Raw genomic sequence first — 127,699 nt, 5'->3', positions numbered from 1 at the left:
CTCTGTTTTGAATCTGTACCCTCTAATTCTAAGATTGTGCCCTCTGGTCCTGGACTCACCCACCAAGGGAAACAGCTTGGCCACATCTACTCTGTCCATTCCTTTCAACATTTTAAATGTCGCTATGAGGTCCCCTCTCATTCTTCTGTACTCCAGTGAGTACAGTCCAAGAGCCGACAAACGCTCATCACACGAAAGCCCTTTCATTCCTGGAATCATCCTCGTAAATCTCCTCTGAACCCTCTCCAACATCAGCACATCCTTCCTAAGATATGGGGCCCAAAACTGCGCACAGTATTCCAAATGAGGCCTCACTAGTACCCTGTAGACCCTCATCAACACTTCCTTACTTTTATACACTATACCTCTCGAAATGAAGGCCAACATAGCATTCGCTTTCTTTACCACCGATCCGACCTAGTGGTTAACCTTTAAGGTATCCTGCACGAGTACCCCCAAGTCCCTTTGTGTCATCTGCAGGATGCACTGATAGAAGTTTAATTCAACAGCATCTCCTTCTGACTTGGTGCCCCAACAATATACCTCAACTCACTTAAACCTGTACTGTTATCTGAAAGCCGAGCCTTGATATTATTTTATGCTACTTTATATTTTCTCCATGCCTGACCACGTTTATTGAGACACAAAATGAAACAAAGAAATAGTGAGAATCAGGGTTTCCTGACAATCTTCAAGCTGAACTCCTAAGTTTAAAGAATAAGCAATTAAATAGATTTCTGTTCCCTTTAGTGGCAAATGAGAGGGAAGGAAAATTACATTGTACTCTGATGTTAATCAAAAGCAGAAGCACAATAACTGAATACAGAACGCAATGTGAATATAAGCATCGGTATCCTAATAAGAAGCTTATGAATGATTATTTTTAGAATGAAGACATGGTGACAGCTGCAGGGAAAGAGATATCGACTTGTGTAAATGATGCTCATGCTCACTGACCCAAATGATAATCTGGAAAGTTGATGTCAGTTGCGGGAGCATAAAATATAAGAGCAGGAAGGTCAGGTCCAACTTTATAAAACATTAGTTAGGCCACAAGCTGGACTACTGTGTTCAAGTCTGCCACCACACTATAGGAAGGAGGTTATTGCACTGGAGAGGGAGCAGGGGATATTCATCAGGACATTGCCTGGGATGGCGTGTTTCAGTTGTGAGTGGGATAGGGGGAGAATAAAATGCATTGGGATAGGATTAATGTAAAAATGGGTGCTTAGGTTGGACTTGACGGTCAAAGGGCCTGTTTCTGTGCCATGGCTCCACGACTCTTTGAGAGAATTTGAAGAAATTTTTCACCCAGAATTTGGAACACACTGCCTAAAGTGGTGGAGACTGGTACTCTCACAACATTTAAGAAGTATCTAGACAGGTACTTGAATTACCAAGGAGTGGAAGGCTGAGTACTAGCAAATGGGAATAGTATAGATGGGTACTTGATGGTCAGCATGGATATGTGGGCCAAAGGGCCTGTTTCTATGCAGTATGACTCTTGTGACCATCTGGGAGCTTTGACAACATGGTACATCACATGATTCCCATGACGGCAAGAAACTGCAGAGAGTTGTGGACACAGATCAGCACATCACGGAAACCAATCTCCCCTCTATGGACTCTGTCTACACTTCTTGCTGCCTCGGTAAAGCCAGCATAATCAAAGACCCCTCCCACCCCGGACATTCTCTCTTCTCCCCTCTCCCATCAGGCAGAAGATACAAAAGCATGTACCACTAGGTTCAAGGACAGCTTCTATCCCACTGTTATAAGACTACTGAACAGTTCCCTAGTACGATAAGATGGACTCTTGACCTCACAATCTACCTCATTACGGCCTTGCACCTTATCGTCTACCTGCATTAGACTTTCTCTGCAACTGTAACATTTTATTCTGCATTCTGTTATTGTTTTACCTTGTACTACTTCAATGCATTGCTGTAATGAATTGATCTGCATGAACGGTATGCAAGACAAGTTTTTCACTGTACCTCTGTACGTGTGACAATAATAAGCTAATTTACCAATTTACTGTGGAATTTATGGAATCATTAGGTGCAATGAAATTGACCATTTGTTGTCTTGTTATTCATTGGAAAAGGAGATGAAATTGTTGTCCTTGGTCACGAGTATATGAGTTATTTATCTGATCCAACTGATATCTGAATTGATTGGCATTGCAGATTAGCCTGCCTAGATAGAGGAAATTGAGGTGTAACATATAAAGGGAAAAAAATCTTATTTGTCATAGGCTTCCTTCTGTTACTGAAATACAGGCTATTTGCTTTATCCTTGTAGCAGATGACAGAACACTGCTGTTGAATCTTTAATCAATGGCCTTGACTTATTCAGGAGACCTTGGGGAAAATTCAGGGCATACCTGATGTCTCCCACTAACCAAGAAGCTCTTAGAACCTCCCCAGCTGGTCCTGCTGAACTTACGCAGGGCCCAGTCCACCTCACTTTCACAGGGAGGACAAGCCATTCCTGAACTCCCACTTTATTCTTTGATTCCATTCCTCATTTAGCAACACATCAAGACAGAAACTTGTGGAAAAGGGTCTGCAACTGTACTGGGGAACTGGATAAATTGGGCAATATCAGGGCTCTGTATTAATTGCTTCTCCCCCCCAGCTCGAGAATGAAGCAAAGCAGCTAGATCTCTCTGATGTTTGGTCTTAAAGGTCTTGGGTGTAGCTGCATACCTGAGAATCCTGCAGTAACATTTACCACCAGGGCATTTTGCTTGCTGCAGGCAGGACAAAGTAGCATCATCTGCTCTGTCACATGGCACAAGGGAGGCCACACCAAACAGTTTCTGGTTTACATTACAACCATGACTAATTCACTGGCTGTAAAACTCTGCAGGACAACCAGAGGTCAGGAAGGGCACCATACAAATGCAAGCTATATTTTCTTTCTTAATTTGGTCAGGAAACAGTACAACTTAAAAAAATTATTTTTACTTCAGTCAGCATTCCAGCTCTACAGTGGGGTTGCCACTAAAAACATTCCTGTGGCTATGACTTAGAGTTAATGCTAGGTGTCATCAATGCCAAAGCAAATATTCAGGGCTAATCTCCAACACTGGGGTATAACATTCATAAATAGTCTCAAAACTCTGGGAATACTCTGACTTTTGAACTCAGTAACCCTGCAACATATGCAGTATCAAAACAATGACAGCAATATTGTGTGATTAGTTACTCTGTATTAAATCTTATTTTAGAACACAATTGATGGGAATACCTCAACAGATTTGAATGATTTATTCAGCTCAGCAAAACTGGTTCATGTGAAGCTATTTTGCAGTTGCTTTTACCACTGTATGAGCATCTTACTGCCAAAAAAACAATTGGATAACAAATGGTAATTAAAAGCAGAATGATGGAGTTACTCTGAAGTCTTAACATAATACAAAAACTTTTGCATTTTACCTAGGTTATTTTGGGAACTATTCCTACAACTTCAAAATAAGATTAATACAATTAATTAAAATTGAGAATTTCCTTTCCAGTCTTTCCAACCTGACTAATTTCTTGAGGGTATCTTGGGATGTGATAGTGTCCGAAAATATAATGGATGGTAAATGGGATCAGGGCACAAGTCAGCCATGAGATAAATGAATGGACTCAAGGGTCTGTGTGGCCATCTCCTGCATCTATGTCACTGTTCCTAATTTCCCAGTACCCCTAAAACCCAGGCATTACAGTCCACCTGTGTACATAGAACAGTGCAACACAGGAACAGGCCCTTCAGCCCACGATGTCTGTGCTGACCATGATGCCAAATGAAACAAAACCCATCTGCCTGCATATGATCCATATCCCTCCATCCCCTGGCTGTTCATGTACCTGTCTAAATGCCTGTTTCCACCATCATTCCTGGCGGCACATTCCAGGCACCCACCACTCTCTGTGTAAGAGAAAACTTGCCCCGCACATCTCCTTTAAACATTCTCCCTCTCAACTTAAAGATACGTCCTCCAGTATTTGATATTTCTACCCTGGTGAATTTGCTTTAAAGAATTAATTGCATTGTGTTAGAGAAACAAAGGACTGCAGATGCCGGAATCTGGATGAAAAACACGATGATACACAACAGGTCCTGAGGAAGGGTCCTGACCCAAAACGTTGACCGCCTGCTTTTCTCCACGGATGCTGCCTGGCCTGCTGAGTTCCTCCAGCATCATGGTGTTTAATTGCATTGTGCTGTCTGTTTCAACTCCACTTGTGTGGAAAACAACCTTTTCTGAGTCAGATCTCAACACTCCATGGATTCAAGCAGTCACTTGTTGTTGTGAATCACACTTACACCAATGGAGTGTTTTTTCCATCCAGTGCACATGTACTGTCACCATTCCCATGCAACATCAGCTTACAGTGTTGCTCATTGAAATTAACCCATCTGTTCAGCCAGGTAGTAATAGCATTGCCTTGCTGTATGGGAACACAGTGCAAAGGGAGCCTCCTAGAGCAGGTCCCAGCTTAAGTCAACATCGCCTTGTTTACGTGTGCTTCATCACCCTTCATCAGAACTTAGTGGTGGGAAGAAGCACTAACTCTGTTTCTCTTTCCATAGATGCTGCCTGACCTGCTGAGTGTTTCCAGCATTTTCTGTTTTTACTTCAGATTTACAGCAGCTGCAGGATTTTTTCTGAGTTTTTACTATTTACTTGTATTCTACCTGCTTTTCATGTCCATTGAAGCCCTGACTGGTAAGTAACATGGACAGTCAGGATGTATACAAACACAGAAGTAGGTCACTCATCCCATCACCCTGCCCCGCCATTCAACTAAATCATTTCTGATCTGAGTGTAACCTTAGCTCTATAGTTCTGTCTCGGCATGGTAACCTTTCACCCCCTTGTTTATCTACTTCTGCTTTGAATATATTCACACTCTACTTCTGCCACCCTCTTTGGAAGGGAATTCCAAAGATCATGATTGTCTGAGAGAAAAAAAATTGCCACATCCCTATCTTAAGTAGGCATCCCGTTATTTTTATGAAGTTGCAACTGCCCAGGACCACAAGAAACTGCAGAGAGTTGTGGACACAACCCAGAGCAGCACGGACACCAGCCTCCCATCCTTGGACTCTGTCTTTACCTCTCGTTGTCTTGGTGAAGCAGCCAACATAATCAAAGACCCCCACCCACCCGGGTCATTCTCTCTTTTCTCCTCTTCCATCAGGATTAAGGACAGCTTCTACCCCACTGTGATAAGACTATTGAACGGTTCCCTTATACGATAAGATGGACTATGACCTCACGATCGACCTTGTTGTGACCTTGTACCTTATTGCACTGCACTTTCTCTGCAGCTGTGACACTTTACTCTGTACTGTTATTGTTTTTACCTGTACTACCTCAATGCACTCTGTACTGACTCAATGTAACTGCACTGTGTAATGAATTGACCTGTACGATCGGTATGCAAGACAAGTTTTTCACTGTACCTCAGTACAAGTGACAGTAATAAACCAATACCAACCAATACCAATAATCCCCAGTTCACTAAACTGGAGAGAGTGCAAAAAAAGATTTACAGGGATGTCACTGGAACTTGGAGTGCTTGGGTTACAAGGAGAAGCTGGATAGGCTGGGATTGTTTTTCCTGGGAGTGAGGAAGGGTGAAGGGTGTTCTTATAGAGGTTTATAAAATCCTGAGAGGCATAGATAAGGTCAATAGCCAAAGTATTTTCCCCAGGGTAACAGAGTCTAAAACTAGAGGGCATAGGTTTAAGGTGAAAGGGCAATTTTTTCACCCAGAGGGTGGAGAGTATATGGAACGAGCTGCCAGAGGAAGTGGTTGAGGGGTTTACAATTACAACATTTAAAAGGCATTTGGACAGTTTCATGGATAGGAAAGGTTTAGAGGGATATGGGCCAAATGCAGGCAAATGGGACTAGCTCAGCATGGCCAGCAACTTAGTTAGTATGGACAAGTTGGGCTGAAGGGCCTGTTTCCATGCTGTATAGCTTTATGATTCTATGACCTTATGAATTTTAGATTCTCGCACAAGAGGAAACATCCTCTCCATGTCCAATATCCCTCAGCATCTTAGCTCCATGGTTAAGAGTTAGGAATTTTCAGGAATCTGGGTCAACAATGTTCCCTCAGTTAACAGATTAACATGTTAACTGTTCAATGGTTCAGTTGCTGTTAGATTTTGTCCTACACCAAATTACTTTCAAATTTGCACTACAGCAATCACTTTAATTCAGCTCATCATCCAAGCCTCAATACTGAGAAAGTACTTTATAATTAGTTTTATTTAAAGCTACATCGCAGAGGTATTAACAACCTGAGGGCGACTATGTATTAATTTAGAAATCCTTCACAAAACTGATAGTCTGCAGAAATCAGTGCCAATCTGAGCAAAGATATCACAGTCATAAACAATCTACTGGAGGAACTCAGGGGGTTGAGCTGCCCCAGCAGGTTGTTTGTTGCTCCAGATTCCAACACCTGCAGTCTCTTCAGTCTCCAAAGATTTCACAGTTACTCAATTAGAATCTACTAGTCAATGACATCAAGAAAGCTCAAGTAATATCTGATGGAACACCTTCTGAATTAGTTACAGACCTTTTCAAGGATTCATGAGTTATTTGTCCCCTATCACAGAATTATGTAATACACACAACATTAATGCAATTCCATAGCCTGGTAATTAAAATGATCCTGTTGTACAAACAATTATACTGGCTTTTCAGGTAGAACTGTTCCCAAGGTTTTATCCATTGCTTTTCTCTGAACCTGATCTCTCTGTTGTTTAGCTGATAGTTCTATGCCCAGTGATAAATTGAAGCTGACAGAATTTAGTTACATCTACTTAACGTGCTTTAGGAAGTGCTTAGAGTAAATGTAGCAGCTATGCAGCTTTCTAGATGCAGGATGTTTCTAGTAGTGGGAAAGTCTAAGACCAGACAGCACAGCCTCAGTATAGAAGGACATTCCCTTAGACCAGAGATGAGGAGGAATTTCTTTAGCCAGAGGGTGATGAATCTGTGGAATTCATTGCCACAGACGGCCAAGTCATTGGGTATACTTAAAGCGGAGGTTGATAGGTTCTTGACTAGTAAGGGCATCAAAGGTTACAGGGATAATGGGGTTAAGAGGGAAAAATAAATCAGCCATGATTGAATGACAGAGTAGACTCGATGGGCTGAATGGCCTAATTCTGCTCCTATGTCTTATGGTCTTCTAATGACTGAAAGAAATGAGTAAATATATGTGTCAAACAGTAGATAGTACAGGGGCTCGCTAGGTTACTGATGACCTGACTTACAGAAATCTGACTTTACGAAAATTCTCCCATACATTTTTAAAGTATTTTTAAAGATAGCAATAAGAATAATAAAATGTTTTGAAGTATTCATTAATGATTGGAAACAGTATATATTCCATTAGTTTAATTATGGGTGGTGTCAGGGTGAATCTTCGATGAAATGAAAGAATGATAGCAAGTGTGAAATGAAATGGGTTACTATCAAAAACGGATGTTTCTGACTTATAGAGAAATCGGCTGACAGACAGCTCTGAGGAACGGAACCTTTACATAACCTGGGGACTGCCTATATTCCCAAAAAGTTAATCATTCAGTTGCTGAACTTTCATTATAAAGTATAGAGGCAAGGAATGTTGACAGAGGAGGAAATAGTGGAAAAATCTGGAATAGGGTAGAGAATAAGTGGCAGGAGGGAAAACAGCACCAGGTAAAAGAGACTGGTAGTGGAAACATTAAAGAAACGAGATGTACTGTATATAGCAGGATATCTGAAGTCCATTTTGCGTTTGAAAGACTGTGATGTTTCTTCTCCTCCTTCCCCCTCATCTCACCTCCACCCAGCCCCCATCTCTTGGGATCGAGGATGACTTGATTCCATTCCAGTTTTGTGAGGTCTGAGGTGCCTGATGAGGCCAATGTGGGACCCAGAGTCTCTTCCAAAATAGGGAAGGAGGTTTCTGGAAAGGTGGGTGGGGGCTAATTTGCGGGGCGGTGCTCTCCTATACCACTTATGCTTGGTTTCAATATGCTCACAATGTGAAGACTCAAAGTTGCCAGTGGCACGCTGAATGCTCCTTCTCCATTTTGGGTGGCCATGGGTCAGATTTTCACAATGGGGATGCTGCATTTCTTCAAAGAGATTGTGAACGCATCCTTGAACATTTTCCTCTGTCTCCCTGGTAATCTCTTCCCATTACAGTGCTGAGAGTGGAGTGTCTGTTTCATGAGTCTGGTGTCAGCATGCAATCAGTGTAAACTGCCCAATAAAGTTGACTGAGAGTAAGTAGGACCTCACTGTTGAGGTTGCTAAGCCCACAAGAGGAGACTGATGTTGATTCACCTACCTTACCATAAATTTGGAAAATTTTACAGGGAAAGTGTTGGTACTATTTTCCAGTGCCCACAAGGTACCTGTTATAGGTAGTCCAGGTCTCAGAAACATATAGGTCCATCAAGCACCCATTTGCACTAATCCCATTTTATTCTCCTCACATTGCTATCAACTCCACCCCAGATTCTACCACTCACCTACGCGTTAGGGACAACCTGTTACAGTGGCTTATTAAGCTACTGACCTGCACATCATTAGGACGTGGGAGGAAACAGAGACCTGGAGGAAACTCACACAAACATAGAGATTCTACACAGACAATACTGAGTCACCAGGGCAGTGAGGGAGCAGCTCCACCATATCATTGAAAAGTCAAGGGACGTACAGAAATCAGTCAGAGAGTCTATAGCTGGAGGACCCAATAAAAAGGGCAGAGGTTGAGCCGCAGCCTTGGTTATACTGTATCTGGGAGCACCAACTCAATCTTTAACTTTGCTGATGATACCATTATTACTGGCCAGATCAACAACACTGGTGAGACAGAGTATGGGAAAGAGATTGCAAACTTTGTGTTATGATATCAGAACAACAACCGAGCCGTTAATATTAGCAAGACAAAAGAATTGGTAGTTGACCTAAGGAAGTGGGGGAGGGGGGTTGGGAGGGAGAGGATGATTTGAACACAACATTGTCCTCATCAATGGAGCTGCTGTAGGAATGGTTGACAGGTTCAAGTTCTTAGGCATCCACATCACCAGCAACCTCTCCAGGTCCTTCCATACTGATGCCGTGATCAAGATAGCCACAAGCATATTCACTTTCTTAGGCACCTGAGAAGATTCGGCAGGTCAACAAGGATTCTCTTGAACTTTTACAGATGTGCTATAGAGAGTATTCTGACAGGTTGCATCTCAGCCTTGTATGGCAACTGCTCTGCTCTGGACCGATGGAACCTGCAGAGAGCGGTAAACACTGCCCAGTCTGTCACAAGCTCGTCACTTCCTTCCATCCAGTCCATCTTCACTGTGCGTTGCTTCAGGACAGCTAATAGTATCGGCACAGATGCCTGCCACCCTGGACCATTCCCTTTTCTCTCTTCTGCCTTCTGGGAGAAGATGCAGGAGCTTGAAAGTCCAGATATCCCAACTTATGAACAGTTTCTTCCCCACTCCTATCAGACTTTCACCGCTTTCACCTCCCCTTTCTGGTGGTGCTGCCATGTTCTCAGACTCTTTACCTCCCTCGGTTATTCCATTATTGTCACTGGTATTCTTTTTGCACTACAGTATTTGCACCGCTCTGCTTGTCACGCACTCATCGTTGTATTCATCGTTGTATTTATCATTACCATGTATACTGTTTACTCTGTGAGCTTCATGCAAACAAGGAATTTCATAGCATCCTGTGTATCTGACAATAAACTAATCTAATCTACTCCTTAAGAAGGTTGGAATGGTGTTGGAGGAAACATGCACAGAGTTACCAAAATGACAGCAGGACTACCATGGGGTAAATCATGATGAGATAGTGAAATATTCCCTGGAATTTAGAAGGCTAGGGCATAAATTACTGAAGTTTCCAAAATGTTAACTTGAACAAGTATGGTAGACAGAGAGAAGTTACTTCAAGTGGTCACTTAACCTAGGACCAGAGATCATAGTTTATACTTGGAGCCAAAAGGAAGTTAGGAAAAGTTTCTACTTGTGAAGAGTGGTAGAGTCATAGAGTTATACAGACAGAAACAGGCCATGCCGACCAAGATCCCCCATCCAAGCTAGTTCCATTTGCCAGCATTTGGCCCATAACCTTCTAAACCTTTCTAATCCATGTACCTGTCCAACTGTCTTTCAAAAGTTGATCAGTTCAGGACACTTTTCTGCCAACAATTGTTGATGCAAGGTCATGTGTTCAATTTAAATTTGAGTGATGGATTTTTGTGAACATACTATGTTAAAGGATGTGGAGCAAGTCAGGCAAATGAATCCGGGTCTCATATCACTTATAGCTGGTCTGGGGTTTCTGCATGGCACCAGACTGGTCCTCTGCACCTGGAGCAGGTCAGTTGCGAAGAGGCCACAGGTGGCAATTGAGAGTGACAGACCACATCCAGCGAGATCTGGGCCAGACTTTCCATAGAACAATGACGCCAAACCTGAATTTGGATATTAGTGCCTAATCTCAGCGATACCTTTAGCATATGCAAATGTCGAGTGAAAACAGGACGCACAGTTCAGAAGCTTTAACGTGTACTTTCTTTGCTTCAAGCCATTTTAGTTTAGTTTCATCAACTAACCAACAGTCAAGCTGAGCAACAGGATCACAACAACTCTTAAAGTCACATGAGGATAATGCATGGATTCCTCCCCAGTTTGTATGAAAACTTACATGTAGTCAAAAGATTATACTGCTACAACAAAACCAAATGACTGGCAATCACTTATTTACAAGTTAATCGTGTGGGCTCCTAACTTATTTTAGAGGAGGTCCATTTGCCTGTGTTTGGACCATTTCCCTCTGGGCCTTTTCTATCCATGTACCTGTCCAAATGTCTTTTAAACACTGTAATTGTACCCACCTCTACAGCTTCCTCTGGCAGCTTGTTCCATATACCAATCACACTCTGTGTGAAGAAGTTGCCCCTCCGGTCCCTTTTAAATCTTTCCCCTCTCATCTTAACTCTTTGCCCTCTAACTGTGGCCTCCCCTATCCTGGGAAAAAGACTGCGGCCATTCACCTTATCAATGCCCTCATGATTTTATATACCTCTATAAGGTCACCGCTCAATTGCCTACACTCCAGAAAAAAAAGTCCCAGCCTATCCAGCCTCTCCTTATAACTCAAGCCCTCCAGACTTCTGAATCTTTTCTGCACCCTTTCCAGCTTAATTGCATCTTTCCTATAGCTGGGCGACCAGAACTACGAGTGTGGTCTCACCAACAACTTGTACAATTGTACGATGACATCCCAACTCCTGTACTCACTTCACTCCTGCAACAACTTCACTAGGTCGTAAAGAACAACAACCTGGGAACTCCAACTGCTTTGGATCTCGGAACACAACTAATTGTTTCTTTTTCCTCATCCATTTTGTCTTGCACTTTGACAATTCATGTAGGCATTGTAATGCCTTTCTTAAAGATGTCAGGAAATGTCCACAGTAGTTAAGTTCTAAGTAAGACATTGACGCTGTCAAGTTAGTTGGACCAGATACATCCAACGCTGGTTTGACCTTGCCTTCAACTGGAGGGAATCCTTCAGCATCTGTCTTATAACCAAGACAGACAGCTTCTGGTGCAACAAAGACACACTTAGGTCTCTGCAACAGTTTTTCAGAATTATCGAAGTGCAGCTTTTGGATTCTCCTTGTTTACTTGCTCATTTTTCCAGACGTCAAAGTATTATCTAGATAGTCTACAACACTGATACACTTTGGATCAATGTGTCCATTAGCCTTTGTCAATATGGATTCAGATCCCGCCCTCATCGCTAATTATTATAATGGCACTTACATTTGGGCGTGTACATTAGGATTCAAGAATTCTTCTATAATTGAAGTGCAAATATACTGCACATGCAACATCTCAGAGGATCTGTCCTGGGCCCAATACATTGATGCAATCACAAAGAGAGCACGCCAGCTGCTCTACTTTGTTAGGAGTTTGAGGAGATTTGGTATATCACCAAAGACTCTTACAAATTTCTCTGGATGTAAGGTGGAGAGCATTCTGACTGGTTGCACCGCCGCCTGGTATGGAGGCTCCAATGCACAGGATCACATGGGGCTGCAGAGGGTTGTAGACTCAGCCAGCTCCATCACAGGCACAACCTTCCCCACCATTGAGGACATCTTCAAGAGGCAGTGCCTCAAGAAGGTGGCATCCATCATTAAGACCCCTCACTATCCAGGACATGCCCTCTTCTCATTACTATCATCAGCAGGAGGTACAGGACCCTGAAGACCCAAATTCAACAATTCAGGAACAGCTTCTTCCCTTCCGCCATCAGATTTCTAAACATTTGATGAACCCATAAACACTACCTCATTATTCCTTTTGTTTTGCACTACTTATTTATTTTTGTAATTTATAGATTTTTATGTCTTGCGCTGTACTGCTGCCACAAAACAACAAGTTTCACGTCAGATGTCAGTGATAATAAATCTGATTCTGAGAAAAAGAAAAAGCTGGAAATAATCAGCAGGTCAGGAAGCATCTGTAGGGAGAAACTATCAATACCTCAGATTGAGAACTTTTCATCAGAATTAGAAAATGTTAGAAATCAAATAGGTTTTAAGTTTGACTTTGTCATCAGCTGGAAGCTCCTCAGAGGAATCTAGATGCAGGTGTGGCTGGATAAGTTCCTGAGTGAGCCCTTCTACACTGAATGCTATATGGTCTCTGTGGTTCCCTGACAAGAGAGTCATGGTTCAATTTGCCACTAGGCTTGGATGTGGGTGCAATTCTGCTTTGCTCTGGTTAAATCTATGCATCACTGATTTTTATGTATTGTGAGAAGGAATATCTAGGCCCTGGGGTTTTAATCTTTGAGTTGTGAAATAAAAGAAAAAGCCTGAATGAAAAATATCATAGGAGGACAGAATTGTTCAGGCACTCAGTTATCATAACAAGGATGCCCCTGGAACTACAGGGCATTTTAATTAATTTGAGTGTTTTAATATTTAATCATTTAATTCCACCAGAAAATTTAAAGTGGGCTTTCAACACCATAATTTTAACAGTGTAATTAGTAAGCAAATGTTGAGCTACTTTAACAATCAAATAGTCTGTGAACTTTCACATTTACATAAATTACTAATTTAGGGAGGTAACTTGCAAATAAACTCGAAACTACTACTCACTTCTGTGGTCCTGATTGCATTCTTTGGAAAACTGTTATCTGATTGTGATGTTATCAAGTTCTGTTGCCCTAGCGTAATTTAATCCTTGTTCTTTTGTTGGTGTGTGTTTGTGCTGTTGTGCAAGCATGTGTTGCTATAATTAGATAACAATGGATCTCAAAGCAGAGAAGCAAGAGCTGAAATCCCAGTTGCAACCAACATTGGCCTTTACTGAATAGCATCTGCCAACTCCTGTTGAGTTTGTGGCAGCAGAGTAGTTTACCTGTGTTGCCTGTGAGAGAGGGGAAACTATACCTCACAGAAAAAGGAAGTGTTGGTTGCGTGGCTGTGGAAAAAGAAGCACAATAAGGGATGTAGCAGAGGGATCAAACTCCAGGAGAAAGGGAAAGGCAGGAAGCCCCCAAATGTGTTCATCCACACAAAACTGAATCCACCTAACATTGGCTAACATCGCTCACTAAGCCATCGTGCTAAGCAAGAGAATTTCAGAACAAAGGCAGGAAAATTCAGAGTACAGGAAGGAGATAGAGAGCTTAGTGACATGGTGCCATGACAACAACCTTTCCCCCAATGTCAGCAAGACAAAAGAGCTGGTCGTTGACTTCAGGAAAGGGGGATGCACCTGTCTACATCAATGGTGCTGAGGTCGAGAGGGTTGAGAGCTTCAAGTTCCTAGGAGTGAACATCACCAATAGCCTGTCCTGGTCCAACCATGTGAACGCCACGGTCAAGAAAGCTCACCAGCGCCTTCATTCTCTCTTGTCTCCTCTGCTATCAGGCAGAAGATACAGGAGCCTGAGGGCACATACCACCAGGCTCAAGGACAGCTTCTATCCCACAGTGATAAGACTATTGAACGGTTCCCTTATACAATGAGATGGACTCTTGACCTCACAATCTACCTTGTTGTGACCTTGCACCTTATTGTCTACCTGCAATGCACTTCCCTGTAGCTGTGACACTTTACTCTGTATTCTGTTTTTTTTTACCCTGTACTACCTCAATGCACTGTGTAATGAATTGACCTGTACGAACAGTATGCAAGACAAGTTTTTCACTGTACCTCGGTACAAGTGACAATAATAAACCGATACCAATACCAATACCAAAATTACAATTAGGACTGTTGATCTAATTTTGTAAATTTTGATTTGCGAACAAATCAGAATAAAGAATAAGATGGAGAAAGAAGCAGACCAGAAATTCTCCTGCTTGGCACAATGGTTTAATGAGCAACAATACTGAATGTTCGGTGGATTCAGTTGTGTGTGGCTGAATACACTTGGGTGCTTTCTGCACACACAACACACTTTTGCAAAATCCACCAGGTTCTTCCGCATAAGTGACACACACCAGAATCCACTGTAATCCACAGACACCATCACTATGGCATGCAGTCCATGTTTTGATGTCATGTGCCATGTACTTGTACCTATGTGAGGTTTCTCACAGCGAAATAAGTTGATGGATCACTCACACTGAAACAAGTTCACCTGGAGAGTCGAGGCCTACTTTCACGTTTGTTTGCAAGGGGCCTGACTTTGCCTGGTTTGCTGGTGTGGAGGCTCTAGAGTCCATCATCATGCAAGTAGGTTCCCATTTAAGTAGCTTTTATAGTTTGCACCCCCCCAAACTTCTCCCTGTCTCACCCTACCCCAGCCCCCTCGAATTACTTGATCAAGTGTCCAATAAACTCCCCCCAAACCAATCACGTGTCTGATCACCTGACCTCTGATCCAATCCATGTTCAACCCTCTTCCCTCTCCTCCATCTCTGGATCCTATTCTCTGATTGACCCAGTGTTCCTGCCCCCTGGGGTGACTGAACCTGTCTCCAGTCTCCCAATGATAAAGTCCAGAGCTATAACTGACCCCAGCCAGACCCCTGATATTATCAACCCCCTCTTGATACCTATTGCTATTGCTCTGCCAAGAAGGCCTTCAGTCCTTCTGACTCCAATACTACTGCCTTCTCACAGGACCTGATACAGCCAACACCCCAAAACTCCACCAAGTTTCCCCCAACACATGCCCACACTCACAACGCTACCAGTCTCTGGGATCATTGCTGCTATTGACCAGCCCCTCATTCTCTAAGTCTAACCCTTCATAACCCACCGTCCTCTTGCTACTTCCCTACTCCACCATGCACAACCTCCCTGGTTTTCCCAGCCAGCTCTGGAACGGCCTTTGGCCTTGTGAGTGCCATAGTGGGAGAATGGGGTTGAAAAATTAATCAGCCATGACTGAATGGCAGAGCAGACTCGATGGGCTGAATGGCCTGATTCTGCTCCTATTTCTTATGGTAACAGAATTTTGCTGCCGAGAGACCTTAGAGACAATTGGTGATTTTCCATCCACCCCCACAACCCTGAGCAAAGCCACTTTAATGCTGAAGAATTTCCAACCCAATATCCATGCAGAGGCAAGAGACTGCAGATGCTGGAATCTGGAGCAACACACAAAATGTTGGAGGAACTCAACGGGTCAGGCAGCATCTATGGAGGGAAATGGACAGTCGATGTTTTTGGTCAAGATCCTTCATCTGGACTGTTATCAGACTTGTGGAGTCCAGGTGAAGGGTCTCAACACGAAACGTCGAGTGTCCATTTTCCTCCATAGATGCTGTCTGACCCCCTCAGTTCCTCTGGCGTTTTGTGTATTGTTCCAATATCTGTGTAGTTTTGCAGGTGAGAAGCATTATCTGCTGCCCTCTAGTGAATTAAATAACTGCAGATCCTTGCTGTATGAACAACACTTCTGTCAACCATGACTCAGGGAAACTCCAACTGCAGCAGCATGGTTGCCAATGCTTCACCTCTTTGAGGTCAGCTTTTAGCTCCCTGTTGACATATTGTGATATCCATGGGAATCCAGTATTGGAGGCCTTCCTAAATGGTGAAGACATTGAAGACCCCATCAGCAATGTCTATCAGCAGTAGTAGGAACTGATGGAAGAGTGGCAGTCGAACCAAGTATTGAGTGGCCAACTGGCAGGAAGACACAGTCCTGTTGCAGGGTTTCAACCCCAAATTGTCAACTATTCCATTCCCCCCACAGATGCTGCTCGACCTGCTGAGTTCATCCAGCAGATTGTTTGTTGCTCCAGAGTCCAACAGTCTCTTGTGTTGACAGATTAAGTCATCTCCTCAAGTCTTTCTTTGGGGAGAGCAAACTGATCTTTGGATAAAGTTACCATGAACAGTTTAGTGGCATTGACTTCATCCATTATGCACTTAGATGCCTACAAAAGTTTACCTGACGTTATGCTAGTTTGACATGTGAAGGCGTGCAATCGCTACAGTCGGGTTAACACTAGGTTCCAGTCCTTCATTGGTCCTAAAGCACTTTGGCCTGTTCTGAAAATATCTCAGGGTGGTCTGCTGCATAATTCCAGCATCTGCAGCTTTTGTTCTGAAAAGAACATGGAAGATGTTATGCATGTGCAAAGCTTTCATTTCCTTTTTTATGTGGACCGGCATTGATTATAAAGGATCCTATAACCAGCAAACACAGTAATTGTTTCAAAGTTTCAGCCAAGTTCTGTGTAGCACATGTTGTTTCATCTTATAACTTTGAACTTGCTGGATGTATTTCAGATCTGAAAGGTTTTCATTGTTTCTTTTGCCCATGGCTTTCAGTCAATAGTAAAGTGACTGTGGAAACTATATTGCAGGATATTGTTCTTCAATTAGTGCAGTGCAAGCCCCTTCTGGGAATACTTGTGAATACATTGAAGCAAATGGATTTCTAGCATCCATCCTCAGCCTCCTGTGGTTTTCTGCAATCAATGGCTTACTATTACTGATTTTTCAGTTACTGTGTATGGAATGAAAGCCTTTTTTCCACTTTAAATTGTTTTGGTCAGTCTGCAGTTGTTGTCTTTAAATAGAACAACTTAAGAAAATAGGAGCAGGAGAAGGCTACTGGGCCCCTCAAGCCTGCCTCACCATTCAATATGATCATAATGTGGATCTGCCCCAAGTTTCATGTCCTTCTCTGCACCAGTTCCCTATTACTCTCAATTCCCCGATCTTTCAAAGATTTATCTACTTCCTCTTTAAATATTCCTGATGATCCAGTCTCCATAACCCTCTGGGGCAGAGAATTCCAGAGTTACACCACCTTCTGCGAGAAGTTCCTCCGTGTTAAATGACCGATGCTTGGACATTCCACAGGAATGATCAATATTTGCAGAGGGATCCTGCTCTCAAGTGAGGTGAACAACTCTGGAATCTGCCTGACCATTGTAATAGAGGGAAATTGCATTACCTGTAATAGAAGTCCGGGGACAGTCAAGAAACTCCATTATTTTGGCGCCAGACCAAAGGCGAATATTACAAGAATAATTTATTCAATTCACAGGAAGTGGGTATCAACAGACTTTATTGCCCATTCCTAACTGACATTGAACTGATTGGCTTATTAGACAACCTCACAGGGCATCTAAGAGCTGATCAGATTACCATGGACTGGAGTCATATTTAGGCTAAACCAGTTAAAGCTGGTCAATTCCTATCCTTAAAGGATTTTAGTGAACCACTCGGGGCTTTAACAAAAACCAAGTTGGTTTTCGATTATCATTACTGATTGTAGATTTTTATTTTATCTTATATAACTAAAACTATTTTAACTCCACAGCTTTTATGTTGGGACTTGAACATGTTTCTACGTTAACAGTCCAGACTCCCGGATTCTTAATCCAGTAATTTAATCTATATGGTACATTACCCCCAAAAAGGAAATAAAATAATGAAAGGAGCGTTATTTAGTTTTATTCACAAAGGAGTGAGTGTAGCGGTTAGCGTAACGCTGTTACAGCACCAGCCACCCAGGTTCAATTCCAGCCATTGTCTGTAAGGAGTTTGTACGTTCTCCCCGTGTCTGCGTGGGTTTCCTCCGGGTGCTCCAGTTTCCTCCCACATTCCAAAGATGTACGGGTTAGGAAGTTGTGGGCATGCTATGTTGGTGCCGGAAGCGTGGCGACACTTGAGGGCTGCCCCCAGAACACTCTACACAAAAGACGTGTTTCACTGTGTGTTTCAATGTACATGTGACTAATAAAGATATTTTATCTTATCTTAAATGGAAGGCAAGAACTCTTTCCCAGTGCTACCATCCTGCTCAGGATTTTATCCTGGAAATATTCTACCAAAGAAGCTTCTTGCGTATTGAAGCAGTTGTATCCTAATGTGACCATCAGAGGGCAGTCTTCGCAATATATTATTCAGAAACAGGATGGTAGCATTGTGGTTAAGTTACTGGGACTGGTTAAGGTACTGGGACTGGCTTCCAAAATTCTGGACCATCTGAGTCCCGCCAGAGTAACTGGGGAATTATATTGAAATTATTAAATAAACCTGGAATTTTTTTTTAAAAAAGCCAGCTGCAGTAATGACAATAATGAACGGTTGCTTAATGTAAAATTGTTATAAAAATGTATGTTGTTCATTGATGCCTTCAAGAGAAGAAAATCTGCTGTCCTTAGCCAATCTGGCCTATATGTGACTACAATGTGGCTGACTCTTAACTGTCTCCTTAGCTCAAAGGCAATTAGGAGCAGAAAACAAACTGACAGAGGAACTCAGCGGGTCAGGCAGCATCTGTGGAGACAGAGGGATGGTCGATGTTTCAGGTCTGAAATATCACTCAAGTATACAACTTGGTTTTGCAAAGTTGATTTTTCTTCTCTAGTTCCAACTTAAACAATCTATATATTGCCAAATGCAAATCTGCCATATACCAGTGTGAACTGGCAGCCTTTTAGAAAATGTTTGTTTTAAAGAATATTCCTCGATATATTTCAGAGTGGTAACTTGGTGGAGTTTAGATAATGCAGCAGTAACTTGGTTTATCACTAAAAGTACACAGCCTTTCTTTTACTTTTCTCTTTGAATCTTTACTTGTTTGCAAAACTATTTTCCTCTTGTTGTGTATTTTCTTGTCTGCTCTTTCCTTTTTTTTAACTCTTCAGTATCTGGATCATCGCTGACAAGGTCAGCTTTAATCATCCATGAGAAGGTGATGGTGAGTCACTTTCTTAAACCGTTGTAGTCCTTCTGGTGAAGGCGCTCTCATAGTGCCATTGGGTCAGAAGTTCCAGGATTTAGACCCAGCAACAATGAAGCACCAGTGATTTATTTCAAAATCTGATTGGTGTGTGACTTGGAGGGGAACCTGAAGGTGGTGGTGTTTCCCTGCTGCCCTTGATGGTGGAGGTCACAGGTTTGTGAGACGCTATCAGATAGTCTGGGAGAGCAACAGCAGCACATTTTGTAGATGGTACACAGCGCAGCCTCTGTTTTAGTGATGGAAGGAATGAATACTTAATTGGTAATTGGTTTATTATTATCACATGTATCGAGATATAGTGAAAAGCTTTTGTTTGCATGCCATCCAGACAGATCATTCCAAGCACAAGTACATCAAAGTAGTACAAAAGAAAAAAAACAACAGAATGTAATGTTACAGTTACAAGGAAAGTGCAGTGCAGGTAGCAAATAAAGTGCAAGGGCCTTGACGAGGTAGATTGAGAGATCAAGAGTTCACTTTTATTGTATAAGAGGTCCATTCAAGAATCTTATAACGGCAGGTTAGAAGCTGTCCTTGAGCCCAGTGGTATGTGTTTCTCAAGCTCTTGTATCTTCTAACTGGTGAGAAGAGAGATTGACTGGGTTGGAAGGGGTCTTTGATTAAGTTGGCTGTTCTCCTGAGGCAGCGGAAAGTGTAGACAGAATCAATGGAGGGGGAGACCGGTTTTCGTGATGGACTGGGCTGCGTTCACAACTCTCTGCAATTTCTTGTGGTCTTGGGCAGGTGCATGGGGTGCCAATCAAGCGAGCTTCTTTGTTCTGGGTGGTGTCAACCTTTTGATAGTTGTTGACACTCGTCAAAGCATGTGTACAGTATTCCAACACACTCATGAGTTGTGCCTTGTAGATGGTGGAAAGGCCTTGGGGTATCAGGAGATGAGTCACTCAACACAGGATACCTAGACTCTGACATGACCTTGCAGCCATAGTATTTATGTGGGTGGCCCATCCGAGATTCTGGTCATTGGTGACCCCTGGGATACTGATGGTGAGGAACTCAGCAATGTTGATGTTACTAAATGTCCAGAGTAGCTGGATGGACTCTCTTGTTGGAGATGATAACTTGCTGGCACTTCTGTAGCACAAAGAGTATTTTCACTAATCATTCCATGCCTAAATGTTGTCTAAGTCCTTGCTGCATGCTGGCATGAGCTGCTTCATTTGCTGAGGAGCTGTGAATGGAAGCGAAAATGTGCAGTGATCAGCGAACATCCCCACCTTACTCTGTGTGTTTGTTATTCTCTTTGCCTTCTTTCCATCTATGTTGTTATAACAGATGTCTTGTAACACTAAAAAAGCTAAAATGCTGTGTTGATACATTGCAATCTGACTCAAATTTTACTCCATTGAATGGAATGAACTTTGAACGCAGAGTAAATATAACATGTTTAGTGGTACTGACAATGCATGAACTTCCAGGTATGGGACTACTGGGAATATTTTGAGGGATTAGTTAAAGAAAATCAGCCTAAACTTTCTTCTAAAGCTCCTGTTCTACATTTCTTTTTACTCCCTGCTGACTTCTAACAGATGCAGAATCAATGTGACCTCATTTATGAAAAAAAAGTTATTTTTAGTCGTGGAATGAGGAAAAGAAATGGAAGAAACTCTGAGCTCCCTACAGCCTTAAATCCAATTTCTTTCAAGGTCTGTGGGTATACACAAACTTTTGCAAATTGCTGTAATTTAATGTAACTGTGGAATTGTGGAAGTATTGCTGAGGTTTGCTAGATTATACTGTAAAATTAACAGCTTAATTGTTATTAATTATCAGAAACTCAACCTTGATTTTGGGTGCTGTCCGTGTGGAGTTTTTAAGTTCTCTCCTCAACTGTGTTGGTTTCCCCAGGGTGCTCCAGTTTCCTCAAACATCCCAAAGCTATACTGGTAAGTTGATTGCTGTAAATTACACCTTAGTTAAGGTAAGTGGGAACAGAACCAAAGGGGAGTTAGAGTCACAGAGTTATGCAACATGGAAACAGGTTCTTTGGCCCATCTCATCCATGCTGACCAAGCTTTCTACCTGAGCTAGTCCTATATGCCTGCATTTGGCCCATATCCCGCTAAACCTTTTCTATCGATGTACCTGCCCAAATGTCTTTTAAGTGTTGTAATTGTACCTACCCCTACAGCTTCCTCTGGCAGCTCATTCCATATACTCACCAACCTCTGTGTGAAAAGGTTGACCCTCAGGTCCCTTTTAAATTTTTCTACTCTCATCTTAAACTTGTGCCCTCTAGTTTTAGACTCCCCTACCCTGGGAAAAGGACTATGACCATTCACCTTATCTATAGCCCTCATGATTTTATATACCTCTATAAGGTCACCCCTCAGCCTCCTACGCTCCAGGGAAAAAAGCCCCAGCCTATCCAGCCTCTCCATACAACTCAAGTCCTCCAGTCCCAGTAACCTCCTCAAGCTGATGGACATGTGAGAGGGTCTGTCATGGGGCTATGGGAATACAAGGAGGGGGGAATGGGACCGATGTAATTGCACAGTTGGGAGCTAATATGGACCCAATGAATTGAATGGCCTCCTGCTGCGTCACAGCAAGAAGGTAAATAATAAATTCAGCTGGACTAACCACATAAATATCATGAACTGGCTTAGTAATCCATTCAGTTCAAGTCCAGTTAAGGATAGGCAATAAAAGTTCATCTCACTGGCAATGCCTAGATCCTTAAAAGTGAATGAGCTATTGCAGTGGATGACATAGGCAGAAGTTTGTTGAAGTCTATCTTTACTTACAGTTGGAACACAAATTGCCCTCCAGAGCCAAGGCCATATCATTAACCATTAAAATAAAAAAAGCCACAAAAGAAATGTTGTGCTTAGGTTAAAAATCAGATCAGGGGCCCATGGCCTGTGGTGAACACACTACTCACTGTGCCATTAATTGGATGAGTTTTGATGCAGTTGCAATTTTTGGAGTATAACTGAGAAGGTTTGGATCAGAGCCAATGGGTCACCAGACACGTTCAGATATGTCAATAGAAGCAGAAGCACTGAGGTAAGGAAACTATGGAAGGAGCAAGAAAAGAGGAGATAATTAAAAACAGTTGGTTGAAGTGGAGTGAATAACTACATTTCAGAATTAAAATCACTCCAACTCCATCGGAATGCTGAAAACAGGAGCAGACGGCTTGATAGAGCTTCCTTGCATGGATCATTAAATGTCAAGGCTGCTGTAGGGCATGGGGTAGCAATTTGTCATCAGCCAGCTTGATTCATTCCATGTGATATTAAAAATTGGCTAACAACACTGGATACAGCAAAGGCTGTAGGAGCAGGCAACATCCTGACTGTAGTACTGAACACACTCCTGAACTAGCCTTGCATCCAGCCAGGGTGTTCGTGTACATTTACAATATTGACATCCACCCAACAGAATGGAAAGTTGTCCACAAAAAGCAGGGCAAATCTTTTCGGGCTTAATACTGCCCAATCAGTCAACATTTAAATATCAGCAAAGTGAAGATACATGGCATTGACCATGCTCACAAGCAGCATTTACTTGTCAATAACCCACCCCTCCCTCCACCCTAAATATTCAATCCCTTCAGCTCTGGTGCCCTGTGGCTGCATTGTTTACCAGATACAAAATGCACTTAATTTACTTGCCTGGACCATTCCAATAGTACTTGCCAAACATGAGACTTCAACTAGGATCATCATCAGGAGACTTCAACTAGGAGACTTCATCAGGCACGGTAGCGTAGCAGTTAGTGTATCGCTTTACAGTGCCAGTGACCCGGGTTCAATTCCGGCCACTGTCTGTAAGGAGTTTGTATGTTCTCCCCGTGTCTGCGTGGGTTTCCTTTGAGTGCTCCGGTTTCCTCCCACATTCCAAAGATGTACTGGTTAGGAAGTTGTGGGCATGCTATGTTGGCGTGGGAAATGTGGCGACACTTGCGGGCTGCCCCCAGAACACTCTACACAAAGATGCATCTCACTGTGTTTTGATGTACATGTGACTAATGAAAACATCTTATCTTATCTTAGGTACAGCAGGCACATAGGAACACCACCACCTGTAAGTTCCCAATGAGCCTTGAGAAGGATCAGGGTCATATGGCCCCCTCTTGCCCTTTTAGTTTATGTTTTAATTCACACTTCAGCCTGACTTGGAAATATCTTCCTGTTCCTCCATTGTCACTGAGACAAATGGAACTTTCTGTGCAGCAAAACTGCAGCTACATTATGGCTTTATGGTAGCTTTTGCGTGTTGTACACTCACCTCAGAAATTCGGTATGTCCCCTTTGACACTCACCAACTATTATCAATGCATCATAGAAAGCATCCTATCTGGATGCATCACAGCTTGGTACGGCAATTGCTCTGCCCGGGACCAAAAGAAACTGCAGAGAATTGTGGACACAGCCCAGCGCGTCACAGAAACCAGCCTCCCCTCCTTGGACTCTGTCTTTACCTCTCGCTGCCTTGGTGAAGCAGCCAGCATAATCAAACACCCTACCCACCCGGGTCATTCTCTCTTCTCTCCTCTTCCATCAGGTAGAAGATACAGGAGCCTGAGGGCATGTACTACCAGGCTCAAGGACAGCTTCTATCCCACTGTGATAAGACTATTGAACGGTTCCCTTATACGATAAGATGGACTCTGACCTCACAATCTACCTTATCGTGACCTTGTACCTTATTGTCTACCTGCACTGCACTCTCTCTGTAGCTGTGACACTTTACTCTGTACTGATATTGTTTTTACTTGTACTACCTCAATGCACTCTGTACTAACTCAATGTAACTGCACTGTGTAATGAATCAATCTGTACGAACGGTATGCAAGACAAGTTTTTTACTGTACCTCGGTACAAGTGACAATAATAAACCAATACCAATACCAAGATTCCACATTTACTGGAAGTGACTGGAGACCAATTTCTATCCCCATACTTTCTTCAGTAGAGAGCCATGTTTCTTTAGGTAGTAACACTTGCATCCAATAGAACATCAATAAATAGGAAAAACTATTGACCTAATAGTTGGGGCCAGAGTGTCAACTACCAGAGGCCACCCAGGTGTAGAGTCCCCTTCTGTAATTGTACATTTAAGTAACGGGGTAACTTAGTGATTGGGTTAGCAAAATTTCACAGGCTTTGCAGTATACTGAGAATGTTAAAAAGGTGAGAGTGGATGAAAACAGACATGAGTCTTGGGATGATCCAAAGCAAAGGATCAGAGATCAGAGAAGTTAGGTAGGTACATGTGAAAACCTGATATTTACCGCGAAAATAATTTGGGAATATAAGTCTGCACTGTGTTGTGTAAACCACAGTCCTGCTACTGGAATTAATAAAGACTTCTTTGTTCTGAGTAGAGTTTAAATCACTCTTACCAAGAGGCCAACGTTGAATGTTCAAAGACTGTAGGGAAAACAACAAGAAGCTGAAGATGTCCTTTTCACTCTGCAGTGCTCTGTAGCTGGCCTGTACATCCCAGTTTTATTAACACCTATTTTCTCCTTTACCTCCTACCCCTCAGGAGGACTGACGGCTGAGATTGGGCTCCAAATTCAGAAAAGAGCATTGGTTGGGAGGTCCTCCTCTACATTCCTCTTAAGGTATCCAAGTGTAATTCAGGAACAGCTACTTTCCTACAACCATCAGGTTCTTGAACTGACCTGCACAACCCTAACCCTACCTCAGCAACGGAACACTACAGACAACTTCTTGCACTACCATGGACTTGCTTCTAATTTATGTACTGATGTCTCATTTTGCACAGTCTTTTTCTGACCGTCTTGTATAATTTATGTTCTGTGTGTTGTCTGAATCTACATGCCTGTGATGCTGCTGCAAACAAGTTTTTCATTGTAACTGTACCTCACCACACTTATGCACATGGGACTAAACTCGACTTGACTTGACTTTCTTTCTTTCCTCACTCAAGAATATCCTTGAACATTCTGATGGAAGATGACAGGACAAAGCAGATTTGAAAGGAAAGTTTCTCTTCACTCAGAGAGTGGATGATATCTGAAACTTGCTGCCAGAGGAGATGGTGGAATCAGATACAATCACTATGCTTATGAGACATTTAGACAGGCACTTAAAAAGGCAAAGCATAGAAGAATACAGACCTACCGCAGGCAAATGGGATTAGCATGGATGGGCAAAAGGCTTAGCATGGATGTGGTGAGCTGAATGGTCGATTTCTGTCCTGTATAACACTATGACTTCAAGAGAGAGTGCACTCCCTCCTCAAATATTGTAGATTCTAAACACCAGCAGAAGAGAGGCAGCAGTATTGGCTGGTATCCTAGGAAACAGCACCTTATCTTCCATCTGGGCACATTGCAGCCTTCAGCACTTAATATCAAATCCAATAATTCCAGATAACTCTTTTTTTTTGTTTATAAGGGGACTGGCCAGTTCTGCTGCAAGGTTATCCATCTGTAATATTAACTCAAGTTTTTCTTTCTCCACTGATCTGCTGGGAATTTCCGGCAATCTCTTTTTGGTTTTCGGTCTTGGAAAATGCTCCAATCTTCATTTCACTGCTTTTATAGGTCCCTTTGTTTGTTTCCATTCATTTTCCATATTTCCCTATGACATTCGGCCCACTGAGTCTATGCTAGCCCATGGTGCAATTCTATTCCCCCCACTAATTTCCTCTGTAACCTATTCTCCCCACACTTCCATCAACTCCCCCCAGATTCTACAATTCACCCAATCACCTACACAATAGGGGCAACTTAATGGGGTCAATTAACCTACCAACCTGCACATCTTTGGGATGTGGGAGGAAATCACATGACCTAAAGGAAGCCCATGACGTCACAAGGAGAATGTGCAGCATCAGAGCTGCTCTCTCTCACTCTCTCTGCAACCTCATGTTTTCTCACTTTCTCAGTTCTTCAGTCTGAAACACTGACTAGATTTCTCCCTCCGTAGATGCTGCCTGACCTGCTGAGTGTTCCCAGCATTTCCTGTTTTTATTTCTTGAGAGGCAAGTGGCTGACTATGTTCACCTCTCTGTTCTTCTCTCCTCTGTTCTGCAGGAAGTGTTTTGTTTGCAGAGTTTACAAATACTCTTCGCATTGCTTGGTCTTTGTTATTTTTCCTGCATGTCTTCTTGGGAAAGCGTTGGGTTGTCCTGATGTAGTGCAGCCAGTTTCCAGTGTTGTGTCTATGGGAGGGATTCCTCTGTGTGGAGAAGGTACTGGAGAAAGTGGAATCAATTAGATAGTCCTTTCAAAGAGCAAACACAGATGCAATGGGCTGGATTACAATGTCCTTTAATATTAGACTTAATGAGAACCCTTTTGTATACATATTCTCACACAGGAGTTGGGGAAGTGGGTGAATGTCCCATCCCACCATACCTCCCTCTGGTGTTAACGCATCCTGGGTAGCAATCTAGCCTCTTTTCAAGAATAATCACTCCTTCCTCTCTGCTCCTGTTTGTTTCTCTTCTGGGTTGCATTTCTATTCTTCTCTTGATTCACTTTCCTCATTACCTTCTCTTCCCTTTTCTCTCTCGCTCTGTTATCTCTCCCATCAGTTATCCTTTATTTTCCTCCAATCTGTTTCTCGGCCCCACCCCCTACTTGTACACCCATTTCATTCCTTCGCTCCTCTGAGTAAGCTTTTGGTCTTGTTTCTAATTTTTCCTTCTTTGGTTTGATATCTGTTTTTACTCACAGATCTTAGAAGTGTCTTAGGATGCATTAAGTATGCCAAACCAATCCAAAATGTTATTGTACATCATCACAGAAGCAGTAAAATTATATATGAATAAATTTTCTTTTGTAATGGTTACTGTTTTTTTTTAATTATGTTGTCTTATCTTTATAATGAACAGAGACAGGCCATTCAGCCCATCAGGTCCATATCAGCTCCCAGCACAGCAAGCTGCCCCCCTCTTACTTCCTCATACTCATGCAACTTATTCTCTCTCATACATGCTAATTTACAGTAGCCAATTAACCTATCAACACACGTTGGAATGTGGGAGAAGCTGGACTGTTGGAGGAAACCCACACCATCACAGAGAGATAAGATAAGATATCTTTATTAGTCACATGTACATCGAAACACACAGTGAAATGCACCTTTTGCGTAGAGTGTTCTGGGGCAGCCCGCAAGCGTCGCCACGCTTCCAGCGCCAACATAGCATGCCCACAACTTCCTAAACCATACATCTTTGGAATGTGGGAGGAAACCAGAGCACCCAGAGGAAACCCACGCAGTCACGGGGAGAACGTACAAACTCCTTACAGACAGTTGCCGGAATCGAACCTGGGTCACTGGTACTGTAATAGCATTACGCTATCCGCTACAGTACTGTGCCTGTACAAATTCTACATACAAGGATTGAATCCCTGTTTCTGGAGCTGTGCCTAACAGTGAAAGGCCTTGAAGGTTGGCTCTACTGATATCCTGCTATCACTCTGCCTGAAGACTGATGAAGATCCCGATGGTAAGCAATAACCATCTCAAAACAGAGTTGTAGCACAAGACCTGTTGAACCCTTGTGGAATTTCAAGGCTGAACTTGCAAAACTAAAGCTTTTTAATTGATAATATTTTAACAATAAAGTGTGTGAGTTGAAAATAAGCAAAACCACTTGAAGTGGGTCTAGAACTTGCCTCGAACTTGCAGCAGACCAAGTGTTCAGTTGGTTCGCTTTTTGCTGCAATAAAGCACATCTCCCAGTCCACTAAAAATCTATCATCTCTTCACAGAATGGCTATTCCAATAATCAGTACTTTCAAGGATAAAAGTAAAATACATTTTCGTATTTGATGTGACAGAAACAGCCCAGCTCTTCCATGCCACCCAAGATGCCGACCTAAGCTGGTCCCATTTGCCTGTGTTTGACCCATTTCCTTCTATACCTTTCCTTTGCATGTACCTGTCCAAATGTCTTTTAAAGGTTTTAATTGTATCCGCCTCTACCACTTCCTCTGGCAGCTCATTACATATACCCTCCACCTTCTGAGTGAAAAACTTGCCCCTCAGGTCAAACTATTCAATGATACAAGCTACTCAGCTCCAAAATATCATCTCCCTTACCTCTTATTCCTCATTATAATTTTCCACCCCTTCCCATTACTAGATCAAGTTTTTGAATTCCACCCCTCTTACAGCAACATTTGTACAATTTGAACAAACATTAATGGATGCCTTAATTTACTAGAGACATAAGTTAACATACAATGGATCAGAACATGCAAAGCTAATGGCTTTTCAATAATTATATATGATTATCAGTGGAAGGCTGTCCAAAGTGCTTTCACGTTAAGAAAATAAGCTTCCTTAAACCTTGCTCTGTGGAGCTAACCTTTTAATTTTCCACGATGGTTCCATATAACCTGAGTAAAGGGTAGCAGCTGCAACATATTTTTAGTTTTAATTATCACTTGTGTAAACTGTTGTTCCCAGGACGTGTAATGTCCCAATCTGTGTCATTTTCAAATGAATTCAAGCTGTGCATATATTTTCACTGGGTTGACAAAAAACATTAAACGAGAAATAATATTATCTGAGGACTGTGTACAGTAAAAGGATTAAAGTTTAACTTATCACCAGTATGGGTGACACAGTGGCGCAGCGAGTAGAGCCACTGCCTCACTGTGCCAGAGACCCGGGTTCAATCCTGCCCTTGGGTGCTGTGTGTGTGGAGTTTGCACGTTCTCCCTGTGACTGCATGGGTTCCTCCCAGGTGCTCTAGTTTCCTCCCACATCCCAAAGACGTGTGGATTGGTAGATTAATTGACCACTGTAAATTGCCCTTACTGCGGTAGAATCGGGGTGGGGGAGGAGTTAAAGAGAATACGGGAAGAATTTTTTAAAATGGGACTAATGTAGGATTAGTGTAAATGGTTGACAGTTGTTGTGGACCAAAGAGCTTGTTTCTGTGCTGTATGACTCTATAACCTCTGTCCTCCTCTGACCAGCTCCCACACCTCTTTCTTCTTCTCCCGCCTTACTTGATTTATTTCTTACACCTCTCCTTCCATCTCTGGACCACAAACCATCCCCCTTTAAGTTTCTGATGGAGGGTTTCGACCTGAAGCATCGACAATTCCTTCCCCCCCCACAAATGCTGCTTGACCCACTGAGTTCCTCCAGCAGATTGTTTGTTGCTCCCTTTAAGTTCCCTTCTGATGACTTTGCCATTCTGCCAACAGGATCCATCAGTCTGGAATTCTCTTGCTAAATGCTAATGCCCGGTCAAACCTCTCCTAACCCTCAGCTGCCTCAGGACATCACAATCGAAATAGATAAACCTAAACCATTGAAAGTTTAAAGAGCCATTTTTATGTTGTCCCAGATGTTCATGAGTCTTTGGAACTCTCTTGCTCAAAGGGTGGTGGAAACAGTCTTTGAACATTTTTAAGGTAAAGGTATACAGACACTTGATAAGCAAGGCAGAGGTGGGAGTGAAAGGTTACCAAGTGTAGATGGGAATACAAAGTTGAGGTTACAATTAGATCAGCCATGATGTTATTAAATGTTGGAGAAGTCTTGAGAATTCATTTGTTCTAATAAATACAATGACAATGTTGCTTTTAATTGGGAGCCCACCATCATTTCTATAAATAATTTCTTTTTGGAGGGAAAAGCACACTTTAGAAAACATTTGTGCAACATGTCAGTCCAAGAAGCTGCAATCTAGATCAGGCTATTTAAAATTCATGATACTATTTTCGACTTTTGCTTTGAATCACACCTTCCATAGAGAGATAGATTGGTGTTGCTACAGTGATGCTTGCCAGCAGAAATTACTGAGGTGTTCATGGGGTTTCTCTTCCTACAGCAGAAGTTTAATATCAATTGGCGCAAACACAAGGCCATACATCTGGTAGAAGGCCAACTTCCTCTAGTGATGTCAGTGCTTCTCTTAGCTACAGATTTGATTTTGTAATTATCTCTGGTCCTTTATGTTGAGCATATATTTGGAGCTGGTGACAAATACAACACTTCCTAGTGTTTCCCGTGACTTTAAGTTCTTTCTTTCTAAACCCAAGAAAATGCAAATAGAAAGGACCAAGAAGTAAATTAGATTACATTGCTTGGTCATTAAAGGCCACATTCCTACAGGTACACTTTGGGCACTGTTAGATTAGTCCTTACCACCAAGTGCAAACTGCAATACAGTAAGTTAATAGATCCAAACAGCAATTTAGGATTTTTACCGATAAAAAAAATCTGATAGACTGTACTTCAAAATGTAGGGTGCCAAAAAAAAAAGGCTAGGAAGTGTTGGAAGAACTGATGCTTAAAATAAAATAAAAAATAGCATTAAACCAGATCCTGTATCAGGCAAAGTTCTCCAATACTGAACAAGACAGAGGACTGGTTCTCAAAGTCCTTCCCCTTTATATTTTAATGATATTAAAAAAAGGCTGCCTTTTCCTTCCACAGCAACTTGATGACCATATCCCAGGGATTTCTGAACTTTGACCTTGATTTGTTTGAATTTTCTGTGTGTTTTGCATTCACATATTTACAATGCAACTCACCGGGTCTGCTATATCAGAAAACAGCACTGGGAGTATGATGTATATGCTTGTTGGAGTGTGCAGACTTTGCAGATTGTGAGGTTAATCCTCATCCAATGCAATACTTCCCTAAATTGGACCTCATCCATTACTGGCAGGTTTGTCAGCGACTGAATTGTAGCAGGGCTGGTTGAGGGGGAAGTAAAGTCTCTTACTTCTGAAGTCTGCAGACAGGTGTGAGGGAAGTGAGATCTGTTCCTTTTTTATTCGGTAATGGGATGTTGGCATCACTGCCAGGGTTGGCATTGATTGCACGTCTCTAATTGCCCCCTGAACTGAGTGGCTTGCTTGCTGGCCCACCTCATTATGGTGTGCAATCATAGGTTAACCAGTCTGGTGAGTCTGGAGGGACACACATGCTCGTCTCTTTAAGATAAGATAAGATGTCTTCATTAGTCACATGTACATCGAAACACACAGTGAAATGCATCTTTTGCATAGGGTGTTCTGGGGCAGCCCACAGGTGTCGCCATGCTTCCAGCACCAACATAGCATGCCCACAACTTCCTAACCCATACATCTTTGAAACATGGGTGGAAGCCAGAACACCTGGTGGAAACCCACGCAGACACGGGGAGAACCTGCAAACTCCTTACAGACAGCAGCGGGAATTGAACCTGGGTCGTTGGCACTGTAATAGTGTTACATTAACTGTGACACTACCATGCCTGCCCAAGGACTGAAGAACATTAGTGAATCAGATGGGTATTTCAAAAAACCATTACTGATATTAGCTTTCAACTCCAGATTTATTTAGTTACTTGAATTTAAGTCAGAATCAGAATCCGAATCAGGTTCATTATCACTGGCATACGTCGTGAAATTTGCAGTTTTGCGGCAGCAATACAGCGCAAAGACATAAAATTACTACAAATTACAAAATAAATAAATAGTGCAAAAAAAAGAAATAACGAGGTAGTGTTCCTGGGGTCATGGACCGTTCAGAGGTCTGATGGCGGAGGGGAAGAAGCTGTTTCTAAATTGCTGAGTGTGGGTCTTCAGGCTCCTGTACTTCACTGCTGTAGTAAGAGTTGAATTTGTGTTGCTGGGTCAGTACCCAAGCCTCAAGGTACTTGTTCTGTAACCGAGCCACCATGCTAATCTTTCCCACTGTGTTCTCATTTCTATGCCCCAGCTAAATCCTGTTACTCCCAGACATGAGAGGTTGAGGTATTTTTTCTCTTGGACTTTACCTAAGTAAGAAGGGAGGAGATCCTACAGTACAGGCCGACTCTTCTTCTCTACACAAAAGCAAAGCCAGAACTGGGATGTCAGTGACAGAGAAGGTCACAGTGGCCACCAATTTTTATGGTATTTGCAAAATCTTCAGTTAGCAGCTCACTGCCGCATAAGGGAGGTCACAGCCACTCTCCATTCCTACAGACTAGAATTGAATTGAACTGATTTATTATTGTCACATGTACCAAGACACAGTGAAAAACTTTGTTTTGTACAACATCCAATCAGATCATTTCATTACTACATTGAGGTAGCACAAGAGAAAACAATAACAGAATGCAGAATAAAGTGTCACAGTTACAGAGAAAGTGCAGTGCAGGCAGACAATAAGGTGCAAGGCCATAACGAGGTAGATTGTGAGGTCACGGGTCCATCTTATCATACTAGGGGACCGTTCAGGGTTATAGGCAGGTAGTTAGAGTTGAGTCCACAGCCAGATCAGCCAAGATCTTGTTAAATGGCGGAGCAGGCTTGACGGGCCAGATGGCCTCCTCCTGCTCCTATTTCTTATATTCAATAGTCTTATATAGACAGGATAGAAATTGTCTTGAACCTGGTGTTACATGCCTTCAGGCTTTTGTACCTTCTGCCCGACGGGAGGGGGGAGAAAAGAGAATATCTGGGATAGGTGGGGTCTTTGATTATGTTGGCTCCTTTACCAAGGCAGCGAGAAGTGTAGACAGAGTCCATGGAGGGAAGGCTGATTTCCATGATGTGCTGAGCTATGTCCACAACTCTCTGCAGTTTCTTCTCCCCTGTTAGGGAACAGCAGATAGCAAGATCACGTGAATTCTGAAAGAAAGTGAATTCCCAGTAGTTCAGTGTGCCATTGGTGGTTCCACCATAAGAACAACGCATTTGAATCCTTAAATGACTCACAGCTGCAAGGTGTTTAATTCACTGAATGTGCAGTTGGTCCGTAACCACATTCAGAAGGTCATAAAGATTCCTGCTTGGTATAGGGGTGCCTTCACAATGCCTTCATTTTCTCCACATCCGTCCACTTTTGTACTGCTATGCCAGACCACAAGGTGGTAGCTTGGAGACAAGGGCCATGCCCTTACTATTATGACTGGTGGAGGATGCAATCTTAATAACATGATTTCAACGCAGTTTTAACACACTGTTTATTTGTCCAGAGGTGGAGGGGAGAAGGATGGACCTCTAATCACAGCAGACCAGTAGGTCCTCTGGACAAAACCTAAATGGCAGGTGAAGGAGACAGCAACTGCTGGCAAAGGAAAGGGTCATTCCTCAAGGATGTGGATGGAATGCAGAAAAAAGTTCTATGTGTGGTAAAGGCCAGTGTGTAGATTTTCAGATACCAGTCACTGACTCACTAGCCTCATTCACTAGTCAATGCACCACACACCCCTCCCTCACCGACAATTATAATCAATCAGTACTTACACATAATATTCAAATATCCCACTGTTCAATACCCACCTCGTAAGCAAAGCCTCACATTATGAATAACTGTATCTCATTTCATTTTGCAGTGCTAATCAATTTATCCCTTCATCTCTTATCTCAGCTCTCAATATTTCTTGTGTTCATTGAAAAACAAACCTTAAAAATATGAAGATGGTAGCACTGTCTGGATATAAATCACAGTGTTTAAGACTTGATAAATACCAGCACAACATGTCAAACCACGAAGATGCAATCTAAACTGGCCTATTTTTTATCCATGATACCATCTTTCAACTTCTGTTTTCAATCTCCCTCGTATACAGAGACTGGTGTCACAACACTCATATTTGCCCGCAGAGATTCCTTTGATGTTCCTCGGGCTTACTGCAGAGGATATTAAACAAACATTATGAACTACATCTGGGGGAAGGCCAGCTGTTCCTATTTGATTTGCCTATACGCTTCATACTTCTGCAACTAAAATCATTTGTATTGAGCAAATATGAAGAATCTGGTGAAGATGTTGTTTTAATTGATTTATTTGATGTGGATGGCCTTTGCAAGTCTGGCATTTATTGCCGATCCATAATGCCCTTCAATTTACTGGCAACGTCTTTTCAGAGGACATTGTAGACTCAATCGAATTGGAATTGAAATTGGTTTACTATTGTCACATGTACCGAGGTACAGTGAAAAGCTTGTCTTGCATACCGTTCATACAGATCAATTCATTACAACAGTGCATTGAGGTAGCACAAGGTAAACCAATAACAGAATGCAGAATAAAGTGTTACTGTTACAGAGAAAGTGCAGTGCAGGCAGACGATAAGGTGTAAGGCCATGATGAGGTAGATTGTGAGGTCAGAGTCCATCTTATTGTACTAGGGAACCATTCAATAGTCTTATAACAGTGGGGTAGAAGCTGTTCTTGAGCCTAGTGGTACGTGTTTTCAGGCTTTTGTATCTTCTGCCCAATGGGAGAGGGGAGAAGAGAGAATGTCTGGGGTGGGTGGGGTCTTTGATTATGCTGGCTGCTTTACCGAGGCAGCGAGAAGTATAGACAGAGTTCATGGTGGGGAGGCTGGTTTCCGTAATATGCTGAGCTGTATCCACAATCCTCTGCAATTTCTTGCAGTCATGGGCAGAGCAGTTGCCAAAAGCCATGATACATCCAGAGAGGATGCATCAAATAAACTGAATCAAATTACCATAGGCTGGGAGAATCTCAATATCACTGAAATTTCCTTCCTAAGGACACGAGTGAACCGGATGAGATTTTAACTCTATCTGGTGGTTTTGCAATCACATTAAATCTATCTTATTCAATTAATTGAACTGAAGTTCCTCAAATGTTGTGTTGGGATTTTCCATCAGTAGGTGAGTCTAGGAACTGAGGGCACAGCCTCAGAATAAAGGGACATCTCTTTAGAACTGAGATAAGGAGGACTTTCTTCAGCCAAAGGGTGGTGAATCTGTGGAATTCATTGCCACGGAGGGCTGTGAAGACCAAGTCATTGTGTGTATTTAAGGCAGAGATTGATAGGTTCTTGATTGGGAAGGGGTTTAAGGTTTACAGGGAAAAGGCAGCAGAATGGGGCTGAGAAAAAAAAATTAGCCATGATTGAATGGTGGAGCAGACTTGATGGGCTGAATGGCCTAATTCTGCTCCTACATCTTATGGTTTATAGGATTTTAACCCTTGTTTATGAAAAATTTGGCTATGTTTCTGGTTAGCGCTCCAGTAAAATAGTCATTAAGCTATCACACCCTCTAACTAAAACAGGACAACAATCTTGCACCTCCTCTCTTTATCATTATAATCACCTGGTTGGTACTGTGCCAGGGAACTATAATCCTTATTATAATAATACTATGGCATCTATTTGGTATCACTGTCCTGCTAGGCCGGCAGAAAACAATCGAGGGGCCAATTAAAATAGCTGAAGCTTTAGCACCTCCCTTCCTGCTCTGATCCAATCTACTGCAACACTTTGTGGGAAAGGGAGCCACTGTTAACCAATGGGCTACTCTTCAAATATTCATTCTGCAAGTTACAGTTACTGTTCCTACATTTCATTATGCATAATTCCAAAAGTTCTTAATAAGCTATAAACGACTTCAAGCAATTCAAGATGATTTATAAATTCAAAGGGACACACAAGAGACTGCAGATGCTGGAAATCTGGAGCAACACACAAGGGAGCTGGAGGAACTCAGCTGGTGAGGCAGCATCGAGGGAGGGAAATGGGCAGTCGTTTCAGGTCAAGACCCTTCATCAAGATATACGGAGGGTCCTGATGAAGTCCTGGATCCTGATGGAGGGTCTCGATCCAAAACGTCAACTGTCCATTTCTCTCCATTGATGCTGCCTGACCCACTGAGTTCCTCCAGCTCCTCTGTTTGTGGCTTATAAATTCAAATTCCATGTTTCTTTTTCACATCTTGTCCCATTAGGGACCAATCTGAGGAGATTTAAAGAGACCTGAACAGTGAAGAAGAGGCAGCCTCTCAGCTATGCAAACCTGGCTGGGATTCAAGGAGGGCCGCTGTTTCTGCCTGAAGTTATATCTAAGCCAACGATTTTGCTCTTGAGGGGAAAAACAAGTGAAACCTACTTACTTGCTAATTTATTATATAGTATAGATTTCCTTGCAAAAAGGAATCATTATATAGGAATACTTTTCCTTATTTTTTTTAAGTTTCAATTAAAACTTTGAGAACCAAATTTCTGGAAAGTAGGACAGGGGAAACAGTTATAGAACATAGAACAGTGTGGATGATGAAGGGTCTCAGCCGGAAGCATTGACTGTCCATTTCCCTCCACAGATGCTGCCTGACTCGCTGAGTTCCTCCAGCAGCTTGCTTTTTGCTTCAGATTCCAGCATCTGCAGTCTCCTGTGGCTCCACAGAACAGCACAGCACAGGAACAGGCCCTTCAGTCCATGACGTCTGTGCTGATCATGCCAATTTTAACTATTCCCATCAGCCTACACATGGTCTATACCCTTCCATTCCCTGCCTGTTTATGTGCCTGTCTAAATGCCTCTCAAACATCACTGTCACATCTGCTTCCAACACTTTTCCTGGTAGCGTGTTCCAGGCACCTACCATTCTCTGCATAAAAAACTTGCCTTGTAAAGATCTTCTAAACTTTCCCCTTTTCACCTTAAGCTAAGCCCTCCAGTATTTGACATTTAGTCATACAGAGTCATAGAGTCATACAGCAAGGTAACAGGCCCTTCAGCCCAACTTGTCCATGCCCATCCAAGCTAGTCCCATTTGCTGGTGTTAGACCCATAACCTTCTAAATCTTTCCTATCCATATACCAGTCCAACTGTCTTTCATCCAGGAAGAAAGACTCTGACTATCATCCCTATCTATGCCTAATATTTTCAGAATTACAGATGAGGGGTATTAAGGTTAACTTTCTCACATGTAAGTTGTCACACAATCACATTGACACTGGACCCATTCAATATTCAAGATCATTTCTAAAGATATTGACAAACAGAATCATAGAGAGTTATAGAGTCATACAGCAAGGTGACAGGCCCTTCGGCCCAACTTGTCCATGCCAACCAAGATGCCCATCCAAGCTAATCCCATTTGCTGGTGTTTGACCCATAACCTTCTAAACCTGTCCTACCGATATACCTGCCCAACGGTCTTTTAAAAGTTGTTACTGTACCTGCCTCAACCACTTCCTCTGGCAGCTTGTTCCACACACACATTCACCACCCTCTGTGTAAAAAAAAGTTGCCCCTCAGAAACATGAAACAAGTTCATACAGTTTCTGAATAAATGTTGCATTTTTGGATGTGCCATCATTCAAATGAGCTTAAAAATAAGGCTCTGTTGTTCTCTCAGGAAGATGTATAAGATTCCTGTTAAAATATTTGGAAGGTTCATCCTTCAGTTTACATCACTAATGCAGCTATGATGAGAAGCTCATCCTGCTTTGTAGCACTAAATGTGTTATATGTCAGCATTAGTGTGCAGTTTTCTACCACTGATTTCAGTTGAATGAATTTTGGATGCAGAGAACATTGCACCGAAACTACCGTATAACACATGTATCACTCCTGACATAAATTACTAATTAATAAACTGGTTACTTAACTCATTGAAGTTTAAGGTGCCTTGCTGTGCACAAATTACTGTGCTGGTCCTACATTATATCATCTACACTTCAAAAAGTACTTAATAGGCCATAAACCACTTTGAGTCATCTGAGATGTATTATAAATTCATGTTCTATTCTAGCTTTCTTTTTTGTATCTTGTCTGGAGATCAGCTAGTGCCCATGTACTGTATGTTATGTTAAATAGATGCAAAAGAGATGCTGCTTTTGTTTGTCTGGTTTCAGCTAACTTTCACTCTTCCTTTAGGTGAGGATCATTACTAGAAGTCAACACTAAAGTAAATGTTCTTCTCCTTAAGATTTTTTTCTTAGAACTAAAGTAATCAACAGTTATGGTTTAGCGTTTGCCCAGAGGGCTGAACAGGTTTAAACTATTTCTCACTTTCATTTCTGTTAAAAACTAAGGTCAAAGGTTTATGAACAGATGTGTTACAAATGCACTGTATCTGACTTGTGCTGATTCAGGAAAAAGAGCTAGTTCTTGTACAGGGTTTGAATGTCACCCTGAATCCAGCAGGTTGTCTTCCAATCTCTTCATATAAGAAAAGTAAAGATTATTCATGAAAAGTATATTTAAGTACAAAAAAAAGAGTATGACTGTTTACATTTATAGAGTTGTTCCGTCTATAAATTCACAGTGTTATCAGCTCTATACATTGGTAGTGTTTGCACATTTTGTGTACATAGCATCCTTGCCACTCACATGACCTCCTGGAACAATGCAAACTTTAAGTGTATGAGAGCTTTCTACCCTGGACTTAGCCCCTCAATGTCCCGTGGCAGAAGGATCCTAGAATGTAGTCCTTCCCTACAATGCCTTTGTGTTGGTTGTCTTGAAGTCCTCCTCCTTCAGTTCATGGGCAAAACATTTGCCCTAGTATGAAGCAATCAAGAGTGCCCAATGCTTTCCTTTGCATTTTACACTTTACCGTTGAGATACTTGGCATTTTTCCTTCAGAAAATTGCTCTTCCCCAATTGAGATTAATGACTGGGTTTGAATATCCATTATTTCTGCAGAGCAACTCACAAATTGCTTTTTTAATATCTATACAATCTTTAATATCCATCAGGGACAACAGGTGTCTTGTTTAAATCATTCTTCTCCAAAGAATTCAGATGCTGATCATTAACGGCTATTCTTAATGTTTGCAAAATTCCATCTACAAGAGATTGAAAACTTTCTTCCAGTTAAAATACTTCAAATAACCTACAATGCATAAATCTGTTTTTATTTAATGATGGCAAGTAATGAAATAATAACAAGCTGAATGTATTTGCTAAGTGCTCATGTCACATTATTTAAAAATATGTGGAATACTGTTTTGTTTTCACTGGCTACAACAATAATGTGTAAAATCTATAACCAATTGATGAGGCAATGCAGCAGCTAAGACGAAATCTACTTCAGCAGCAGCATATTTATAGAAAATACTAGACCTGAAAAAGTCAAGGTCTCCTCACAGTGAGCTCACATACCTAGTCTAAGCATTTAATTAATCAAGGTACCTAGATTCCAACTGTAAATCAGCTGAGTAGTATTGCTTTGCACAATGAGGAAAATCATAAAGAACAATTTGGAGTGATGGTAAATCTTTACAAAGCACCAAATCACTGCTGACTTTTTTCAGAACAAAAGTTCATTCTATATTTTCAGCCACTTAAAAGAAATTGAGCCCTGATTTTAATCTAATCTGGTATATTTGCCATATGTGACAAACATAGAAAATGCATTTGAAAGACAGCCAACACAAAGGCATTGTGGGGAAGGACTGCAGTCCAGGGTCCTTCTGCCATGAGACTTTGAAGGCTAAGCCCAAGGTAGAAGCCTCTCAAACACCTGAAGTTTGTACTGTTCCAGGTGGTCACATGAGTGGCAACGGTGCCCTGTACACAAAATATGCCAACTCTACCAATGTATAGAATTGATAACAGTGAATGGCATGTTTGGGTTATGTAGGCTTAAATCTCATGAACTTTAATATCCATTCATTTTGAGTGACAAGAACATTATGCTGGGTACGTTCTCCTTCGTATTGTTTTTACTACCTTCAGAAGGTATTTTTGCCGAGTTATTCTCCACTAGAACGACAAACATTTGCTGGAAGGTACCTTTGACCCTTTGTGCACTTTCCTGAAATAGGTTTACTGTACATCATGAAAGGAATTTGTTTGCTTGGCACCTGGGGGCAAATTCCCCAATTATCTCCCTCCCATTGTGACACCTCCCATCAATTTTTCATGTTTCTATGAAGTTCACCAATGAGTTTAATAGAGCCATAGTCCTGCAGTCAAACAGCAGGGAAACAGGCTATTCAGCCCATCACTGACCAATATGCACCCATTCATATTAATCCACTCTTCCAGCACTTGACCCTTAGCTATCTATGCCTAGTCAATTCAAGTCCTTGTCAAGACTTTTCTATAAATGCTGTCAGCAACTGCTTTCACCACTCTCTCAGGCAGCGTATTCCAGGTACCACTCTCGGGCTGGTTTCCCTCAGATCTCATCTAAATCTCTTACCCTTTACCCCAAATTTATGTCCTCTAGTTTTATATACCTCTGATAAGGGGAAAAGTTTCCTGTAGTCTACTCTATCGCTTTGTTCTGTTCCTAACCCCTTCTTCGATATGTGAATGCCAATGCAAAAATGTTGAATCAGCAAATGTGAATACTTCTCTATTCAGGCAGAAGATCAATCCCTAACAATTTAGGACTCATTTATACCAGGAGACAAATGTTATTCAGTATGTTCATCGAAACAGATGAGTATTGTTAGCTGTCATTATAGAGAACCAAGATAATTTTGATTTGAAGCATGATTTCTAATTTAAAGTGAAATGTTCTTATCTATTTAATTGTGGTATGTTTCCTGATCCTTCTGTTACACTAGGAGCCATCAAATGGAAACAAATGTTTCACAAGGAGCACTGAGCTTGCTGGAAAGACAGTTTAATGTCAAAGGACTCCAAAAGCTCTTGATTGCCTTTGAACTATTTGGGCAGACTGGAATGTTAGTTGTAACATTTATTACTGTTAGCTCGTCTGTCACTTGTTCATCATCAAATTTTCTCAAGCATTAACATGCCACATAATAACAGAATGTAGTATTGACCAGTCAGTTGTGTTCTTATAATAACATTTGTCAAATTCCAAGTGACTTTAATCTTATAACTTCACACTAAAAGATATCTAGCTTGTTTAAATTGAGTATTTGTAGAATAAGCTATTTGACTGTGCGATGTTAATGGGGAATGGGATAAACTATTCAGTTCTTTAGGTTTAAAGTAACTAACTGTCAACTCTTGTTGAATTTCACATAGAAAAATCATCTGATGTAAACTCCACATTCATGTCCTATATAGAATCAAACAGGCTGAGACTGATTTATGGCTCAGGATTCATCCAGTCTACCTGTTTGTCTTGATAAATATTTCACTTTGCAGGCAAGTGTGATTCAACTTTCACTAGTTACGCTCACATTATATTACATGGATGACCATAACATTACTGAAGGGCATAGTCTTCATGAAATGACAGGCAACTTTTTTTTTGCTGCGACATTTCAAGGTTAATGTTGCTATAATATTTGTGAAATGAAACTATATAACAACTCATTTTCTTTAAATAGTAATAAGGATAAACTGATTCATTTGATGTTATTGTAATTATAATGACAGTCTTCACGCTTCATATTAACTGTTGATTCTTTCAGTTTGTGTAGATACCCTAATGATTTGAGAGACTGATGGCTAAGTGATAATTAAACTCAAACAAATTGGTAAATTGGTTTATTATTGTCGCATGTACCAAGGTACAGTGAAAAACTTTGTTTTGCATGCCATCCATACAGATCATTTCATCACATCAGTACAAGGAAAAACAATAACAGAATGCAGAATAAAGTGCTACAGTTACAGAGAAAGTGCAGTGCAAGCAGACAATAAGTGCAAGGCCATAATGAGGTAGATTGTGAGGTCAAGAGTCCATCTTATCACACTAGGGGACTGTTCAGTAGTCTTATAACAGCAGGATAGAAGCTGTCCTGGAGCCTAGTGGTACGTGCTTTCAGGCTTTTGTATCTTCTTCCTGATGGGAGGGGGGAGAATGTTTGGGGTGGGTGGGGTGCATCCAGATAGGACACTTTCTATGGTGCATCTATAAAAATTGGTGAGGATCAAAGGGGACATGCCAAATTTCCTTAGCCTCCTGAGGAAGTAGAAGCGCTGGTGTACTGCCTTGGCTATGTTGTCTACGTGATTAGACCAGGATAAGCTATTAGTGATGTTCACTCTTAGGAACTTGAAACTCTTAACCCTCCAAAACACAGTAAGCATAGCCAGAGCTGGTTATATTGCTGCAATTGATTTCTGGGTACTCCCTAAAATTTTGTTCCTTGTTATTTTACAATTTTCCAAGTGTTGGCTTGCTTGCTACTTAATCATGGATGAGTGGTTTCCATTTTCTGATTTCATTTTTAGATGCTGAAGATGTCACAAGTCTTAGCTATTTTTTTTCCTCATTCAATTTATTTTCAATAAGCCTAGCAATATAGTGCATCCTTCACAGTACTCTCTCTTTAATGAGAAAAATATTGCTGTTTATCAGCAGAAGGAGAAAAGAGGAAAGATGTCGACATGTCAGCATGTATTCGAAGTGATGAACCACTTTTTCGTGGCACAGAGGCAGTACTTGGGGACATATCTGGGTAGACGTTGGATATTTTGCTGTTACAGAAAAGAGTGTGTTGTACATTTTGACCCACTCACCCATTGGCAATGGATTAATATTTGTTACACCCCGACTACATTTGAATTAGGTTGGAAAAGTTGTTGGCAAACACTAATTAAATTCCTTCTCTGGAGGAGAATTGGAATGGTGGTAGTTGAGGAGGTACAGTGTTGCAGATAGACAATGTAATCGGAGCAGGGTGTAGTCCAATTTCTATATCCAACTTTTCTGTCCTTGTGATGTTGATACTTTCTCCAGTCTGGGCACCAGCCACATTATAATAAACCATTGCATTTATATGTTTTCATGTGTAAACTGGGCTGCGAATACAACAGGTTTTTGATTATAGATACACAATAACATTGAATTCTCAATTTCAGGTAAACTGCTCCCCCTCTGTCCCTTTTCTCTCTCCTCCTGATCTACCCAATTCTTCCTACACTCACCCCAGCCACCCATTACCCTGTTTCTTTCCCCTCTTCAACTAAGGCCATCGTGGGTGCCCATCACCCAAACACTCCTTCCCCTCCTCCCACTGTTCACATCCGTCATCCCCACCTTACTTGATTCCACGCTCCACCTTCCTCTCTTATCAGATTCTGTCATCTGCAGCTCTCTGTCACCTCCACCTATCACTTCCCAGCCTCTGTCCCTATTTCCACTCTGCCCTCCTCCATCTGCCCATCATCCCTCCTCACCTGGATCCACCTATCACTTTCTAGCTGTTGCTCCACCCCTTCCCTTCACCTTTTAATACTGGCTATCTCCGCTCTATCGTTCAGTCCTGATGAAGGGTCTCAACCCAAAATGTTGAATGTCCATTTCTCTCCATTGATGCTGCCTGACCTACTGAGTTCCTGAAGCATCTTGTTTGTTGCTTTTGATTATGGATGATATCACAGCCTACATCACCTGATAACCAAAAGACAACAGCACCCATTTATGTCACACCTTTACTGTCGGAAAAAGTGAATTTTCCCTCAAATCACTTGATATTAATTAGAAGGAAAATAAAACCCTCGATGATTGCCTTTTTTTAGTCATGTGTTTGCAGTTATTAATTTGTTTCTTACTGAGAGGTATATCCTTCTCTAGATCTTAAACTATAATAATAACTGGTCTGGCATAACAGGGTCCTTGCCCTTTGAACTTCATCAACAGTAATCCTAATGGGGCTGCAGACTGAGGACAAGCACATTTTTATGTATTTGTACATTCATCCTAGTATGCAACCTAATTCAGTCACATGCTGAGGAATGATTAATTGCATCCCAAAACTGCTTCCTCTCTCTTGCATTTGCAGTGTACATCATTCCTGTTGATTTTCATTCAAGGTTTGAAGAAGTATTTTGTGAAATTCATTAAATAATACCACAGATTACAAACTCATAAGTATAATAGTGATTACTTTTAAGAACCATATTTACCTTTTAAAGCCATCAGATAGTTCTCTTGTACTGAAGACCATTCTAACAAACCAACCTTGCAGAGTTATACAGGGTTTATACAGAAAACCTTTTTTTATTGTAAGAACATACAGCATAATTGACATGCATCTTTCTGTCTTCAGATGATAATTATTCTGTCAGGTTGTATGACTTAAGCTCTGAAGATTGAAGTAGCTTTATTAAAATTAGTGGCTAAGCATTAAAAAATTACCTGATTTAAGTCAGATAAGGAATTCTAACCTACTCCTTCTAATACCTGTTACATATTTGATCCATTAAGACTAAATCTACATTATGTATTCCAGTAGGGTCTGAAAAATTGTAAAAATGCTGCCCAGGATACATATCTCATTAAGTTCAAAATTGGGAGATGGGATACTAAAACAGCGATAACAATTTCTATTTATACAATGCCTTTAATGCTGAAAAGCATCCCGGGGCTCTTGAGAAGAACATTATCAAGATGAGAAAAATCTTCTGTTTTGATGTAGCAAATTAAAGTGATAGATTGTATAGCTCCTTACTGCAATTATAATGGGCTAAGGTGAAACTGCACCTGGAGTACTGTGGAGAAGCAAGAGACTGCAGATGCTGGAATCTGGTGCAACCACAAAGTGTTTCCCCTCCCTGACCATCTCCATCTGCCCATCATTCACAGACTCCTCCTACTGGTTCCCCTCCACATCTCCCTCTCTTTATTCCATGCTCCACCATACTCTCCTGTCAGATTCCATCATATTCAGACCTTTGTCACTTCCACCTATCACCTCCCAGCTTTTGACATCATTCCCACTCTCCCTCCTCCCTCATCTGCCTATCACCCTCCTCACCTGGATCCACCTATCACCTGCCAGCTCTTGCTCCACCCCTTTATACTGACTATCTCCCCTCTTTCTTTCAGTCCAGATGAAAGAACGTCGACTATCCATTTCCCTCCACAGATGCAGGCAGACATGCTGATTTCCTCCAGATCCTGTGTGTTGATCCTGGAGTATTGCACACAGTTTTGGTCTGCTTATTTAAATTAAAGACCATCCAGGTGATCTCTGCGTTATGACCATTTGGGTAACGGAAATTCATGCTAACAGAATCTACAAATCTACCCAGATATTTGAGATACAAAATAAAATTTGCTTTCATGGAATCTATGTGAAAAAAGTAAATGAATAAGCACAAACTTAATTTTTTTTCAGAGACACAAGAGAATTTGCAGATGTGGAATCTGGAGCAACACACACAAAATGCTGGAGGAACTCAGCAGGTCAGGCAACATCTACGGAGGGAAATAAATAATCGGCGTTTCGGGTCGAGACCCTTCATCGGGATTGGAAAGGAAGAGAGCAGAAGCGGGACTGCCCTCTTCCTTTCCAGTCCCGATGAAGGGTCTCGACCTGAAAAATCGACTGTTAATCTTTTTCAACCCGCATTGCTTGACACATGTGCAGATGATGTGGCTTCGTGTTACTTAGAGTCATGAGACAGACTATTTTCTAGGAACAAAATCCCTCTGTAACACAGGCGTATTTGTTACAGAGAGTGTACAGCAAAGATTCACTAGACAGGTTTCAGGGTTTGGTGGGTTTAGCAAAAGAGCAGAGGTTGATTAGTTAACGCCTAGAATTTAGAAGAATAATAGATCTCATTGAAACTTACAAATTCCTTACCAGGTTTGACAGGTTGGATGCAGGGAGGATGTTCCCCTGACTGAGGAGTCTAGAAGCAGAGGTCACTATTTTAAAATTAGACAAAGGCCATTTAGGACTGAGAGGAGGAGAATATTTTTTCAACAGAAGGTGGCGAATCTTTGGAATTCTTTACCCTGGAGGGCTGTCATTGATTTCACTCAAAACAAAGACGCATAGATTTCTGAATATTAAAGGAATCAAGGGATATGGAGACAAAGTGGCTTTGATTTAGAAGATCAGCAGTGACCTTGACTGATGGCAGTACAGGCCTGAAGGGCCAAATGGCCTACTGCTGCTCCTATTTGCTATGGTCTTATCTCCACCTTAGATGCTCAAAACAAACCTAGTTTCATCTGTTACCACTTCCTGAAAACAAGATGACTAATCTCAGGTCAGAAATAAAATCTTCCAATTCAAGCAGTTCCTACCAGCACTGAAAATCAATATGCATTTAAACAAACTACTGCATTTCCTCCAGGTAAACAAATCAGCAGAGATGTACAGGCAGCTGAGAGGTTTTCTTCCTCGATGTAGCAACTAAATATAGAGTGATCAGACACATCTAGTTAATAGTTAATAAGAAAGTTCTCAGGCTTATTTTTAAATTCTTCCAAGGCCTCACCCTTCCCTATTTCTCCAATCTCCTCCACCCATTTAATCATCCAAAATACTTACACTTCTTCAATTCTGATTATATACAAAAGTAATTGTTGACAAAATACAGAACTCTGAAATTCTCTCTCTCTCAATTTTTCTGCCTCTTTTACCTGACATTCCCTCTTAGAAATAACCCTTTTGATCAAAACCTAACCTTTGATCATCTGCCCTATTATCCTGTTATATGGATTGATGTCGAATTTTATTTTATACTCCTTTGATATGTCTCAGCACTTTTTCACTATGTCAGATTTTACATAAATACAATTTCCTTTTGTTATCCTCATATCTTGAAAATGAATTAGTGGCACTTAACATATCGCTATAAATGTGGGTTCTGGAAGTTCAGACCCATTCTGCCATTCAGCGGCCTCATTTTAAGTGACACTAGGAGAATCAGAGGATATGGGAATCAGGGGGTAGAGAGAAGTTGAGGAACAGGATCTCATAGAATCGTGGAGTCGGCTCAACGAGGCTGTGGCCTATTTCTTGCAACTAAGCACCACACAAGAAGGTGGTCGCTCAGCATTTTGGCATATGTTGAAGTCTGACAATCAGTGGGATGCATGAGCAGTTCTAAAGATTCACTACCCTCTGGGTGAAGGAATCTCCATTGGTGGAGGCAGATATGATAGAGATGTTTAAGAGAATGGAGGGATATGGACATTGTGTACACAGAAGGGATTAGTTTAGTTAGAATCAAAATCAGATTTATTATCACTGACACATGACGTGAAATTTGTTGTTTTGTGGCAGCAGTACATTGCAAAGACATAAAACCTATAAATTACAAAAATAAACAAGTAGTGCAAAAAAAAGAAATAATGAGGTAATGTTCATGGATCGTTCAGAAATCTGATAGCGGAGGGGATGAAGCTGTTCCTGAATCATTGAGTTTGGGTCTTCAGGCTCCTGTACTTCTCCCTGATGGTATTAACGAGAAGAGTGTGTGTCCCGGATGGTGAGGGTCCTTAATAATAGTGCCTTCTTGAGACACTGCCTCTTGAAGATGTCCTCAATGGTGGGAGGGTTGTGTCCGTGATGGAGTTGGCCGAGTCTGTAACCCTCTGCCTCCTCAGTACCTGGTCAGGTACACCATCCGGGCCTGATGCCTTGCAAGGGTTCACCATTTTGAAGGATGTTCAGGCACCAGCCTCCGAGACAGAGATCACAGGGTTGTCAGATGCTGTAGGAATTCACCCAGGTGTAGTGTTATTCTCCCTTTCAAAGCATGCATAAAAGGCATTGAACTCATTGGGGAGTGAAGCATCACTGTCATTTACGCTGTTAGTTTAGTTAAGTTAGGTGTTTAATTACTAGTTTAATTAGTTTGACATAACATCATAGATTGAAGGGCCTGTTCCTGTGCCGTACTGTTCTATGTTCTAATTTCACCTGGAGGTAAATAAGAAGTTCTGTTCACAGAATGCAACCTCTGTCATCAAAGATACCCACCATCTGGGCCATGCCATCTTCCGAAGCCTGAAGTCCCACACCGCCAGGTTCAAGAACAGCTACTTCTCTTCAACTACTCAGTTCTTGAACCAACCGGCACAACCTTAATCACTACCTCAATATAGTAACACTATGACCACTTTGATCACTTTACACTACAATGACCTTTTTGTTTGGAGACACAAGAGACTACAGATGCTGGAAATCTGGAGCAACACACAAAATGCTGGAGGAATTCAGCAGGTCAGCCAGCATCTATGGAGGGAAGTGGACAGTCGAAGTTTCGGGTCAAGACCCTTCATCTGGACTGGAAATCGACTGTCCATTTCTCTCCATAGATGCTGCTTGACACACTAAGTTCCTCTAGCGCCTTTGTGTTATGCTTTTGTTTTATTTTGGTGCTAACTGTTCTTTCTTGCAAATATTGTGTATAATTTATGTTTTTCTTGTGAATGTGGCTTATCTGATGCTATGTGCCTGTGACGTTGCTGCGAGTCTTTCATTGCAACTGTGCATAGAGTCATAATGCACTGAAACAGGCCCTTCGGCCCAACTGATCCATGCCAACCAAGATTCCCATCTAAGCTCATCCTATCTGCCTGTGATTGACCCATATCTCTCTGAACCTTTCCTATCCATGTACCTGTCCAAGTACCTTTTAAATGTTGTTAACGTACCTGCCTCAACCACTTCCTCTAGCAGCTCATTCCATATACTGACCATTCTCTGGATGAAAAAGTTGCTCCTCAGGTTCCTATTAAATCTCTCCCCTCTCACCTTAAACTCACACTCTCTAGTTGTTGATTCCCCGACCCTGGGAAAACGTCCTGATGCAGGGCTTTGACTCGAAACGTCGACAGTCCCTTTCCTCCCACAGATGTTGCTTGACCTGCTGAGTTCTTCCAGCAGATTGTTTGTTGTTCCAGATTCCAGCATCTGCAGTCTCTTGTGTCTCCTGGGAAAAAGACTGTGCGCATTCATCCTATCTGTCCTGATGAAGGGTCTCCACCCAAAACGTCGACTGTCCATTTCCCTCCACAGATGCTGCCTAACCCGCTGAGTTCCTCCAGCATTTTGTGCGTTGCTCCAAATTTCCAGCATCTGCAGTCTTCCTTGTGTCTTCACCCTATCTACTCCCCCTCGTGATTTTATACACCTCTATTAGATCACCCCTCATTCTCCTCATGCCCCCTTCATGCTTGAAGACCCACACTCAACATTTCAGGAACAGCTTCTTCCACTCCACCATCAGATTTCTGAATGGTCCATGAACACTACCTCATTATTCCTCTTTTGCACTACTTACATATTTTTGTAGCTTATAGTAATTTTTATGTCTTGCACTGTACTGCTGCCGCAAAACAACAAATTTCATGACATATGTCAGTGATAATAAATCTGATTCTGATTCAAGTTCCTGGGCATCAACATCTCAGAGGATCTATCCTGGGCCCAACACATTGATGCAATCATGAAGAAGGTATGCCAGCAGCTTTCCTTCATCAGGAGTTTGAGGAGATTTGGAATGTCACCAAAGACTCTTGCAAATTTCTATACATGTATGGTGGAGGGCATTCTGACTAGTTGCATCACAGCCTGGTATGGAGGCTCCAATCTGCGGGATCGAAAGAGGCTGCAGAGGGTTGTAGACTCAGCCAGCTCCATCACAGGCACAACCCTCCCCGCCATTGAGGGCATCTTCAAGAGGCGGTGCCTCAAGAAGGTGGCATCCACACTAAGGACCCTCACTATCCGAGACATGCCCTCTTCTCATTACTACCATCAGGGAAGAGGTACAGGAGCCTGAAGACCCACACTTAACATTTCAGGAACAGCTTCTTCCCCTCTGCCATCAGATTTCTGAACGGTCCATGAACACTACCTCATTATTCCTCTTTTGCACTATTTCATTTATTTATTTTTTGGGTAGTATAGCAGTTAGTGCAACACTATTACAGCGCCAGCGACCCGGGTTCGATTCCCGCCGCTGTCTGTAAGGAGTTTGTACGTTCTCCCCGTGTCTGCGTGGGTTTCCTCCGGGTGCTCCGGTTTCCTCCCACATTCCAAAGACGTACGGGTTAGGAAGTTGTGGGCGTGCTACTTTGGTGCCGGAAGCGTGGCGACACTTGCCGGTTGTCCCCAGAACACTCGACGCAAAAAAGATGCATTTCACTGTGTGTTTCCATTTACATGTGACTAATAAAGACATCCTTAGTAATTTTTATGTCTTGCACTGTACTGCTGCCACAAAACAACAAATTTCACGACATATGTCAGTGACAATAAACCTGATTCTGATTCCTACACTCCACTGAATAAAGCCCCAACCTGCTCAACCTCTCTCCATCCCTCAAGTCCCAGCAACATCCTAGTAAATCTCCTCTGCCATGCCTCCAGCTGAAGTGGCATCTCTCCTCACAGCAGGCTGGCCAATACTGAACACAATACTCCAAGTGCGGCCTCGCCGTCGTCGTGTACGTGACAACATACTTCTTTTCTCTCTCTCTCTCTCTCTCTCACTCTGACGTACCGGAGAAGATGTCCCTGCAGATGTGTGTGAGGGAGAGCCCAGGCCTCCCCTCCCGCTGCCATCTTCCCGGGCCGCAGTCGGTCACCTGACTGCCGCCTGCCCCGCCGCCATTTTCTCTCTGGGCTGCCTGGTGCGAAGGTGAGCGCGGCTCCGGCAGAGCAGTGCACGCCAGCCGCTCGCCTCCCTCCCTCCGCGCACACGGATCCACGGGGGAGGGCGAAGAGACCGAGCATGGTGTAATCAGCTCCCGCCCCCCCCCCCCTTCAGCGGAGCCGGATTCTTCTTCCCCCCTCCTCACGGCGAGAAGCGCGGCCAGGATGGCTCTGAAGATCGTGAAAGGCAGCATTGACCGCATGTTTGACAAGAATTTGCAGGACCTGGTACGTGGCATCAGGAACCACAAGGATGACGAGGTGAGTCCTTACCCGACCTTCCCGGCTGCTGCAGCCGCCACGTCCCGCAGCTCAGAGAGAGAGAGAGGGTGTTCGCAGGCCCGGCCAGTTCTCCCAGGCCCCGGGCTCGGGTTGCTCCCCTCTGCCGGGCTCGGCAGCTAATATGCTGCGGCTCTCCACCGGCGGGCAATGTCTTTGGGTCATCTCGTTGCCTACCCACCTCCTTGCCGTCAAGGCTCCCTGAAATCGGGCAAACTGACAGCTCGGGGTCCGCAAGGGTGTTTTGGGCCATCAGCTGATGCTTTTGCTGACACACTGGCGTCTGGTAACCTGATAGTTTGGGGACATGTGTGCTCAACTTTTGCCTTCTCTCTCACCTCACCCATAGCACAAGAGTGTGCATTATTGCAGCTATCAAAACAGGACTTGGGAGAGCCTTTAACTCCTCTTAAAATGGTATAATGTTAACTTTTCGTTCACGGCATTTCAATTTACTAAGTCTGCAGGTTCAATTGTTAAGCGTGCAAACAAAAATGAAGCTGATAATAAATGCTATATTCTGGAAAATATTTAAAATAGATGTAAAACATTTGCTTCCATAGATCTTTGATTAGGTGTGGCATGAGTATTTTTTCCTAGTGAAGTGGAATGAATCATTCACTTAACCCTTCTGCTATAAGCTGATTTTATATTTGAAGATATTGAACATTGTTTCACCTGCCACTGAAATTAATCTTGTTGCTCACCTTGCATCTCAGCCGCACTCCTCCCCCCACCCCCCAAAAAAAATCTGGATTGACTTTATTTGCTTAAGAACTTGAGAGACATTCCTAACAATTAACTAAATAATTTCCTTTCTCGCAAGCTCAATGAAGCCTAATCCAGTAAGTCTAACACAGCTCCACTTCATCTAGATGGTCAGCCACCTTGTGCTCACTCTACCCTTCATGAGTTCGTATTTCATTCGTAGGATCAAATGTTGTGTTGATATAAAATGATGAATAGAATATTTATAATTTAAAATCTTTGTGTCATCTTTGGGAATATGCATTGAAAAGTTTGGACAGACAATCACTAAAACTGAAAATGCATAACCTGGAAAAAAAACAGAAATCCAAAAGCAAAAGTTATCCATGGATGATGAGAAATGAAAGACAGCAATAAACCAAGGAAAGAGGCTTCAGAAAGTTGCCAGAATTAGCAAACCTGGGAACTGGTAGTATTTTAGAACTTAGCAATGGAGGATGAAGGAACTGGTTTTTCTGGGGGCGGGGGGAGGGAAAAAAAAACAAGATTGGTTAAAGAAGCATTAAAAAAAAGACTAATATCTTCTGTAGGTAAAAAGGAAAAGACTAGCAAGGGCAAATGTAGGTCTCTTACAGTTACAAGAGAATTTTTAATGGGGAAAAGGAAATGGCAGAGGAATTAAACAACTACTTTTGTCTGTCTTGATGGAGAAAGACAAGAAACCTGTCAAATATTTGAGAGCCAAGAGTTTGACGAGAACGGGAACTGAAGTAAATAGTTGAAAAGAAAAGTACTAGAGAAATTAGTAAACCTTGAAAACCATTGAAGTGCCTCTCATCGTGTGAAAGAAGTGGATATGGAAATGTTGAATGGTCTGGTTATCATCTCCCAAAAGTCTGTAGGTTCTGAAATTGTTCCTGTCAATTGGAGGGTAACAAATGTGACCCCACTATTTAAGAAAGGTGGAAGAGAGAAAACAGAGACCTACCAATGCTTGGCCTTGCATCAGTCAAAGGGAAAATGCTGGAATCTAAAATGAAGGATGTGATAATGAATACCTTGAAAAGCATAAAAGGATCAAATAGAATTCCAAATGGATTTATGTAAGGGACATCATGTTTGACTATCTGCTGGAGTGGTAGAAGAGATGAGGGGGAACCAGTGGATGTGATGCATTTGGATTTCCAGAAGCCCGTCAATAAGATCCTGTGCAGGCGATTGGTTAACAAGGTTAAAGCACATGGAATTGAGGTTAATATACAGACATGGATTGACAATTGTTTGCAGAGGATATGGAAACACAAACTTAGTGGGCAAGAATATGGCAGATCAAATATAATGTGTAAAATTATGAGGTCATCCACTTTGGTCCACAAAACAGAAAAATTGTACTTTATAAATGGTGACAGATAGTGTTGATGTTCAAAGGAACCTGGGTGTTCTTATAAACAAGTCACTGAAAGACAGCATACAGGTACAGTAGTCAATTGGGGAAAGGAAATGTCATGTTAGTCTTTATTACAAGAAGATTTGAATATAGGAGTAAACAAATATAGTTGTATAGGACCTTGGTGAAACAGTATTGAGTACTGTTTTCATCTCCTTGCTTAAGAAAGAATATACTTATCATAAGAGGTATTGCAGTAAAAATTCACTAGACTGGTTACTGGTTCCAAGGATGGATGGTTTGCTGTATGAAGAGAAATTGTTGACTAGGACTGTATTCTCTAAAGTTTAGAAAAATGATAGAAAATCCCATTACAAAATTCTCACACAGCTTAACAGAGAGAATGTTTCTCCTGGCTGAAGAGTCTAGAGCCAGAGGATCAGAGAATCAAGAAGGGGTAGAGCATTTCAGACTGAGTGAAGAAATTTCTTTGTCAATTGTTGGGAATTCTCTACCCCGGATGGTTGTGGAAGCTTAGTCATTGAGTTCATTTGAAATTGTGATTGATAGATTTCTGGACGTTTGAGGTAATAAAGGGATGTGGGTTTAGTGCAGGAAAGGATGTTGAGTTAGAAGATTAGCTAAGATCTTGATGAATGGCAGAACTGACTTGAAGGGCCAAATGGCCTGCACTTGCTATTTCTTGTGTCATATTTATTGTTTGCCAAACATGCATGCAAAGTAAGATCTGTTTTTGTGTCTTGGATATTAAGTCCAAAAAAAGTTACCAAGCAGTTGGAATAATTTAGCTTGAACATTATTGTAATGAAGCTTGAAACTACGAAGGAAACTTACTGACTTAGTATTTACTTCGTACCTTTTATTTTAACTCTTATTATTTCTCCCATGAGGTTGTGTGACAGTAGGTGAAGATGTGAAATGAGTTTATAGATAGCTGGCACAATGGATGAGATGGGATTCATAGCCCAGGTACTGTCCTTTTTTTTCTACTGTATGTAAGCTTGAAGGAAATATTTTATCGTGGGGATGAGAACATCTTACAGTAGTGTGAAAGAAATTTATTTTGGGAGCTGGGGATTTGTGAATTTAATTAAGTTTTAAAAGATTTATGAATGCCAAAATGAAAGTGTCTTTTTGGCAATACAGCTAATGGATTGGATAGTGAAGGTGGAACGGTAAATGGAAGGAGGGGAGAGAAATAAAGATCGGTCTTTGATCTTTTAGGGTGCTTGTGTTTATTTCAAGAGTACTTTTTGCAGGGTGCATTAGAATATTTGAGACTTTCTTGAAAATATACAATCCAATTCAAATTAAAACTGAATTCCCAAAAATTTGTTTCCAGATAAACTGAGTGAATAGCTATATTTACTACAATTAGTTTAATTGCAAAAGAAATATTAAGTTACCTGTGATCAGCTTATCTAATGAAACCTTTGAGCCTCAGATTCCAAAATGAAAGTAGTAGGCTGTTGCATTCCAACTTCATGCACATTTCTGAAATTGTGTGCATCACTTCAACAAAAGCTGAAAATTCTTCCCTGTCCTGCTTGGATATTTATGAAAATTAAAAGCACAATTATAATGCCAGTTGCAGCAGGTGTTGGGGAAAATAAGGGGATAGAGGAATTTTGGATTGTTATTGGATTGCAGTAACCCAAGCTCTAGTCTGTGTAAAATGTTATGGCTCAATGGTTTTCTGCAGCCAAAAAAAAAATGCTTGGATACCATTGATTGACTTTGAACTTGTACTTGTTTATAATAAAATTTGTGCTGCATTGAAAACCATTTAAATTTATTTGACATCATGACTCAATGCTCTCGACAGACATTATTTCAGAAACTATTCCAGGAGTGCAGTTACACTATTACTTCCATGTCGTTTCATATGTGCTAATAACCAAATTGGTAGTCTGACTCATCAAATGTATTTTAACCCCAAGGAATCCAATATTTTGCAGTGGACGGTTAAAGCCCCTATCCTGTCCACAGGTTACAGCAATTCTCAGCTGCCCTTTTGAGAAAGTAAGTTGAGGATTGCACTTTATCACACAATTTATCTCCGTATGTTACTGATTATGTTGTCTCACTTCAGAAGAGGCATGGGCCAAATGGCCACCCTCTGGCGTCATAAGTCTAAAATCACTCTGGCTTTAAAATTGTACCTGAAAAATAACTCAACCACATTGCTGTGTGTCTGGATTCGATATAGAGGGCATTACTATGACAATTTTATAATCGCCATTATTGATATTTTCTTTTTAATCCCAGTTTCTATTTATTTAAACAATTGCACTCCCCAGTTGCCATGGTGGGATTTGAACTCTGAGCTTCCAGGTCATTAGTTCAGTGCTCTATTACTGGTACAATAACACCATATTACACTTTTCCTTCGGTGTCTGATCTGATGCCCTTGCATTCAATTTTAACTTCTTAAAGCAGGATCAACATTCATGTTGAGCTTTTAAATTGAAGATAGTTCTAAAGTTATACATTTTAAATATGAAGCGTTTTGTCCTGTTCTTTCATAGGGACTGTTGCCCGAATAGCTCTCAGGGTCATAATACTTTATAGTTTCCCAATCTAGCTCCTGCTTCAGGCCAAATGTATTTCGGTCTTGCTTCAGAATGGCAGTGTGACTTCTGCTGAACCATATTCTGCTTCCTGAAGCCTGGTATTCTAGAACTTGAGGAAGTAAAACTTGGAAGCAGAACTGAAAGAAAAGGCAGTCCAAAAACGCAGATGCTGGAAATCTGAAACATAATAGGCACCTGTTAACATTACAGGCAGAAGGGTCTTTGAGAGCAAGCTGTGAGTATACCATATGCAAGGGCAGACTGGAAGAGGATCAATGTTTTCACAGGTTGAGTTTTGCTGTAATGAATGAGCTCATCTGGCATCTCGGTGATTCTCCCTCAAAGTGTCAGGCTCTTTCAATGCAGAACTTGTATGCTGCAGTCATCAATAAACAGCTGCAGCCTTGGAAGTTATGGATGTGGTCAAGGGAGGCTTCCACTCAAACACTGAGACGTGAACCAGGATTTTCTCTGAGGGAGAGAAACTGATCCTCCAATGTGACTTCAATCCCAGCATCAGAGGAGACAGGGAAAATCTGGCATGGAATAATTCTCAAAGAGGGATTAGGCGCAGATAGCTTCAATGGAGTAATGCTCCTGACAAAATGCTTGGAGGCCAGATTGATCATAACTAACATCCTGTTTAGTCAGCCTAGCAAATAGAAGGCACTTCTATCTGATGGATTATGTTATCATCCAAGTGAGAGACTCAGGCATGTCATCTAAACCATGTCAGGTTCACAATAGACCCAATCTGATGTAAAGCAAGATTACAATAATTTTCTCAGTTTTTGTCACTGCATTGTTCTACCCCACCTCTAACAAGCTTTTTTTTGTTGGAATGGAGATCATCTACAGGATATTGGATTTTGGAGGCTGACCAAAACATTGTGAATTGTTCATTAAGGCATAAGCCTTGTAGTTGATGTCTACAGCACAAAGGTGCTCTACCAACCTCCACTTTACAATATCACCATTCGACAATTAAGGTCTGTGATGAATTCCTGGAAAATGTAGATTACCTCCTGCATCTCAGGAGCCACCTCTCAACTAAGTTAGCTGTTAATATTTACCAAGGCCTTTAGTTCATTCCCAGCACTGAGGTCCTAATCCCACTCATTCAGCTCTAATGGGAAGGCCACATCATTCTCTTGTCTGACATAAGATTCCTGAAACAGATACTCCTCTGAGCTCTGTTGCAGCAGGAGATTACAAGTGGACAGAGGCAGCAGTCAAAGATATTCTCAAAGCCTCTTGAAGTGTAACATTTCTACTGATGACAATCCCTGGCCCATGACTGTTCAAGATGGACAAGGAGCATTTTGGATGGTGTTGAGAACCAAGTGCATTTATTGGGAGAAAGCTGAAGCCCAGCATAAACTGCGGAAGGAGTAGACCACCTTCCAAAATGCCTACCTGCTTGCATAGTCAAACACTTTTTGCCAAAACTTTGACAAAGTTTGTAGTTCTCATTATTGGCATCTGCCATCTGAGAACCCATGGAACTGGAATTGAGGCAGTCATCCTTAATCCCAAGGAGCTGGTTAAGAGTGAAAGTAAGTTCCCCAGTTAGCTGCTGATACAAGGTGCTGACTGTCTAATCTGTCCATTACTTTGTAAAAGTTTCTGCAGGTGATACAGTAGAAGATGATGACTTACATTGTGGTCAAAGTGCATTTTTATAAACTAAAGAATAATGTTGATCCCAGTCTTTTTTAAGGACATTTAAAACTGGAAACAATTTATAATTAAATCCACAAGTAGTTGGAGAGTAAGTTGAAACACAACACAAATCTTAAAAAGATTTTAGTTTTACACTTGATTTTTTTTAGTCAACAGAAATAAGATCAAATAGAATAAAATAATTTAATAAGTAAACACAACTTAATTTCTGTTGAAAACTGATTTTCTAGATTTACCAGTTGCTTGTGAATTTAAGCCTTTTAGGGAGGGGGCAGGTAAGTCAGAGCTATACAAAAAAAGGAAGTGAATTGACTTTCCATTTGTGAGTTTATTCCACATGATAACAAAATGGTCAGTCCTTCCTCCTTAACCTGGCAACTTTCCAAGTCAATATAACTGTCTAGCTCTTCTTCAATCACCCATGTCCATTCCATCAACCTTGAAGCTACTTTTTCTGTTAGCAGATTCGGTGCAGTGGTCAAGTTTCTGACCTGGTCATTTTCTTCATAGACATCGTCTATTTCCCTATCCATAACTCTCCAAGTGTGAGGGAAATTTCCTTTAATGTTTTTACCATTTTTGGCAACAATTACTGGCTTTCATAACCATAAGCTCTTCCAAAGCTCTGCTTCCTCCATTCCATTCCAGATTATTTTCTTGCCTTCCAACAGAGCAGAAATTAAGATTACCAGCATTGTATTTAAACCCATTCACAGTCATTGCTCCATTCCACAGTGTGCAATACATATCTGCAGGCAGGAACCAACTTTTTTTCTCTCTGTTATGGTATCTTGAAGGAAGTCCATTTTTTGGTCTGCTGTTATCCCTTCAAGTGCCTGGAATCCTATGACTAAACATCTCTATTTTAAATCCATTCTAAAACTTAGTACATTGAACTAGCCTTCAATCATCTTGATATGTCCCAATCTGGTGTCAATTCTTTTTGGCTTTTGCATTGCAGGTTGGAACATATAATTGGGAGTAGCTCCTTAAGCATGGTACATCATTCATGGAATTGAATGGTTATCACCTATCTTCAGATTAATTATATTTGCCTTAATTCTTCTGGATTACAGAAATGTATTCAAAATTGTAAATTTAACAATTGATCTAGTATTGATTGCAACAGGCAGGAGTGTTCCAAGGAATAGTGATTACATGGTGAGCTCACAGATGTTGCATTGCTATGTATCCCTGACCTTGTTCTTCTAAGCACTGGAGGCGTGGGTTTGGGCAGTGTTGCTGGAAAAGACATGATGAGTTGCTGCAGTGAATTTTAGAGATGCTGTACATGTGAGCTACAATTTTCTGGTGGAGGCAGTGAATGTTTAGGGTGTTGGACTCCAGCTTGCTTTATCTTGAATGATGCTAAAACTTCTCTGGAGATGTTCTGTAAGTGGTAAGAAGTCTTTGAGGAAACAGGAGATGAGTCACTCAATCTCTAAGGTGCTCTTGTTTCTTTAGAATGAGTGTTGCAGGTCCATTTAAGATTTTGGTTCATGCTCATCCTTGGGATGTTTATGTTAGTGTTAATGCTGTTGAATGTTGGGGGACATTGCCTGATTCTTATAATGTTAATAGTCTTTTTTTTGTTTCACTGCAATCCATAGACATTCCCTTCAAAGAAAATTCAGTCATGATCTACCCTTCACAAAACTATGATGACTTTCTGATCAGCTAAATAGTTTCAAGATGTTCACTGGATCTATCCTAGCAATTTCCCAAAAACTTCCATATTCAGATCATGGGTTGATAATTCCTCCTTTCATTCTCTCACCAATCTTGAGCAGAGCAATACAAATCTCCAATATCATTTTCCATTCCTTAGTCAAGAACTTAGAAGTTTGTAGTTGGTGGCAGAATATATTGCCTACGAATGGTTGCAAAGTAAATACTGACAGAGTTTTATTCATAAAGATTGTTTCATGTGATTAAGTTAGTCTTTTATCAAGCCTCAAATATATTTGTAGTAAATGATGATGGGGACTTCTTTTGACAGGATGTAAGCTATCAGTTAATCATCTGGTTCATAAATTTGGTTTTCCTAAAGTTTCAAAAATTTGCCTAAAAACCCCTGTGGATTTTGTCATCTGACTGTTTTACTGATGTATTGTGAATTCTTGTCATGTCAAAACTGACGGCAAAAAGTAAAAATTGATAAAGTTTAAGGTGGAAAACAGTGCACAAGATACTTGGAATACATTAAATTCATGTTTCTGTTATATTTAGAAAGAAGCTTGTGTCTTGAACATCCTTGGTGCAGATAGTCCACAGTAGTTTCTGAGTTTGAAGCCATGTAATTTGATCAATAATTTGGTGTCAAATTCTTTTACCTCAGATTTGTTGTATAATACTGATTTTTTTTTGATGAATTTCATGTTTCAATGAAGTGAGTATGCCAGAGCAGGATGGTGGAAGATGCATCTTTTCTGCCAAAGAATGGAGTACATCAGTTTTTTTTATGGTAGACTTTAAAGTCACAGCATTGTCAATTACTTCCTTCAAATTCTAAATAATAGGAACTTCTTGCCTTTTCCAATCCGTTAAACTGAGAACTTCTGGTTAAATCAAGGTCAATTAGTCTTTTTATGTATGTCTGGCTCTGGTATCAGATTACCATTTCAAACATTTGTCTTACCTACGGAAATGAATTTTGATCCTAAAGCTACAAAAAGATAAGTCTCAAATAAAATAATGTCTGCCTAATATCCTAAGAAGCTTATCTAAGGATATTACCTACCTGCCTGTTGATATCACAGGTTGCATTGAATTTGCAAGTAGTGGACAATATGAATTCCTTTCTGGGAAATGGACTATCAAACTCATTTAAATGATATGGTAGAAGAAACAAGATTATTTCAGTTTTGACTGTTTCTAGTCACGTTGGACAAATATCACTTAGTTATTTTAATAGCCAGCTAATGGTATGTTTTGAGACATTGTTGCAGTAGTCTGGATTTTGCTTGGTTTTATCTGCTGTTTTTTAAAATAGAAGTGTCACTTAATTGTTGTGGTTGAAAAGCCACTCAGTCTAGAGTTATGGATGTAATAGCTCTTTATTCAGTGCAGGTAAGTGTTCAGGAGAGATCGAGTAGAAGAATCTCCTCAAATCATATACAATGTTTTATATTTTTTTTAGATGTTTGTACATGACAGATAGTTGACAGGCATCAAATGTGATCATGTCCATCTTTGGTGTGCCTAGATGGCAAAGTAGCCAGTCTGGAACCTCTTTAAAAAGGTTCTGATTCCAATTCCTAGACCATTCATTTATTCATCTAGTGTTTCTCTGCATTGATGGCTGTTCTCAGTGATGTGGTACCTTTAACACCTCTCTATAGTACATTGATCTCCTTAATCTTGATCTCATCAGTGTGCCATGGCTTGGAGTTGATAGGAGCAATTAATAAAGTCCTTTGTCTCAGCTGTCTTGAGATGGCCTCATTGTTTGGCAAACCCATACCAGAATGCCTCAAAAGTCGTATCATATTTACTCTATTCCAATATTGGACATATATATCTATATATGTATATGTTGAGGCTCATAATCATTGGTTTGTATGTCACAGTGATCAATTACCAAGCCACTTGTGTCAAGTGGCTCCCTGCTGTGACCAGGCAACTTCTGTTTCCCATACTGTGTTGTCTTTATTTATACAACTGCACCTTGTGATTTCAAAACCAATTTCTACTTGGCAGTATCAATATGTTTTGAAATGGTTTGAAGGCTGGTTCTTGCTTGTATCAATAGATTCTATATTAACTGATTATCCTCTGATTATGGTTCTCTAACACATGTTAAAAAAAATTTAGTCCCATCTGCTACCATTTCCCCACCATAACCAAAAAACAAAATTGCAAACAGCTTCAGTCTAAAATCAAGAAACTTCAGATGCTGAAAAAGTGAAATAAAGAGTGAAGATACTGGCAAATCTCATTATTTCTCTCTGCATAGATTTTGTGTGATTTAGAATTAATTTTTCAGATTGATAACCATGCATCAGAAACAATATTTCAGCATATTTTGCTTTCGTTGCAAACAATATCATCAAATTTTTGAAAGTATTTTCCTGAAAGGGACAATCTGTATCCAATTAAGTAATTTCAATTGAGGCTATTTAAGAATGTCCCACATGTTCAAGTATGGTCAATATTTTTCTATTTAGTCTATTTGAGGCATATATTTTTTAACTTTTGCAGAGAGCAATGACTTTGAATTGTAATTATTTGGTTGTCCTGGATGAAGGGATACCATATTTTGTATTCTCAAACTTGCAGCATAAAATTACATTAAATTGTTTAAACCCATTGCATATTTTCTCCATGTGCCTCTGTAGTTTCTTTAAAATATAGAAATGGTGAATTTTAACAGTTTACAGCAACTTCCTGCTAATGAATTGACAGGTTTTCAATGATATTGCAAGTTATTAATAAATGAAGAAATCGTCCTAAATCGAGTGAGGACAATTTGAAGAGTTGTACAGCTTAATCCAATAATTCTCAATGATTTTAATTATTACATTTTCATATGGTTGGGGGGGGGATCCCAATAAAAGTCACTTTTTAGCAGTAATTTTGGGGAAAAATAAGAACATAAATCGAAGCAGGAAAAGTTCATGCTTCCCCTTGAGCTTGCTCCACTACAATGAGTTAAAGGCTGAAGCGGTACCTCCAGTTCAATTTCTTGCCCAAGCTTCATTTCTTCTGAATTCTTTCTTGACTTCAGTGATATTTAGCCCATTCTTGTTCAGTTTCTTTTCATTGGATGAAGTTTTTAGACTTATTATAGTGTGTTTTCATTGTTTAAAGTAAGCAAAATTCTTTGTGTCCAGATGAAGGGTCCCGACCTGAAACATCGGCTGTCCATTGCCCTCCATAGATGCTGCCTGACCCACTCAGTTACTCCAGCTCTTTTGTGTGTTGCTCAGAGTTCCTTATAACATTCAGTGGAAGATTAATTTGGTATTGACCTTCAGTGGCTGATTGGCATTCTCTCTTTTCGATTATATTTAGACCAACAGAAAAGATTCCAATTCCAAAAGAATGAAAGATGCTGAATTTTTGCCAGTATAGGGCATTGTTGTATTCCAATAAAAGGGGTTGGGTTTTATGATGTGTTTAATTGCAACCACTCTTTATATTCTGCTAGGATGATGGGCTTTTCTTTTTAATGAAGCATAGAAATATTAATTATATGTAGAAATATATAGTCAAGAAATAGTACCTTTTTACATTGTGGGATATGTATAAGATTAAGATAATTGGGTAATATAAATAATTCAAATCAAGTTTGTTAATTGGAGTGACTGTTGAGAATTGGGTAGAGATATTGCACTGGGCATGTGCCAAGTAGTACATGCTTCCATAATGCAATATCCTTTGACTATCATCCATGTATTCAGCTAGGAATGAGTTAGCTTCAGTCTAAAATCAAAATAAACTGTCAGCTTTATTACCAAGTTTTAACGTCCATACCTGTGGAGTCATCTACTTTATTACACTCAGTGCACACATCTGCAGGTATTTTGAAACATACAATGTAGCATGCATTTCTATACTTTGTCTTGGCACATGTCAACTTTTATAATATAGCAAAAATTCATAAAATATTTAATAGTTTATTGATGTTAGCACAGTTTGAATTAATGCAGTCTTCTAGATGTGAACTAGCTTCCATTTTAAAAAAGAAAACATGGATTGATCACAGTATGCCTCTGAATTTCACAGGTTGAACATGATTACATCTGCATCCAGCTGCAACATGAGCTCCAGTAGCTTAGCTCAGGCTACTGTTACTTTACCATCAGTTTCTTTTGACAGTGATGATTGTGTATCAGATTTGAAGTAAAATTGAGTTTAATTTTTTAAAGTTGGGTTTCTATTGTGATGATTAAAATAAATATTTGAAGTTTTATAAGAAAGGTTGATATTTGCTGACTGTCATGAACTGCAGCTAGCAATTAATGGGTTATTGATATCAACAGAACTTCATTAATATGAATTAGTCAAAGTGCCAAACATGTACAAGTTTTTTGAAGTCTAAAAGCTATTGGATGCCTCATTGCATATTATCTTTGTGTGGTTTTTGGCGGGTAGTGATGGTAGTGTGTGCATGAGCAAATAATTAATGTGATTTCACCACTATTTGAAAACAGTTTAGATTGAGAGTAACAGTTGGATTCCATTCATCTTTCTATATTGAATAGCATCAATCCATATTGAGTTACTTCTCTTCTTGGGTAGTGGTGCATATGTGTACTTTGTTTATAAAAGTTTAAAGTTTGTTTAATCCAAAGGTTTGGCTGCAAAGGTTTTCTGTAGCTGCAAAAAAAATCTAACACTCACAATGTAGATGATAGGCTATGTGCTACTTCAGACATAGACTGGTGACATGAGTTTGTGCTTAAAGTGTTTACATACCAAGCTTCTGGAGTCCTGACTTGAAAGAGGATATGAGGTTTTGGTGCTGTTACAGGATAGATGCACAGCTAGAATTGCTTCTGTTTAAGGAACTGCAGAAATTGTTTTGGTTCAGGGTAGTGTGCTTAAATCTGATAGTGCTGCTGAAACCAATGCCACTTAAGCTGAGTAAATGGGAAGGATAGTAAAATGGAAGCCATTGACTAATTAACTTATTAATTACCAAGGTTTAGTTGTATTATGGAGGAAGGCTTTGTGACTTCATTTACCTGAGTGAGGATGAGGGGGAGTGGAGTTAGATTAATTTACAGCTAATTAGAATTTTCCAGTTTGTATTTGGAAACGTGGTTCTTGTCTCTCTAGTAATGATTTATTTGAGGATGTGATGACCAGGATAATTAGTAATCCTGTTGATATTGTAAAGTACCTTGATTTCTTTGTGATCCCGCATAGAAAATTTGGTGAAAACAAATTAATCAGTAGGATGAGAACTGATTCAAAAATTAAGTAGATTGCTGTGAACTGGAACCAATCTTAATGGGTAAAGCTTGAATTATATCCCCATGCTTTCATATTAATTCATTATTTAAAATAGGTTTACAGTAGGTTGTTAGTAGGACAATTCATAAAGTTATTGGTGATGTAAGTGCAGACACAGTTGACTCATGAAGGTGTCACCAGCAAGTTTACGTCTATTTAAACAAGTTGAGGAAATGATCTTGAGTGTAGTTTTTAACTGAATGTGGACATGTAGTTTTGGAGCTAGAAAACTGAAGCCTGTTTACACCTTGAGATTAATGATGGATTAAAAATAATGGATCGAGAAAATATATTGGGGGAGAATTCTCAAAGCAAGTGCTAAGTTAGAGACAATGGTGCAAAAACAGTGTGAGATACTTGTACAGAAAGTTAATTGTATTGGTGTTCAGAGCTTCAGAGTTTTGTATTGTCACATACCAGCAACAAAAGAAACACACCGAGTCATGTATAAGTTAAAACTATCTTATTAATAACTACGTACGATAATAAGAAAAATAAAAGTAAAAATGTTAGAATGTTAGAAGTAAAAATGTTAGATCTTAAGCATTAACCCCAAAAAGTAAACTCGAAGTGTGTGTGTGTGGCAAACTCCCAAACTCCAAGTCCAGGAATAGTTCTCAACGTTCAGTTCAGCAAGCCATAAGGTGAAACATCAGCAAAGGCTTCTGCAAAGCCACCGTTGACTGAAGAGAAAATAGAGAGTAATTACAAAATCCAAATGTTCCATGATGGAACTCATACGACACCTCAATCACTGATGATCTCCATTCCTTTGTTCCAAAGTATCTGCCACCCCAAAAGGCACTCGAGATGTGGCCATCCACACAAATACCTGTCTCCTTCTACAGGTTAATGACAAAGTGGACTCCACTGGATTATTCCAAAAATCCATACGTGGGTTGTGGTGACAGACACTGTTACTGTTTTTCATCCATCGATACAGAGACCAGCAGGCAGCTCTCTCTTGCTTTCTGCTCCAAAAACGTCATCACGTCCTTGATCTCCTGTTGTCATAATCACGCCACACACACACACACACACACACACACACACACACTACTGTACTATGTCTTAAAGGGACATTCACCAATAGTAACCTAATCCGTAACAGTATTCAGTTTTGGTCTTTGTGTGTGCTAAGTATAAGATGCAGAGCATGGCAAGAATAATTGTCTTGTTTTCATTACCTTCTTTTGCCCCAAGCATTAAATCATTTACTTTCAAGAATGCAGGCTTGCAAGATATGAGGTTTTAAAATGTTGAAACTGGTTTCACTCATGACTTTTAAATTATGTTCATGGCTTTTGTTGCAGTCAAATATGCAGTGGGTTACACATTATCCTTAAGCAGAACTTGACAGTGTTCCTAAGCAGAGCATTTTTTTTGTTATTGTGGGTGAAGTATAATGTAGATTCTTCTGGAACTTTGCATGATTGCCTTATGGAATTAAAATGGAGGATTTGAAGAGTCTCCCATAGTGTTTCCTGAAGAAGCTGCAGTACTTTTTCTGTTACAGGTTATTGGGGGCTGGTTCATTGAATCAGAATCAGGTTTATTATCACTTTCTTATGACGTGAAATTTGTTGTTCTGCAGCAGCAGTGCAGTGCAAAGACATAAACATTACAATGTATTACAAAATAAATAGTGCTTGGAATAATGAGGTAGGATTCATGGACTGTTCAGAAGTCTGATGACGGAAGGGAAGAAGCTGTTCCTGAATTGTTGAGTGTGGGTCTTCAGGCTCCTGTACCACCTTTCTGATGATATTAACAAGAAGAGGACATGTCCTGGATGGTGAGGGTCCTTAATGATGATGAATGAGCTTGATGCAGGCTTTATAGTGTTGCTCATCTCTTTTCATTTTGTTTATTTGGATTCCCTGCCCATGACATCACAAGCCTGGATCATTTGATCTGCTCAGAATAAAAAAACTGAGAAACAATGCTGAAAATTTTCAAGCGCATCTGTGGAGAGAAACAAGTTAACTTTTATAGTTGATGACCTTTCCTCAGAATTGGGAATGGTTAAAATCAAAAATGTTTCAAGTTGCAGAGAAGTTGGGGGAGTGGAGGGAGCAATGGAAATGCCTGTGATAGGGTGGAGATCAAGAGAGACTGCATGATGCATAGTGCTGATGCTGGCTGAGAGAGGATGGTGCAAGCTTGTTAATTGAAGCTAATCTGTCTGGAATTCTGATAAAGGTCCTTCGACCTCAAATGTTAACTCTTTTACCACAGATGCTGCCTGACCTGCTGAGTGTTTCCAGCATTTTCTGTTCTTGTTTCTGATTTCCAGCATCTGCAGTTCTAACTCCCTCTGGCAGAAAATGCTGTTCAAAACTAAAAAGGTTAGCATTGTCTTTCAGTCCTGCAGATATGTTGGGCAACTATATTAAAATCCACATGAGTGAGCCCCAATCTGATTCATACAGAAGCCTCATTAATTTATACCCATTTATGCCCCATTATTTGTGGGACTGAAAATCACTTACTGCAATATACTGGGTGGCATATTGATTCCACTGCCTAAAGACAGTTTTTTCCCATTTTTTCAAGATACATTTTGTGCTCTGAGCTGCAGTTCTGGGTTTCTATCCTCTTGTGTTCCTCCTCCATTCAGCCTGCAATCAGCCCTATAGCCTCCTGGTCCAATATTAGAGTCATAGACTCATACAGCACAGAAACTGTCTCTTCAGCCACCAACACTGTGCCAACCATCAAACACCCGTTCACATTATTTCCATTTTTTATTCTCCCCATTTTCGCTTCGATCCACCTCATCCCCAGTCACAGGGAGAAAGTGCAAGCTCCACAGGTTTGAACCCAGTTCACTGGAGCTGTGAGGCAGCAAGATTACAAGCTGCACCATTGTGCTCTCGAGGTTGTACTGCCTGTTCTCGTTGTTCTTATGTTGCTATTCAACCATGACTGAAAACTGCCAATAAAAATTGGTTAGGATCATTTTCATCCAATTGTGCTTTCAGGTGTATAGAATGGATTGATCATACTTGATCTCCCTTTAAACTTTATATACACTAAGTATAATCCACCTTTCCTGCAGTTTTTGATTATAACAAAGGAAATTGAAGTGCCAAATTAGTAGTCTACTGCTCTTAACCAACCTTTCTCAATTACCTTGTAAAGTAAACAACTACCAGTTTCCACCTTTATCTATCTATTCCTTGTTACAGAGATAAGAGACTTCCAAGAAGATATCCTCTGTTCTTGGCTCTATGCTAGGCTGTGACGGAAGCATGCCAAAGCCACCAATTCGCAATGTACACTTTTTGTTTCCTTTATTTCAGTCTTGCTAATGGCTGTATTGACAAAGTCAATGAACATCTTCCTGGATGTTTGCTTGGCAGTTCCCAGTTAAATCAGAGACAGCTCACTAAAATTTTTGTTTATAGTAGTGTGTCAGAATTGGGTATTTTTAAGCAGCGGAATTAAAGCTGTGTGTGGTGATTGCAAGATTTGGGTCTGGATTGATGGTGTCCAGATTTAGGGTCACTAGGTCACTCCAAGAAGTGGTCTTCAAATTCTCTATGAATTTGAGATAACTAGCTAGACAATTTCATGACCTTGCACCATAAGAAAGGGCTTCTGGGGTGTACTGTAATGTCTTGCATATCGAGATTATTGTCTTCCATTGAATTCATGAGCTCTGCAGGGAGATGAAGCCAATGTGATCAAAGGAATTGATTTTTACTACATGTTGTTTGTAAACAAGTAGAATAGTTTTCAATGAATTTCAATGTTATTTTTATGTGGGAAAATGAAAAATACTGCACTTGTATTTTGTTTTTTTGTACAAGTTAACCTCTGAATTGACTTGAACTCTAAAGAAGCAAGCATTTCATGCCTCCCTTGCTGTTCCATTCTTAAACTGATCAGGTATGGGAATACATATAGCTTTGTATATTTGTATATTCATTATGATTTTTCCAAAATCCCTGATACCAATCTCCAAGAGTTAGCTGCTTATTGTGAATCTAATTTCTTAAACAGTAACATAATGTACATTCCAGACAACTTACGGTCGAACTTCTAAGAAATGTCCATGGTATAGTGCCATTAGTTAGCAATGAGTTACCATTATAGTTCTACCATAATCCAAAAACATTAAGAAATTTTTGAGGTAGTTTTAATGAATGTGGAAGTCTCCATACTCAACGTTATTTATTTAACAATTGAACGAGTTAATACAGAAATGCAACATTACTTGATTTATTAATCATCATGCTACCAGTCATTAAAATTAAAATGTGACATCGCACTAATTCTCCACAAGAAGAATTGGAATACTGCAAAATTTGCTTTGGTCTGTTCTCAGATCTATTGACTTGTCTGTAATCTTCCAATAGAGTTTCAGTACCATCTAATGCCTTGGTTATTTTTTGTCTTATTACTCGCATAATCGGAAAGAAAAAGACTTGGAGAAGCCCAAGCTGAATGGATTTGATAGTGTTGGACCGGATCCTCAAGTTTAGATGAAGTATTTCATTACAACTGTAGAAAGGTTGCAAAGCACAACTGGCATTGTTTTGGTAATCAAAATGTGTGATGTAAGCTCAGTAATAAACACTGTAGGTTGAGGAATAGTAGTATGTGAAATTGGAAACTGGTTAACTATTCAAACTAAAATGATGTCTTACTCCAAATGACTATAGCTTGACCATCCACTGAAACTTTTTATCATTGGCATACTGTGTAAAATAAAAATGCAGAAAGGAAAAATAAGATTCACTAATCCTTTCAAGATAAAACATGGTAAAACTTCCTTAAATTTTCATGTGAGTAAATCCCCCTGTAATGCGTTATCACTCGTACAGTTTTCAAGAAATGGACGCATTGTTAAGTAATAATAAATGCATTTGTATGCTTTACCCAAGAATGTAGTTTGGCCCAAGAAAAAACATTATTTGAAACTGTAAAATTATTGTAAGTGAAAATTTCAATATATAAGGAGAAGAGATTGTGAAAGGGGAAACACTTGACTATAGTGTGAGCATTTAAATTCTTTACAGTCTTAGAGTATTGAAGGAATTTTCAGCTTCCTGTATGTAATGTTCTTAGTTTAAAGCCATTACAGGAAATGGTTTATGATCTCCAGTGCTTTGTAGAGCATTTTCTTTAAACTTCCTGAGTCATCCACTTTTCAAAGTTAATGTAGAAGTTATGTAGATAGGTAAAAGTTGAAAAGCCTATCAATGAAAGAATATCAGAGAATTATCCCTCAGAGGAAGCTTCATTTTTATGAATATTTTTTTCCCAATTATCTTTGGAATCATTTTTAGATACTGTGATACAAAAGGAACCGGGAATCTGTTACATGAAACACAAGCAGTTAGCATGGAGGTACAGGAAGAAACTAGAAAGCCTTATGGATTGTTTTTATATTACTTGCAAAATAAATGGATTTATTGCAAGTAATATAAAAATAGAAGCTTTGCACCTTTACAGGGGATTGGTGAGACCAAACACAGAATACAGTGTACACTTTTAGTCTTTCATATTTAAGGAATGATATATTTGCATACAAACTGTGTTGAGACCACGATTGGATCAGCCATGTATTGAATAGCAGAGCAAGCTCGGGAATTGATTGACCTATTCCTGCTGCTTATGTTTTTATCTAACGTGTCAATCCTCTAAGTTCATTTCATGTATTTTTTCAGATCTGCACCTCAACTCCTCTTTTTAAAACCTCACTTCCTCCTTTAGATATAAACTCACTGTACATTTCTTCCTGCATTATGGACATTGACTAAATAGTTTGACCACAAGGCTGAAGTGAATAATGTACACTTCAGTTTGTTGCCTTGTTCTGTGATCTTTCTTGTTTCAGTTCAAATGAAAAGAGGAAGAATGACAAATACAAGGTCTGTCCCACAGATATTACATGGACAGGAATGCTTTTTTTTCTATAAGTTCCCCTTTATAACCAAGTCATAATTAAAATTTGATAGGTATTATACATTTGCAGACAGCTTTTTATGGCAATGGAGTTCATTCTGGAACATAATCCAGAGAAATCCAGTAATCATGCACTGAAAAACTGTTGTATTATGGAAATTTCATTTGGAATTATTTAATAGTACAACACATTATGACGGTACATTTTTAACCATTGGTTGTGAATTAATACCAATAATTACATGAACAAAAATAAAATGCTAGAAATAAGTTTGGCAGCATCTTAGGAAGAGAGAGTTAACATCTCACATTAACCTTTCATCTAAAACTTGGATCGATAATTTCATTATGCTATCTCTTTTTAAAAAATAGCTATTATTTTAGTTTCCTGTCTGCTATCGGGTTAGGCATTTAGCGTGGTTATGTATTTAGATTGCATAAGTAGTGGTGGGGATATTCCCTGATGTTACTGAGTCATTTTATAATTCTTGTGTATTCAAAATTAACAAAATTGCAGTATTCCCTGTTTTATTTTCAAAGTGCTTCTTTATAATTCTTTATAAGTGCTGAATGTAATTGCTGATTAATCTTGTTTTCAGGCCAAATATATTTCACAATGTATTGATGAAATAAAGCAGGAGCTCAAGCAGGACAATATTGCAGTCAAGGCCAATGCAGTCATCAAACTTGCATATGTAAGTACAAAGTGTCACAAATTTGATTAATATTCTGCTTAAATAAAATTATATTTGCAGTATGTCTTTTGTTCAGCTTTGCCAATCCAACTGGAATAATTTGCATCCTTCAGTAACATGCTCTTTGCAAATGCTCAAGTTTAGAATATCATTGTTGTTTTGGTTCATCCCTCAATTCTTGCAGCCTTCTTTTGAGGTACTTAATAATTACCCCTTTCCTTAAACTCCCCATCACCCCTCCCAGTTCCATTTGCATTTTACCTTTGTAATTATAAAATAAATGCACCCTAAATTTGGAGACAAGATATTAATGAATGAGAGTGACCTACTCTGGTACCTGTAATCAGTACAGACATTTGCATCTGATTTACACTGAACAATTTTAACTGGGGATGCAAAGCCAAGACTGACACCAAATGTGCAGTCTGGAACAAATCCTTCATTGCGAGAGTTCTTGTTTTAATCAGACTATTACTTATCTCCAAATTGTTAGTCTGTGTGAAATGTTAAGAAATTGAAACATATTGATATTATCTCCTTGTTCCTCCTCAAAGATATTCACCTCCTCTTTCAGGATACATATTTACTGCAAAACTAGGTGGAAAATTGATACACATTGGATGCAGAGTCTGCAAAGGGATATGAATATGAGAAGTAGAGAAGAAGGTTGTGGGTGTTGTATAATGTGGGAAATTGTGAAGTCAATTTTGATTGAAACAATGGGTAAAGAGTTTTTAAATGGTGTACAGAAACATGTTGGTGTACTGGTGTGCATGCGTTAATGTGCAGATACAACATGCGATTCAGAAGTTTTCTAAAATGTTGGGGTTGGAGTACAAAGACAAATCATAAATAACTTAAAAAAAAAGTCAAAGCTTAATGTTCTTGAATGCGATAGCATTTGCAGCAAGATACATTGCTATCTGTGCTATCAATTTGAGTATGATGTAATAGCTATTACAGACACACGGTTGCAGGGTGACCAGGTCTGGGTGCTCAATATTCCAGGTTACACACTGTTCCAAAAGAACAAACCAAAGGGGAAAGGAAATGAGATGGTCTTGTTAATCAAGAAAGCTACCAGAGCAGTGTTATTTTATAATATAAAGACAGTGGATAGGATGTGGAATAGGTTTGGGTTGAAATCATGAATAGCTGAGGAAGGATGACTTTTAGAGTAGTCTATAGACCCCCAAAATGTGACCTCTTAGTAAGTCAGACCATAAATGGGGAAATATCAAGGACATGTTTGAAGGAAACTGCAATTATCATGGTAGATTTTAATCTACATAGTCATTGGAAAAACCAAACTGGCAAGCGTATCATTGAAGAAGAATTTGTGGAATGCGTCAAGGATTGCTTTGTAGAGCAGTACGTTGTGGAACTATCTTAGATTTGGTTTTATGCAATGAGGAATGATGAGGGACCTTGTGGTTAAAGATCTCTCAGGGGGATAGAGACCACAAAATTATAGAATTCCAAATGCATTTTGAGGGTCAACGCCACATTTAAATTGAAGACACTGGTTATGGACGATAAGGGCAGTTGTAATAGTATGAGGGAGGAGTTGTCTTAACGTGTACTGAGTAAACTAGTTAAGAGACAGGTCAATAGATGGACAGTGGCAAATATTCAAACATCTGGTCTATAATGCTCAGCAAGAGTTCATCCCAATCAAAAAGATGAATTCCATGAGAAAGGGGGACAATCTGACATTAGCAAAGGAGGCAAAGGATAATGTTAAATTGAAAAGTTATGTATAAAAAGTGGCAAGGGTTAGTGGTAGACCAGAGAACTGGGGAGACTTTAGTTTTCTGCAGCAGAAGACTAAAATGCTCATAAGAAGGGAGAAAATGAATTTTGAAAGAAAACTTGCATGTAGTATAAAAACAGTAAAAGTTTGTATATATAAATAGGAAGAGGGTGGCTTAGGTAATATGGGGCTTCTAGAGAACAAGTGTTGAATTAGTAAGAGCAAACAAAGAAATGGCAGATGCGTTGAATAAATTTCTTGCATCAGTCTTCACTGTGGAAGACATTACTGATATGTCTAAAATATCAGATGGGCTTATTTATCATAGAATTTGCAAAATCCCACTTAGAAGGGATAAAGTATTGGAGGAGCTCAGGGCTAAAGCTGACCAGTCGCCAGGATCTGACAGACTGCACACTAGGCTTTTAAAAGAAATGGCTGCAGAGACAGTGGACCCATTGGTTGAAGTTTTTCATAACTTGCTAAACTTTGGGAGGGTACCAGAAGATGGGAAAACAGCCAATGTGACTCCCTTGTTCAAAAAGAAAGGAGGTGGGCAGAAGACAGCGAACTACAGGGCAGTTAGTTTAGCAGGGCCAAAGGGCCTGTTCCCGTGCTGTACTATTCTACGTTCTGTCATTGGCAAGATTAATTAAAGAGAAAATAGCTAATCATTTAAGAAAGCGGAATATAATTAAATCTTGTCAATGTGGTTTTATGAAAGGTAAATCATGTTTGACAAATTTGCTGGAATTCTTTGAAGATGTAACAGGGAGAGTTGTTAAAGGAGAATCTGTAAATGTAATGTATTTAGTTTTCCAAAAGACATTTGACAAGGTGCTGGATAAAAGGCTGGTGTATAAATTAAAAGCCCATGATATTGGAGGAAGTAAGTTAGAATGGGTTGAAAGCTGGCTGTGTCACAGAAAACAGAATTGGAATAAATGGGAGACTGGAGGTAACTAGTGGAATACCACAGGGATTAGTTCTTGGCCCACAGTTGTTCAATAATTACATTATGTCCTGGAGGAAGGAATGGTATATAAGGTTTCCATATTTGCTGGTGATACTAAAATAGTTGGAAGTGCATGTTGTGATAAGGGTACTATGATTCTGCAATGGGATATAAACAGATCGAATGAATGGGCAAAAAGACTGGCAAGTAGAGTTTAATGTGGGGAAATATGAAATCATGAAGGTTGGTAAGAGAAATCAAAAGGCAGATTATTATCGAAATAGAAAGAGCCTGCAAGTACAAAGGGATCTAGGTGTTGCAGTGCATGAATCACAAAAAGCTAGCAGGCAGGTTCAACAAGTAGTTAGGAAGGCAAACAGCATTTTGGCCTTTATTGAAAAGGGATTGGAGTTTAAAAATAGGGAGGTTTTGTTGCAATCGTACAGGGTATTGGTGAGGCCTCACCTGGAATACTGCATATAATTTCGGTCACCCCTAAAAATAGATAATAATTTTGGAGGTTGTATAAAGGAGGTTCACTAGGCTAATTCCTGGGATGAGAGGGCTGTCCTTTCAGGGGGGACTAAATAGTCTGGGCCTGTCTTCCTTGGAGTTCAGAAGAATGAGGGGTGATTCTATTCAAACACATTAGATCCTAAGAGGGTGTTACAGAGTAGATGTTGGGATGTTTTCACTAGTGGGAGAGCCCTGAACAAGGGGACATATCTGCAAGAGAAACAAAGGAGTGCAGATGCTGGAATGTAAATGAAAAACACTGATGCTGGAGGAACTCAGCAGGCATCAGTAGAGAAAAGCAGACAAGATAAGGGGCTGGCCAACTACAACTGAGGTACATAGAAATTGGTGGGTGTCTGGAATTTTTGCTCCAGCAGATAGCAGAACCTGGATCATTACAAGTACTTAAAGTGGAGGTGGATAAATATTTGATAGATCAAGGAACAGAGGGGTATGGAGAAATGGCACAAAGGAGGAGTAGAAGGCAGCATAGTTCAGCCACGATCTTATTGTATGGTAGGCAGGCTTGATGGGCCTAATGGCCTACTTACTTGTGTTGAAGTCCTTGCTGTAATTGTATTGGGCTTTGAGACTTTCGTGTGCAGTTTTTTGATCTTGGTACCTAAGAAAAGATATTGTTAGTACAGTTCGGTGACATTTAAAGTGTTTCTTTTCTCTCCATAATAGCTGCAAATGCTGGGATATGACATCAGCTGGGCTGCATTCAATATTATAGAAGTAATGAGTTCATCAAAGTTTACGTTCAAGGTAGAAGTTCATCTTTTGATATTTTTGCTGTTGCTTAGATGAATGCATAAGCTGTAGAGTATATTAATATTAACTGCTAAATCTTAAATCGCTAAAACTTAATCATTGTTTTTCCTGCCAGGATTTCAGCTTAAGGTTCATAAATATTAGCAAATCTTGAAATTTGTGTACTCTTTTACATTTGTTTATCCTTGCTCATTTATATTGCGTGGCTTAAGATCTCAAAGGGGAAGAATATTTGGGAATAGGTGGTTCTACCCTGAAATCCCGGTCGTCTGATTTTTTTTCAAACATCCAGTTATACATGTGTTCCTTTCATATTAAAAAGATATATACAGGTTGTAGTTTCTAAGATTTTACATTGATTCACCTCAATTCAGTTAATGTTTGATGTTGACATAAATGCCACATAAAAACATTACTGCTTGGAGTGGATTCATTAAACTGTGCACTTATTGCCTGGGACTTGTTCAAGTTATGGTTTGGAATTCTGTACAAAATTACTTGCATAATCACAAACTTAAATTTTTTCACTAACACTATTAATCAGCATTTTAGAAAATAGTTGATTTTTCTTTCCCCATAATTTTAATTCTTGGTACATTCAGTAGTTTTAATACAGCTGAAAACGTTACCTTGAAAACATTTTGTCCAGCTCTTGTAGACTACATGGTCTTGAATAACTAGAAGCAATATAATACATACACAACTATTTACTAGTTTTATTTGTGTACATTAGTCAGTTCATCTGTAAATTATATATTTTAATAAACATGTAACGCAATTTTGTAATGTTTTGCCCTTAAAAGGAAAGGATTAATCCTCCTAGTGCTGCAAATAGCGTGAATATTGGGAGTGCATTATGCTTGTTTCAGTCTATGGATATTGTCAGTTTTGTAGGTGGGGCTAGCTTCCAACAAGAAAGATTGTGGAAACTCAGCATGTGCTTGAAATTCTTGGTTTTCTGGCCTGTTTGGCTGATATTATGCACATTACTTGGGTAAAGTAATCTAGTGGAAATTCTACACTTGCATCACCAGTGTATAGAATCTTGCAGAGCTAATAAACTTGCTGTACTTCCAGTGAAATAGAAGCAGTTGTCATATCTTGTAAGCCTTTTACTATATATTACCCTTGTAAGCCTTTTACTATATATTACCCTAATTCTTCCCTGTTCCTGACTTAACAAGGTAAATGCTTTGTACTGCAAAACTCAAGTTTGCCAACTTGGCATCTATTGCTTTTTTGCAACTCCCTCAAATGTAGGCTGTTCTAAGCATTTTAAATATTTTTTTACAGTTACTAAAATTAACTATTCATCAGAGTTCCCCACGTTGTACCTGCTGCCTTGGATTGTTCTCTTTCATTGCCTGTGTTCATCAAGTGCCTGCACCCTAATTTGGATTCCCTTCTTCCCACTGTTGGCCTGCATTCTAGGCCCTCCTCCGATCTACAAGGGACAATATATAGGAAGTAGAGCAGGAGAGGGCAAACAGAAGAGGATGAAAACTTAAATAAGAGAAAAAGAAAATGAGATAGAAGGGATAGAAGTGAGACAAGTACAGGTAGTGAGACTAGACAGGCTATTAAAACTGGTCTGTGGCTATGGCTGGATCTACCCTTGTTCTCATGATACTGGCCTCCTTAGAAGGATCAAAATAAGGGAGAAAAATAGGGAGGTTTTGTTGCGATTGTACAGGGGTAATGGTGAGGCCTCGCCTGGAATACTGCATATCATTTCGGTCACTTCCCTAAAATGAGATAGCGTTTCCTTGTCCTTAATAATTTGAAATGGAGAACATCCTGCCATTTATAAGGAGTTCAGATAGGTTGTTGAAGGAAAGAGGGATAGAAGGATATGGGAACAGAGCCTGCTCTTGTGGAACATAAACAACAATATGGTTTGAACATAGAACAGTACAGCACAGGAGCAGACCCTTCGGCCCACGATATCTGTGCCAATAATGATGACAATTTAAACTGCACATCTGCCTGCACGTGATCTATATCCCTCCATTCCTTGCCTGTTCATATTTCTGTCTAAATGCCTTTTAAATGACCGAGAACAACCTGTTCTATTACAATTTGGTGTAATGGCCCTGATGGTGCCTTGTGTTTTCCTTCTGATTCACACCCCCATCCCTTCGCCTCCCAGAATCGACAATTTATGTGAAAAGGTACTTGCTTATTTATTTGAAATTGACACTTTACTTCTTACAGAGTACAGAAACTAAATCTAATCCAATTTTACCTTTCATTTGTATCCAGTCTCTAATCTTTTCATTTTTCCAAGTATTTTCACTGTGAATATACGGTGTAATATATTTTGTTACTTTTAATATTTTCCTAATAGAATAGCATCTGCAGCTCATGGATTTATTGTAGAAGGTCTGTCAGTGGCTGCTCAGTACTTTGAAAAACAGTACTTTTGCACACATTCAAAGTGCTCCAGTCACATTGAAGTTCAAATTCTGGCTTTCAGGTCATGGTGACGTTGACTAATCAAATATCTTCTAATTTTAGAGCCAGAGTTTGTTCGACATTAATGGTTCCCATCAGATCATAAAATATGCTGTCTTCTGACAATTTAGCTCATGAGTCTAGGCCTGGACAATGCTCATATTGCATTAGTACCTTTATTTGCTGCTGTTTCTGTACAATTGTTCTTGGCTCAATGCTGGGTGGAGTAGTTATCCATGTCTTTGGTACGGTTAACATTGAGCTTGTGAATATTTCAACACTCAACCATTTCATCATTTTAAAAAAATGGAAATTTGCAGTTGTTCGTATTGTGAAGCTCGATCTATTTTGGTCAATACAATTAATACTGTTTTAATGAATGGCAGTTTTAATTTGAACATTCATTCAGGTCAAACTACTTCTTGCTGTGTAGCTGGTTTCAATTTGATCTTCCTCAAACTATTGACGTTCTAGTGTCGCTCAAGAAGTATTGATTTGTACTTTAATGTAAGGTACTTGGAGGTTTTTGCAGTTGTGGATTGTAATTCTGCTTACGTTTTTCCTTTCTGCAGAGAATAGGGTATCTGGCAGCCTCTCAGTGTTTTTATGAAGGAACCGATGTAATCATGTTAACAACAAATCAGATTCGTAAGGCAAGTTGAGAGATGGTTGATATATGGATTTTCATTTATATAAAGACATGATAAATAAGACAATTTGTGCCTTAATTCTAATCGGAACTTTTGCATACACAGGATCTCAGCAGCCCGAATCAGTATGATACAGGAGTTGCTTTGACAGGTTTATCCTGTTTTGTTACTCCAGATCTTGCCAGAGATTTAGCAAATGACATTATGACATTGGTGAGTTGTTTTAGATTTGAAATTTGCTTGGGCTGGAGGAGGGTTCCTTTTTGATCTCTGTAATTGTATTTGTACACTAACAGCTACTTTGATCCACAGATGTCTCACACAAAGCCTTACATTAGAAAGAAAGCTGTGCTTATCATGTACAAGGTGTTCCTCAAATACCCAGAATCCCTGCGACCTGCCTTCCCACGCCTTAAAGAGAAACTGGAGGATCCAGATTCTGGTCAGTTGTTGCTTTTATAGAACATGTTAACGAATGCTTCCTACTTAATTGCACAAGGTAGCTTAAGAATTCAACAACAAGTAGATTTTTTAAATTCGTTTTTAGTGTGAAGGAATCTAGCTATATGTCGGGAGTTTCATTGGTGGAATGGACACATCAGCCAACATCTAATATGTTCACGAATCCAAAGCTGAATTATTTAGTTTGAGGAATAGATTGATTCTGTTTAAAATTTAGGCCCAGTTTGAGAACAAAGAAATAGGAGTACGCCATCTGGCCTGTCGAACCTGCTTTGCTATTCATTAGGATCATGGCTGATCTGGCTGTGGACTCAGCTCCATCTGCCTGCCTTTTCCCCATACTATGCAAAAATCTATCTAACTGTGTCTTAAATATTAAGCAAGTTAGAATTTTGACTTTGGTTAATTTGGTCAACGTCATGAACTGCTGAATAATGTATTTAAGATGGGTAACACTTGTATTGAAGTTTGGGTTGATTTGTAATACTTCCCCAATTGTGTTTAGTGTCTAGTATTCCCAAATATTAGTTGGTAGTAAGTTTTGCACAGTCTTCATATTGCACACTTTTGTTTTAAACTTATTAACTGATACTATAAATTCAAAGTAGCACCAATAAAGTTAAGTTTGCACATATGCACTAACTGCTGAATTACCACAGTGGCACAATCTCTCCAAGGGAGAGGTCAAAGGTTCTAGATATTCAACTTTTTGTCTGCTTTGGTCACTCAGTGTTTAACTCTTGCCTCTGTTTGTTCTACAGGTGTTCAGTCTGCCGCCGTGAATGTTATCTGTGAGCTTGCCCGACGCAATCCGAAGAATTATCTTTCTCTGGCTCCACTGTTTTTCAAACTGATGACATCATCAACTAATAATTGGGTCCTCATTAAAATAATTAAACTTGTAAGTCAATTAGGAATATCTTTATACAAAGAATGGACATCAGACCTTCTAATAATTAGCCTAGTTTTACTATAGGAGCTGTTTGTCCATAGATTGTGAATGTTTATGGTGATGCTGTGTGATCATATGGCACTTACTTTAATGGTTAAAAGGTAGATCTAATATCAAGTTGTATTTAACCATAAGTTGACACTCAGCTATATTGGGCATCTTTTTCTGTGTCTGCTGAAGCAGTAAAATGAAATTACTTAATTTGTAATTAATATTCATTATGTAGTTTAATTATGCACATCAAACATGCAAAATCATTTGGTTTAAGTGCAGCAGAAATGATTTTATTCTGTGCAACTACAATACTACTTGAGTGGGAGTCCATTTTCTTCTTGTCAAGTTGGTGAATTTTTTTGAGTAATGTGTTGGCATTAGGTCAAATGGACTATGTAATGGAACAATTAGAAGGATGGGATGAGAGTTTGAAATCCTTGTTTCAGATCGTGACAAAATGTGGGAGGTTCATCTATAGCATTTTACTTATAAGATGCAAGTTGTTTAAGACTTCAGGCATCTTCTGTTCATAACTAAAAACAGGGGCAATTGAGATGCATATTTATTTATTTTTAATTTATTAATGTTAGAATTTAAGACAAGATTATTGGAATTTTCACAGATAATTAAACTAATTGCTGTCCCACAAATAAAAGGTGCAATTATTTTTACAAACTTGAAAGGCTTTTATTAAAAGAGAAAAAATGTTAGCATCCTGCAGAAAATTGTACATCTTTCAAAATTTGACATGAATGTTTCTGACAGACCACCACAGTTGCACATTGGATTTGGGATTGAAACAGTGATTGATGCTACAGCAATTACACAGTAATTTGATTTACTTTGGTTAATGGTAGGAAAGGTCAGTAAAAATGATTTATGATAGAAGTCAAATTGGAATGCTATAGTGTCAAGCTATCAGAATATCAGTAAATGGAGGAAATACCATCAAAGCAATTTGAAAATTATTTCAAAGGAAGTGCACTGAACCTTAAGTTAGCAATCATGACTTAAGTTGTTATTTTAAAATGGTTTCTTTGCATTAACATTTAGTGTAAGTTTTGGTCTTCTCGGCATTGTGATGGTGATCTTGAGTGTTTTCTGGGTGCAGAACCAACCAGGATGCTGAACTGTTCTAGGCTAAAAGTTTGTGTTAGATGATCAGTTTGCATGATGATTTTAAGTTGACCATTTAGTAGTAAACTCGCTGTAAATGTGCATTTATCGTGTAATACTAATGCCTATTTTTCTGTTAGTTTGGAGCCCTTACCCCACTTGAGCCACGGCTGGGGAAGAAACTCATTGAACCACTGACAAATTTAATACACAGGTTAGTTCTCTTTTTCTATTTGGATGAACAAACAACCACTACGATTTAAGAGTATGTGCAGATAAGATGCATTTTGTAATATCTCATGATCTGTGGAAGACAAAAAGTGGCATTGTTCAGTATACTTGGCAGACTTGCTTTGTATGAGTAATTATCTGAAGTATAGCAAACTGAAGGCTTGATTCATACATATTTCCAAAATGTCCAGTATAAAACTTTGATATCAAATTCTTTCGTTGTTTGAATGGCAATTCCTAAAATATTTTATTTCAATAACATCTCTAAATGATGAAGTTATTTGCAAAAAGGCTATTCTGTCTCTCAGAATTAGATTTAATCATGTGATTTTGAAAATCTGCCTTCAATTGAGGATAAGATTTGCAAAAATCAATCCAAATATTTTGCGTGTCAATATATTTTCTCAAATGTTTTTTGCATCAGTGTTCCAGACTGAATACTATGAAGCTTTGTTGTTTTGATAGATGTATTTTGTTATTAGAAGAGTGTTGTAAGCTTTTTGTATTCTACATATAATTTTATGGAGCTTTATTCATCGTTCCCTATGCCTGCAGGGGAAAAAAAAGCAAGTTTCTTGATGAACAAGTTGTCCTTATGGTGAAATAAACAAGTCTAAACTACATGTTGTTCGATAACTTGAAGTGCATTTTATTATTAAAATTGAGGACCAACTTATTTGAGGATTTCCCAGTGCTGTTTCAGTTGTTACCACATTTGAGAGTTGTTGCAAAAGCATGCCTGCATATAATTGGGAAGACATTCTATTAATCAGCAGTCGGGTAACTTGCAAGTAACATAGACAGTAATAGTCTCATTTTCAAAGTTGGGCCTGTACTTGCTCGTAACAAAAGTTTCCCAAATATTCTTCAAATACTACTGAACCAAGGGTTTGGAGTGTGGGATGGGGAGGCGACAGAGATATTGAGCTGAAGAAAGGGATAAAAGTGTATTTATTAAATAACTAACATTATTATTGAACTGTTACAAATCCATGTGAATGTAAGACAATTATGATAATATCCACTCAGCAAGCCTAATGTCATTTAATTGCTTGAACAGTTAAAGTACGATTTAGTTAGAGGTGAGGTAAGAAGAGTGCTGGTGGGCAAATAAGGTGAAGTTGTATCTGGGTACACCTGAAAAGGTGCTGAATTAGTGAGGACTTGGAAGGGTGGATGGCAGATGGTGGATATATCTTTTGCAGGGAGCCAACAAAGTCGGCATGACGTTGACGAGAGGAATCTTACCACCTTGAACTTGCCAGAGAGTGGGAAAACATACTGGATTATCAATACAAAAAGAAACTTGCACAGTCTTAATTAGGGTTGGCCTTATAAGTTGACGACAAATTGAGTGACCCATGAGGAAAAGTTTCAGACACCTGCTAAAATTGGCATTGTGTTGTAAAATTAACAGTTCAGCAAAAATTGCATTCTGTTTTCTTTCCTTTGCAGTACCTCAGCCATGTCTCTTTTGTATGAATGTGTGAACACCGTGATAGCAGGTAACATCCTCCTGGTGATCGGGAGTCTGCTTGCTTTTCAGTGCAAAACTGTTTTTAAAAAAAAGTTTAAGATGGTGATCTGTTAGAAAAGCAAATGTTTACACTTCAGCTGTTCTGTAAATTTTACAAAATCCTACCTTGAAGATTTTTTTTTGTTTTGAAGAATAAATTAGCTGAAAGATTGTACAGCATTGTCAGAACTGTCAAAATATTGTATCAATCATGGAGGGATACCACTAAAGGAACATTTATTGGAAAACAAAATTCTGCTTTTAAGAAGAAAGCACAAGTGTGTTGAATTGTTCTAAGCCAGAAAACTTAGAGAAAAATTGATTAGAAACAAAATTATCATAGTTACAGTGCAAAAGATTTCATAGTTCATTTTATAATTTCAAAAAGATGAGTTACTTGTTTTAATTCTGTGAAAATTGATTAACTTCGTGGTTTTTAAACACGTGGATATAGTTTCAATGTGCAGTGGTTGAGTACTTTAGCAGAGGTAGGAAGAAATTTTTGCCAATGTTAATATTCTTGCACTGAGTAAAGTTATTTGAGATTCTATTGAAAGAAAATAAGCATCTTGTATGAAGTACTGTTCAGTCCTGCTGGAGATTTTCTTTTGGACAATGGGCTAAATTAAGATGTGTACCACCTCTTGATTCCCTTAGCTATTTGAAGAGGAACAGCAAAGCTCTAGCCAGTGGTTGTCAATTCTTACCATCTAAATATGGTCTGGCAATTCATCAGTGTTTGCCTATGTTAGCGATTATAGTCATAAGAATGTCAAAGTTTACCTTTCCTTTGTAACGGCTGTTCTGATCCTACCCTTGTTTTTAGTTTCTACGGCGAGCTCAGGCATTACTGGTTTTAAGATTTAGTTATCTCTGGATCAGCCACAGTTTTATTTAGCTTTAGTCCCTGTAATGTTACCTATGCTTAGGCCACTGCTGCAGGCTTCATATCCATACCAATAATTCCGTCTTGTATTATGTTACAGGTAGTGTCAGACTACTTGCAGCCCATTTTCCTTTTTGACCTTAATCTTGACATCAGTCCTTTTGGGTCCTGAAGCATTGGCTGTTTACACAGATGCTGCCTGACTAGCTGAGTTTTTCTAGCATTTTCTGTTTTTGTATCAGATTTCCAGCATCTGCATTTTTTTGTTACTTTTATCTTCTGATCTTTTAATCCTTGTGACCAGCATATGGAATCCTTTATTCTATAAATTGTCACAAAACTAAAGAGGTAGTGGAAAATATAGATAATTGGTTAGGCAACAATTCAAATTGCAGCACTTTTGGGCACTTCAGAAATGATACCCAAACCAAAATGAGATCATCACAAAAATCTTCAGGAATCAATTCGGAAAAATTGCGGCTGTCCATTAAAATAGGTGATTGAGGAAAATTAGAAAAGAGTGGATAAGTGTTGCTACCTATCAATATGTCTGTAACTGAAATACATGTTATGATTAAGGAAAGAGCTAAAAGAGAGTACAATGAGAGTTAGTCATTGAGGTAGCCCAGGCACAACTAAACTACTGTGGTGTAAAATCCCGTTAAGGTTCTTGGGATTCAAGATTTCATAATCTATACTTGCGCACTACTGAATTGAGATCATCTCATTATTCAGTCAAATGGTATATCCTCAATTGTCTCATCAGTATTTATGCAAATAATTATCCTACTTTGAAGCAGGTCAAATGGCCTGACATTTTTCTAATTTAAAGTATTTAGTGGTCCTAGTAAGTTCTTTTTCTGTCAGTAAAACATTTACCAGGTTGAGGCTAATATTTTATTCCTTCTACAGTCCTCATCTCTCTCTCTTCTGGAATGCCGAATCACAGTGCCAGCATTCAGGTAACAAACTTTCTCAGTGGTATCATCCATTATACTTTTCATTAATTTTTCTGGGTTCTATTTGACAGGATTCATTTTCTTTGGTATTTGAGTTTAATGAAGGAATGAATTACATAATTTAGTTCCTGCCCTTTCAGTGATTTTATATTGAAAATATGTTAGCAGCATTTAAATATTGAAGTCCTTTGCAAGTAAGAACGTATTGAAATGTTAAATTCCATAAGTGTATGACATGTTCATTGGAGTCCTGAGCACAATGCTGTGTAAAAGGTTATTTTTGATGATGATTTGATGTTGCTACATCTTTCTGCTTGATGGTTATGGACTATTGAGATTTTGCTTATTTTCCTTAAATAAAAAAATGGCCTACTTTTTTCTGTTCAGCTTTGTGTGCAGAAGCTGCGAATTCTTATTGAAGATTCTGACCAAAACTGTAAGTAGGTAGTTCTGCACTTATTTCTTAGTGTAAAATTTTAAGTGTTCTGTCAATTCCTGCAACACCCCACTATTCAGAGCCTGCCCAACTGAGAAAGACACATTTATTTTTTCTTTTGTTTTCTGCCCGTTAACCAATTCTCAATCCATGCCAGTGTACTCTCTCCAATTCTCTAAATTCTAACCTTGTTGACCAACCTCCTAACATAACATGGGACTTTATTGAAGGCCTTATGAAAATCTAAATCACCACATCCACTGATTTCCCCTTATCTAACCATGTGATAACTCCTCAAAGAACTTCAATGCATTAATTAACATTTTCTTGATCATATTTCACAATTTGCTGATAATACAAAGCTAGGTGCTATTTGTGAACAGGGAGGAGGATATAAAGAGGCTTCAAGGGCACAAGCTTTGTGGCCAGGCAAGAATTGTGGCAGATGGAATATAATATGGAAAAATATGATGACAGGACATGTTGATGTTCAAAGAGAACTGGGTGGCCTTGTACACTAGTACTGAAAGCTTACATGCAGATGCAGCAAGCAATTAGCAGAACAAATTGTATGTTTGTCTTTTATTAGGGGAGGATTTGAGTGCAGAAGTAAAGATAACACTGCAATTATGTAGGGCCTTAGAGAGACTATGCCTGAAGCATCCTGTGCAGTTTTGGTCTCAGTTTCCTAAAAATGTATACACCAGCCAGGCAGAAATGATGAGGATTTGTTCGACTGGTTCCATGTTTGCTGTACGAGGGTAGATTCAGTAGACTAGGCCTGTATCCACTGGAATTTAGAAAAATAAGAGATCTCACTGAAACAGAATTTTTACAGGGTATGAGATCTGAATACAAGGAGGGTGTTTCCCCTGTCTGAGGAGTCCTAGACCAGGGATCACAGAGTCAGAATAAGAGGTAGGCTATTTAGTACTAAGAAGATGGGAAATCTCTTAACTGAGTCCCGGGAGCTGTCTGGGATGTGGAGGCTCAGTCATTGCGGTTCATTTGAAACAAAAATTGACTGAAGGGATTTGGAGAATTTGGGAATAACACAGGGAAGTGGTACTAAGGTACAATATTAACCATGACCTTAATGAATGGTGGAGCTGGCTCAAAGCACCTACTTGTAATATTTACATTCTTACTTTGGATTTTTTTTACCAGTTTTTGTTATTCACTGGAGATGAAAAGGTTGTTGTAACTATACACTTTTCAGGCTTTGTCCTTTACTGTCAATGCTAGCCCATAATTGGGCAACATTAATGATATTTTGGTATAGCCACATGCTGGCCCTTGCCCTGGAGTTGAGGTGCTTACTTAGACTATTCTTAACTACTGATCCAGGCACGAATTTTCAAATGTAATCTAGTGCAGATGATTTTTAAATTTAAAAGCTTATCTAGAACGTTAATGATATTTAAGTAGAGCTTCAAGAATCCTGAGCTTTTGTAACTATTGATTTTTTTTAATTAAAAAAATTCTTGGTGTAGGTGAGCATTGATTTTTACTTATAGTGCTTAAGTGTTATAATCATTGTGACAAATTGCCAAAGATTCTGAACTGTTCTGCAGTGAAGTATCTGGGTTTGCTGGCCATGTCGAAAATTTTGAAGACTCATCCCAAGTCTGTACAGTCCCACAAGGATCTAATTTTACAGTGTTTGGATGACAAGGATGAATCTATACGACTCCGAGCTCTAGATCTTCTGTATGGAATGGTAATTTAATATCTTTATGTGTCACTCTTTTTAATGAAGTACATGAAAATTTAAGCAAACTTTTGCACTTTTTCTAATCTCTTAGGCCTTCCAAGTAGTAACTCAGTTGATTGAAAACATTTTACAATGACGGAGTCTGAGAGTATCTTATTCCTGTGATCTCTCAATGTTGGCTATGCAATTTTATGGATGAAAAATGACGAATGTAGAAAGTACCTCAACAGAAAATGGTATTTTTCAAGCATAGTTGAGAAAATTGGAACTTACAATTATTTCTGTGGCAAGGTAGAAAAGGGATATGTTGCACTGACTTTTTCTTGGATACTAAATGATATATTGTGACAGATCTGGAGCTTGCCAGTGCATTTCAGCTTTTTAGCACGTGTTTGCATGCTTAAGCACAGTTGATTATATAGAGCCTAGACTTACTAGTTCTTGTAAATATCAGTTGTTGCATTCAGCTTGATAAGATAATATTAGGCCGGGATCCTGCAATTGTACCTGTAGTACACTTGTGCGTGTGGATAAGATTTGAGTTCTTTAAAGGGATATTGTGCGGTTATAAACTTTAAAATTACCTGCAACCTACATTGCCATTAACTCTCCCAAGCATTAATACATTTTCTGGAAGTCACTAACACTTGGAGTTAAATTGTCATTTCTCATTATCCAGTTACCATATACATTTTAACTTTTAGTATCATAAAATAATTCAATTAGCATGCATCTGAAAACTTGTCTTCTTTCTATTATGTAGATATATCTTTTAAAACCAGTTTATTTTTTACATTTAATTATAAGTTGCACAAAGTACAGTACAACTTTATTTTTGCTTTGCATTCTAATTCATCCAGTGGAGGCTCTTTAGAATTATGACGAGTGATGTAAAAATAAATGGTTAATTTTAATTAGATAGTATTCTTTAGATACTTCACTTGAGTCCTTAACTAACCTCACAAGTACAACTATTATTTCATGTTTTCATGAGTACCACCTATATCTTTTAATCCACTGAAAATTAGTTGAACTGTGTATAATTGCAGAAAAGTCAATTTTTATTGACATTTTATAAAATTGTTGGTTGATAATCCAGTTTTCTAGTCTTTTGCTTATCGATTTTGAATTGCGTGTTGCTGCTTGACCCACTAATTTGGAGTGGGTGGCTATTTTGCTAACCAGTGTAAGAGGCAAAAAAGCAGAACATTTAGACAGTTTTTGAAGTACAGGTAAAAGTAATGCATTTATCATATTATAAAGATTGTACTTTAGCATAGTATTGGATGTTAAATAGTACAAAATTGTGCTGTGATTTTTGAAAACTTTTAAGTTTATAATTTGCATTTAAATTTTGTTTTATTAACTCAAATGTTGTAGGTTTCAAAGAAGAATTTAATGGAAATTGTTAAGAAATTAATGATTCATGTAGATAAAGCAGAAGGCACAACGTACAGAGACGAACTCCTGACAAAAATCATTGACATTTGTAGTCAGTCCAACTATCAATACATCACCAATTTTGAATGGTAAGTTCTTAGCCACCATAAAGTGCATTTTGGTTGATTACCTCTATCTAACATACATTTTTGATATGTGCCAATGCTTTATAATTGATTCATGTTTTTGCTCCAAAACTTTTCTTACGTAGATAAGCTTCCTTTTTATATCATAGGTATATTAGCATTCTGGTTGAACTGACTCGACTTGAAGGAACGCGACATGGCCACCTAATTGCAGCTCAAATGCTTGATGTAGCTATTCGGGTGAAGGCTATCCGAGCATTTGCAGTATCACAGATGGCTATGTTGTTAGATAATGCCCATCTACTTGCTGGCAATATGCAAAGGAATGGAATTTGTGAAGTTCTGTATGCTGCTGCGTGGATTTGTGGTGAATTTTCAGAGTAAGTACTACCTAAAATACTTAAGGAAATTTAAGATAGTATTACAGTGGATGTATGTATTTTTATGCTGAAGATAGAAGATTTTGACTAGCAAATAGAACACTTGCATTTCAGGCCTTCAATTTATAAATTATTATTCTTGAGTCACAAACCAGAGTTGCTTAGTGCTCTCCCCTGGTAATAATTTTCAGTCCTTAGAATTTTCTCCCTGTATACCTCCATTTCCACTGCACCAGTTTGGTATTTCAACATTTTCCCACTCCAGCTCTCTGCAGACTTGTCCAAATAACATTGATGAACTTGGGGCAGTTTTGTATTGTAAGCCAGTACCTCTGAGAAATACACAGGCCCATTTCATAAAATGTATGTGAGGTTTTTAAGGTTGGAATCTTGTAAGTTTTGTTAGATAAAACTTATCTCACCAGAATTATTTCACAGGACCATTGGACTTGGAATAACCATTTGGTCTCTAAGTCTTTTCTGCCATCCAGTCAGATCTTAGTTCATCTGTGCCTTAATCACATTTACCTCTACTTGTTTCATGTTCCTGAATAACAACAATGATCTTTCAATCAGTCGGACAGCACTCCATTTTAACCCCCGTTGTGTCAACTATTTGGAAACCACTTGCAAGAAGAAACTACATTTAAGATTTTAACTTGTGTATGTGTTTACCAGACATCTTCAAGAGCCTAATCAAACACTGGAAGCTATGCTGAAGTCCAAAGTCACAACATTGCCAGGGCACATACAGGCAGTTTATGTGCAGAATGCTGCAAAGTTGTATGCATCAGTATTGCAGCAGCACGAGCAAGCAGGAGACAAGGAAGCTGCTGAGGAAATAACCCAAGTGTTGATTGACAAGCTACCCCAGTTTGTTCAGAATGCAGATCTTGAAGTGCAGGAGCGGGTACGTGAGCAGCATTTCCTTTCACAGTTTCACTGTAGACTTTGTAATCATCCTGCTATGCCCATCCTTGTATTGTCTTTGTCATATTCTTTACTTACCATTGTACATCTGCTCTGAGTTATTTTAACTGACGTTGGGTGTTTTGCTTTTCACCCAGCACCAAATTAGTAACCCACTACAAGAGTGTTTTTTTTTTCTTGTGCATTTTTCTCATCTCATGCAAACACCAAAGTTTTGTTAAGCTGCTCTTACTGGTGTCAATTTCTGATCATAATTGTTCAAAGGCGTTTTAGTCACTGACAGTATTTTAGTGAGGCTCTAACCATTCCTTCACTGACATCCTCATTGAATGCAGCAAAAATTGTTGGTTAGATGGAACTCTGACAGGTGGAATAAAATTTAGCCCATTATTTAGAGGCACTAAGATGATATGCAGTACCCCTGATACTTTCTTGGCTGACTGGATACCAAACTTCCAGACTTTTACTCCATTAAATTTTAAACATCCTAAGTAGAAATAGATTTTAGCTATGGTCAGTTGTAAAATGAGTGAAGTTTTTATTGTTGTGATCACATATAAAATCTTCAGCTGCAAATGACGTTTTCAGTACATTGCTAATATATTAACATCTTAATGATGAATATTTGGATCATTTTGTCAATGAAAAATGTTCTGGCATGTATTATTTTAATATCATCATATTGTTAATTGAAGTTGATATAATTTAATGTGATCAATTTATTGTGTTTGTTCAGTCACTTTGAAGGTAATCATGGCCAAATAGAAAATCTTGGAGAAAAACATTTTTTTTCATTTGGATAATACAAGCTGCAGTATCTATTAAGATTGTTATACTCAAGGAATCAGTGAAAACTGTAGGGTAATTTTTGGCCATACATTAACCATCATGATTCCAGGCAAAATTATTCACACACCACATTTTCAAAGCTAGAGAGTTAGCCATACTCTTTCTTAATATTAATGTAATGCCCACACTCACCAATTACCACTCTTAAATCAATAGATCTTGATTTGCAATTCTGCTGAAATGCATGAATTTGTTCCTATTAGGAATTTACATAGGGTGTGAAGAGCTTGTGTCATTAACGTGAAAATCTAACATAGTTCAAAAGGTATAACAATTTTAAACAGACATAATTGTTAGGCTGTGCCTTATGAATAGTAGACTTTGCTGTGATAGCTTACTGTTAATTGTGAGGCAATCCTGAAATTTTCTTTGAATTGCCATAGTTAGTTCAAATCTTCAGTCTTTAGCCAAGTATATTTAATAGATGGTGTAAATATGAATTGTAATATTATACATTTTTAATATTTTACGTGTTATTGACTTTTTGCTTCAGGCTTCATGTATTCTTCAGCTGATAAAATACATACAAAAGCTTCAAGCTAAGGATGTTCCCGTAGCAGAAGAAGTCATGGCTTTGTTTGCTGGCGAACTTAACCCTGTTGCTCCCAAAGCACAGAAGAAAGTCCCACTGCCAGATGGGTAAGACTTCTATTTTCACCATTTGAAAGGCACTTAACATAATCTACACCAATTTAATAAATGAGTTTTTTATAGTTGTGATCTTTTCTGTTATATAAATGAATGGCTGTTTAACGAGGGAAACTGAGTTACATTTGGGAAAATAAATAGCTATTATTTTCTAAATAAAAAGATTAATGTTTCACTTCACGGTTCATGCTACTGCTACAGAGTCTACTAGACTTATAGATTATTGATTAGCATCTTTACCTATTTAAAAGCTGCTGCTCCTTTGCAGTTCAACAGATGAAATGCCAACCAACCATATTGCCATATTTCATGGTTCATTTTAAAATCCCTACTGAGTTAAATGACCAGGCTTGGTGTTAGTGCATCCTTGAGTTGGAAAGAAGTCGGCCAAGATATGTGCAGTGATACTTGTCAGAGGGAATACATACATTGGCATCGAGTGATGACAAACTGATCTTGACCTTCATGTCCTCATTATCAATGTTGGAATGTTGCCTTCCCATCTCATCTAGTCTTGCATGAAATACAGTCACTTTGCTCAAAGATGTAACCAGCATCCAAAAGAGGTACTTTGGCATTTTCATGAGAGGAGAAAAATTAGATGTGGGTTGGGTGATTCCCCTGCACACCCCTCCACCCCACAAGTGATGCCTGATGTTCTGATATATTTTCCAGCATTTTCTGTTCTTATTAACTGCATTTTTCCAGTGTTTATTAATGTGGATGATTCCCTGTACTTTGGCCAAATAGGGCTGACGATCAAATTGGTTTCTTTACTTTTTCTGAGCAGCAAATTTATTGCTCTGTATATTAATCTAGTTTATTCCTATACAAACAATGACTTTGTTGTCAAAATATGATAAAGATTCATACATTTTCTAAACTATTAATACTAACAGTTTCTATGATGCTAACAAATAAGCATTGGAGGTAATGTTTTTTTTTCATTTTGGTAAGCACTGATAAATGTTAGCACCTATAACTTGAATGAGAAAACATGCTTCATAACATTGCAGTTTATTAATCTGCCATCAGATAACAGTTGTAAAATGGAGCTGTAATTGGGTTTTTCAATTTTTTTTAATGCAGTTGGATTTTTTGTTTTTTTAATGTAAAGAAAGAGCCAAATAGACTGCTTAAAGCAGTAACGTTTATATTATTGATTTAAGCATAATTATTATATAATTAGGCAGATGGTTACACAAGTTTTAAAGGTGTATTGTCACTGATAAATTGTCTGCCCCATCTCCATTCTTGATAAATAACAAGAAATAAATGCCTAAAGTATTATTTTTATGTAATTTTTTTCTCCTTTTGTTACAGTCTGCTTACTTTTATCAATATAAATTATAGACTTATGGGAGTTTCACCATCGATTCCTTATTCTAACTTGGATATAAAATCAAATAACCACCCTGGGTCTAAAGTGCAGAATTCCTAGTGTGATTAATACAAATTAATTTGCAATAATTCAGATAAATTTAAATATGGTAGTCAGAATGTAAATGTCAAGGGAAATACGTGATGTGGGCAGCATTTGTTTTTAACAAAAATACAATAAATGAGTTTACCAATGAGTTGCATTTTTAAACAGGAATTGAAGAATTTTTAATTAGGAAAGAATATTGTAACATCCCTTGCAGTGTCACATAATGCACATTGAGTAGAAACTGCCAACTAATTGGCTGTTTTCCATTATTTCATTAAATGTTTGTGAGGCTCAAGAAGCCAGATGAATCTGTGAAAGGCACTTTCGATCTTGCCCTTTCTCAATCTCTGGTTAGAACATAAGAACATAAAGAAACAGGAGCAGGAGTCAGCCATCTGGCCGTGGACGCAGGTCCACCTACCTGCCTTTTCCCCATAACCCTTAATTCCCCTACTATGCAAAAATTTCTCTAACTGTGTCTTAAATATATTTAATTGAGATAGCGTCTAATGCTTCCCTGGGCAGAGAATTCCGTAGATTCACTACTCTCTGGGAAAAGCAGTTCCTCTTCATCTCCATCCTAAATCTACTCCCTCGAATCTTGAGGCCATCTCCCCTAGTCCTAGTCTCACCTACCAGTGCAAACAACTTTCCTGCCTCTATCTTATCTATCCCTTTCATAATTTTATGTTTCTACAAGATTCCCTCTCATTCTTCTGAATTCCAGCGAGTATAGTCCCAGGTGACTCAATCTCTCCTCACAGGCTAACCCCCTCATCTCTGGAATCAACCTGGTAAACCCCTTCTGCACTGCCTCCAAAGCCAGTATATCTTTCCTCAAGTAAGGAAACCAGAACTGCATGCAGTACTCCAGGTGCAGCCTCACCAGTACCCTGTACAGTTGCAGCATAACCTCCCTGCTCTTAAATTCAATCCCTCTAGCAATGAAGGCCAACATTCCATTTGCCGCCTTGATAACCTGTTGCACCTGCAAACCAACCTTTTGTAATTCATGCACAAGCACTCCAAGTCCCTCTGCACAACAGCATGCTGCAGTCTTCCACCATTTAAATAATAATCTGATCTTCTATTTTTCCTTCCAAAGTGGATGACCTTGCATTTACCAACATTGTACTCCATCTGCCAGACTGTTCCCCACTCACTTAACCTATCTGTCTCTCTGCAGACTCTCTGCATCCTCTGCACAATTTTCTTTGCCACTCAGTTTAGTGTCATCAGCAAACTTAGACACGCTACACTTGGTCCCTTCTTCCAAATCGTTAATGTATATCATGAACAGTTGCGGGCCCAGCACCGACCCCTGCCGCACCCCGCTCACCACTGATTGCCAACCAGAGAAACACCCATTTATCCCAACTCTACCTTCTATTGCTTAACCAATCCTCTTATCCATGCTAATACATTACCCCCAACTTCATGCATCCTTATCTCATGGATAAGTCTTTTATGGCACCTTATCGAACACCTTCTGGAAATCCAAGTATACAACATCCATCTGTTCCCCTCTATCCACTGCGTTCATTATATCTTCAAAGAACTCCAGTAAGTTTGTCAAACAGGACCTGCCCTTCCTGAATCCATGCTGTGTTGGCCTGATGGAACCACTTCTATCCAGATGTCTCACTATTTCTTCCTTAATGATAGCTTCAAACGTTTTCCCAACTACAGACATTAAGCTAACTGGCCTCTAGTTACCTGCATTTTGCCTACGTCCTTTTTTAAACAGTGGTGTGATATTCGCTGTCTTCCAATCCGCTGGGACCTGGCCAGAGTTCAGAAAATTTTGGTAAATTATCACAAACGCCTCTACTACAACTTCCACCATTTCTTTCAGTAACCTGGGATGCATCCCATCAGGACCAGGGGACTTGTCTACCTTTAGGTCCACTAGTTTGCTCATCACTACCTCTTTAGTGACAGCGATTTTGTATCAACGTCCTCACCTCCCATCGCATCCAAAACATTTCTCTTTGGTATTTTAGACATGTCCTCCACCGTGAAGACTGACACAAAATAGTCGTTCAAGGCCTCAGCCATTTCCACATTACCCAATATTAATTCCCCCTTCTCATCTTCCAAGGGACCTACGTTCACTTTAGCCACCCTTTTCCACTTTATATAATTAGAAAAACTTTAACTATCTGTTTTTATATTTTGTGCTAGTTTACTTTCATAATCTATCTTCCCTTTCCTTATTGCTTGCTTAGTGGGTCACTGTGTTGCTTGCTGTGTCTTGAGGAATATCAGTCATTTAAATGAAGAAGCTTGGAATTATTTCATGATATTATTTCATTAGCCAGTGTTTTGATTTTGCAAAATGGAATTGGGTTGCAGTCAGGTTCAGGATCCCAGCCTAAAGGGAGTCTCTGACCGGGACAATCTAATCTGTGTTTTGGTGAATAAACACTACCTGTTTAACTTTTAAATTAGTCATGGACTGCACTTGTTATTAATACAGTTAATCAAAATAATATTGCCACTAAGTTGATGTATCATAATGATGTAGCTAGGAGATGTGTCCTAATGTAGAGTTTCTGTGATTGAATAAAACACTTGTTTTCTCCCCTCAAGAAATAAGAAGTAAACATGTCCTGAAATGTAGGATCATAGTAGGATTTCAGATCTCTTTACCCTCGTGAGCAGATTTGGGATGAGAAATCCACTTCTTTTGGTTGCTCCTAAGAAGCCCAAGCTACCTTCCTCTTACAGATAGTCAAAGTCGAACTGATTGTCAAATGCACAAGTACGTGTCTGCACAGGTGCAATGAAAAACTTGCTTGCAGCAGTATCACAGGCACATAGCATCATATAAGCAGCATTCAGAAAAGCATAAATTAAACACAATTTTTACGAGAAAGAATACAATTGTGACAAAAAAAAGTCCATTTTAGTGCAAAGTGGTCATACTGTTGTTAAATTGTAGTGATTAGGGTTGTGCAGGTTGGTTCAAGAACTGAATGATTGAAAGGAAGTAACTGTTCTAGAACCTGGTGGTGTGGGACTTCAGGCTCCTGTACCTCCTGTCCAATGGTAGCTACGAGAAGGTGGCATGGCCTGGATGGTAGGGGTCTTTAATGATTGATGCTGCCTTCTTGAGACAGCGCCTCCCGTGCACATATGAATTGCCGTACCAGGCAATGTCAGGATACTTTCAAAAGTACATCTGCAGAAGTTTGTGTTGAATTCTTGACAAAACCAAGTTCTGGCATGTTAGAGAAAAATGATTAAGCAGCCACAAATTCTAGAGAAAATACAGAATGCCTCAGATAAAATTAGATGCTCGTCCTCCTCCAAACTTGTGTCATTGTGGTAATATTTATGTGCGGGTGCAGCTGCCTTCCAGGTGCAAGGAAGCCTTTGAGAAACTAATTGTATAAGAGTTTGCATTTATGCCATGGATGACAAGACAAATATTATAGGTTCCAGATGAAAATGACATTGACTTCTCCTCTTCTTCAGGTTGGATCTTGATGCCTGGATTAACGATGCACCTTCAGAAAGCTCTTCAGATGATGAAAACACTAAGAAAACAGTCTTCCATGATGAGGACCAAAGAAATATCAGACATCGACAGCCAGAATTAGATGAAGATGAGCTTGCTAGGGTAATTTCTAACTTTAACATCTGAAAAGAAATCAATGACCCTGGATTCCTCTGAACTGTCCTGCAATATCCTATTATATAAAATATATTCGTATTTGTGGGGATTAATGATCCAAAATGACACCAGTATTGCTCAAATACATTTATTTTTATTCACCTACATCCAGTTGACCATATTACCCATAACTTTATCAGGATTGAGTCCTTTGAATATAACCTCACCAAGACCAGCTCTTCCCTATGAACCCAAACAGAGGTTAGGCTCATTGATTGATGACACATTGATCCCTGCCTGATCTAAAGTTGAGGTCAGGTTTTCTCTTGAAGACTATGGAATGCTTCTTGCTCTCTACTGCATAGAAGCAATGCTTCTGTCCTAATTTATACTAAAATTTCACTCTGAAATAAACTGTGGTTGGTATAGTTAGCTTAGAGCTGAAGGAGTGAAAATCATTCCCTCATTGTCTTCAGATTAATGCTGATAACAACATCAACAATGTCATTCTCATTGGTTCTGTAGACTTGTACTTTCATAATAAGGTCAGCTACAGAAACATTTCCTTACTGTAGGGTTGCTAAGGTTCAGTTTTTCCTATAGCGCACATCAAGTGAGTCAGCATTGTAACTAAGGTTCTCTGATTACTATTAGATGCATCGCTCTTAAACTGAGATTTTACCTTGCAAATTAGCAATCTCCAATCTCTCCTCTCCATTGTTGCCATCCCACTGGGTCTCCTTTACTCAATTAATCTGGACCCAACCTTGCCTACAGCACTGAACTGGCTTGCCTATGGATATCAATGCCTTCTTTGTAAGCCAACCACTGTCAGGTACAGTAACTCAAGACTCAATTTAAATCAATCACTTAATCCTCTCCTCCATAGAGGTGATGTTGAGCTTCCAATTCCCTATCATTTCAGTTCTCTATCCCACACCCACTCTTATGGCTTTTTTAAAAATGGGGTGTAAGAGGCCATTCATAAGCTCAAAACAGCACTTCATCTTCTGACTTGGCACATTATAGCCTTGGAGCCTTAACATTGAATTCAAAAATTTCAGTTAAAGCAGCCTATCCATTTTGTATTAGAATTGGCCAGTTCTGATGAAAGGTCATCAATCAGAAATGAACCCTTTCTCTCTCCACAGATGCTGCCTGACCTACTGAGCATTTCCAACATGTTCTGCTTTTAATCCTCTCCCACTCTGCTTTATGATCTACTTCTGTAGCACTTCACTCCTTTCTTGTTTTCATAAGCCTGTTGATGATACTCAGCTTTATTTCTCTGCCATCTTGGCATGAATATGTGTGCAGATGCCTGACAATTATCATCCAAGATCAGCAAGGATCTCTTTTGGCTCTGATCTGATCAGCTCAAGTGTGCCCTCATTAAGCTTTCATTCTAAATTTCAACACTTTTCCATCTGATTTTGTTTGGTAATTCCTTCAGGCAGTTCCCATTTGACCTTGTATTGAGTTCCAATCCCTAATTGTACCTGCTATATCAGTAAAATGGAAAATAGTGGTTTCTATTTTTAGGCATGTGATAATGGTGCACTTGGAAAATCACAGAATGACCAGGCAGAGGGCAGTACAAATTTATGGAAAGGAAATGGTATTTGACAAATTTATTAGTCTTTTGAAGGTGTACTGGCTGGGGAAACAAGGAAAAGTACTACAAGTAGTTAATGTAATATATTTATTGTCAGAATACATTAAATAAGATGTTATTCAGTAGTAGGCTGTAATTAGTGGAGTGCAATACTTGGGCCTTGGCTGTTAAAAATCTCTGTCAGTGACTTAAGTGAGAAGACCAAGTAATAAAAAGCTGGGTCAGAAGGCAAGCGGTGGGGAGAAACATGGGAACTGTAAAGGGTCATAGACCAGTGAGTGTTTATATAAAGTGGTACGATATTGGGAAGTGTGAAATTATCCACTGATAGAAGAGTGGCAAGGCAGAATTTTTTTTAAGAAGGTTGAGAAACTTGGGTGATTTGGGATGCATGTACCCAAAATAGAGTTAACATGCAATTATGGCAAGCAATTAGACAAGCGGTCTCTTCGAGTTAGGAAATCTTGTTGCAGTTACGTCGAACCAATGATGTGACATCACATCATAATTTTGATCTCATTACCAAAGGGAAAATATAATTTGCCATCAGGAAATACAACAAGCTTTCATGAAATTTGGTTCATGACATAATTGAATTTTCTGATGTCAAGAGATGGTTTGAATGGACTTAGATTCTCTGGAACTTAAAAAAAAATGCAGAGTAACCTCATTGAAACCTATTACTTTCATGAAGGCTTGATAAAGAGGGCTAATGCTTAGAGGCTTTCCCAGAATGGAATTAAATATTGTCATCTCAATATGAAGGTCTGGCCATTTAGAACAGATGGGATGACACTTCCAAGGGTTTGAAATCATCAGCCCAAGAAGGTTTTAGATGCTCAATCAAGCATTACATTCAAGCCTGAGTTTATTAGATTCTTTGGAAGTAAAGCATTCAAGGATTCAAAGTAGTATTGACACCGAAATTCACTCATAATCTTATTGAACTTCTGTAGCTATCAAGTCCTGACCACCACCACGATTGCCCATTGCTGCCCCAACCTTATCCACGTGTTTCACCTCTTGGTTATGTTTATGCCGTCTTTGTCAATCTCCTCTGTTTTGTACTTAAATTGCAGCTTGTCCTATATAAATTTTACACAAGTTGATATTAATTTGTGCTTATTGGCTCCTATTTGTTAATTTCTAAATTTTCATCTACAAATTCTTAGTCTTCCTCCTCCCAGAGTTTTCATCCTATATTTTGAGGATGTGCTGAATGAGTAAATAAGGAACAGGTGAAAGCAGTGGATATATTTGTTTACAAATCTATTGTCGCAACTCAAATACCTGCAATTTCCTTTCTTTTCCTAATCACTGCATTACACTTTTCATTGCCGGGTATTTGCATTGTAAAATGCAGTAACTGTACCATATCATCTCACTCGTCATAACCCCCTGCTTCAGTATTTATTATCTGCCCAATCTTTCTCTCCAGTGCTTGGTTCTGATGATTCTCGCACAAATTGCTAAGGGATTTTTTTTATCGTCTTGTAGGTGCTATATTTCCCTGAATTGCCTTTGGAAAATCCACTTGGATAAAAAAGTTAACATAGCATAACTAAATCACAAATAAGCATTTGCTTAAGTTCCAGTTTTTAGATCCACTGGTGGCAAAGCCAGAACCTGTATATTTTGGTGGTTCAGGAATTGTTAGCACATTAGGAAGCTTCAAATAAAATACAATATGTGAAGTAATTTTTCTCATCCTAGAGGCGAGAAGTAAGAAAACAAGAACAGGCAAACAATCCATTTTACATCAAAAGTTCTCCATCTCCTCAGAAGGTGAGTTGAGCACACACTTTTTTTTCTTGCTGCATTTTCTTTTCAGTACTGTGGTCATGATGCAGCTTCAATTGGCTCTTCTAGCTATTGGAAATTTTAATATCTTAAAGGTAAAAATCTCAAGTGAGCTTCAATTAAAATACTCTGAGCAGTTCCAGAGTATTGCTACACATGAACCAAAGGAAGAAAATGTCACATTTGATAAGCATATGAAGCTTTTCCATTTATGGCAATATTTTAGTAAACGTGAACTTGTGCTAAACCACAAAGATGAGAATCACGATGATTAATGTTTATTTTCAGAATTACCAGGATGCTAGTGGAGTGGAACACATACCTGTGGTGCAGATTGATCTTACGGTGCCATTGAGAGTACCAGGTAATTGATGCAACAATTAGTTCTGGGTTTCTAGGTTCCATTTACTGAATGTAAGGTAGTTCCTATTTGTTACAATAATTGATGATGATTTTTCAATCCCAAGTTTTTTTTTCTACACAAAATGGAAGAAATCTAGTGGAGCTGATTTTCTTCTAGTCTATGATTTTATAGCTGAACATTAGCACAAGGTAAATTTATTTGTTTGGGTAGATAAGATCTTTATTAGTCACATGTACATCGAAACACACAGTCAAATGCATCTTTTGTGTAGAGTGTCCTGGGGGCAGCCCGCAAGTGTCACCACGCTTCCGGTGCCAACATAGCATGCCCACAACTTCCTAACCCGTACGACTTTGGAATGTGGGAGGAAACTGGAGCACGCTGAGGAAACCCACGCAGACACTGGGTGAACGTACAAACTCCTTACAAACAGCAACGGGAATTGAACCCTGGTCGCTGGCGCTGTAAAGCGTTACGCTAACCGGTACATCACCTGCTCTGTGAAGTACCATTCTGTTTGTCAAACTATAGTTAGAAATTCTGGGAACTTGCTGAGCAAAACAAAAATGAGTGCAAGACCACAGATCCCTCGAGGGTAGGTGGAGTGGCAGAGTGACCTGCTATCCGCCAAAATATGATGTTATTTTATGCTGGTAATTAACATAGCCTACTGTCTATATATTATTTGAGAAAGTTTCAATATTAATAATGTGCTTTGAAAGTTTCAAAGTCAGCACATCAGAGATGCAAATGTTTTGAGAAGTCGTGATTTCACTTAAATTCTCTGAAGACAGTTACTTGTATATTGTTTAGATGCAGTGATCTATGTTGTATTGATGTGCACAGGAATGCCTTTGTCAGATCAGTATCTTAAACTGGAAGAAGAGCGCAGACAACAGCAGAAACGGGATAGAGAGAAAAAGAAAAAGAAACAAAAAAGAGACAAAAAAGACAAGAAAGGCAAACGTCGTCACGATTCGCTTCATACGGAAAGCGATGAAGATATTGCTCCAGTTCATCATGTTGACATTATCACTGAAGAAATGCCTGAAGTTAGTTTTTAAACCTTCTCATTTAGTACTCTTTGCTTTCAGGTGTAGTTCAGTTTAAGTGGTTGACTGTCCTGGCACTCTGTTGGATAGAATTTAGTCTGTACAAAAAAAAATGATGTATAGCTAACAAATTGGCCCTAAAAGCTCTCACTGAAACAATTTAAATACAAGTTAGACTAATAGTTTTATAAAAAACAAAAAATATTCATCGCACCTCCTAGGTGTACCCAGTGATTTTACTTTTATGGTGTCAGCACATTCACTCATGCTGGAAACCCATGTTCACTGTGGGTTGCTGAATTAAATTTCCTAGGTAATTTTAATGTAGTGCTAAGGGTGTACTGCTCTGGTGCATCTTTAATTGAGATTTAATTCAAGCCAACTTTTCTGCAAACTAAATTTCAAGATCCTGTCTCACTTTTTAACAAGATATACAGGTATTGCAGCCAATCATCCTATACAATCAAGCAACATCAAAGAAATAGATTAATTAGTCAGGAATTACATTTGTACTTAAGGAAATCTATCTGCATATAGGCCACCCTGTTTGCCTAATTATATCAATGCACATCAAAAAGCTTTTGTGAAAGTATTAGGACCAATTTTCCAGGAAGCAGCACAGCTCCATATAAAGGCAGCCATTTCTCTGTCTCTTAAAATTGAGTGGTTTTTGCTTTTTTATCTTGCTTTGTCCTTGCATTCCCCTCATCTCCTGTATACAGTAAGTTCAGCACTGTTCAGTAATGCAGGCTTACTGTGGTGCCTGTTCTCTCCGCCTGTTCTTATTGTTCTACGTGCAGTTGCATTCACTTTTTCCTCATGTTCTTACTTTCTCTCATTCTCCCTTATTCTGCTGTGCTCACTCTCTCACATTAGTTTGGTAATGTTTAATAATTTGGAAATTACGTATGCTTGTTTTCCATATTCCAAAAGTTAGTATTTTTAGTGATATACCCAATTGTGGTGGTGTTTAATAAACTGGTAGACTACAGGTGACGAGAATAGCTGAACCACACTTGTTTTATTAAGGTCAATATACTATCCATCACATTTCTATTAATGTACTTCAAAAGATGTCCCATAAATTAGATTGTAAATGTTCAGTTGAGATTGTTGCATTTCTTTTTCTTGCAGAGCCTTTCTAGCTTTTATCATAATAGACTTTTGCATAGTAGATGCCATACTTAATGAATATAATGTTCCAAATTTATTCTTCATTCTCTTTTAATATATTCTCTAGTTCCATTTTCAATATGAAATCTGGGGAGATTTTTTTCATACACCATCATTTCTTCTGTTTGCTCAATCTACAAAACCACCTAATTGTCATTGCTGTAAAATGAGAGCAATGCAGTTGGTTGGGCCCCATTGATGCTTTGTATTGAAGTGAAGTGGTTAGATAGAACTGGGGCCTCAAATGACAAGGAAAAGTCTAGGATACTTTATTGCTTTTCAGACAAAATTTTAATGACCAAAGTATGATTTTCATGATTATTGTTTTTTTTAGAATGCCTTGCCAAGTGATGATGATGATGACAAAGACCCTAATGATCCATACAAAGCATTAGATATTGATTTAGATAAGTAAGTATACATTGATATTTTTGTCAAACTTATCACAAAGCCAAGAAATGAATAATTTTGAAGCATAGTATTTATTCTTTTGCAGCTAATGTTTAAGAAAGCTGTTTAATAGAAATTATTAGTGGTATATGTGTCCTGTAAAAGTAGGGTCATTCTTGAGTACTGGAGTCTCACAATTGTATAATTAGCCTGAATAAGAAAATTTGTTAATGTTTGCTGTCAATTTCTGTGCACTGAAATAAATTCAGCCAGTATTTTTTACAGCAGATGATTTCATATTTACCAAAAAAATATGAAATTTATATTTCTTGTTTTATCAAATTTAAATGCTTTAGAAAGACTGTAATTTTACATCTATTTCTCTCAGATACTCTTTGTCCTCTTTAGATCTGGTTCTCTTTAGATCTGGTTCTCTTTCTCTTGTTTTCCTTCCTTGCTACTGTATAGCTTCCAATAGAGCTTTGAGTGGCCAGGTTTACATCTTGGAGCTGGCTGGCTGGTATTGCATCAAATGAGTCACATGAGCTGACTTTCTATTTTTGTTTCCTCTTAATCCCTTCCTCTTTTACATTCTTGGTCACTAGCCCCAGGATGTGCAGCCATCATCAAATCTTTGCCCAGTAGGAAATTATAAAGCACATGAGCAGCATTTAGTAAAATACATAAATATTGGAAAAATGTACTGAATTTGCACCATTGACAAAATCCTTCTTGATTTACATAATATTGCAAACATAAATTACATATTAATTAACCTTGGAAGATAATTGACTGAATTTGTGATACTTTTTAACATGTCAGACTTCTTAATATTGAATGGGTCATTTATCTTATAAATTATGTGAATGCACATAGAAGATTTGACACAATAAGTTTCTCAATATCCCCCTCCTCCTTCCCCCACCCCTGCCCCCAAACTCCCCCACGCACCTGTACCTTAATTTTTCAGTAACTGATTTCATATTATACCTCTGGAGTTTAGAGCCTTTGTTCATAAGCTATTGATTTCTAATGTAAATACAGTGCCAGCTGAATGTGTTATGGTAACATAACACTTTATATAGCATCAATGATAAGTTCTATAATTGATCCAAAATGAATGTCACATTTATGGCTATTTAATACTTCTGTGACTTTTTTTTCCCCCTCTCTCTATACATTTAATATTCTGCTCCATGTTTTCCTGTCATTCTTTCTCTGTCATTCTTTCTACTGCTCGCACAACCATCTTCTTTGTGTCCCAACAAAAGTCTAAATCCTATGAAAAAAGGAAGGTATGTAAAATGTAAAATTGTGTTTTAAACTTATTTGTGATCTTGTATCAATCAGTTTGAGTTGAAGATGGGTTTGACGGTTTTTAAAGATTTAACCCTTTGATATCAAGAGCGTAATATACAATATGGAAAAAAAATGTCAAAGCCAACTAATGGCAAGTGCATTCAGTTTTGGACTACTCTCTTGATGCATTTATAGTCACAATTTCAGTGGTCAAAGGGTTAAACACAGCTTTGATATGGGCATATGCCGTGCAGTTATTGATCTTGAGTGGAAATTACATTTATAAATTAGTTTCAAATTTTTATTGTTCACTGACTCTTTCATTGTGTCTCACAATATCACAAAATGGGCAATTTCTATTTTGCTTGTATTCATACATTAATGTTGAGTTTGTACTTTCCTTACATTTGAATACTTGATAAAGGGCTTTGTTGATTCCTGTTGTGTTCTTTGTGGATTAGGCATGTTGGTGTTCTGACCGTTTGTGCAATATTGATATGTTTTCATATTTCAACCAACATTTTCATATTTTCTGAGTTTGATAAACTCTTCTCAGCATTCTACCTTCAAAATTTGTAAATGTTTTACATTATTTCTTTCTGATTATGTGCACACTAACAAGATACCTGTTATTTTCTGTTGTCTATCAGCTTTCGTATGTTCATTTATTTTCTCATTCCATTAGAATGCTTCAGAAATTTTAATGGCTTAGTATCTCCCACCTTCATCCTCTGATGCTTGGTAATAATAGCTACCCAGAAACACCAGTCTTCCTTTTCATAATTCATCAGTGCAATAATTTTGATTGTATTTTGTATTGTTTTTAAAAGCAGTCCTCTAAGAAAGTTATGTTGTCAAAAATGTTGGCCAAACAAAATAGTTTCAGCAGAGACAACTCTTGTAAATACACATGTACTGAGAATTGTCTTTATCATACTGTCTTGCAACTATTAACTTGGATTTTACTACTTGTGTGAGTTCACTTGTTCCGTAAATAATATGCAGAAGTTTGTTTTACTATGTTTGATGAATCTAAAATGGTGGAATGGTGAATGGGAATCCACATTTTTTCATTTCTTTCATAGTTTTATGAAACTAATAGCCACTTAATTGTAAATCTTAATACATTTTAAAGGCCTTTGACAGATAATGAAAAGCTGCCTGTGAGGACACACCGAGTGACTGAAAAGAAGTCACCAGAAGTTGAAGCTGCTCCAGTAGAGGAAAAAATCAAAAAAAACCTTAAGAAGGCAAAGAAAGAAAAGAAAGACAAAGAGAAAAGGGTAAATTCAAATTGTTTTAATGCTTTAAATAGTTTATGAAACTGTTGGCCTCTACCAGCGTTTAAGGTGGGATTTTCAGAAGTAGCATAAATGATAGATTCTCTGAATCTCAAAAATCTAATTCTGATTTACTTGGACTAATGTTAAAGTAAAATATTAGTTCTAATTAGTTACAAAACTACACTGAATTTAATGATTTATTCCCCATCTAGCTCCCAGTGGCTGGAATAGTTTGAATGCATTGTGGGTGCAAGTTGGCCCAAACTTCAACAATGTCTGATTCTCAGTGCAGCTGGCCAATGATTTTCTATGGAACTGCCAGCTAGCCATCAATGCTATGTAAGCCGTCGGAGGGAAAAGCTTGACCCAGCACTTGTACTGTGTTAATGACCTGAAAATGTTAAATGCTGAATGAATGTGAAATTGTCAACAAAGTTGTATCTGTCTTCTGTACTTTAACTGGCATTTTTAAAAAAAACCTTCATACATAAAATGAGGTTTTAAATTTACTGCAAGATATTATTTACTGTAGACGCTCTGAATGTTAATTCTAGTGGTGTAAATTTGTTATTTTAAAGTCAGTTCAGTTGCTTGGACGTGTACATAAATCAGTGTATCTGAGGTTTTACAGATTACTTGTGTTACAGTAATAAAGCATGCTTAATGAAGCATGAAATACAGTGGCATGCATTTAAACAGCTCAAAGTCTTCGTATCCTTTTAGCACATTGAAGAATTCATTCTTGCTGAATGACCTTATTTTAACAGCGGTAAAATTTCTATTCTAGCTATCACTCCCTTTTAGGGCCTTGTAGAGACAGGAACTGCAGCTAAGAACCACCATTTTTTTTACCACTACTCCTTTTCTGAAAACTTTATGAAACTTTTTCCTTGTGGTAGTTTGTTGTAAGTTTTTGGACAGCTTGTCATAATTTGTTGAGGACAAATGCAATGTGTATTGCCATATCTCAATGCAATACAGGAGCTACCCTGAAATGCTTCAAAATTAAATAACTTTTAGATAAACTGGTTATGTTTGCCATCCAGAAATTTTGCAGTAAATCACTAATGCTTGCTGAATAAGCTTCAGTTGATTAAATGTTTAAATCTGACCCTAGGTTTTCAATTCAAGCAGCAAGAAAGGTAGCCCAGGGTCACATTTCTGTTGATCAGGTAGAGCCTTGGCTTGCTGTTAGAGAGAGGAGAATTGAATGAGTTTGTGCATAAGTGATTAATATTTTGTTTGTGTGCTGTCTGTTCTCTTACTACAGAAAAGTAGAGAAAAAGTTAGCAAAAAGCATAAAAAGTCTTATGAAAATCCAGAGAATGAACATGCTGAACCTGAAGAAATTATTGCACCAACATCAAAAGAAGAAAATGAAAAATCCAAAGAGGTAAGTATTGTGCTGTAACTTTAATAGTGTGGAGGTCACAAAGGTATGTATGAGGTTTTGAGCAATAGAAAGACTGAGTGCTTTGGCCACGATGGTATGGAGATAGTGTAATTGAACGCATGCTGTCTTTCTGCTTCAATGCTGAGAGAACAACTTGGTGTCAGTCACCAGAATAAAACTGAAACTGATTGTATAACTGGGTGATATCCTCAACAAAGGTGGGAGAGAGATTACAAAGAGTGGTGGAAAGAGCTGTGTGCTGATATTGTTCAGGTGGAGGCTGACCCCATGTTACTGAAGGACAGTATGTGATTGAGGAAGAGGAAAGGGTTAACAGTAGACCTGTGGGAACTCAAGGTATTGGTGCATTGAAGACATCCATTGCTGGAAATGCTGTATCTATGGTTGCATAGGTAAGAGGAGAACCAAGTGAGGACAGTTCCAATGATCTGGACAATTGGAGAGACATTGCAATAGGAAGTTATGATCATCAAAAATATAGATAAAGGAGAAAAAATAAATTCTCCTGTCACCTCCCTGTCTGACTGAAGCCTCAGAATATTTTCTTGATGAATTTGATAAGGGCTTCTTCAAATTATGAAGGTCTTTAGTGCTGTGGTAGAGATATAAATCTCAGTGAAGAGATTCAAACAGTGATTTGGAGCAAAGTCTCTTGCTAATTAAAAGCTGGTTAATTTGTGCATTTCATTGTCAGAAATCTTGATCTTGATTTTTTTTTGTTTCAGGGATCAGATCTCGACTTCTGGCTGTCTAATGCTCCAGTACAAAGCAAATCAGAGGTTAGTAAACACAAGGTTCATTCACTCCTTAACCAGCCATGTCAGCTTGTGTTCCTCGAGTTGGATGATTTGCTTACAACAAATTCTCAACCCATAGCTAGCAGTTTTAATTTATTTATTGGACCAAGGCATGAACCGCAAACAACATGCTCTAAGATAAAGAAAGGTCCCTATATGACAAAGGCAAATTAAAACATGTAATGTGAATAATTGGAGGAGAGAGTAAGACCATGAGACAGAAGCAGAATTAGGCCATTCGGCACATCGAGTCTGGTCTGCCATTCGATCATGGCTGATTTATTTTTCCCTCTTAACCCCATTCTCCTGCCTTCTCCCTGTAACCCTTGACACCCTTACTAATCAAGAACTTATCAACCTCCACTTTAAATACACCCAATGACTTGGCCTCCACAGCCCTGAATGAATTCCACAGATTCACCGCCCTCTGGCAAAAGAAATTCCTCCTCATCTCTGTTCTAAAGGGACATCCTTCTGTTCTGAGGCCGTGCCTTCTGGTCCTAGACTCTCCCACTACTGGAAACATCCTCTCCACGTTCACTCTAATATTCAGTAGGTTTCAGTGAGATTCTGTTCCTCCCCCACCCGCCCCCCACCATCCAGCTAAACTCCAGCGACTACAGGCCCATAGCCATCAATTGCTCCTCACGCATTAACCCTTCCATCTCCAGGATTATTCTTGTAAAGCTCCTCTGGACCCTCTCCAACGCCAGCACATTCTTCCTTGGATATGGGGCCCAAAACTGCTCACAGTACTCCAAATGTGGTCTGACCAACACCTTACAAAGCCTCAGCATCACGTCCTTGCTTTTATATTCTTGTCCCCTCGAAATAAATGCTGATGTTGCATTTGCTTTCCTTACTACCAACTCAACCTGCAAATTAACCTTTAGGGAATCTTGCACTAGGACTCCCAAGTCCCTTTTGCACCTCTGATTTCTGAATTCTCTCCTCGTTTAGAAAATAGTCTACACCTTTATTCCTTTCACCAAGGTGCGTGACCATACACTTCCCTATGCTGTATTCGATCTGCCACTTCTTTGCCCATTCTCCCAACCTATCTAAGTCCTTCTGCAGACTACATGCTTCCTCAACATTACCTACCCTTCCACCTATCTTTGTATCATCTGCAAACTTGGCCACAAAGCCATCAATTCCGTCTTCCAGATCATTAACATATAACGTGAGAAGTAGCAGAACTAACGCCGACCCTTGAGGAACACCACTAGTCACCAGCAGCCAACCAGAAAAGGCCTTCTTTATTCCCACTCTTTGCCTTCTGCCAGTCAGCCAGTCTTCTATCCATGCTAGTACCTTTCCTGTAATACCATGGGCTCCTATCTTGTTTAGCAGCCTCATGTGCGGCACTTTGTCAAAGGCCTTATGAAAATCCAAGTAAGCAACATCCACTGCTTCTCCTTGTCTATTCTGCTTGTTACTTCCTCAAAGAATTCCAACAGATTTGTCAGATAAGATCTCCACTTAAGGAAACCATGCTGACTTCAGCCTATTTTATCATGTGTTTCCAAGTACCCCGAAAGCTCATCCTTAGTCAAGTAGGTCTGTTATCAAAGTGAAGTGGCAGATGCTATCTAAATTACAAAAATATTATTACATTTGGGTGGAGGGAGGGGGTGGAAAGAACAAAAAACATTTAAAACAAGATTTTAATGGTTCACAAATAAAGGAAGTTTGTTTTACGAATTCACTGGTTACTAAAATTGACATCACAAGTAAATAATGTCACAAGATTGGCACGCAGAATAATGAGTTTGTATCCAGAAATAACTGCTATAAAAATAAGCTGATAAAGCTGAACTAGTGTAGGACCTTAGACTACATTTAGAGTATTCTCTACTATTTAGGGTTTCTCATTAATGGAAAGTATATAAAAACAAACATGAAAAAGGAACATCTTAAATTCACCAGAATATTACCAGTGATGAAGGTTACAATTGTAAGATTACCTGTAAGTGGAGGATTTGTATTCAGAAAATATTACCAGCACCAGGTACAGCGGTGAATTTGGAACACCGAGACTAAGAACTCATACCATTGTAATTAATTGTGAAGTTGAATCTGCTAATTCTAGTGCCTAATTTAATGATGGAGAAATTACCATGAAAGCTGTTAGTTTATTTGAAAGTACCCTAATAGTTCACTTGCATATTATAGAAGGGCTAATAAGCAACTGAGACACTCACACATTTGACCAGATATAACCTTGATATATTTCCTAAATCTGAAAAATGCCAAAACTTTATATTGTGCTGGCATTAAAACATTATTCTGTAGATTTAGCATTCCATTTGCAGGTTGAGTTGGTTTTTAATAAGAACTGAAATTGTGGAGAAAATTATTGGGTAATTAGATAAAATTCAGCAGTTGAAAAGTTTTGATGTTTTTACAGATAGAATCACTTAAAAATGAAGAGACATCTGAAGTACAAGAAACATCAGAAGCAAAAGAAAAAGAGGAAGAGGAAGCAGTAAGTTTCAATGTATTTAAAGACTGATCTTGCAACTCACGCTTGTGCTTTAGTACAAAATAATAATTTTTTTCAGTAAGGTTCAGTAGACATAAGATTTCCATGATGAAATTCTGCATTGTTGCTATTCAACTAGTATGAATATTTGCTACTGTAGATCCTTCAACTTTTTCATTGCAATCAACTTCCCTGGGATGCAGTCTGGGGTTGCTGCTTTTCTTGGTATGCATTAATGACATTATGTACAGGACAACACTTCAAAATTATCACATACTACTAAACTTGAAAGTGCAGAAGTATTAACAAGGTGAGTGATGTACTTCGCAGCATGCAGACAGGATGCTAACATGAACGGATTTCTGGCAGATGAATTTGACACTGAGAAATGTAAAGTGATATGTTTTGATAGGAAGATTGGCAAATGAATAGTTTCAGAGAGGAACACAGACCTGGGTGACAGGATAGGTTGAAAAAGCAATTTTAAAAACACTTGAGCAACACACAATGCTGGAGGAACTCAGCAGGTCAGGCAGCATCTATGGAGGGAAATGGACAAGCTTCAAAAAAGCTTGTGGAATCCTCGTTCTTGTAAATGGAAGGCATGGAGTTCAAGATAAGATCAGATAGCTTTATTAGTCACATGTACATTGAAACACACAGTGAAATGCATCTTTTTGCATAGAGTGTTCTGGGGACAGCCCGCAAGTGTCGCCATGCTTCTGGCGCCAATGTAGCATGCCCACAGCTTCCTAACCCGTACATCTTTGGAACATGGGAGGAAACCCACGCAGACACGGGGAGAATGTACAAACTCCTTACAGACAGCAGCCGGAATTGAACCTGGGTCACTGGCGCTATAATAGTGTTACGCTAACCGCTACACTACCATGCCTGCCCAAGGGAGTTGGTTTGAGTTCTAGTTCTTCCATAACCCAAGAGTTTTATTTACAATTTTGGTTTCGGTACAATAGGAAGGATATAATGGCTCTACTAATGGCGTAGAAATGATTTAATGGACTGGGATTCTGTTCATATAGATTAGTGCTTCAGTTATGTGGAACTGTGGGAGCTGGGATTGTTTTCCTTGGTTGACAGGTGAGTTGATATTTTCAGAATAGGGATTCTAGACAAAGTGAATTTAAGGTGATTGATGAAAGTAGCAGGAGTAATGGAATAAAACCTTTCTTGTACAGGGTGGAGTTGTAGCCTGATGGCCAGTTGTGTGTGGGTGGACATCGGGTTTGAGAGCAGAGTTAGGGACTGTACCCGAGTGGAGAGAAACCCACTTAGAATGTCAGTGAACATGGGTATCAGGAATTTGTTTGACTATATTACAGTATATTCAGTTTGCCAAAATGTTTATCATGAATGCAGTGACTTGGGGACAATAATTGTGTTACAGTTGTATTGGGTCCAGTTGGTGAGGTCGGTAACCACATTAGTTTCTCTTGGCTCAACAGCTCCACCAGCAGGAGTGTAATAATTCTCCAGTTATTTACAAAATGCATGTAAAAATAGCTGAGTGGGTACTTCAGTATAGTTCTCACTATTTAAAACAGTTGTGTTTGTGCAATGGAGATTTACTTGTTAAGCATAATGTGGAAAATTTATCTGAAATTTAAAGTCTGTTGGGTTTAGAATCACTGAGTTTTTCTGAATTGTTTTTATACTGCGAGGGCATGGATTCAAATTAAATTTTATACGAAAGACAAGACTGTAATTTTTTCCTACTCCTTTATCCTGCACCAGAATAAGGATAAAACCAGCCAGACAGAGACGAAATTTACTTTGCAAAGTTGCTCCCAGCCCATTTGAACTTGCAGTGTTCTCCTTTTGCATGTCTGGGAACCAGTGTCTAAATTGTGAAATATGCCCCATGTAAGCCAAGTCGCTTTCTGACCAAGTCCGCCTCATGATTCATATTTTACTAAATACCAGACTACTCCATCATGATCCCTGCAAGTGTATCCTCTCCCACCAGCAGATCAGACCCACCAGAGCATGGGCAGGGAGATCACCTGTTCACCTCTACCATCTTCTCAGTTGGAAGAAGCACTGAAGTTGTCAAGAGAAAAGAATCTACCGAAGCTGGATTGAGTCCATCATTATGTAGTTCAAAAGCAGCACTGGCTGCATTGGGGGAACCCTGAAGGATATAGCTGTTCAACCAGACCTATTTTTGATGGTGACCAAGCAAAGCCAAGACAGGAATATAAGAAAATAGAAGCAGGAATAGACTGCCTGTCACCATTCAATATGATCATAATAATACAAAAAGTCTCTCATTTAGGGATTAATAGTTTGAATTGCCTTCTCTGTCATAAGTTCTCATCTACTATCAGTTTATAATTTCATGGAATGATTTCCAGCATAAAATTTCAGGAGCCAGTTGCTGATTTGTTAATATTTATACGGTAGAAGGCTCAATGACCATCTTTTTCTGACTTGATGAAAAGTAGTTGTTTTTAAGCATTCTTTAGGAACACAGCATTAAAAACCTGAACAGCTGCTGGAGCTTTCTACCTTGAATGGAGCGCCACCTTTAAGTCCATGTAATTAAAAAATCAGCTTATTATGTTAATGTGCTCTTTATGTAATCTGTATTTGTAGAGTATGATTTAAAAATAAGTGACTCAGTTGGTGTAGGGTTTTTTGGATATCAGGTAGAATTTAAAAACAAAAAGAAATTTTGGTCTGCAATAATAAAAAAGCCCAGAATAAATTTAGTAATTTAAATGTTTTGATTGTCAATCTTGGAAATTATCATTAATACAATAGGATTACACTTCTATTAAGCAGCCTGTATTAAAATTTTCTGAATGTTTTATTATTACTGCTTTAGAAATCATCAAAGCACAAGAAGAAGAAACATAAGAAAGAGAAGTCAAAGGAGGAAAAGAAATCGCAGAAAAAGAAACACCACAGCAGTGAAGAGGCCCCAGAATCTGTTCAGAATGGCAGCTTAGATGACGAGCCCTTGCCTGTATGTTGACTTGTACATTAATACAGGATTGTTTCTCTCCCAACCTGCTCCCGCCCACAGTCCTGTCCATGTAATGTAAACCACATTCAAGGGGGAAACCATGTGCAGAGATAACTTCATTTGCCATTAATGGCCTTTCCATGTACGTAGAGTCTCAAATGGATTTCCCTGTCAGCTTAATGCATACACTTAAAAAAAATCAGAAATGAATATGTGGGACATAAGAGAAAAATATCGAGCAGTTAGTTGAAATCTAATAAACTTCTCACAGGAAAAGGGCAAAACGATCTTCACAAATGCTCATAATTTGTGAATCTGTTCACTGATGCCTGGGAATACAGATCCAGAATTCCTTGAAAGCAGCGTCACAGGTAGATAGAGTCATAAAGGTGGCTTTTGGCACATTTGCCTTCATAAATCAGGGCATTGAATACTGGTGTTGGGATGTTATGTTGAAGTTGTACAAGATGTTGGTGAGGCCAAATTTAGAGTATTGTGTGCAGTTCTGGTCATCTACATACAGGAAAGATATCAATAAGCTTGAGAAAGTGCGGAGAAAATTTTCACAGATGTTGCCAGGACTTGAGTTATAGGGAAAGGTTGAATAGGTTAGGACTGCGTTCCCTGGAGCGCAGGAGAATGAGGGGAGATCTTATAGAGCTGTACAAAATTATGAGGGGTACAGATTGGGTGAATGCATGCAGACTTTTTCCCCTCAGGTTGGGTGAGACTGGAACAAGAGGTCATAGGTTTAGGGTGAAAGTTGAAATATTTAAGGGGAATCTGAGGGGGAACTACTTCACTCAGAGGGTGATGCGAGTGTGGAACGAGCTGCCAGCGGAAGTGGTGGATGCGGGTTCAATTGTAACAGTTAAGAGAAGTTTGGATGGGTACGTAGATGAGAGACGTATGGAGGGCTATGGTCCGGTTGCAGGTAGATGGGACTCGGCAGAAAAGTAGGCAGGCATGGACTAGATGGGCCAAAGGGCCTGTTTCTGTGCTGTAGTACTCTATGACTCTCTCATTTTCAATCAGATAAAATTATTGATTGAAGCTTAACATCAACTGTGATTTAGTGCAATATCCAAAGGTTCATAAAGCTACATCTAGCCATGAAGTGACAACTGAAGAGAAAGAGGGCTCTTCACTGTGTATTAAAGTATGCCATTTTGTTCTTGATGAAGCCTCCATTAGAATAATGCATCCTTTGTTTTGGTTGCCACACATGGCAGGCAATATTGAGCCTTTGAAAGGAGTACAAAGAGCACAAGAAAAATTCCTAGTTTATAATTACCAGACAGATTAAAATATCTTCTCTATAGTTGAAGTACTGATTTATGGATTGTTTGATTAAGTGTACAACTAAACAAAGAAACTAGTTTGTATTTATGTTAACATTATTAATCTAGTTTAGGGAAAATCAAGGGTCAGGCTTACAAGGTTGGTAGTTGAGCAATTCTTTTCCAATGAAATTGTAGACCCATGAAAGATCAGTTTGTTGTATTTCTGTAAGGTATCTTTGCACTGAACTGCTGCCACAAAACAAATTTCATGACATATAAGTCAGTGATAATAAACCTGATTCTGAGGTAAAACAGGGTTAATGTAATTTCGTATACTAGTTTTTATTACCTGTGGTGGTCAGAGATGAATTTTGCTCGTTCCCCTGCCAGCCCCCATCTGTGTTTTTTTTTCATTTACCTTATTTTTCTGCTGCAAGGAAATGTATGGCATTGATAAGGACTATTTGACCTATTGTGTTCGTGTTGATCAAGGAGTTGCCCAATTTAATCCCATTTTCCAGCTCTTGGATGGATAAAAATAGCTGTATTCTGATGCATGAGTATCTCTGCTGTTGGGTAATTGAACAGATCAGTCGGATACTTGTTCATGTACCTTGTGTAGTCATTTGTACTGATGTCTTCAATATTTTTTTGCAGCCAATGTCCAGCTACTCCCTCCTTGCAGAAAATTCCTATGTAAAAATGGTGAGTGCCATGATTCAGTATAAATGTAGTATTTTTGTACAGTCTACATTTTATATGTAGTGTTACATTTTTTGAACAAAGTTCTGAATGTTGTTATTGTTGTACGTCATACTCATTATTTCAATTCATTCATACCAGTTTACATTTCTGACACTTTCCAAGTGGGAAAACTTCTGTATAAGCTGTGGCTTGCTCTGTACAGCTGTCGTCCAGCTTAAGTGCAATTAGTGTATTTTTGTTTTAAATTTATAATTTTTGGTTTATGGCACAAAGTTTTGAAGTGTTATGATGCACTGTACAACAGGTTAAGGTCACCTGAATTATTACGTTTTGAGCTAATGCGTCATTGTTTGCAAGCTTTGTACAGTTAATGTTCAGTTATAAGTGAAAAGTAAATCAACAGGAAAGATTTCAAGCTTACAAGTAGGATTTGTACGGTATCAGAGCAAGTGGAAGTGTACTCTCATGTCTGTAATTTTATACTTGGAAGCAAATGCATAACACGCTTCGCAGAGGAGACATAGCAAATTGTTGTGTATGCACCATCTCGCCAACAGCCGTAATAAAATTGCATCAAAGTGCTTATTAACTGTTATATGTAAATGCAAGGCAAGAGGGTTGTTCCCCGTGGCTTATGAGGAAACAGCCCCTTCACTCTGACTTTTAAGGAAGAATTAACATTTTTTAAAATTTTGCAATGACTAGGCAGTCTGTGCAAGATGATTATTCATGTAAATTAGAAATACTAAGAGCAGGAGTTTTGGATACTCTTAGATAATTTCATTCTGGCCTGGAATATTTGCCCTTGATGCTGATCTGCAGAAAAAATTGTGACTTCCACGTGGGAAGTTGCTACTGAGTAACCAGATCTTTGGTGACACAACCACATACAGTGACAGGGCCTTGCAGACTTGAATCCCATCACGTGGGTGTGTCGGGGCTTGGTTTGGGCAGGCCCCAAACACAAAACTGAAATAACTGACAGCAGACTAGGCCACGACTCCAGTTTGCTGCCTGTCAATACATTATGCTTCTGATGTTCTGAAACACTTCTTAACCATTAAAATTTAATTAAACTTTTTTTAAAAATCTAAATTTAATGAAACAAGAGCACTAAAAGCATTTAAATAAACTTAAAATAATTAAGATGTCTTAAAATACTCCTTTTAACATTAATTCCTCGTAACTTCCCTTTCACTTCAGTCCCTGTGCCAATCTAACTTCAGTTCAATCTTCTTCAGTTACAAGTTCTGGGGAGTTGATGCATTTTTCTGAAAAGTAACGTGGTCACGAATACACAGGAGAAGAGCTAACAGCAAGTTTAGAGCTTGACTGTTTTCAAACTTGGGACCAAAATCCAAAGTTTGTACCATTCATGCGAGGAAACATGCTAAGTTACTCATGAAACTGCCAGCATTTCCTCAAAAAAAAATTTAGCCCCGTGAACATCAGTAATTTTTTTTTACAGTACCAATTATGGTTATAGTTGTGGTTGTTTTCAATATCAAGTGTCCTGTAATGTTGGATGCTAAGCTCTCCCAAAGCATGTGGTTGCGGTAGTTCAACTACCTTTATTGCTCGATAACACGTGTTTTTAGGAGTGCAGTTGTGGTATATCCACTTTTGTTGCAATCAATCTGTTCTATTAAGGATATTAGTTTGGAAATACTCTTCTCATCTGCCAATACACAAATCCTGGTTACAAATTGACTGAGAAAGCAATCTCCAAAAGCAATATTGGAACATTTAGGTTAATCATATACAGAACCCCTTTCGTCATACCAAAATAAGTTCAGGAAGGTACTGCACCTTTCCAGTTTCTTGGACTTCTAAATACAACACCTAAGCTAAAGAGTTCCCAATGTGCAGTGCTTTGCCCTTGATTTGCATGCTCTTAATCTACGGCAAATTGACGAGCAAAGCACATGGCAGTTTCAAAACTTTGACTCCAAAAGACAAAGTCAGAGGCTTAAGGGAATTGGAAAATTATTCTTGCCCATCGTTCCTTGAGTCATTAGTTAATTGAATTCATTTTCCCATCCTGCCTCCAACAATACAAAAGGTATCCTTGTATTACTTTGGATGCCATTCTCAACACTTAAACCACCTAGTCAACACCATGCAGCAGTCAGAATTGGAGTGAGAAATGGAGCTTGAGATTCTCAGCATCTCTGGGTTTAATAGGCACTTGCCACATTCCAACCTGTCAACTTTTGCAAGACTAAAGTGATCATGTAACCTCTGGGTAAGAAGTTAACTACCTTTCTCTGCTGTTGTGTGCCCAGTTTTTCCCTTCTCTTTCACATCTGTTCCTTTCTGACCCGCATACTATATTTATTCTTAATTCCTTGCTTGCAATGACATGGGTGATTAGCTAGGGTATAAAATGTAACCAGTTTTTCCAAAGATACTTAAATACATGATATCTTCTGGGTTTTTTTGCTAGATGTATGATATTCAAGGAAATCTTCAAGATGGAAGTCAAGTGGTTGTATCAGTCATCTTTGAAAACCAAAGTAATGGTTATCTCAAGTCGATGGACTTTAATGTTTTAGATTCTCTTAACACTAAACTCATTCGACCAGAAGGGTCCTCCATACATGATGGTATATCAGTTCCTTTCCAACTCCCACCTGGTAAGACGTTTCATTGATGCGCTATGATAAGTAATTTTATTTGCTTCTTGGATTACATTGTGAGATAACTCTTAATGCTGCAAAATGGCTGTAGAAAATTGGTTTTAAACTTTACGGCAAAATAAATGCCTTAAGAATAAAGAATATTACAAAGCTCTTGTCATTGCAAATAACTTTAAAGGGGAATAAAAGACTACAGTTGCTAGAAAAATGAAATTATGTTAAGTGCTGGAAATCATCTCAGTCAATAACTATGGAGAGAAAAGACGGTTAATTTTGTTACCTCTGCAGAGAAGGAGAGGTCTTACAATTATAGACCAATTAGTGTCTCAGATGTTCTGGTTTCTTTTCGCAATATTTTACAGTTGTGGTTTTTTTTTACATTTGTTCAGAAGTTTTCATACCCGTGGACAAGTTGCTGTCTTTCATTATTGGGATTATTTCTTTTATGTGAACGCATTAACAGTTGGTGTGAGTAGCCAAATTGTCTGTGGCAGACACACTTGTCTGAACCTTGTCACAGGAAGACGTTATAAGGTGGAGAAAGAAAAAGATTCGGGCATGTTCTCTAAACCACCTTGGGCGGGGGGACAAAGTGTAACATTCTTACTGATTCCTGGGATTGCACTGAGAGCTTCAAGGCCATGCATTGGGAGTACACAGATCCCCAGCAGAAGGGGGGTGCCATCTCCCAAACTACCTACCCACCTGACTCACCCAAGGCAAGATTTACAGATCCACATTGCCCTCATTAGCTACCTCAGAATCCACAGAAATTGGTATTTCATTTTCAGTCGCATAGTCCATCATTATTTGGTATTGTCGTGCGTGTTTTGTTCCCAATGTGCCTGTGGAGGAGTCCACATGCCACAGATGAAAAAGGGGCAGCAATCTGTATCACTTAAAAATACTGGAACAGTGTGCACGTTGAATGCTTGCACGATGATCCTTTGTTTCTTCTTAACTTCTGAAATCATCAGGGATTCCATAGTGGGAATCTGGGAGGAAAACACTTGCCAAAGCCAAGTGATGTTGGATCTGAGTTTGTAGACTTGTACCATGTTGCTGCAGGATGGAGAGTTCTGGTACCTGAATCTTAATGTTTTCATCAATTCGTCCAGTCTTTGCAATGGGACCTGCAAGAAAACACATCAATGTAAAGGTTGCCTCAAAAGACAAATGCCTAGAAATTAATTACCTGGCACTTTTTTTTAATGTGCAAGTTGGTGAATAAATGTAGTTAATTCACAATAAGATCACCCCAGTTTCTGAATGACACTGCATCCATTGGCAAACCAGGCTGGGCACTTCTGTGCACCATTCACAGTAGAACATCTGACATACTCTTAACATTTCACATTTCGTGAAGATATTGAAGGAGACCTTTCAGCCCACTGAGTCTGTGCCAGCTCTGAGCATTCCCATCAGTCCCATTCCCCCAATTATTTGCTTATTATTCTCGCCCATGGCTGTCAACCCCACCCTAATCCTCCTATCACCCACTAACACTTGGGTTAATTTATGGTGGCTAATTAACCCATCAATCTCCAAGTCTTTGGGATCTGGGAGGGTCCATAGATTGGAATGAGCTGTCAGAGGAAGTGGTTGAGGCAGGTACATTAAAAGGCACTTGGCAGATACATGGATAGGAAAGGGTTAAAGGGATACGGACCAAATGTGGGCACATGGCACTAGCTTAGATGGGAATCTTGGTCGGCATGGACCAGTTGGGCCGAAGGGACTGATTCCATGCTGTATAATTCTATGAATCTATTTTAGGAGTATACATTTGTGTGCCTGATGAATTTGCTTGAACTGTTCATTGTTCAGATATATTTACTGCTGTTTCTTTGAACACTAACCTATTGCAATTTGTTGCTGAAGATGTTTCAAATGAAGCTCGGTTTGTGTTTACTGTGGAAAGCATCGTCATGCCACAGAAGCTGAAAGGAACACTTACTTTTATAGTCAAAGTAAGTTCAGTCGACAGCTAACTTTTATTTCATTATTTCTTTTTGGTATTGTTCAGTCTTTTATATTACTTTTTCTTTCCAGACGGATGATGGATCTTCTCATGAAAAACTTGATTTTAAGTTGCACTTCACTTGCACTTCGTACATGATCACGACGCCTTGTTATAGGTTAGTTTTCAAATTTTTCAGTTTTCATGTAATCTTCAGAGGATCCCGGAACTGCCACTAAAGCCTAATTTAGTCTCAGCTAAATAATGTCCTGAATTGTGTGGACTGGTAGCAGGCAGTTCCACAGAAAACCATCGGCTGTTGCAGACCGGCCATTTGCAGGTCAGCTTGTGTATGGTGAAAGACAGAAGTCCAAGAATAGCTAGAGATCAGATAGCTGTGGATCTGGCTGGCTGCTTCACTGCATTGACCTCAGCAATGGAGCAGTGACATGCTGAAGAGAGGGTGTGGATGCAATTCACATCTGGCCCATAACATAGCATATGATGGTGACCCCAATTTGAACAGGGTCGCCGATTTGATGGATGAAAGTTAAATGTTTATTTTGCTGTTTTTAATTACTTGTTAGTATTGTAATATGTTGTTAATGTTTCTGTCAGAGATGTTTAAAATAGTTCATAAGCCTTTGATAGCAGGCAAGTATAAATGGCTATCATGGTGTTCTGTGATACACTGCCCACCATTCTGAGCTCCTACTACTCTGCCAGATGTCTCACAGGTGTAAGAATCGGTTTGTTTTACCTTCCACATCTGGGAAAAATGCCTAAGTCCAAGGACAGAATTGATGATTGTATATTTGATGGTATTGAATATTAATTTTGTTTCCACTTGTTATTTTATGCAATTCAATATCTACATATCCTAGATCTTTAAACCCCGCAATGGATGAGATAATGGCATATGCTCCAGTTTTAGCAGGAACTCTGTAAAACAAACAACAAATGTGGAAACCAATCCTTCTTGTTAAACCATAACTCAGTTAGAACATCCTGAACTTCCTTTGCAATCTTTCTAGTGTAGCTCCTCAAACATCTGGAAAATTGTCCAAAACAGAGGAGGTATAGGACCCTGAAGACCCACATTCAACAATTTAAGAACAGCTTATTCCCCTCTGCCATCAGATTTCTGAACGGTCCATGAGCACTACTTTTATTTATTTTGTAATTTATAGTAATTTTATTTGTTTGCACTGTAAGTCAGTGATAATAAACCTGATTCTGATTTGGCATCTCCACGGCAGTTAAATGAGTCCAATATTTCTTGTACACAGCGGCCTCAATTTTTGAGAACTGTTAGAAACGTTTAACCTGTTGAACATCTGTGATTAATTTGCAAGACTTTGCTAAAGGTCCCTTGACTAAGAACAAATAAGTGTAAACTTGCAAACTTTTCAACTTCCAAAGTTGTATTTAATGGCACAACAGTAAAATAACTGTTAATTTCAATAAATCTGATAACTTTTTGAGCTGATCATCAAAATAAGCAGGCATGATTTGTATCAACTGGGGTTGCTTGCAAATGCAGTAATGCTGTTTGACAATCATGGTACAGGGCAAGCAATGCTGAGAAGTTATAAATCCAATAAATAGGTTAATTTCTAAAAAACCAGGAGAAAGAGTACCCCTTAAACCATTTGAGTTTTTGTTTTGTAAGAGCCTAAATGGTTGATTAAAATCCTTCAGGAAGGGATCCTGGAACCCTTCATCAACTTCAACTTCACCATCTAATTGACTCTCAATGTCCAATGAAAAAGCTTAGAAAATGATTATTTTTCAAGAAGGTGCCTTCTCACCTACCAGCATGGGGTTACTAAAGGTGGGCAATAAATGTGGATTTGCCAACTACTAGGGACTTCAGGAACTCCCAGACATTCCTGCATTGTGTTTTAAATATACTTCAGACTGTATACAGGCAAAATCTGGTGGGCATATTAGGTCCAGTAACATGTGATGGGTAAAAATAAACTAAGTGCAGATAAATTTAACATAGAACCTATTTCCTGATTAGGCTGGTTGTTGGGAAAGTTTGAAATGTGCACAAAACATTTTTAAATTCGCAATCTGTTATTGAAAATTTTTATTGCATTTTCACACTGCCTTGCTGTGTGACCCTCTTTTCAATTGAAAGATTCTTGATTGCTGTTTCTACAATGTTTCCTCTTTTGCAGTGATGCATTTGCAAAGTTGCTGGAATCTGGAGAACTAAAGATGAGTTCAATAAAAGTGGACAGAATAAGTATTTCATTCCAACTTCTTCTGGCAAAGATTTGCTTTCATCACCACTTCTCTGGTACTGTTTTTTTTCTTGGTGCAGATTTGTTTTTGGAGTTTCCTCACAGCCACTTGAGATTCCTTTGAATGTAGATGTATACAGCTGACTTGGTACTTCCAGGAGTTAGTTGTGAATGCACTGAATGGAAATAATAGCTGCATAAAGTACCAGCTGATCAGTTCAGAGCCATTGAAGAGCACTCAAGGCCCATAGAAAATGCTCTTTTTTTCACTACTTAACATTGTGACAGAAACTGAAAGAAGCAAGGACTGTATTGCTTGAATGCTGTTCGCTGTCATCAGTTTCTTTCAAGTGGGCAAAATGTGATAGGAATAACTTTTAACTTTAACGTCTTTCTGCCCATTGTAGTCTCTTACTAACAGTAACTTGATTTCAATAATACATAAACTTGACACGTTCAGTTTCCAATGTATGCAGTGTTGTACATGTTATGCCCAAGTGCTGGCCCCCTTTGAAATTGTCTAAAGCTAGTGCAAATTTTGTACAATAGAAACTATCCCTAGCTTTTAATGTTCATGATGCATTCCCAACATAACGTGACAATTGTCACAGAAAAATGCATCATCAGAGCTCTCCTCAGACTAGACAATTGTAAGGATTGAGGATCATTCTTTGGAAAGTGGGTGGAAGATTACATTTCTTTTTGCCTGAAGCTGACACATTGTTAAGTTCCTGTGAAACTGAATTCTCATTCCGCTGAAAAGATTTACCAGGATATTGCCTCGACTTGGGGGCCTAAGTTACAAGGAGAGGTTGCATAGACCAGGACATTACTTCCTGGAGCATAGGAGATTGAGGGGTGACCCGATAGAGGTATATAAGATCATGAGGGACAAAGGCAGGGTGAAAGTACATAGTGCCCCTCCCTGGGAAAAAGACTAAAAACAAGAGGGCATAGGTTTAAGATAAGAGGCAAGAGATTTAAAAGGGGCATCAGGGGCAGCTTCTTCACACAAAGGGTGGTGTGTATATTTTTAAAGAGCTGCCAGAAATAGTGGTTGAGGCAGGCACATTAGCAACATATAAAAGCCATCTAGATAGGTACATGGATAGGAGACATTTAGAAGGCTATGGGCCAAACGCAGGCAGATGGGACTAGCTCACTGAGCAACACAGTCGGCACGGGCGATTTAGGCTGTGAGACTCTTAGCAAAGCAGTGAAGACTGAACTGCCCCAGCAGTTTTTTTTTTCAATCTTGGTGATATATTCACACTCAAAGCAATGCCTATCAACCCTGCTTTACGTACTAGAGATTCATTTATACTAGTTACACTGATAATTTTCTTCTAATTTATATAAGCAAGTTTGGACATTGTTCCAAATAAGTTTAATGGTCATCTTAAAATTCTGGCCAGAACATGCTTCATTCTTGTACAGTTGCAAGAATTGTGCCAGAAATATGTCACCTCTAGATAGTGTAGAAAATGAGCACCCATTAACTTTTGGAAGTTGACATCCCTCACTAACTCTTTGGTCATCCAAGTGGGCTTTTCCGAACCCTCGCACTAATGTTTTTGAAGATCGTCAGCATGTTGGTTCACCAAGGTGGAAAATGTGTACAGTTTGATTACAGGAAAGGTGATCAGTTGTTGTAAATGACCAATCTCTTTAATGGTTAAGATCAATTTTTTTTATTGGTGTACAAAGTCTTCCGGTTGTTATCTGGATATAACATGGTTCGTTATCTTCTGAAGAACGTTGCATCTTGGTTAAGTACTGTTGTGGAATTTTAGGCTAGAATAAAGAGCAGTCATTTTTCCTTTTGTCCCAATCCTGCAATATTCACTTGCTGTGACTATCGACAGCATCTTTTAGTCTCCCCAAACTATGTTATAAATTTCTACAATAATAATTCCTTAACATATAAGTGTACTATTTCATGCATTGTAAAGACTCTTCTTATTTTGTTCTATAAACAACAGTGTTAACAGTAAAGTATATTGTATGTGTAAAATATGTTTCTTTGCATTCTCCTAGTTGTGGAACGTATCAATTCATGTGCATCTATGTATAGCCGTTCTATCCAAGGTCATCACATGTGTCTTTTGGTGAAAATGGTGAGTATGAATCAATAACAAGAATATTGTGATGTAAGCATTACCTTAACCTCCATCAGCTGTTTAAAACTAGCCCATGACTCCATGAGTCTAACCCCATTTTGTCTTGGCTACATTAATCAGGCAATTGCTTTAAGGTGTGGGGACGTTCAAACCTCTCTAACCATCTTTGTTTCTATTTTGTATATCACACAGATGATTGCTTTGCTTATTACAGGATGATATTGTTGCTTTTTTCCCCACTGGTTGGTTGAGAGTAAGGTTAAAACTGGAGATGTACACTGTTTCAAACTTTGCTCCAGAGTGGACCCACCTTTGTGTTTAGAATCATAGAGCAATACAGCATGGATAACAGGCCCTTCAGCCCAACCAGTCCATGCTGACCACTGTGCCCACCCCGCTAGTCCCAATTTCCTGCGTTCGGCCCATATTTCTCTAAGCCCCGCCCCTCCATATACCTATCCAAGTGCTTCTGAAGTGATACGATTGTGTTCGCCTCAACCACTCCCTCTGCATGAGAAAATTGCCCCTTGAGTCCCTTTTAAATCTTTCCCTTCTCACCCTAAACCTATGCCCCCTAGTTTTGGACTCCCCTACCCTGGAGAAAAGACTTACCATCCACCTTATCTCTGCCTCTCATAATTTTAAACACTTCTATAATGTCACTCCTCATTCTCCTACGTCCCAAGGAATAAAGACCCAACCTGGCCAACCTTTCCCTATCATTCAGGCCCTCTCATCCTGGCAACATCCTCATAAATTTCTTCTGCACTCTTTCCCGTTTAACCACGGCTTTCCTATAACAGGGTGACCAAAACTCCAAGTGCAGTCTCACCAATGACTGGTACAACTGCAAGATAATGTCCCAACTCCTATACTCAGTGCCCTGACTGATGAAGGCCAACGTGCCAAGTGTCTTTTTCACCATCCTGTCTACCTGTGATGCCGCTTTCAATGAACTGTGCACTTGTACTCCTTGGTCCTTCTGTTCCATTACACTCCCTAGTGCCCTACCATTCATAGTTTCTTCAGAAACTGCATAAAACTTGTGCTCTGAAAGAGGTTAGTTTGTCTTGGGATTAAGTGGACATTGTAAGTACATTTAAGAAAATGTACATTCCACAATAATGAAGATTCATTTGATTTGAAAATTTTAAGACCCCTGAATGTCAAAATTGGGTATATTGAAAGTGTGTGTTTTGAGAGCATGGAACCCTCAACTTACGTATTACTCAATGTATTGCTTTTGTCCCCAATCCACTTTATAAGAATTAAGCCCGGAGTTCACTCCACTGTTAGTAGATATTGTTTTGTCGTTCCTACCTAGAAGCCTTTACGAGATTAGCTATGCCAGATCGCCTATCTGTGAGACAGGTATTCTGCAGACACTGCCAACCTGTCTGCCAGTGGAAGGCTTGTGGAGCAATGATTAGTGTGCCGTACATGAATCCACGCTGCTGGAAAAAAAAGTGCCCTGATGTTCTCCCTCTTCTGCCTTAGGATAAAGCTGTAAAGGTCCTAGTAGCCCAGTTGACCATGGTAGAAGCCTAGATTGTTGTGTTATAGGCATCACAGCTGAACAAGCATACATCAGTAGAACTGAAATTAGTTATGTTTCATTAGTTCATTCAGCAGGGACAGATGTTAACATTTGATCTTAATTGCTCAGGATAACACAGTTACTGCATTCGCTGACTTAATTAGGGAGCTCTGGGTCTTGAAAAGCAGGCTTTATCAAAGTAGTTTACTGGAGTGTGAATTGACCAGTCTGCATTTATATTTGAGGAATTACAATTTTATTTTAAATAGGGTGATAACTCCATCTCTGTGGATGGGAAATGCAGCGATTCTACTCTTCTGGGAAATCTACTTGATGAATTGAAGCAGACATTGACAGAAAGCTGCTGAGCTGTTGTAAATCACACTAGAATTGTATTATGTTCTTCCTTGAAAGCATGAACTACATAACACAAGGCATGTGCATTATTTATCTTCACAATCATTTGCAGTTAGACATTCTGATTGCGTGTTCAAGGTTTTTTTTGTTTCCTTTTGGCCGCTACAGATATGGTTTCACCCTGATCCCATACTGCAGCCATGTGTATTATATACTGGTTACCGAGACCAGCAGACATTTAAATATCCAAACTCTTAGAGTGTATTGAACTGATTTGTGTATTTCAAATTGATACTGCATTCCTGAAGAGTTGAACTGTAGTGATGCTGTACAAGCAGCTATGAACCCAAAGTAGTCTGCCAGTCCATGTCCAGAGACTGAACATTTACTTTAAATTTGTCTTTCTTAAATGTTTATTCCTCAAATAGTGGTGTTTCGTTTGATGGTCAAAACTGTCAGATTAGCATGTAGAATACTCTTGTAGAATTCTGTGTGTTTATTCTAGAATTTTGAACAATGTGTTTAAAATGATTTACTATCAACATTCCCTCTTGGAGAAAAATTGACAAGCTGCTGTACCTTTTGTGTCGATAAACCAATAAAAATGTAAAATCTCTGCTGCCTTCTGCTGTCTTCATAAAGTCACTTTTGTCTATTTATTTTTCACTGTACCGGAGGTTCCTTTTGTCCCCAATTAGCCATACAGCCAGACAAAATAGTTTTGAAGTAAAACAGAATGCTGGAAATGTGTAGGTCAGGGAGCATCTGTGCAGAGAGAAGCATAGAACAATACAACACAGTATGGGCCCTTCAGCCCACAATGTTGTGCCGGACTATATGAACACCTCCTCCTTTATCAATCTAACCCTTGCCTCCTGCACAGCCCATAAACCTCAATTTTTATTTCTTCCATGTGCCTATCCAAGAGCCTTTTAAATATCCCTATTGTATCAGCCTCTACAACCACCCCCGGCAGTGTGTTCCAGTCACCCACCACTCTCTGTAAAGAACATCTCTGACATCTCCCCTGAACATTCCTCCTCTGACCTTAAATGGATGTCCTCTGCTATTGGCTATTACCGCCCTGGGGGAAAAGGTACTGGCTGTCCACTCTATCTATGCCCCTCATAATCTTGTACACCTCTATCAAGTCACCTCCAAAGAGAGAAGTCCTAGTTTGCTCAACCTTTCTTCATAAGACATGTTCTCTAATCCAGGCAGCATCCTGGTAAATCTCCTCTGCACCCTCCCTAAAGCTTCCACATCCTTCCTATAATGAGGTGACCAGAACTGAACACAATCCTCCAGGTGTGGTCTAACCAGAGTTTTATAGAGCTGCAACATTACCTCATGGCTCTTGAACTCAGTCCCCTGACTAATGAATGCCAGCACACCATACACCTTCTTAACCACCCTATCACCTTGTGTGACAACTTTGAGGGATCTATGGACTTGGACCCCAAGATCTCTCTGTTCCTGCACACTGCTCAGAGTCCTGTCATTAACCTTGCACTCTGCCTTCATGTTCATTCTTGTATCACTTCACACTTTTCCATATTGAACTCCATCTGCCACTTCTCCGCCCAAATCTGCATCCTGTCTATATCCTGCTGTAACCTATGAGAACCTTCTACACTATCCATAACCCCTCCAACCTTCGTGTCATCCACAAACTTACTAACCCATCCCTCCATTTCCTCATCAAAGTCATTCATAAAAATTACAAAGAGTGGGGGTCCCAGAACATCACTAGTTCTGACCTCCAGGCAGAATGCTCTTCATCTACTACCACCCTCTGCCTTCTGTGGGCAAGCCAATTCCAAATCAACGCAGCCAAGTCTCCACAGATCCTATGCCTCATGACTTCCTGGATGAGTCTACCATGGCAGACCTTGTGAAACGCTTTACCAAAGTCCATATACACCACATCCACCACTCTACCTTCATCAATTTGTTTTGTCACCTCATCAAAAAATTCAATTAGGCTTGTGAGGCAGGAACTGCTGCTCACACAGCCATGCTGACTATCCGTAATAAGACTATGCTTCTCCAAATGCTCATAAATCCTGTCCCCTAGAATCCTCTCCAATAGCTTTCCCACCACTGACGTAAGACTCACTGGTCTATAATTCCCAGGATTATCCCTATTACCTTTCTTGAACAAGATAACAACATTAGCCATCCTCCAATTCTCTGGTACCATTTCTACAGCCAGGGAGGATGCAAATACCATCATCAACGTCCCACCAATCTCTTCCCTTGCTTCCCGTAGTAACCTGGGGTATATCCCATCTGGTCCCAGGGACTTATCTATCCTAATGTTTTTCAGTCGCTCCAACACTACATCCTTCTTAACCTCAAATTGCTCCAGCACATTAGCTTGTTCTACGCTGACCTCACATTCGTCAAAGTCTCTCTCCCTAGTGAACACTGAAGCAAAGTATTCATTAAGGACCTCCCCAACCCCTTCCACCTCCAGGCATATTTTTCCCCCTTTATCCCTGAGCAGTCCTACCCTCACTCTAGTCATCCTCCTGTTCCTTGCTTATGTATGGAATGCCTTGGGGTTTTCCTTAATTCTACTAGCTTAAAGCCTTCTCATGTCCCCTTCTAGCTCTCTTAAGTCCCTTCTTAAGCTCCTTTCTGGCTACCTTATAATTTTCAAGAGGCCTGCCTAATTTTTGCTTCCTAAAGCTCAAGTATGCTTCCTCCTTCCTCTTGACTAAATATTTCGCCTCTCTTGCCAACAATAGTTGCTTTACCCTACCATCTTTTCCCTGTCTCAGTGGGACAAACCTATCCAGAACTCTAGGCAAGCGTTCCCTAAACAGCCTCCACATCTCTGCTGTGCATTTCCCTGAGAACATCTGTTCTCAATTTACGCTCCCAAGATCCTGCATAATACTATTGTAATCAGCCCTCCCCCAATTAAGTACTTTCCC

At 39.2% G+C, this 127,699-nt stretch overlaps 1 protein-coding gene and 1 long non-coding RNA gene across 5 annotated transcripts; one reads left to right on the top strand and one right to left on the bottom strand.

Moving 5' to 3' along the window:
• Positions 1-19,619: 19,619 nt before the first annotated feature.
• Positions 19,620-50,222, bottom strand: LOC127582437 (uncharacterized). Its single transcript, XR_007958115.1, has 3 exons — positions 50,124-50,222; positions 22,182-22,315; positions 19,620-20,468 (listed from the first exon to the last, which is right to left on the bottom strand). It is a non-coding gene; the product is annotated as an uncharacterized LOC127582437 (long non-coding RNA).
• Positions 50,031-125,373, top strand: ap3d1 (adaptor related protein complex 3 subunit delta 1). Of its 4 annotated transcripts, none has more exons than XM_052037686.1 (34): positions 50,031-50,536; positions 70,402-70,497; positions 74,409-74,489; positions 77,522-77,602; positions 77,705-77,812; positions 77,912-78,041; positions 78,823-78,962; positions 80,264-80,337; positions 81,810-81,859; positions 83,669-83,718; positions 84,103-84,151; positions 85,726-85,871; positions 87,246-87,394; positions 87,541-87,771; positions 88,450-88,681; positions 90,044-90,189; positions 95,108-95,252; positions 98,575-98,646; positions 98,950-99,025; positions 99,872-100,077; positions 101,585-101,661; positions 102,912-102,935; positions 104,075-104,222; positions 105,493-105,615; positions 106,362-106,415; positions 108,844-108,921; positions 111,764-111,904; positions 113,845-113,892; positions 116,339-116,528; positions 118,413-118,501; positions 118,584-118,669; positions 120,678-120,799; positions 122,781-122,860; positions 124,670-125,373. In XM_052037686.1, the coding sequence occupies exons 1-34, from the start codon at positions 50,441-50,443 to the stop codon at positions 124,766-124,768; spliced, it is 3,717 nt and encodes a 1,238-aa protein (XP_051893646.1). In that variant the 5' UTR covers positions 50,031-50,440; the 3' UTR covers positions 124,769-125,373. The 4 variants fall into 4 exon arrangements, with proteins under 4 accessions (XP_051893646.1, XP_051893649.1, XP_051893647.1 ...); XM_052037687.1 differs by having other exon boundaries at positions 50,248-50,536; positions 99,887-100,077; XM_052037689.1 differs by lacking the exon at positions 102,912-102,935 and having other exon boundaries at positions 50,208-50,536.
• Positions 125,374-127,699: the final 2,326 nt, after the last annotated feature.

Source organism: Pristis pectinata, chromosome 24 (genome assembly GCF_009764475.1).
Source record: "Pristis pectinata isolate sPriPec2 chromosome 24, sPriPec2.1.pri, whole genome shotgun sequence".
Taxonomy (NCBI): Eukaryota; Metazoa; Chordata; class Chondrichthyes; order Rhinopristiformes; family Pristidae; genus Pristis; species Pristis pectinata.
This window is presented reverse-complemented; position numbering and strand designations above follow the sequence as displayed.

Excerpts from the sequence above, each read along its gene's own strand:
- ap3d1 (XM_052037686.1), top strand. The coding sequence starts at position 50,441 with ATGGCTCTGAAGATCGTGAAAGGCAGCATTGACCGCATGTTTGACAAG. Across the intron at positions 87,772-88,449 it reads ATTTGTGGTGAATTTTCAGA|ACATCTTCAAGAGCCTAATC; the intron begins GTAAGTACTACC and ends TGTGTTTACCAG. Across the intron at positions 104,223-105,492 it reads AGAAAGACAAAGAGAAAAGG|AAAAGTAGAGAAAAAGTTAG; the intron begins GTAAATTCAAAT and ends CTCTTACTACAG.